General features: G+C 47.0%; 5 protein-coding genes and 2 non-coding genes across 7 annotated transcripts; 5 read left to right on the plus strand and 2 right to left on the minus strand.

Moving 5' to 3' along the window:
• Positions 1-4,890: 4,890 nt before the first annotated feature.
• LOC136639030 (zinc finger and SCAN domain-containing protein 31-like) lies at positions 4,891-11,424 on the plus strand. The gene is made up of 3 exons (XM_066613059.1): positions 4,891-5,604; positions 8,323-8,449; positions 10,571-11,424. The coding sequence occupies exons 1-3, from the start codon at positions 4,891-4,893 to the stop codon at positions 11,422-11,424; spliced, it is 1,695 nt and encodes a 564-aa protein (XP_066469156.1).
• A 7,254-nt stretch (positions 11,425-18,678) lies between these two features.
• LOC136639031 (zinc finger protein 397-like) lies at positions 18,679-39,975 on the plus strand. Its single transcript, XM_066613060.1, has 8 exons — positions 18,679-19,416; positions 20,155-20,296; positions 20,545-20,642; positions 22,541-22,664; positions 23,232-23,296; positions 23,396-23,447; positions 24,393-25,115; positions 39,593-39,975. The coding sequence occupies exons 1-8, from the start codon at positions 18,679-18,681 to the stop codon at positions 39,973-39,975; spliced, it is 2,325 nt and encodes a 774-aa protein (XP_066469157.1).
• LOC136641223 (SCAN domain-containing protein 3-like) lies at positions 30,513-32,528 on the plus strand. The gene is made up of 4 exons (XM_066616917.1): positions 30,513-31,085; positions 31,825-31,966; positions 32,204-32,301; positions 32,499-32,528. The coding sequence occupies exons 1-4, from the start codon at positions 30,513-30,515 to the stop codon at positions 32,526-32,528; spliced, it is 843 nt and encodes a 280-aa protein (XP_066473014.1).
• A 5,967-nt stretch (positions 39,976-45,942) lies between the features above and the next one.
• On the plus strand, positions 45,943-81,532 carry LOC136639033 (zinc finger protein 208-like). Its single transcript, XM_066613061.1, has 12 exons — positions 45,943-46,680; positions 49,564-49,690; positions 51,365-52,048; positions 56,824-57,326; positions 58,448-58,589; positions 59,083-59,180; positions 61,661-61,784; positions 62,696-62,761; positions 63,451-64,299; positions 74,807-75,620; positions 79,107-79,222; positions 80,337-81,532. Exons 1-12 carry the CDS (start codon positions 45,943-45,945, stop codon positions 81,491-81,493), a joined length of 5,418 nt encoding a protein of 1,805 aa, XP_066469158.1. The 3' UTR covers positions 81,494-81,532.
• A 5,478-nt stretch (positions 81,533-87,010) lies between these two features.
• Positions 87,011-87,098, minus strand: TRNAY-GUA (transfer RNA tyrosine (anticodon GUA)). The gene is given in 2 exon segments: positions 87,011-87,046; positions 87,062-87,098. It is a non-coding gene; the product is annotated as a tRNA-Tyr (tRNA).
• An 18,561-nt stretch (positions 87,099-105,659) lies between these two features.
• On the plus strand, positions 105,660-135,220 carry LOC136641906 (zinc finger protein 721-like). The gene is made up of 6 exons (XM_066618007.1): positions 105,660-106,399; positions 107,645-107,786; positions 108,144-108,241; positions 109,262-109,385; positions 110,503-111,764; positions 131,853-135,220. Exons 1-6 carry the CDS (start codon positions 105,752-105,754, stop codon positions 133,914-133,916), a joined length of 4,338 nt encoding a protein of 1,445 aa, XP_066474104.1. The 5' UTR covers positions 105,660-105,751; the 3' UTR covers positions 133,917-135,220.
• TRNAY-GUA (transfer RNA tyrosine (anticodon GUA)) lies at positions 118,276-118,363 on the minus strand. The gene is given in 2 exon segments: positions 118,276-118,311; positions 118,327-118,363. It is a non-coding gene; the product is annotated as a tRNA-Tyr (tRNA).
• Positions 135,221-142,476: the final 7,256 nt, after the last annotated feature.

Here is a 142,476-nt window from a genome sequence, read left to right on the forward strand (position 1 = left end):
GGAAGTGATGTCATCGACCTGGAAGTGATGTCATGACCGGAAGTGACATCATCAAAGAGGAAGTGCCATCGTCATTATGCCAGAGTCTGAAGTGATGCCATCAAGCAGGAAGTGACATCACTGTTCTCACATAGGAACTCAAATGGCAAATGATAAAATAAAGTATTGCAGCTCAGAAGCTTCATCCAATTCTTCCCCCCTCCCCCACCACGAATGGCTTCTCAGAGCACAGTAAGCCACAAATTGAAAGTCAGGCTCAGAAAACTGTGTCTTGCTCAGTATAACTAGAAAAGCCAACGAAACAGGCTGCCAAGAGAGCCCAAGGAAGGACTGTTGCCTGCCTTGCATTTCAGAGACCTTTCTTTGCAACAGATGCATCTTTCCACATACATCTCTAAACAATGTCATGAACCAGTCTCTTAGAGTTGTCTTGCATACTATGCACATGTTGTATTAACTGGCCAATCCAATGCATGTCTACTCAAAAGTAAGCCCCATTGTGTTAAGTTGGGCTTACTCCTTACTCCCAGGAAAGTGTGCATAGGATTGCAGTGTAAGGGTATGGGGACAGAGGGATGAAAAGGGCTGGAGGGCAGGGTTCAGTCATTGCAGAGGCGGGGGGGGGGGTTGTAAGAACCAGAAAGAGAGAGAGAGAGGAGGCAAAGGGGTGGGCAGATAAAGGGGACAGTGTCACAACATGGACCATGCAGCCTCACACTGCAGCATGTTTTCCTCCCCCCATCAATTTGCTTAAGAAAAAGAAAAAAGATCATCCTTCAGTCTGACTGCCCCATTTGAAGTGAATCAGTCTATTGCTCTTATTCCAGAAGCCAAACTTAAAAGCAGTCAAGCAATATTTGAATCCACAGTAGGCTATTTACACTTCTAAGTGGAGGAAAGATGATATTATTTATAGTTTATATATTTATATATATAATAATAATCCCTAGCATGTATGCATTGCTGAAACAGAGACGCCTGCGTTGGCTTGGTCATGTCGTGAGAATGGATGATGGCCGGATCCCAAAGGATCTCCTCTGTGGAGAACTCCTGCAAGGAAAGCGCCCTACAGGTAGACCACAGCTGTGATACAAGGACATCTGCAAGAGGGATCTGAAGGCCTTAGGGACGGACCTCAACAAGTGGGAAACCCTGGCCTCTGAGCGGCCCGCTTGGAGGCAGGCTGTGCAACATGGCCTTTCCCAGTTTGAAGAGACACTTGGCCAACAGACTGAGGCTAAGAGGCAAAGAAGGAAGGCCCATAGCCAGGGAGACAGACCAGGGACAGACTGCACTTGCTCCCGGTGTGGAAGGGATTGTCACTCCCGGATTGGCCTTTTCAGCCACACTAGACGCTGTGCCAGAACCACCATCCAGAGCGCGATACCAGAGTCTTCTGAGACTGAAGGTTGCCAACTGAATATATATATTATAATTATATAATTATATAAAATAAATTTTATAATATATTTTTATAATCAAATTATATTACATAAATAGCTGCATTTTGTATCTGTGTGATCCACCTTACTTGGGAGTAAGTCCCACTGAACTCAGAGTAGGACTTGCTTCTGAGTAGACTTCCAAGTAGATCTGCCTAGAATTTCTAGTGGCTCAATTGGAAGTTAATCAGGAAGCTCTTTGTGGCTGGAGGGGGGTGGCAGGGCCACCCTTTGTTATTACAATGAGCAGAGAAATGGTTCTGGTCCCCAAAGAGACCCCACCCCCACCCCAATGACCAAGGAGAACACTTGGAAGCAGGTGTCCCCTCTCTGCAAGTAATAACAAAGGCGGTCAGGGTGACTTCCCTGCTGCCTCAAAGTGGGATTCAGCTTCTCTGCACTGCCTTGGAGGCTGAAAGGGCAGGTCCCTCAGACATCTTGAATAATTAAGGGGGAGAGATTAACCATTCAACAAAAGAGAAGAGCTCTGCCACCCCCTCCCAAGGATTGCTGCAAGTAATGAAAGAAGCCCTAGAAGGGAAGTGGGAGGTTGCCCTCAAGGGAGGGCACCAGGATGAGGTCTCTTGTTATCTGGTGTGCTCCCTGGGGCATTTGGTGGGCAGCTGTGAGATACAGGAAGCTGGACTAGATGGGCCTGTGGCCTGATCCAGTGGGGCTGTTCTTATGTTCTTAATAATTAAGTGGAGCCTCTGTGCCCTTGGTCAGCAGTTGGGTAGCCTTTCCTGGCCAGGGTTGGGCCATGGGGGGCGGGGGGAGCTGGTGCTTGGTAAAACTGGGTAGGGAAGGGTGGTGCAGAAGGGGTTGGGGATGGAAATAGAGGCTGCTATCCTATCCCCCCTGCAGTGCCTGAAAGCCCTACATGATATGAATCTGTGCCAGTTGTATAGCTAGTGTTGCCCCCCCAAACCTGAGGGCAACATGGAGTCATGCCTGGTTTAATAACAGACCAAGTGAAAGGTGCAGAAACACCCATTTACTGCAGGTTAACCAAGCACTGCACATGTTCTCAGATCATGTGCAATGTTCAGCTGGACGCTGCCATCCTTTTATACTTGGTTCAAAGCAATACAATTCTATAGGCAAAGGTTCAGTAAATTTCCACTCCTGCCTCACCCAAGCTCACCTCTGCGGCTCCGTCTGGTGGTGGTGGTATCCTTCCTCCGGACACGTTTTGCTGCACTTTCTCATGCAACAGGGTAATATTTGTAGACTGGCTCTGTCTGGTCTTCTCAGCTTCCTCCAGAGAACTCAGGGTAGCAAACCTGGGGTAGCAAATTCCTCTCTACATACCATTTTTACCCTCACAACAACCTTGTGAGGTAGGTTCGACTGAGAGATAAGGTAACTGGCCCAGCATCACCCAGCGAGCTTCCTAGCTGAATGTGAATTTAATCCCATGTCTCCCAGTCCCATGTAGTACTGATTGATGTTGTTATGGTTGTTTCAAAATGCACTGTGCTTTACAGAACAGAAGGTGACAGGTAGGTACCTGCCTCAAAGAGCTTACAGTCTAAAATTCTCCACAGAGAAGAGAAGGGAAAACAGGAAGAAAATGCATTCCAGTCACATGTGTTTAGGTTGCGTTTCAGTAGTGCAGCCAATGGTTCATCGTTCTTAATTCCCATTAAGAATTGACGCCAATTCTTAATGGGACGCCTAATAATTCTTATTCTAGACGCTAGCACCACATCCTGTGGCAAGGAGTTCCACAGACCGACCACACGCTGAGTAAAGAAATATTTTCTTTTGTCTGTCCTAACCCGCCCAATACTCAATTTTAGTGGATGTCCCCTGGTTCTGGTATTATGTGAGAGTGTAAAGAGCATCTCCCTATCCATCCCCTGCATAATTTTGTCTCAATCATGTCCCCCCCCAGACGTCTTTTTTCTAGGCTGAAGAGGCCCAAACGCCGTAGCCTTTCCTCATAAGGAAGGTGCCCCAGCCCCGTAATCATCTTAGTCGCTCTCTTTTGCACCTTTTCCATTTCCACTATGTCTTTTTTGAGATGCGGCGACCAGAACTGGACACAATACTCCAGGTGCGGCCTCACCATAGATTTGTACAACGGCATTATAATACTAGCCGTTTTGTTCTCAATACCCTTCCTAATGATCCCAAGCATAGAATTGGCCTTCTTCACTGCCGCCACACATTGGGTCGACACTTTCATCGACCTGTCCACCACCACCCCAAGATCTCTCTCCTGATCTGTCACAGACAGCTCAGAACCCATCAGCCTATATCTAAAGTTTTGATTTTTTGCCCCAATGTGCATGACTTTACACTATCAATCATAATGAGATTTAGGGCCCAATCCTATCTTCCCGCTGAGCTCCAGCACCTGCACTAGATGTCATGAACATCTAAAAGCATGTTTATGGCACTGTGGGAGGAAGGAATGGTGCTGGGCCAGCGTCAGTCGGTGCTTGGCCCAGTGCCAAGGGAAGGATGCTGCATGGAACTGAAAGGAAGGTAAGACGGCTGGGCAGTGGTGCAGGCTTTAGGGGCGGGGGGGGAGGTATTCTGGGGCAAAGGGAGCACAGGGGACCGGCCTGCGAAGGGGATGGAACCAGCAGAGGCCTCCTCTGCCAGATCCAATACTCTGAGTCATGTTGAAAAGCCTGACATGGAGGTTCTCAAGTTTGCACTGGCAAAACAGCCGGCACAGACATGAGAAGTCCCATTGCAGGGCTTGGGGCATTCCTCAGGGGAAGGGGACACTTGCCTCTACTTCTGTCCCTGGGTCACCTGTCCTGTTTTCCCCTTGTGGGAGGACTTCTGAGGTGCAGAAAACCTCCCAGAGCTGACCAGAATGCTCTTTGAAGGAAAATTGGTAGTGCCTGTTGGAAGCCTCCAGAGGCATTCAGAGGAGCAGGGAGGCAGCACGTGGCCTTCCCACACCTCCGAACACCTCCCTGACCTCCAGGACCAGAACATACTTCTGGTCATGTCTAAGAAATCACTTGAAAGGTGAACCACATTGCCATCATCTTTTTTGGCATGACTCTTGTGCCCTCATGTGGCAGGTGGATATTCAACAGGTTTACAATGTCTCACAGTGGTCAAACTCTGAGGTGGAAACTTCACCTATTCCCTGTCCCTTGAAGCTTCCACTGAGGTGCCTGTTCCAATCACATTCTCCTCCTTCCCCCTTTGTCTTTTAAATGACCCACTGAATGTGTCCTGAGCTGAGGAATCCCTCCAGGCAATGGACTTGGGTTGCTGGGGGGCCCTACAGTTGCAGCTCCTTTGTCACCAGGGGAACCTCATAAGACCAGCCCAGAAGGAAGCAGTGTGGTCATTTCCTCCCCTCTCCTTCTAGGCAGATCAGGGATTGGAGAGCAGTGTCTGCCTAAATCAGCTTCCCCAGAAGGTCAACCCAGGTCTCTGCTTCCCAAGTTGCAGGAGTGGAGCCAGGAGGGAAGCCATGAGTGAGCGATCCTGTGCAGGTCCAGAAGCTGAAGAGGGATCAGGAGGGGCAGGAAGAGACACAGGCAGAGATCAGCCTGAGTATAGGAGGGAGCGACCAGGATGGAGAGAGCCACAAGGGGGCCAAAAGGAGCCAGGCAGGGGGATGCAACAGCGCTGGGAAGCCCAGTGGCAGCAGTTCCTCCACTCTGCATGGGGGAGCCCCCCAGTGCCTGACCCCACACCCTGGGACGATGCCAAGGCCTTTCTGGCCTCCTTTGAGCAAGTGGCTGAAGCCTGTCGGTGGCCCAGAGGAGAGTGGGTGGCTCGGCTCATGCCTGCCCTCAGCGGAGAAGCCCAGCAGGCCTTTAGCCTCCTGGAAGCCAGAGACAAGGAGGACTATGGGAAAGTGAAGGCTGCCATCTTGAGAGACGGAGCCCTGAGAAGGGAGGCGCAGCGCCAGCACTTCAGGCAGTTCTGCTGCCAGGAGCTGGAAGACCCACGAAAGATGTACGTCCAGATCCAGGCGCTTTGCTGCCAGTGGCTGAAGCCGGAGAGGCACACGAAGGAGGAGATCCTGGAGCTGCTGGTCCTGGAGCAGTTCCTGGCCAGCCTGCCTGTGGAAGCCCAGAGCTGGATCCGGGCAGGGGGGCCGGACAGCTGTGCGCAGGCCGTGGCCCTGCTGGAGGATTTCCTGATGAGCCGGAGAGAGGCTGAGACCGGGACGTGGCAGGTGAGGTCCTGGTATTTCACTCCTAGGTTGCTGGCCAGGCACAGAAAGTGGAACCACCAGCCAGCCTGATTTAGCTCATAGAAGTCACTGCAGGCAGCAGGATCCCCAGGATCCTGAAGTCACTGAAAAGCATTCAGGGAAAAGCTGAGAAATGAGGCTCAGGCACCTGGGAGGAAGCTCTGCATGTGATGCAGCCATTCAGATTAGCCCCCTTGGAACCAGTACAACTAAGTTCCTGTTGACTGAACCCTTTGAAATGTACTGAATGTTTGTATTGGATACAAAACGTGCACAAAGGGTAGAAAATCCACAGGCCCAGCTTTTCTGCAGATGTCCTTACAGAGCATCGAACCTTCCGTGTCCGACTTCATAGTTCAGGAGTTGTGATGGGGGAAAATCACTTGGCCGCCTTATGTGGCCCTCTCAGTGATGTAGTTTGTTCAGTCACAGTCTAGAAAGCCACAGGTTAGAAAGCTGCACAGAGTCTGTCAGAAAACTACTCCTGGAATTATGCATCAAAGGGAGAAGGATTTAAGGGAGCAGAATGCATCTGTTTTCATAGAATCATAGAGTTGGAAAAGACCTGCAAGTTTTCTATTCCAACCCCCACCTGTAGCAGGAAATCCTCCTACAGCAGATTCTTTTACAGCCTCCTCCCTACCCTCTCTGTTCATTACTCTGTTCCCTGCTCTCTGTGCTCTGTCTCTGATTCTTTTCACTGCTTCAGGAGCCATTGCAGGAATGGGCTGTGGTTCTCCTCGACGAAGAGGAGGAATGCTTGGACATGGTGCAGGGGGAGATCTCCAAAGAGTATGCAGAGATGTTCGAAGACACGAAGCAGAGTGTTGATGGGGAGGTCTCTGTGCCAGGTAAGGAGTCAGTGTGAGATACTAAGTGCCATCAAGACTAGAGTAAGAAAATGCAAAAGTAAACATTCCTGTACCTACAGCAGCCATGCAGAACAGGGAGTGTGGAAGGTTTCTGCCCAAGTAAAGACCTCTGTTCAACCTCTGCCCAAGGTTTAAGCCCAAGTAACGACCAAGTTCAACCTCTGCCTGGCAGATCTAACAGTGATTATGGTGAGGGCAGCTTCAGCAGGAGCTAAATCCTCGTTCTCCATTAAAAGTCCCTTGTGTGCATCAACAGGGATTGGAATCGCACATCCAACTTTGCTGCTTCTCCCAGAAGGTCAAGACAGAAGTGAAGCTGAGCTGACCAAGGCTCTTGGCGTCCATTCAGACCAGGTTGGTTTGGGCAGGACCAGGACAGACCTATGAACCAGGTAGCAGCTCATGTTATTGTGTTGGAGATAACCAGTCCAACCTGAGGCTGCCTTGAGATGTTTGCCTCAGGGAAGGAGTAGGTGGGTGGCACCCACCCCATCTGTCCACTTGCCTCCACCACCTCCTTGGCCTGCTGTGCCCCTTCTTCCTTTCCCAGTCCAGGGAGCGGGAGGATCAGAGTCCAGCAGACATCCAGAGATGAAGGGACAGCATGTTTCACACTTCCTGAAGCCCCATGAGGTCTTTGGCGGGACAGCTCTGATTTCTTCAGAATCTACCACTGGGAAATCTTGACTTTTGGGGGAGGTGCATTTTGAGATGTTGAAGCATGACCAGTCTTGCCATTTTGTGCTGGATGTTATGCCCATAGGGGCCAACTGGATCTCATTTCTGGGGAACACACGCAAAGGTGTGAAGGCACATGTGTAGACAACGTTTCAGGCACCATGTGATGCACAGACTGCCATTCTGCACCCTCTGAAAGACTGAATTTTGTGTTTTTCTAAGATAGCTTTACGCAAAAGAACAAACACCCTCTTTGCTTTTACATCAGTGTGCATGATGATGACCACAGTAGGCAGTGGCAAGACCTCAGCAATGCGTAGAAAACAGGACGAGGGGAAGATCTGGGGAAGTGAACTGTGGGGTGAGAAGTGGCGCCTGTACGTATGGCACCACCTGGGACCCAGTATTCTAGGGGGCTGCCTCTAAAAGGCATAGCCCTGTGGTCAGAGTCACGATCCAAGGTGGTAAGAGGATTGAATGGGTGGTGCGTGGAGCAAGAAAAGATTTATCCCCTTCCTCCCTTTAGCAGAAATGGTTGTGTCCTGTCTCCCATTCTTTTATGAATCTTGAGAAGTTATCTAAATTCCAATACACAGGTCCACCTTTAGCCTTTTGGGTCTGGCCACAAGACTTCCAGCATGCAGACAGTTCAACATACAAGTGCAACTGCTAGCTCGCCTGTTCTTTATATCTTGGTTAATTGATTACAGCATGATGATACCAGCAACAGGACCATTGCATCCTGGACAACTCTATCCCTTTAAATCGTGTCCCAGTATTGGACATTTCCATCCCTTTTTTCATCCTGGACATTTGTATCCCAATGTATGGATATTTGATATACTTTTTTATCTTTAAAATGCAATGTTAGGGTTGATATAATCAGCATATATAACATGGGTTTGTTGCCCAGGCATATCTTATATGTTGCCCTGTTATCGTTTGTTGCCCAGTTATAGTGGGATGAGAATGTGCAGGGACACCAATGACTGATATGCATTTGACCGGGACACAGTCATCCAGGATGCAGGGTCTGTCATAATTCTTCCGGATTATGGAGGTAACGGGGCATGTTCTCATACCTGTGCGTTAACACCATTCCTTGTGCAACAGATTTTGAAGGGGAACATGCGTGATTTCCTGTTTCCAGCAGGTGGTGAACCCGAGGAAGGTGGGTCTGCCTTTGCACATGGTTGAGTGGATACCAGTGCAGTCAAGCCAACAGACCAAATTCTGGAAAGTTCTGCAGGAGGATGGTGAAAGTGTGGATTCCCTGGGTAAGGAACTGCTGGGTTCCAGCAGTGAATCAAAAAAGATGCTTTGCATCTAGTTCTCATATATAGACATGAGATTTGTATGTAGATCCTTTTCTGAATAGTATGTTTATACACTTATAAGTTATAAGATACAAAGAAAGGCAGAAATTTGTTTTGACACATTCCCTGAATACAACACTTGTAAAGACTAAAATATCCAGCTAGTGATGGAGAAGGGTGTGGAAATGTGGATGCATTTGGCTGCAGCCAAGGAGATTCATAAGCATAGGCATAGGCATTGGCGAGAAGCTTGATTCCCAAGGGAAAGGTTTTTATAAGAGAAAAGGATTCTCACTATCAGTTCACTGTCATGTGCAGCATTAGCGTATATATGAAGTCAGTCTGCCCAGTGTAGGATTTTTTTTTTTTCATTTAAACAGAAAACAGACTGTAAAACAAAGGTAAGAATTCATCAATGCCTTTTGTATTGAAATGTATGAGAAATACATTATTTCCTTTTTCTCTCTACTCAAGAGGGATCCTTGGGTCCCCAATTTGACTTTGCCCCCCATCCAGTGAAAAAGGAAAAGAGCTTCCTCCCTGATCCTGCGGAAGTCAGAGACTCTCAGGCCGGGATTTGGGTAAGGAGTTGGAGAGGAATCTTGGTTGATTCTTGCAACACCTGTTGATACCCAGGCTCCTTCGGGAAGACACTCCCAACTGCGTTTCTACTCTCCCAGAAGTACATTGCACATATTTCATTCTCGCTGGCAGGAACAGATTCAGTTATCTCAAGAAAGCCAAGAACAGCATCTGTCTTCTCATATCTCTGAATTTTTAAATGTATTTTTCACATTTTCATACTGCCCTTCCTCCAAGGAGCTCTGGGTGATATAAATTGCTCCCCCCTCCTTTTGTCCTCACAACATCCCTGCAGGGAAGTGCAAGGGCGGCAGGTGAGATGGAAACACCCCATCATAGTCCATGAAAAAGCACCACAGTCTTCCTGCCTGCTTATACCCAAGGAGGCTGTCCTTTCACCTGAGATCGCATATGTAAGAAAAGTCTCCTCTGATGTAAATGGGCAGGGAGGCTATAGTTCTTTTCCGCGGACAATGACGGGCCAGTTCTGCCTAACCTACTGCACCCACACTGCACGTCCCTGCAACCCTGTGAGGTAGGTGAGGTTGAGAGAGATTGATTAGCTCAAGGCTGCACAGGAACCTTCGTGGCTAAGCAGAGATTTGAACCTGGATCTTCCAGGATTGACGGCCCAATCCTATTCAATTTTCCAGTACCGGTGCAGCTGTGCCAATGGGGCATGCACTCCATCCTGTGGTGGGGAAGCAATCACAGAGGCCTCCTCAAGGCAAGGGAACGTCTGTTCCCTTACCTCGAGGCTGCATTGCAGCTGCACCAATGCTGAAAAGTTGGATAGGATTGGGCCCTAAGTCTTCTCCTAAACCACCACACCATCCTGGCTCTCAAATGTGCATGTTTATACATGCAGAAACCTTCAGAACTTGGTACTGGGGTTGCTTTATCTTTTCATTAATAGTGCAAAACAACAATTAAAAGACAAAGTTAAACATGTCCTTAGAAAAATCTACTTATGAAGTGCCTAAAGTTTTCTGTTAGCTGCACTACAAGAAAAAAAGCGTTAAAAAAAATTCAGATCCTTGTCAGTCATTGTCAGCTGAACAAAGGTGATGCAGTATAGAAGGGGGAGGAGGGTTGAAATAACACAAATAAAAAGATTTAAATGCGACCTTAGAGAAACGCAAGTCTGCCTTGGAAGTGGACTGATGACCTCTCTGTAGACCGATTGGGTGGGGTCAGGCACAGGTGAACAAGAATTCCAGTGGTCAAGGGAAAAATCTCATTGTCTTGCATCAGTTTTCTTCCTGCTGAGTTCCAGAAGTAAACTCCATGGTGCAAAATAGCCAGATTCTGTGTTTCCTTGGGAGAGCACTTTGGTTTTCATATTTCAGAAAAGAGTTCAAATTCCTGAACAGGAATGAGGTTTGTTGGGAGCCACAAAGGGAGAAGGACAGAACAGGAAAGACAGGAAGGAAGAAATTACAGGAAGCTCAACAAGAGTTCCGCAGAACATGGACAAAATTCCTCTCTCTGTTTCTTCAGATGATGGAAAGGGAAATCAGCTCAAAGTGAAGAATACTCAGGTTGGAGGAAATGAGCCAGTGGAAACACCCAGGAGTGGACAAGGGAAAACCCATGAGAATGTGCTGGTGAGAGCTGAGACGATGGATGAAAGATGCGAGTCCATCAGCAGAAAGGGAATAGAACCACATATGGGATGCAAGGAATCTGGTGAGATCACAGACAGTCTTGGAGCTGCTTGCAGCAATCCCTGCCCAGTGGATGCAGAGGGGGGAAAGGCATTGTTTTCCAAGTATGGAAGAAGGTACTGTCCAAAGTTTGACAAATATCACAGCACCCAGATGGAAGTGAAAAATTATGATTGCCAAGAGTCTGAGGTCAGGTTCCCTTCTAATACATTAGCCAAACATCAGCTAATTCACGCTGGAGAAAAGATTCACAAATGCACTGACTGTGGAAAAATGTCCACTCAGAGATCAACTTTATTAAGACATCACAACATTCACACTGGAGAGAAACCTCATGAGTGCCCCATTTGTGAAAAAAGGTTCTCTTGCAGATCACATTTGTTAACCCATATGATGATCCACACAAGAGAGAAACCTCACAAATGTCCTGAGTGTGGGAAAAACTTCTTTCACAGATCACGTTTGTTAAGACATGAGATTATCCACACAGGAGAGAAACCACACCAATGTCTTGAGTGTGGAAAAAGCTTCTCTCAGAGATCTCATTTATTAAGACATGAGATGATCCACACAGGAAAGAAACCATACAAATGTCTTGAGTGTGGAAAATACTTCTCTTCGAGATCTCATTTATTAAGACATGAGATGATCCACACAAGGAAGAAACCAGACCAGCATCCAGAGTGAGGAAGAGTCTTCTTTCAGTGGTCACATTTATCAAACCATCAGCAAGTTCACACTGAGAATAATCTTACAGGTGTCCTATGTGTGGGAAAAGCTTCAGTGAGGAACAAACACTGATCAGCACCAGATAGATAATCCACACAGAGCTTTAATGGTTTATAGACTGAAGTTTGTTTTCTCAAACTGCAATAATTCCTGCATGCTTTTAAACCTTGTTTGGAGCAACTTGGTTGGCTTATGTTGCAGTATCCTGAAGCGGAGTTATGGGGAAGAAGCCTGGCCTCAGAACTGCGTAACTGTGTAATAACTGCCTGATAAATTGTGGTCACTGTTCAATAACTTGAGTTAGGTTAACTTGAGTTAGGTAAAGTCCTCAGGGCCACAAAGACTCTGCCCCAACCTTTGAATAGCAGCTATAGAATAAATGATTTGGATAACAAGATGTGCAGATTGTCTTATCCTTTAGAATTTGTGCAAGTTTACATATCAGCCAGAATCAGCTGGATTGGGGGGCAAGCAGGTGGTGGAAAAAGAGAGGTGAACAGAACTTGGTCAGAGTTCTTCCCTCTGCCTTCTTCAATATGGAGAATTCTCAGCAGGAGGATCAGGGCCAGAATAATGACACGGAATATGGAAGAACTCTTATCTCAAAAAGCATCATGTTTATGTCCTAAAGGTGGGGAACAGGTTTGTACTAAAGGGACATTAAGAAGCATTAATATGAATGTCTGCATTATTTCCCAAGCTTGGTACAAACACCAGTGGGAGAAACTGCATGAATGTTCTCTGTTCATGGGAAAGGTTTCACCTACCGAGCAGCATGAACAGGAAATCTGATAATTCACCCAGAGAGGAATGAGATTAATGTTCCCAATGTGGGAAATGCTTTGGAGAGACAGTTTATATAGAGTGTCTCGAGATCCTATATGGAAAAAAACTTTTCAGGTGCCCTGAAAATGGGAGACATATTTTTGGGGGAGAAAAGGTTTTTGCACAACGAGCAAAGCTGGTGGAAGTGAGACCCCTCTTGTCTTTTCTTATAAAGCAATATATAAATTGCTTTATATGAATTTCATCAATAAAAAGCACAAAAAATATCAGTAAACAATGCAGAATTAACTAAATGAAGACCTGTTTCTACATATATAGAATACCTGTAAATTTAATGCAAGTCTAGAGCAGCAAATCATAATTACTTACAGCTTCCATACCATCTAAACAAAATATCAAAGTTCAGTTCAAATATCAAAGTTTATCAAAATACCAAAGTTATCAAAATATCAAAGTTTACATAAAATATCTAAACAAAATATCAAACAAAATATCAAACTATCAAATACCATCTAAACAAAATATCAAAGTATATATCTCGGTCAGCCCTTCTTATGGATTTTGTTTCTTATTCACTTATCTGTTAATTCTTCAGTCCCTTCTTGATGATTTATTTTGTTTGTCTCTAGTCCTCAAATGCAGAAACCATTATAGCATTTTTCCTCTCATAGGCAGAAAGTCAATCAGTGGTTCCCAGTTATTCATAAATACTGCATATTTACTGACTCTTATCCGTTGCTACCAAGTTCAAGACCTTTATCCTCCAATCTACAACCAAAGGTATTTTGTTGTTTTCCTGCGCTGTGCAAAGAGTGTCCTCGCTGCAGTTTATATAAAAACACAGTCAGAATTTTTTTCTACATGATTATCTAAGGAAAAGGCTTCAGGATTCATTTGTATATTCACTTTTAAAATTAACTGCATCAGTGTGTGAATCTCAGTCCAATATGCTTTGGCCTTACCACAAGTCCACCACATGGGGTAGAAAGAGACTTTTTGTTTCTTACACTTCCAGCATCTATTTAGCACTTTGTCATACAGTTTTGCTACTCCTCTTGGAGTCTCATACCAGGAAGTGAGACCCCTCTAATCCTATGGTATGCCCAGTCATAGCATGCAACCAGCCCAAAGAAGCTGCACTGCATGCTATGGTGGGAGGGCAGACGGAGAGGCTTGGGAGGGGAAAGAGAAAATACCCCTCTGTAAGCCCCTCAACTGTCAGTGGGTCTCCTTAGATCTCAACCAGCTCTTCAGCTGACACAAGTCTAAGGAGACAAAGGGAGCATGTTGTCTGGCACTGGAGGGGACAGCATCCCAAGTACATTGCCTGCACTGGATCACATCCCTTCCCACCTCCAACATGCCTCCCACCTTCACCCCCTTCCACCCTCCCACAGCCCCGTTCCGCCCACTCTACTGACTCACCTCTGTTGGTGTGCCTTCTTAAGTTGCAATTAAGAATCCAGTTCCACTACACCCCATTTTAACAATACCCATTTTAACAATACCCAACACAGCACCTTATGCCTGTCCCTTCGATAGCTCATCTGGTAGAGTGGAGGACTGTAGAGTGGCAGCAAAGTCATCCTTAGGTCGCTGGTTCGATTTCTTGCCAGATGGCTCTCCAGACCACATAGGAAGACACTTGTAGATGAGATGCTGAAATTGAAAAACAAATGTTGTCTTGCTTCATATCTTACAAGCATGTATATATACTAGTCAGAATATCTACCTACAAATCTCATATTCTAAATAGGAGAAGTCCATGGGCAGTGGTGTATCTAGCAGGGGACGGGGGTGATCTGCCCCTGGTACCAGCCTTGGGGGGGTGACACCACAAATGCCCCAACATTGCTAACATCGTGGAGGTTCAGCATAAACCCATCAAGCTATATACCAGTGGATGCGGAATTTCTAGCAGGATGCAATGCAAAAAACCAGATTGAAATATCTCCTTTCCTTCAAAGTTTTGACAAAAAAAAACAGAAACAAAAAAATGCATGGAACGCTATGGAAAATGAAACTGAGCCATATTGTGTGTTTACTCAAGAGCAGGCGAACCTGCCATAGTTCATTGGAAAGGGCAGGCTGAGAGGAATCCAATGACACCAGAATGGTTCCTATGCAATAAAATCAGCCTCCAAAAAACACCCAAGAAAGAAGTCCCTCCCTCCAAGCAGACAAATGTATTGAGCCCTAAGGAAAGCGAAAGTAAGCCACAGAGTTGTGTTTATTCACGAGTAAGCAAATGTGCCTTGGCTCCTGGTCAAGTCAGGCAAAGGGGAATGCAAGGCTGGCTGCATGTTCCCAATCTGATGAAAGTGGAGCTCAACAAATGCTCCAGAAGGCAGCACCCCCCCAAAGAATAAAACTGGTAAGCTGGTAAGGTGGGCATTGGGGAGGGCTGAAAATCTCACTGTTTTATTTGTGGGGGGGTGTTATTGCAGGCAGCGCCTCCCCCCCAAAAGAATAAAACAGAGGCTTGAGCTGTAAAGTAAATTTTTATTTGTTTTTAGACTTGCAAAGCCAGGTGGTTCCTGATGGTACTATGCTTGAAAGATAGGAACTTACACTGAACTGGGCACTGGGGAGGGCTGAAAATCTCACTGGTATTTTTGTGTGTGAGGGGGGTGTTATTGCAGGCAGGCTACAGAGAAAATTCACTTGGTGAAACAGGGCTGGCTTCCCCTTCTTTAATTATTTGTTTTTCTTTAATTTAATTATTTATAATTATTTATTTTATTTTGCTTGATGATGTCACTTCCAGCCATGACATCACTTCCGGTGGGTCCCGGACAGATTGTCATTCTAAAAAGTGGGTCCCATTGTTAAAAGTTTGAGAACCACCTAACTCAAAGTGAGAACTGCCTTAACCCAAAACAGGCCAATGATACATCCTCGGGGGGGCGGGGGGTGACACCCAAAATTCTGAAATTCATGGCTTTTAGGAATAATATACCATCATGTTATATACCATTTGATGCAGAATTTCATCCATTGCTTGTGGGGAAAGATTCACTGCATTTATTTTCTGACCATTATCATTATTCATATCAAATCCTGAGCTGCTTAGAGGAAGGGTGGTATAAAAAATGTGAATGAATGAATAATGAATGAATCAATTAATTAATTATGTCATATGGGGTGACAAAAATTTATGGGCTTCGGGTGTCAAATGACTTAGCTACACCACTGTCCATGGGCAATATCTTTCAGAATTCACTGGAGCCAAGGCAAGCAGTTCCTTACCTAGGGAATCCATATTTTCACCATCCTCCTGCAGAACTTTCCAGAACATGGTCCATTGGCTTGACTGCACTGGTGTCCTCTCAACCATGTACAAAGGCAGATGCATCTTAATTGGGTTCATCACCTGCAGGACGCAGGAAAACATACATGCTCCAAAATCTGTGGCACAAGGAATGGTGTTATTTCACAAGTATGAGAACATGCGCTTTTAACTCCATGAACCAGAAAAATCAAGACATACTGTGCTTTTATAAATGGGTATCCGTGGTGCTAGTATATTTGCATCTTGGACAATTCTTTCCTGGTCAAATGCATCCCTGGTCACTGGCATCCTGGGATATTTGCATCACACTGTAACTGGGCAGCAAACCTCATGGTATATATTCTAAGGGCGCAATCCTATCTTGCACTACAACAGGCAAGCCAAGAAGCCACTCCGTACTGCTCAGGGAACGGGGTTGGTACAACCTCCCCCCCCCCCCAGCCAGTGGCATAGCTAAGGCATCCATCTGCTACCTGGGGGTTAAAGAAGATTTTGTAACCCCTCCATGACAAAATCAAATTTAATTAATAAAGGGCGCAATCCTAACCCCTTATGTCAGTGCTTTCCAGCACTGACATAAGGGCAATGCAGCTCTGAGCTAAGGGAACAAACATTCCCTTACTTTGAGGAGGCCTCCATGAGTGTCACCCAATTGCAGGATGCAGCACAAGTTCCATTGGCTGGAAAGCACTGACATAAAGGGTTAGGATTATGCTCTAAGTAATTAAAAATATTGCTTTGAGATACTGTGCTGGGTGAAGAGGGATGTTTATTCTCCCCCCTTGCTAAATATAAGAGGAGCAGCACTTCAAAAAGTGCCTCTTTACCCAGTTAGCAGGGGTAACTGCATTATGATACATGGAAATGAGAGCTGACTCATATTAACCCATTTCTGCCCAGCCCACAGGTGTACACATTTCATCCCTGTTGCATATATGCAATGTTGGGCAGAAATGGCAGAGGCAGGGCGGGGGTGGGGAGGGCTGGGATCTGGCAGTTATGCAGGATCCCAACCCCCATTCCCGGGGAGAATGTAGCAACTTCAAGCTGCTCTGCTCTCCTCAGAAGGTGGCGCAAGTCCAAGGAGTCTCATAGGGAAAGGGCGCCTTTCCCAGGGGTAAGGGGGAATGTTTCCCCTTGCCTCTGGCTGAGCCACTCTGGGCCCCTATCCTGCGCTGGATACAGCGCAAGCTCCTGGCTTGCTTGTTCCAGAGCAGGTTAGGATTGCGCCCTCAGTGTTCCGCTCTTGTAACGTGACTCTGCCTGCTATCCTGCGCACACTTTCCTGGGAGTAAGCCCCTTTGAACATAATGAGATTTAGGGCCCAATCCTATCCTCCCGTAGCACCTGCCGTAAAGCATGTTTATGGCACTGTGGGAGGAGCGAATGGTGCCTGGCCAGTGTCAGCCAGTGCTGGGCCCAGTGCATGGTGGAGGCCACTGTGCAGCCACCTGGAGAACAGTAAGATGGCCAGGCAATGGGGCAGGCTTTAGGGGTGGGGGGAGGTATTCCGGAGCAAGAGGAGTGCGGGCAGGGCCTAGGAGAGGGGGATAAAGAGGGTAATTTTTCACCCGGGCCCAGGGTCTAAAAGGGGGCCCAGGAGCCAAAGGAGGAGGCCCAGAACTTTCCTGGGATCTTACATTTTTCTGTTGCCCATGTGGGATGCTGGTGACACTACCACTAGCTTGTGGCTGCCGTTAGGGCTGGCCATATATGCGGGGCAGAAGAATGCATAAATGACTCTCCTTAACATGGTATCAGATGAGGGAGGAAACTGAGCTGCTATAGTAGCTTTTTAGCTTGTGGATCTGCTTACCATGAAGGAGTGTGTAGGAGCTCAGGGACACAGCTGTGGGGCTACAGGTGCTGCAGCAGTATGCTTTGCTACAATCTGGACACTTTCCATTCTAGTGTGAGCCTACATGTCATGAAGTTAGTTTTCTGCATGATTATCTATATTTAAAAATTTTTTAGAGAGACTTCGGAGTGTGTTTGTTTTTCCACATTACTGTATCTAGCTGCTGATGTCACACGGGTGGGTAGACCTGGGCTCCAAAGACTTTTCCATCTGTCTGCTTCCTTCACCCACCCCCTGTTTTGTCCCTCTCTGCCCCATTCTGCTTGCCCATCACAACCTCCCCCACTCTGTTTCACCCCTCCCCCTTTGAAAAGGGGCCCCAAAGAAACTTTGTACCTGCTGATAAAATTCCTCTCAGAGACCCTGAGTGCAGGGGACCAACCTGGGAAGTGGATGGGACCAGCAGAGGCCTCCTCTGCCAGATCCTATACTCTGAGTCACGTTGAAAAGCCTGACATGGAGGTTCTCAAGTCTGCGCTGGCAAAATAGCCAGCTCAGACATGAGAAGTCCCATTGCAGGGTCTGGGGCTTTCCTTAGGGGAAGAGGACGAACTCTTTCATTTGCCTCTGCTTTTGTCCCTGGAGCATGTGCCTGTTGCATGCTCCCTTTTTCCCCTTCTGGGAGGACTTCTGAGGTGCAGAAAACCTCCCAGAGCTGACCAGAACACTCTTTGAAGGAAAATTGGTAGAGCCTGTTGGAAACCTCCAGAGGCATTCTGAAGAGCAGGGAGGCAGCACGTGGCCTTCCCACAACTCCGAACACCTCCCTGACCTCCCAGGACCAGAACATACTTCTGGTCCTGTCTAGGAAATCTCTTGAAAGGTGAACCACATTGCCATCATCCATTTTTTTTTTTTTGGCATGACTCTTGTGCCCTCATGTGGCAGGTGAATATTCAATAGGTTTACAATGTCTGAGGTGGAAACTACACCTATTCCCTGATCCTTAAAGCTTCCATTGAGGTGCCTGTTCCAATCACAGGCTCCTCCTTCCTCCTTTGTCTTTTAAATGACCCACTGAGTGTGTGTCCTGAGCTGAGGAATCCCTCCAGGCAATGGACTTGGGTTGCTGGGGGGCCCTACAGTTGCAGCTCCTTTGTCACCAGGGGAACCTCATAAGACCAGCCCAGAAGGAAGCAGTGTGGTCATTTCCTCCCCTCTCCTTCTAGGCAGATCAGGGGTTTGAGAGCAAAGTGTCTGCCTAAATCAGCTTCCCCAGAAGGTCAACCCAGGTCTCTGCTTCCCAAGTTGCAGGAGTGGAGCCAGGAGGGAAGCCATGAGTGAGCGATCCTGTGCAGGTCCAGAAGCTGAAGAGGGATCAGGAGGGGCAGGAAGAGACACAGGCAGAGATCAGCCTGAGTATATGAGGGAGCAACCAGGATGGAGAGAGCCACAAGGGGGCCAAAAGGAGCCAGGCAGGGGGATGCAACAGCGCTGGGAAGCCCAATGGCAGCAATTCCTCCAGACCCTGCAGCCTCCCCACTCTGTATGGGGGAGACCCCCAATGTCTGACCCCACACCCTGGGATGATGCCAAGGCCTTTCTGGCCTCCTTTGAGCAAGTGGCTGAAGCCTGTCGGTGGCCCAGAGGAGAGTGGGTGGCTCGGCTCATGCCTGCCCTGAGCAAAGAAGCTCAGCAGGCCTTTAGCCTCCTGGAAGCCGGAGACAAGGAGGACTATGGGAAAGTGAAGGCTGCCATCTTGAGAGACGGAGCCCTGAGAAGGGAGGCGCAGCGCCAGCACTTCAGGCAGTTCTGCTGCCAGGAGCTGGAAGACCCACGAAAGATGTACGTCCAGATCCAGGCGCTTTGCTGCCAGTGGCTGAAGCCGGAGAGGCACACGAAGGAGGAGATCCTGGAGCTGCTGGTCCTGGAGCAGTTCCTGGCCAGCCTGCCTGTGGAAGCCCAGAGCTGGATCCGGGCAGGGGGGCCGGACAGCTGTGCGCAGGCCGTGGCCCTGCTGGAGGATTTCCTGATGAGCCGGAGAGAGGCTGAGACGGAGACGGGGACGTGGCAGGTGAGGTCCTGGTATTTCACTCCTAGGTTGCTGGCCAGTCACAGAAAGTGGAACCACCAGCCAGCCTGATTCAGGTCACAGAAGTCATTGCAGGCAGCAAAGCCCACAGTCCTCCCAGGGATCCTGAAGTCATTGAAAAGCATTCAGGGAAAAGCTGAGAAATGAGGCTCAGGTACCTGGGAGGAAGCTCTGCATGTGATGCAGCCATTCAGATTAGCCCCCCTGGTACCATCACAACTAATTTCCTGTTGACTGAACCCTTTTAAATGTATTGAATGTTTGTATTGGATACAAAATGTGCACAAAGGATAGAAAATCCACAGGCCCAGCTTTTCCGCAGATGTCCTTAGAGAGCATCGAACCTTCCGTGTCTGACTTCATAGTTAAGGAGTTGTGATGGGGAAAAACACTTGGCTGCCTTATGTGGCCCTCTCAGTGATGTAGTTTGTTCAGTCACAAGTCTAGAAAGCCACAGGTTAGAAAGCTGCACAGAGCTGGATTTCTCAGAAAACCTCTTCTGGAATTATGCATCAAAGGATTAGGATTTCAGGGAGCAGAATGTAACTCTTTTCATAGAATCATAGAGTTGGAAAAGAATTGCAAGGTCATCTAGTCCAACCCCCTATAGCGTTTCCAGCAGGTGCTTATCCAGCCTACTCCCTGCTCTCTCTCTTCTTTTCTCTCTCTTCCCTACTTTCTGTGTTCTGACTCAGAGTCAGATTCTTCTCACTGTTTCAGGAGCCCTTGCAGGATTTGGCTGTGGTTCTCCTGGACGAAGAGGAGGAGTGCTTCGACATGGAGCATGGGGAGCTCTCCGAAGAGCATGCAGAGATGTTCGGCGACACCAAGCAGAGTGTTGATGGGGAGGTCTCTGTGCCAGGTAAGGAGCCAGTGTGAGATACTAAGTGCCATCAAGACTAGAGTATCAAAACGTAAAAGTAAACATTCCTGTACCTGCAGCAGCCATGCAGAAGAGGGAGTGTGGGAGGTTTCCGCCCAAGTATAGACCTTTTGCTCAGCCTCTGCCTGCCAGATCTAGCAATCTCTCTTACAGTGATTGTGGTGGGGGCAGCTTTAGCAGGAGCTAAATCCTCCTTCTCCATTAACTGTCCCCTCTGTCCACCACAGGGATTGGAATCGCACATCCAACTTTGCTGCTTCTCCCAGAAGATCAGGACAGAAGTGAAGCTGAGTTGACCACGGCTTTTGGAGTCCATGTGGACCAGGTGGGTTTGGGCAGCACCACGACAGACCCATGAACCAGGTAGCAGCTCATGCTATTGTGTTGGAGATAACCAGTCCAACCTGAGGCTACCTTTGCCTCAGGGAAGGAGTAGGTGGGTGGCACCCACCCCATCTGTCCACTTGCCTCCACTGCCTCCTTGGCCTGCTGTGCCCCTTCTTCCTTTCCCAGTCCAGGGAGTGGGAGGATCAGAGTCTGGCCAAAGTCCAGAGATGAAGGGACAGCATGTTTCACACTTCCTGAAGCCCCACGAGGTCTTTGGCGGGACAGCTCTGATTTCTTTAGAATCTACCACTGGGAAATCTTGACTTTTGGGGGAGGTGCATTTTGAGATGTTGAAGCACGACCAGTCTTGCCATTTTGTGCTGGATGTTATGCCCATAGGGGCCAACTGGATCTCATTTCTGGGGAACACATGCAGAGGTGTGAAGGCACATATATAGACAACATTTCAGGCACCACGTGATGCACAGACTGCCATTCTGCACCTTCTGAGAGATACTGAAGATTGTGTTTTTCTAAGATAGCTTTACGCAAAAGAACAAAAACCCTCTTTGCTTTTACATCAGTGTGCATGATGATGACCGCAGTAGGCAGTGGCAAGACCTCAGCAATGCGTAGAAAACAGGACGAGTGGAAGATCTGGGGAAGTGAACTGTGGGGTGAGAAGTGGCGTCTGTACGTATCGCACCACCTGGGACCCACTATTCTAGGGGGCTGCCTCTAAAAGGCATAGCCCTGTGTTCAGAGTCACGATCCAAGGTGGTAAGAGGATTGAATGGGTGGTGCGTGGAGCAAGAAAAGATTTATCCCCTTCCTCCCTTTAGCAGAAATGGTTGTGTCCTGTCTCCCATTCTTTTATGAATCTTGAGAATTTATCTAAATCAGGAGTGTCCAAACATTTTGGCAGGAGGGCCACATCATCTCTCTGACACTGTGTCAGGGGCCAGGGAAAAGAAGAATTAATTTACATTTAAAATTTGAATAAATTTACACAAATGAATTTATGAGAGATGGAATGAATGAATGAAGGTCTTGCAGTAGTTCAAGGCATATAAAAGGCCTTGCACAAAGCAAGGCCAGCCTTTCCTTTACTGACACTGCTGCATCACATACGTGAAACAGCAAGTAGTGGAGGGAGCCCTCGTCCTACAGCTCAGGCAAGAGGTCGAACAGGCGTCCTCATGCTGAGAGCAGTTGCGTCAGGCCAGCACAGGCTCCAGCAAGTCTCTGGAGGGCCAGAGGGTCATTGGAGACTGGGGGCTTCCCGAGGGCCACAAGTGGCCCCTGGGCTGGGGTTTGGGCACCCCTGATCTAAATTCTAATACACAGGTCCATCTTTAGCCATTTCGGTCTGACCACAAGACTTCCAGCATACAGACACATACAAGCACAACAGCTAGCTTGTGTGTTCTTTATATCTTGGTTAATTGGTTGCAGCCAGTGACAAGACCATTGCAACCTGGACAACTGTATCCCTTTAAATCGTGTCCCAGGATTGGACATTTCCATCCCTTCTTTTTTCATCCTGGACATTTGTATCCCAATGTATGCATATTTGATATACTTCTTTATTTTTAAAATGCAATGTTAGGGTTGATATAAGCAACTTAGCATAAATAACATGGGTTTGTTGCCCAGGTATATCTTATATGTTGCCCTGTTATAGTTTGTTGCCCAGTTATAGTGGGATGTGAATGTGCAGGGACACCAATGACTGATATGCATTTGATCAGGACACAGTCATCCAGGATGCAGGGTCTGTCATAATTCTTGCAGATTATGGAGGTAACGGGGCATGTTCTCATACCTGTGCATTAATACCATTCCTTGTGCAACAGATTTTGAAGGGGAACATGCATGATTTCCTGTTTCCAGCAGGTGGTGAACCCGAGGAAGGTGGGTCTGCCTTTGCACATGGTTGAGCGGATACCAGTACGGTCAAGCCAACGGACCACATTCTGGAAAGTTCTGCAGGAGGATGGTGAAAGCGTGGATTTCCTGGGTAAGGAGCTGCTGGGTTCAAGCAGTGAATCCAAAAAGATGCTTTGCATCTAGTTCTCATATATAGACATGAGATTTGTATGCAGATCCTTTTTGAATAGTATGTGTATATACTTATAACTTACATAAGTATACAAAGTATACATAAGATACAAAGCAAGACAGAAATTTGTTTTTGACACATTCCCTGAATACATCACTTGTAAAGACTAAAATATCCAGCAAGTGATTGAGAAGTGCGTGGAAATGTGGGTGGATGGACTGCAGCCAAGGAGATTTGTTGGCACCAGCATTGGCGAGAAGCTGGGTTCACAAGGGAAAGCTTTCCTTAAAGAGAAAAAGACTCGTAATAATCCATTCAGTCATGTACAGCATTAGCGTATATATGATGTCAGTCTGCCCAGAGTAGGATTTGTTTTTCATTTAAACAGAAAACAGAATGTAAAACAGAAGGTAAGAATCCATCAGTGCCTTTTGTATTGAAATGTATGAGAAATACATTATTTCCTGTTTCTCTCTATTCAAGAGGGATCCTTGGGTCCCCAATTTGACCTTGCCCCCCATCCAGTGAAAAAGGAAAAGAGCTTCCTCCCTGATCCTGCGGAAGTCAGAGACTCTCAGGCCGGGATTTGGGTAAGGAGTTGGAGAGGAATCTTGGTTGATTCTTGCAACACCTGTTGATACTCAGGCTCCTTTGGGAAGACACTCCCAACTGTGTTTCTGCTCTCCCAGAAGTACATTGCACAGTCTCCCACAACCCTACAGGGAGATGTGGGGAAGGCAGGTGAGGCAGAAACGCCCCATCATAGTCCATGGAAAAGCACCACAGTCTCTCTGCCAGCTTACACCCAAGGAAGCTGTCCATTCAACTGAGAACGCATGTGTAAGGAGAGTCTCCTCTGATGTAAGTGGGCAGGGAGGCTGTAGTTGTTTTCCACGAAAAATGACAGGACAGTTCTGCATAACCTACCACACCCACACTGCACGTCCCTGCAACCCTGTGAGATAGGTGAGGTGAAAGAGATTAGCCCAAGGCTGCACCATCCTGGCAAAGCAGAGATTTGAATCTGGATCTTCCAGGACAAAGTCCATCTCCTGAACCATCATGGCTGTCATATGTGCACATTTATACATGCATTAACCGTCAGAAGTTGGTATTGGGGTTGCTTAAATTTTCATTAATAGTGCAAAACAACAATTAAAAAAGAGACTTTAACACGTCCTTAGAAAACTCTACTTATGAAGTGCCTAAAGTTGTCTGTTAGCTGCACTACAAGAAAATAAGCGTTAAAAAAATCTCAGACCCTTGTCAGTCATTGTCAGCTGAACAAAGGTGATGCAGTATAGAAGGGGAAGGAGGGTTGAAATAACACAAATAAAAAGATTTAAATGTGTCCTTAGAGAATGGCAAGTCTACCTTGGAAGTGGACTGATGACCTCTCTGTAGACCGATTTTGTGGAGTCAGGCACAGGTGAACAAGAATTCCAGTGGTCAAGGGAAAAATCTCATTGTCTTGCATAAGTTTTCTTCCTGCTGAGTTCCAGAAATGAACTCCATGGTGCAAAATAGCCACATAAGAAGAGAGTTCAAATTCCTGATTAGGAACGAGGTTGGTTGGGCGCTAGAACGGGAGATGGGCAGAAGAAGAAAAACGAGAGGAAGAGGTTACAGGATGCTCAGTAAGAGGTACCCAGAACATAGACAAAATTCTTCTCTCTGTTTCTTCAGATGATTGGAAGGGAAACCAGCTCGAGGTGAAGAATACTCAGGTTGGAGGAAATGAGCCAGTGGAAACACCCAGGAGTGGGCAAGGGAAAACCCACGAGAATGCGCTGGTGAGAGCTGAGATGACGGATGAAAGATGGGAGTCCAACAGCAGACAGGGAATAGAACCACTTATGGGACACAAGGAATCTGGTGAGCTCATAGAAGGTCTTGGAGCTGCTTGCAGCAATCCCTGCCTAGTGGATGCAGGGGGGGAAAAGGCATTGTTTTCCAAGTACAGAAGTAGGTACCATCCAAAGTTTGACAAATATCACAGCACCCAGATGGAAGTGAAAAATTATGACTGCCAAGAGTTTGAGGTCAGGTTCCCTTCTAATACATTAGCCAAACATCAGCTAATTCATACTGGAGAAAAGATTCACAAATGCACCGACTGTGGAAAAATGTCCTCTCAGAGATCAATTTTATTAACACATCATAACATTCACACTGGAGAGAAATCTCAGGTGTGCCCCATTTGTGGAAAAAGGTTCTTTTGGAGATCACAAATGTTAACCCATATGATGATCCACACAGGAGAGAAACCACACCAGTGTCCTGAGTGTGGGAAAAACTTCTGCCACAGATCAACTTTATTAAGACATAAGAGAATCCACACAGGAGAAAAACCACACCGGTGTCTTGAGTGTGGAAAAAGCTTCTCTCAGAGATCTCATTTATTAAGACATGAGATGAGCCACACAAGGAAGAAACCAGACCAGCGTCCAGAGTGAGGAAGAGTCTTCTTTCAGTGGTCACATTTATCAAACCATCAGCAAATTCACACTGAGAATTATCTTAGAGGTGTCCTCTGTGTGAGAAAAGCTTCAATGAGAAACAAACACTGATCAGCACCAGATAGATAATCCATACAGAGCTTTAACGGTTTATAGTCTGAAGGTCCACTGTTTTCTCAAACTGTGATAATTCCTGCATGCTTTTCACCTTGCTTGGGGCAACTTGGTTGGCTTATGTTGCAGTATCCTGAAGTAGAGTTATGGGGAAGAAACCTGGCCTCGGTACTGCGCAATTGTGTAATAACTGCCTGATAAATTGTGGTCACTGTTCAATAAGATGACTTGGGTTAGGCAAAGAGGGCCAGAAGGAACTCCCTGTCCCACCCTTTGAATAGCAGCTGTACAATAAACAATTTGGAAAACCAAGATGGGCAGAATGTCATCATTTAGAATTTATGCATGTTTCCACGTCAGCCGGGATCTGCTAGAGTGGGTGGGCAAGCAGGTGGTGGAAAAACAGGTGAACAGAACATGGTCAAAATTCTTCCCTCTTCCCTCTTGTCTTCTGCAACAACAAGAGAATTTGACCAATATGGAGAATTCTCAGTAGGAGGATCAGGGCCAAAATAATGGCAAGAAATATGAAAGAACTCTATCTCAAAAAGCATCATGCCCTTGTTTATGTCTTAAGAGTGGGGAATAGGGTGGTACTAAAAAGACATGATTTATTTTGTTTGTCTCTAGTGCTCAAATGCAGAAACCATTATAGCATTCTTCCTCTCATAGGTAGAAAGTCAATGATTGGTTTCCAGTTATTCATAAATACTGCATATTTACTGACTCTTATCTGTTGCTACCAAGACCTTTGTCCTCCAATCTTAACCAAGGGTATTTTTTTCAGTGCTGTGCAAAGAGTATCCTCGCTGCAGTTTATATAAAAATACAGTCAGAATTTTTTTCAACATGATTATCTAAAGAAAAGGCTTCAGGTTTCATTTGTGTATTCACTTTTAAAATTAATTGCATCAGTGTGTGAATCTCAGTCTAATATTCTTTGGCCTTACCACAAGTCCACCACATGGGGTAGAAAGAGACTTTTTGTTTCTTACACTTCCAGCATCTATTTAGCATATTATCATACAGTTTTGCTACTCCTCTTGGAGTCACATACCAGGAAGTGAGACCCCTCTAATCCTATGGTATGCCCAGTCATAGCATACAACCAGCCCAAAGAAGCTGCACTGCATGCTATGGTGGGAGGGCAGATGGAGAGGCTTGGGAGGGGAAAGAGAAAATACCCCTCTGTAAGCCCCTTCACAGAGAGTGGGTCTCCTTAGATCTCTAACAGCTCTTCAGCTGACACAAATCTGAGGAGAAAAAGGGAGCACATTGTCTCGCACTGGAGGGGACAGCTTCCCAAGCACGTTGCCTCCACTGGATAAAATCCCTTCCCACCTCCGACATGTCTCCCACCTTTACCCCCTTCCACCCTCCCACAGCCCCGTTCCACCCACCCGGCCAACTCACCTCTGTTGGTGCACTTTCTTTGCCTCAGCACCACGCTTGGGGCATGAATATCACCCCTGCATCATTTCTGACTGCTGTAAAGTGCCTTCTGCCCAACAATAGAATTGGGCTGCAAGTGTCTGTTTGCTAATGTTTGCATTTCTGAAGCAGTAAAAAATACAATTCTATAAATGTCCAAGGGATCTCCTTGGGAGAAATGGAACAACCTGTTCTTATCATGCCACCATCTGACTACAGAACAAGCAGGAAACATGAAAAGAGATCTGCCAGCGTGCCACAAGTGGTGCTTTCTCATTCAGAGAACAGATGCACCAGTTATTCTTCTGCACCGTGATGCACATAACAAGCAGGAAACACTTGCAGAAGAGGAGACCCTACAGGGGTGAATGGAATTGGGTGGCAATCACCACAAAGTGAAAACTCAAAGTGCTTCCAAGATGGGTGCCATTGCCCAGGTTGTCACTGCATCCTAAGCATTCCTTAAATTTTCTCCAGTGGTTCTCCCACGTTTAGCACCAGGACCCATATTTTAGAATGAGAGTTTGTCAGGAGTGATGTCATGACCAGAAGTGACATAATCAAGCAGGAACATTTTTAACCATCCTAGGCTGCAATCCTAGCCACACTTACCCAGGAATAAGTCCCATTTACTATCACTGTTAAAAGAATGCGCATAGTAGCTTGTTAAAAGTACAGGCCTGTAACGTTTCCCCAAATGCAGTCACATCCCATGGGAGCATCAAGTCTAATATATCAAAAATAAAATATTAATGGGAACCACCTGAAATTGGTTTGCGACCCATCTCGTGGGTCCTGATCCACAGTTTGAGAAACACTGCTATACACATTTACCTGGAAGTAAATCCCATTGAAATTAATGGGGAAAAATTACATATGTATACTGTCCTTCCTTCAAGAAGTTCATGATGGTATAAATCAGTAGCATAGTTAGAGGGTGCAAACATCCCCTCCCCCTCAGGGCCAGCTAATAGGGATTTTCAAAGTGCTTTCCTAAGAAGTCAATGGGTGCAATTTAGTTGATGAGGTCATTATAAGGTTGGCCAGCTGATAGGTGGGAAGATCTTCAAGGGAAAAGTTGCAATTAAGAATCCAGTTCCACACCCTGTAGGTGCTACACCCCATTTTAAAATTACCCAATACAGAACCTCATGCCTGTCCTTTTGATAGCTCAGCTGGTAGAGTGGAGGACTGTAGAGTGGCAGCAAAGTCATCCTTAGGTCGCTGGCTCAATTTCAGCTCGAAGGACATGTTTTTCTTACCAGATGGCTCTCCAGACCACATAGGAAGACACTTGTACATGGGATGCTGAAACTAATGTATGTCTTGCTTCATATCTTATAAGCATGTATATATACTAGTCAGAATATCTACCTACAAATCTCATATTCTAAATATGAGAATGGGCAATATCTTTCAGCATTCACTGGAGCCAAGGCAAGCAGTTCCTTACCCAGGGAATCCACATTTTCACCATCCTCCTGCAGAACTTTCCAGAACATGGTCCGTTGGCTTGACTGCATTGGTGTCTGCTCAACCATGTACAAAGGCAGATGCATCTTCCTTGGGTTCATCACCTGCACAGCACACAGGAAAACATGCATGCTCCAAATTCTGGTGCACAAGGAACGGTGTTATTTCACAAGTATGAGAATGTGCGCTTTTAACTCCATGAACCAGAAAGATCAAGACATACTCTGCTTTCATAAATGGGTATCCGTGGTACTAGTATATTTGCATCCTGGACAAATGTGTTCCTGGTCATTTGCATTCTGGGATATTTGCAGCCCACTGTAACTGGGCAGGAAACCTCATATGTTATAAGGGCACAATCCAATCTTGCACCTCATTAGGCAAGCCAAGAAGCTTGCGCTGTATCCAGCACAGTACAAGGGAAAACACATCTCCCCCAGCAGCTTGCCACCCACTTGCTCTGCTGTCTCTTCAGCCAGTGGCATAGCTAAGGCATCTATCTGCTACCTTGGGTCAAAGAAGATTTTGTCGTCCCCCCTCCATGACAAAATCTAATTAATGAAGTAAATAAATGTTTGCCCCTTATTGGTTCAAGATACTGTGCTGGGGTTATTCTCCCCCTTGCTAAATATAAGAGGAGCACCACTTGAAAAAATGCCTCTTTACCCAGTTAAGCAGGGGTAATGCTATTATGATAGATGGAAATGAGAGCTGACTCATATTAATCCATTTCTGCCCAGTCCACAGGTGTACACATTTGATCCCTGTTGAATATATGCAATGTCGGGCAGAAATGGCTGAACACCTTATTGGCTCCATGCTGTATCATAATAACATCTCACGGGCTCTCATAGGTCAGTGTTGAGTTAAAGAAATCTACTTTTTGTTCCAGAAGGAAGTTGTGTCCTCATTTTCTCATTAATTGACCATAACCTTAGATAGAATACAGATATTCCAATGCAGGTTGTTTTATTGCATTCTGTGTTAAATTGCCTTTCCAATGATATCTAGCATGATGATATTATTCAAAAATACTAAGGTTTTCACAATTTTGGCCACTAGTGTCAAGCTCAGATTGTTGCCCCCCCCCCAAGTTTGATGCCAAGTGCAATTGCTACCCCCTGCACTCCCTTAGCTACACCACGGCCAAGCATTCGTCCTTTGCATCAAGGAGACGCACAGCCACTCCTGCAACAGCACCTGAAGCAGTGGAGAGAATCTTACTCCAAAACAGAACACCGAGAGTAGGAAAAAGAGGCACGTCCTGCTCCCTTAAATGCCAGTCCCTTAAGAGGATGAACTTTTTCACTTGCCTCTCCTTACAGACCAGGGACAGACTGCACTTGCTCCCAGTGTGGAAGGGATTGTTACTCCCAAATCGGCCTTTTCAGCCACACTAGACGCTGTTCCAGAACCACCTTTCAGAGTGCGAGACCATAGTCTTTCGAGACTGAAGGTTGCCAACATGTCCCTGGAGCATGTGTCTGTTGCACGCTCCTTTTTTCCCTTTGTGGGAGGACTCCTGAGGTGCAGAAACCCTGCCAGAGCTGACCAGACCGCTCTTTGAAGGAAAAGTGGTAGTGCCTGTTGGAAGCCTCCAGAGGCATTCTGAAGAGCAGGGAGGCAGCACGTGGCCTTCCCACACCTCCGAACACCTCCCTGACCTCCCAGGACCAGAACACACTTCTGGTCATGTCTAGGAAATCACTTGAAAGGTGAACCACATTGCCATCATCTTTTTTCTTTTTTGGCATGACTCTTGTGCCCTCTCCTGGCAGGTGGATATTCAACAGGTTTACAATGTCTCACAGTGGTCAAACACTGAGGTGGAAACTACACCTATTCCCTGCCCTTGAAGCTTCCACTGAGGTGCCTCTTCCAATCACAGGCTCCTCCTTCCCCCTTTGTCTTTTAAATGACCCACTGAGTGTGTGTCCTGAGCTGAGGAATCCCTCCAGGCAATGGACTTGGGTTGCTGGGGGGCCCTACAGTTGCAGCTCCTTTGTCACCAGGGGAACCTCATAAGACCAGCCCAGAAGGAAGCAGTGTGGTCATTTCCTCCCCTCTCCTTCTAGGCAGATTAGGGATTGGAGAGCAAAGTGTCTGCCTAAATCAGCTACCCCAGAAGGTCAACCCAGGTCTCTGCTTCCCAAGTTGCAGGAGTGGAGCCAGGAGGAAAGCCATGAGTGAGCGATCCTGTGCAGGTCCAGAAGCTGAAGAGGGATCAGGAGGGGCAGGAAGAGACACAGGCAGAGATCAGCCTGAGTATATGAGGGAGCAACCAGGATGGAGACAGCCACAAGGGGGCCAAGAGGAGTCAGGCAGGGGGATGCAACAGCGCTGGGAAGCCCAGTGGCAGCAGTTCCTCCACTCTGCATGGGGGAGCCCCCCAGTGCCTGACCCCACACCCTGGGACGATGCCAAGGCCTTTCTGGCCTCCTTTGAGCAAGTGGCTGAAGCCTGTCGGTGGCCCAGAGGAGAGTGGGTGGCTTGGCTCATGCCTGCACTGAGCGGAGAAGCCCAGCAGGCCATTAGCCTCCTGGAAGCCAGAGACAAGGAGGACTATGGGAAAGTGAAGGCTGCCATCTTGAGAGACGGAGCCCTGAGAAGGGAGGCGCAGCGCCAGCACTTCAGGCAGTTCTGCTGCCAGGAGCTGGAAGACCCACGAAAGATGTACGTCCAGATCCAGGCGCTGTGCTGCCAGTGGCTGAAGCCGGAGAGGCACACGAAGGAGGAGATCCTGGAGCTGCTGGTCCTGGAGCAGTTCCTGGCCAGCCTGCCGGTGGAAGCCCAGAGCTGGATCCGGGCAGGGGGGCCGGACAGCTGTGCGCAGGCCGTGGCCCTGCTGGAGGATTTCCTGATGAGCCGGAGAGAGGCTGAGATGGAGACGGGGACGTGGCAGGTGAGGTCCTGGTATTTCACTCCTAGGTTGCTGGCCAGGCACAGAAAGTGGAACCACCAGCCAGCCTGATTCAGGTCACAGAAGTCATTGCAGGCAGCAAAGCCCACAGTCCTCCCAGGGATCCTGAAGTCATTGAAAAGCATTCAGGGAAAAGCTGAGAAATGAGGCTCAGGCACCTGGGAGGAAGCTCTGCATGTGATGCAGCCATTCAGATTAGCCCCCTTGGAACCATCACAACTAATTTCCTGTTGACTGAACCCTTTGAAATGTATTGAATGTTTGTATTGGGTACAAAATGTGCAGTAAGGGTAGAAAATCCACAGGCACAGCTTTTCTGCTGATGTCCTTAGAGAGCATCGAACCTTCCATGTCCAAGTTAGTAAATCAGGAGTTCTGATGGGGGAAAAGCACTTGGCCGCCTTATGTGGCCCTCTCAGTGATGTAGTTTGTTCAGTCACAGCCTAGAAAGCCACAGGTTAGAAAGCTGCACAGAGCTTGATTTCTCAGAAAACCACTCCTGGAATTATGCATCAAAGGGAGAAGGATTTAAGGGAGCAGAATGCATCTGTTTTCGTAGAATCATAGAGCTGGAAAAGCCCTACAAGGTCATCTAGTCCAACCCCCTACAGCATCTTCAGTAGGTGCTTATGCAGCCTCCTCCCTGCTCTCTTTGTTCCTTACTCTCTCTTCCCTACTTTCTGTGTTCTGATTCAGAGTCAGATTCTTCTCACTGTTTCAGGAGCCCTTGCAGGATTTGGCTGTGGTTTTCCTCGACGCACAGGAGGAATGCTTGGACATGGTGCAGGGGGAGATCTCCAAAGAGTATGCAGAGATGTTCAAAGATACCAAGCAGAGTGTTGATGGGCAGGACTCTGTGCCAGGTAAGGAGTCAGTGTAAGATAGAAAGTGCCCTCAAGACTAGAGTAACAAAACGTAAAGGTAAACATTCCTGTACCTATTGCAGCCATGCGGAAGAGGGAGTTTGGGAGGTTTCTGCCCTTCCCCCCATCCTCTGCCTGCCAGATCTAGCAATCTCTCTTACAGTGATTATGGTGGGGGCAGCTTTAGCACCAGTTAAATCCTCCTTCTCCATTAACTGTCCCTTCTGTCCATCATAGGGATTGGAATTGCACATCCAACCTTGCTGCTTCTCCCAGAAGATCAGGACAGAAGTGAAGCTGAGCTGACCACGGCTCTTGGCGTCCATGTGGGCCAGGTTGGTTTGGGCAGGACCAGGGCAGACCCATGAACCAGGTAGCAGCTCATGTTATTGTGTCAGGGATAACCGGGGCCAGTCCATCCTGAGGTCACCTGAAGTGTTTGCCTTAGGAAAGAGGTAGGTGAGTGGCACCCACCCCCATCCGTCGACTTGCCTCCATGGCTTCTCTGCCCCTTGTTCCTTTCCCACTCCAGGGCGTGGGAGGATCAGAGTCTGGCAAATGACCAGAGATGAAGGGACAGCAGGTTGCACACTGCCTGAGGCCCCAGGAGGTCTTTGGCAGGCCCTGGGGACAGCTCTGCTTTCTTTAGAATCTACCACTGGGAAATCTTTGACTTTTGCGGAAGGTGCATTTTGAGATGTTGGAGCAATACCAGAGCTGCCATTCTTTACTTTGCTGGATGTTATGTCCATAATGCCCTGTTGAATCTAGTTTCTGGTGAACACGTGCACAGGTGTGAAAACGTGTAGACATTTCAGGTACCATATGATGCTCAGACTGCCATTCTGCACTCTCAGGCAAATACTCAGGACTGTGTTTTTCTAAGATAGCCTTACGCAAAACAAACATCCTCTTTGCTTTTAAAACAGTGAGCACGATGGGCCTTTGGGGACCCAATGACCACTGCAGGGAGTGGCATGACTTCAGCAATCTGTAGAAAACGGGACGAGGGGGAGGTTTGGGGAAGTGGGGCGAGAAGTGGTGTCTGTAGGTATCCCACCACCTGGAACCCACTATTCTAGGGGGCTGCCTCTAAGAGGCATATCCAGGTGGTCAGGGTCATGATCCAAGGTGGTAAGAGGACTGAATGTGTGGTGGGGGGAGCAAGAAAAGATTTATCTCCATCTTCCAGTTATCCCTTTAGTAGAAACGGTTGTGTTCTGTCTCTCATCCATTTAGGAATCTTGAGAAGTGATCTCGATTCTAATACGCAGGTCCACCTTTGGCCTTTTGTCCTGACCTCATGACTTCCAGCAGACAGACAGTTCAACAGAAAAGTACAAGAAAAGTTAGCTCACCTGTCCTTCACATCTTGGTTAATTGTTTGCAGCATGCTGATACAAGCAATAGGACCATTGCATCCTGGACAACTGCATCCCCGTCAAAGGTGCCCCAGTACTGGACATTTCTATTCCTTCTTTTTCTCAACCTGGGTATTTCTGTTCCAATACATGAGATACTTTTTATTTTTAAAATTCAATGATAGAGTTGGGGTTGGAATAAGCGACTTACAGCTCAATCCTAACTTGCTCTGGAACAGGCAGGCTGATGGGCCTTGTGCTGTATCCAGAGCAAGTTTGGGGCTGTCTGAGGCTTGGCCTGAGGCAAGAGGAAACTTTTCCCCTTACCCCACGAAGAGCCACAGCAGCCCCAATGGGGCTACTCAGATCTGCGCCACCTAAATCAATGGCGCAAATCCTGCAGAAGGATTTCTTCTGCAGAAGTCTTTCACTATTCTGGAAATTAGCAGGGCAATATTTCAATCACCCTCTAATTGACCCACCAGCTTCTGCTCCCTGGTTCTTTGCTCTCTCAACCTGAGGAGCCATCTGACCATACAACAAGTCACTTTGTTCTTCCAAGCCTTGGCTTCCCAGCCAGAGTCCCCACTCGGCTTTTCAACAGGGTGCCAGGCACAGTTACTGGGCATCAGGGTAACGTAAGACTACTGGAAGCCAGTCCCATTAGCACTGGTTTTCCCCCTTCCATGGTTCCAATAATCCACACAGCTGTAAATAGATAGGATTTATTAAAGGACAGAAATAACAACAGACAGGCACTTTTCTTAGATATAAGTTTAGGAATGTAGACAGAGAGCATACAATAAAATAATAAAAACTAACTCCTAACACTAAAACTATCACTCACCAAAGTCTTACATCAAGAACTCTCAGTCCATCAGTTGGCCAGTCGATTGCAGTTGCTGCAGTTCAGGTTCTGTTCAGTTTAGAGCAGAGCGATCAAAGCTCAGGCCTCACAGGCCAGAGCAGAACTCAAACAAGAGATGTTCCTAACAGGTGATTCTCATAATTGACTTGAGCTCAACAGCCAATTAAAATTCAGAACCAATCGAACTTTCTAGAGGCAGACGTGCAGTCAGGCAACTCACTCGTGGAGGATCACCCCTCCCAACCTGAAAACCTGCAGCTGGAACAGATTCCCAGTCAAGGTGTCCTTGGCCAATCACGCCACTCTGGGAACCACTCTCTCTTAGAAATGGGGGTCAGCCGCTCCCACATCCCCCCAAGAAGTTAGCTTCTAATTAATAACTTTCTCATAGCTGCATGTTTCCAAGTATTTAACATGACTTCAAGCGAGGCCTATATTATATTGTTACCCAGTTTTTATATTTCCCACAACAAATCCGAGCACCCTGCACACCCCGGGAACGCTCTCCCCCCCACACCAAAACGCCTTCTACCTCCTCCCCACCCTCCCCATGCCTGTCCCAGACTGCTGTGCTGGCCAAGATTGGCTGACGCGGACTTACCATGCCCCAGGCTCGCATCGGCGGGATCTCCCCCAAGAGTGGCGCAAATGTGCTTTACTGCACTTTCGCGAAACCCTTCGGCCAGCGCAACGGACTTGCCGAAGGGGCTCTAAGAACTGTCCCCAGCCGGCATTGGAATCCTACGTCCAATTTTGCTGCTTGCCCTAGAAGGTCAGGACAGGAGTGAAGCTGAACCGACCAAGACTCTTGACATCCACGTGAACCAGGCTGGTTTGGCCAGGGCCAGGACAGACTCACGAAGAATGGCCCATGTTCTTGTGTCAGAGAGAACCGGGGCCGGTTCATCCTGGGGCCACCTGAGATGTTTGCATCAGGTAAGAGATAGATGGGTGGCACCCACCTCCATCCATCCCTTGCCTCCACTGCCTCCTGGGCTCCCTTCCAAGGGGTCGCGCTGGATTGTGCCTTTACCACATATAACATGGGGTTTGTTGCCCAGGTATATCTTGTATGTTGCCCTGTTATAGTTTGTTGTCCAATTATAGTGGAATGCGAATGTCCGGGGACACCAATGACTGGTATGCCTTTGATCAGGACACAATCATCCAGGACACAGAGTCTGTCTTAATTCTTCTGGATAATGGAGGTAAAGGGGCATGTTCTAATACTGTGAAAAAAACCATTCCTTGTGCATCAGATTTTAAAGTGGGAGCATGCACCTTTTCCTGTTTCCTGCAGCTGAGGAACCCAAGGAAGATGGGTCTGCCTTTGCATATGGTTGAGCAGATACCAGTGCAGTCAAGTCAACGGACCACATTCTGGAAAGTTCTGCAGGAGGATGGTGAAAATGCAGATTCCTTGGGTAAGGGACTGCTGGGCTCCAGCAGTGAATCCAGAAAAATACTGCTCATCTAGTTCTCATATTTAGATGCGAGACTTGTGTGTAGATCCTCGTCTGAATAATAAATGTTTAGAAGATACGAAGCAAGACAAACATTTGTTTTTGACACATTCCCCAAATTTAACACTTGCAATAAAATATCCAGCAAGTGATGGAGAAGTGCGTGGAAATGTGGATAGATGGGCTGCAGCCAAGGAGATTCATAGGCACCAGCATTGGTGAGAAGCTTGGTTCCCAAGGGAAAGGTTTTTTAACGAGAAAAGGACTCGCAGTATCCTTTTCACAGTCAGGTGCAGCATAAGCGTATATATGATGTCAGTCTGCCCAATGTAGGGTATTTTTTTTCATTTAAACAGAAAACAGAATATAAAACAAAGGTAAGAATCCATCAATGCATTTTGTATTGAAATGCACAAGAAATGCTTTCTTTCCTGTTTCTCCTTCTACTCAAGAGGGATCCCTGAGTCAGTGTCATAGCTAGCGAAGGGCGGGAGGGTGATCTGCCCCAGGTGCCAGCCTTGGTAGAGGGGTGACACCACAAATGACCCAACATCGTTAATATCGCAGAGGTTACGAATAACCCCATCATGCTATATACAGTTGAATGCGGAATTTCAAGCAGAATGCAGTAAAAAAACTGGAGTGAAATATCTGCTTTCCTTGAAATGTTAAGGCCAAAAAACCAGAAACCAAAAGATGCATGGAACCCTAGAGAAAGTGAAACCTAGCCATATCACGTTTACTCGCGAGTAGGTGAACGTGCCTTAGTCCATCGGAAAGGGCAGGCTGAGAGGAATCCAACGACACCAGAATGGTTCCTATCCAATGAAAACAGCCCCCCAAAAACACCCAAGAAGGAAGTCCCTTCCTCCAAGCAGGCGAATTTATTGAGTCCTATGGAAAGCGAATGTAAGCCACACGGTCGTGTTTACTCATGAGTAAGCAAACGTGCCTTGGCTCCTGGTCAGGTCAGGCAAAGGGGAATGCAAGGCTGGCTGCATGGTCCCAATCTGATGAAAGTGGAGCTCAACAAAAGCTCCAGAAGGCAGCCCCTCTCCCAAAGAATAAAACAGAGGCTTGAGCTGTAAGGTAAATTTATATTTGTTTTCAGACTTGCAAAGCCAGGTGGGTCCTGATAGTGCTATGCTTGAAATATAGGAACTTACACTGAATTGGGCACTGGGGAGGGCTGAAAATCTCACTGGTATTTTTGTGTGTGAGGGGGGTGTTATTGCAGGCAGGCTACAGAGAAAATTCACTTGGTGAAACAGGGCTGGCTTCCCCTTCTTTAATTATTTGTTTTTCTTTAATTTAATTATTTATAATTATTTATTTTATTTTACTTGATGACGTCACTTCCAGCCATGACATCACTTCTGGTGGGTCCCGGACAGATTGTCATTCTAAAAAGTAGGTCCCAGTGTTAAAAGTTTGAGAACCACTTAACTGAAAGTGAGAACTGCCTTAACTCAAAATAGGCCAATGATACATCCTGGGGGGGGGGGGATGACACCCTAGTGACCAAAATTCTGGAATTCATGGCTTTTAGGAATAATACCATCATGTTATATACCATTTGATGCAGAATTTCATCCATTGCTTGTGGGGAAATATCCACTGTATTTATTTTCTGGCCCTTATTATTATTCATTTCATGTCATGACTATTATTCTATCTCAGTCTCACCTACCTCACAGGGTTGTTGTGAGGACAAAATAAGGGGAGAAATCATGTATGAGCTGCTTAGCGAAAGGGTGGTATAAAAATGTGAATTAATTAAGTCGTATGGGTGACAAAAATCGATGGGTCCCGGGTGTCAAATGACCTAGCTAAGCCACTGGTTGGATCCCCAATTTGACTTTGCCCCCCATCCAGTGAAAAAGGAACAGAGGCTCCTCCCAGATCCTGTGGAAAGTCAAAAACTCTCAGAGTCAAAAATTCAGGTAAGGAGTTGGAGAGGAATCTTTGTTGATTCTTGCAACACCTGTTGATACCTGAGTTCCTTTGGGAAGACACTCCCACCTGTGTTTCTACTCTTCCAGAAGTACATTGCACACATTTCCTTATCGATGGCAGGAACAAATTCAGTTATCTCAAAAAACCCAACAGCCGCATCTGTCTTCTTATAGCTCTTCATTTTTTAATTAATTTTTCACATTTTTATACTGTCCTTCCTCCAAGGAGCTCAGGGTGATATAAGTTGTTCCTCCCCTCCTTTTGGCATCACAACAACCCTGCAGGGAAGTGCAGGGGCGGCAGGTGAGGCAGAAACGCCCCATCAGAGTCATTGGAAAAGCACCACAGTCTCTCTGCCTGCTTATACCCAAAGAAGCTGTCCTTTCACCTGAGAACGCATGTGTAAGGAGCACCTCCTCTAGTGTAAGTGGGCAGGGAGGCTGCGGTTCTTTTCCATGGACAATGATGGGGCAGTTCTGCCTAACCTACCACACCCGCACTGCACGTCCCTGCAACCCTGTGAGGTAGGTGAGGTGAGAGAGAGTGAAGGCTGCATAGGAACCTTCCTGGCTAAGCAGAGATTTGAACCTGGATCTTCTAGGACTGAATCCAACTCCTGAACCACTACACTAGCCATTTTCAACTACTGTGCCGTGGCACACTGGTGTGCCACGAGTGGTCCACAGGTGTGCCACAGGAATTTGGGAGAAGGTCATTTATTAATAGGGCCAATGGGAGATGTGAACCCCCACTGGCAGCATGGTGTGTCTTGTCAATTGTCAAAAACCTGGTGGTGTGCCTTGACCATTTTAGTGCCTTGTCAGTGTGTCATGAGATGAATAAGGTTGAAAATCGCTGCACTACACCATCCTCGCACTCAATGAAATTGGTACTGGGGTTGCTTTTCATTAACAGTGCAAAACAACAATTAAAAGAGTTAAATGTGTTCTTAGGAAAATCTACTTATGAAGTGCCTAAAGTTGTCTGCAGCACTACAAGAAAATAAGCATTAAAAAAGCTCAGATCCTTGTCAGTCATTGTCAACTGAACAAAGGTGATGCAAAATAGATGGGGGAGGAGGGATGAAATAACACAAATAAAAAGATTTAAATGTGTCCTTAGAGAATGGCAAGTCTACCTTGGAAGTGGACTGATGACCTTTCCGTAGACCTATTGTGTGGGGTCAGGCACAGGTGAACAAGAATTACAGTGGTCAAGGGAAAAATCTCATTGTCCTGAATCAGTTTTCTTCCCGCTGAATACCAGAAGTAAACTCCATGGTGCAAAACAGCCACATTTCCTGAGTGGTATAAGCACCAGGATTCCCCAACTCCAGAACCAGAACCTGTGTTTCCTTGGCAGAGGACTTTGGTTTTCATATTTTAGAAGAGAGTTCAAATTCCTGAATAGGAACAAGGTTTGTTGGGAGCTAGAAAGGGAGATGGGCAGAAGAGGAAAGATAGGAAGGAAGAGGTTACAGGATGCTCAGTAAGAGGTCCCCAGATCATAGACAAAATTCCTCTCTCTGTTTCTTCAGATGATGGAAAGGGAAATCAGCTCAAAGTGAAGAATACTCAGGTTGGAGGAAATGAGCCAGTGGAAACACCCATGAAAACCCAGGAGAATGTGCTGGTGAGAGCTGAGATGACGGATGAAAGATGGGAATCCAACAACAGACAGGGAATAGAACCACTTATGGGATGCAAGGAATCTGGTGAGCTCACAGAAGGTCTTGGAGCTGCTTGCAGCAATCCCTGCCCAGTGGATGCAGAGGGGGGAAAGGCATTGTTTTCCAAGTACGGAAGAAGGTACCATCCAAAGTTTGAGGAATATCACAGCAGCCAGATGGAAGTGAAAAATTATAATTGCCAAGAGTTTGAGGTCAGGTTCCCTTCTAATACATTAGCCAAACATCAGATAATTTGTCCTGGAGAAAAGATTCACAAAGGCACCAGCTGTGGAAAAACTTTATTAAGACATCATAACATTCACACTGGAGAGAAACCTCATGAGTGCCCTGTTTGTGGAAGAAGGTTCTCTTGTAGATCACATTTGTTAAGCCATAAGACGGTCCACACTGGAGAGAAACCTCACAAATGTCCTGAGTGTGGGAAAAACTTCTCTCACAGATCAACTTTATTAAGACATGAGAGAAACCACACAGGAGAGAAACCACACCAATGTCCTGAGTGTGGAAAAAACTTTTCTCGGAAATCAAATTTATTAAGACATGAAATGATCCACATAGGAAAGAAACCACACCAATGCCCTGAGTGTGGGAAAAACTTCTCTAAGAGATTTGATTTTTTCAGACATGAGATGATCCACACAAGGAAGAAACCAGACCAGCATCCAGAGTGAGGAAGAGGCTTCTTTCAGTGGTCACGTTTATCAAGCTATCAGCAAATTCACACTGAGAATAATTTTACAGGTGTCCTGTTTGTGGGAAAAGCTTCAATGAGGAACAAACACTGATCAGCACCAGATAGATAATCCACACAGAGCTTTAACGGTTTATAGACTGAAGTTTGTTTTCTCAAACTGCAATGATTCCTGCATGCTTTTCACCTTGTTTGGAGCAACATGGTTGACTTATGTTGCAGTATCCTGAAGTAGAGCCATGGGGAAGAAACCTGGCTTCAGTACTGCGCAATTGTGTAATAACTGCCTGATAAATTGTGGTCACTGTTCAATAACGTGACTTGGGTTAGGCAAAGACCTCAGGGCCAGAAGGAACTCCCTGTCCCACCCTTTGAATAGCAGCTGTAGAATAAATGATTTGGATAACCAAGACGTGCAGAATGTCTTATCATTTAGAATTCATGCAAGTTTACATGTCAGCTGGAATCAGCTGGAGCAGGTAGCCAAGAAGGTGATGGAAAAAGAGGTGAACCGAACTTGGTCAATATTCTTCCCTCTTCCCTTCGACAAGAGAATTTGACCAATATGGAGAATTCTCAGCATGAGGATCAGGGCCAAAATAATGCCAAGAAATATGGAAGAACTCTATCTCAAAAAGCATCATGCCCTTGTTTATGTCTTAAGGGTGGGAAATAGGGTGGTACTAAAGGGACATGATTTATTTTGTTTGTCTCTAGTCCTCAAATGCAGAAACCATTATAGCATTTTTTCCTCTCGTAGGCAGAAAGTCAATGAGTGATTTCCAATTATTCATAAATACTGCATATTTACTGACTTATCTGTTGCTACCAAGTCCAAGACCTTTGTCCTCCAATCTTAACCAAGGGTATTTTTTTCAGTGCTGTGCAAAGAGTATCCTCACTGCAGTTTATATAAAAATACAGTCAGAATTTTTTTCAACATGATTATCTAAAGAAAAGGCTTCAGGTTTCATTTGTGTATTCACTTTTAAAATTAATTGCATCAGTGTGTGAATCTCAGTCTAATATTCTTTGGCCTTACCACAAGTCCACCACATGGGGTAGAAAGAGACTTTTTGTTTCTTACACTTCCAGCATCTATTTAGCATACTGTCATACAGTTTTGCTACTCCTCTTGGAGTCTCATACCAGGAAGTGAGACTCCTCTAATCCTATGGTATGCCCAGTCATAGCATACAACCAGCCCAAAGAAGCTGCACTGCATGCTATGGTGGGAGGGCTTGGGAGGGGAAAGAGAAAATACCCCTCTGTAAGCCCCTCAACCGTCAGTGGGTCTCCTTAGATCTCTAACAGCTCTTCAGCTAGCACAAGTCTGAGGAGACAAAGGGAGCATGTTGTCTGGCACTGGAGGGGGCAGCATCCCAAGTACGTTGCCTGTACCGGATAACATCCCGTCCCACCTCCGACATAAGAACATAAGAACAGCCCCACTGGATCAGGCCATAGGCCCATCTAGTCCAGCTTCCTGTATCTCACAGCGGCCCACCAAATGCCCCAGGGAGCACACCAGATAACAAGAGACCTCATCCTGGTGCTCTCCCCTACATCTGGCATTCTGACTTAACCCATTCCTAAAATCAGGAGGTTGCGCATACACATCATGGCTTGTACCCCATAATGGATTTTTCCTCCAGAAACTCGTCCAATCCCCTTTTAAAGGCGTCTAGGCTAGACGCCAGCACCACATCCTGTGGCAAGGAGTTCCACAGACCGACCACGCGCTGAGTAAAGAAATATTTTCTTTTGTCTGTCCTAACCCGCCCAACACTCAATTTTAGTGGATGTCCCCTGGTTCTGGTATTATGTGAGAGTGTAAAGAGCATCTCCCTATCCACTCTGTCCATCCCCTGCATAATTTTGTATGTCTCAATCATGTCCCCCTTCAGGCGTCTCTTTTCTAGGCTGAAGAGGCCCAAACGCCGTAGCCTTTCCTCATAAGGAAGGTGCCCCAGCCCCGTAATCATCTTAGTCGCTCTCTTTTGCACCTTTTCCATTTCCACTATGTCTTTTTTGAGATGCGGCGACCAGAACTGGACACAATACTCCAGGTGTGGCCTTACCATCGATTTGTACAACGGCATTATAATACTAGCCGTTTTGTTCTCAATACCCTTCCTAATGATCCCAAGCATAGAATTGGCCTTCTTCACTGCTGCCGCACATTGGGTCGACACTTTCATCGACCTGTCCACCACCACCCCAAGATCTCTCTCCTGATCTGTCACAGACAGCTCAGAACCCATCAGCCTATATCTAAAGTTTTGATTTTTTGCCCCAATGTGCATGACTTTACACTTACTGACATTGAAGCGCATCTGCCATTTTGCTGCCCATTCTGCCAGTCTGGAGAGATCCTTCTGGAGCTCCTCACAATCACTTCTGGTCTTTACCACTCGGAAAAGTTTGGTGTCGTCTGCAAACTTAGCCACTTCACTGCTCAACCCTGTCTCCAGGTCATTTATGAAGAGGTTGAAAAGCACTGGTCCCAGGACAGATCCTTGGGGCACACCGCTTTTCACCTCTCTCCATTGTGAAAATTGCCCATTGACACCCACTCTCTGCTTCCTGGCCTCCAACCAGTTCTCAATCCACGAGAGGACCTGTCCTCTAATTCCCTGACTGTGGAGTTTTTTCAGTAGCCTTTGGTGAGGGACCGTGTCAAACGCCTTCTGAAAGTCCAGATATATAATGTCCACGGGTTCTCCCGCATCCACATGCCTGTTGACCTTTTCAAAGAATTCTATAAGGTTTGTGAGGCAAGACTTACCCTTACAGAAGCCATGCTGACTCTCCCTCAGCAAGGCCTGTTCATCTTGACATGAGCTGCAGGACCTCCACTTCCAGCCATGACATCACTTCCGGTGGGTCCTGGACAGGTTGTCATTCTAAAAAGTGGGTCCCAGTGTTAAAAGTTTGAGAACCACTGCCTTAACTAAAAACAGGCCAATGAGACATACCGGGGGGGGGGGGTTTTGGTTGGTGTCACCCTAGTGACCAAAATTCTGGAATTCATGTTATATACCATTTGATGTAGAATTTCATCTATTGCTTATGGGGAAATATTCACTGCATTTATTTTTCTGGCCGTTATTATTATTCATTCCATGTCATGACTATTATTCTATCTCAGTCTCGCCTACCTCACACGGCTGTTGTGAAGACAAAATAAGAGGAGGAACCATGTACACCACCCTGAGCTGCTTAGAGTATAAAAATGGTATAAAAATGTGAATTAATTAATCAATATAATTAATTAATTAATTATGTCATATGGGGTGACAAAAATTTATGGGCCCCGGGTGTCAAATGACCTAGCTATGACTCTGATCACCAGCATCCGGTGAGGGCAACAAGTCTGAGTAGTTAGGAAAATGTAAGATCCTACGAAATTTCTGGTCCCCCTCCTTCGGCTCCTAGGCCCGCTTTTTAACCCTGGGCCCAGGTAAAATTTAACCCCTTTACCGCCCCTCTCCTAGGCCCAGCATAGGAAGACACTTGTAGAGGAGATGCTGAAATTGACAAACAAATGTATGTGTTGCTTCATATCTTATGAGCATGTATACTAGTATACATGTATATATACTAGTCAGGATATCTACCTACAAATCTCATATTCTAAATATGAGCACTCCATGGGCAATATATTTCAGCATTCACTGGAGTCAAGGCAAGCAGTTCCTTACCCAGGGAATCCACATTTTCACCATCCTCCTGCAGAACTTTCCAGAACATGGTCCGTTGGCTTGACTGCATTGGTGTCTGCTCAACCATGTACAAAGGCAGATGCATCTTCCTCGGGTTCATCACCTGCAGGATGCAGTAAAACATGCATGCTCCAAAATCTGTTGCACAAGGAACAGAAGTCGCTCCATGCAGCTCAGGGAATGGGGTTAGTACAACCTCCCCACCCCCAGCCAGTGGCATAGCTAAGACATCTATCTGCTACCTGGGGTCAAAGAAGTTTTTGTAGCCCCTTCATGACAAAATCAAATTTAATTAAGTAAACAAAAAGTGTGCCCCTTATTGGTTTGAGATACTGTGCTGGGATGAAGAGGGACAATTATTCTCCCCCCTTGCTAAATATAAGAGGAGCAGCACTTCAAAAAGTGCCTCTTTACCCAGTTAGCAGGGGTAACTGCATTATGATGCATGGAAATGAGAGCTGACTCATATTAACCCATTTCTGCCCAGCCCACAGGTGTACACATTTCATCCCTGTTGCATCCCTGTTGGGGGAGGGCGGGGTTGGGATCTGGAAGTTATGTTATCTCCCGAGGAGTTATCCCGAGGAGTTATCTCCCGAGGAGAAGGGAGCAACTTCAAGCTACTGTGCTCTCCTCAGGAGATGGCACAAGTACAAGGAGACCCATAGGGGAAAGGGCGCCTTTCCCAGGGGTAAGGGGAAGTGTTTCCCCTTGCCTCTGGCTGAGCCGCTCTTGGCCCCTATCCTGTGCTAGTTACAGCGCAAGCCTCCTGGCTTGCTTGTTCCAGCACAGGGTAGGATTATGCTTTAAGTGTTCCCCACTTGCAATGTGACTCTGCCTGCTATCCTTTACACTGCTGCTATCCTAGGAGTAAGCCCCATTGAACATAATGAGACGTAGGGCCCAATCCTATCCTCCCTTTGCACCTTAAAGCATGTTTATGGCACTGTGGGAGGAGCGAATGGTGCTGGGCCAGTGTCAGCCAGTGCTGGACCCAGCACTGGGTGGAGGACACTGTGCAGCCACCCGGAGGATGGTAAGATGGCCGGGCAATGGTGCAGGCTTTAGGGGCAGGGGGGAGGTATTCCGGAGCAAGGGGAGTGCGGGGAACTAGCCTAGGAAGGGGATGGGACCAGAAGAGGCCTCCTCTGTCAGATCCTATAATCTGAGGGTGCAATCCTAACCAATTATGTCAGTGCTTTCCAGCACTGACATAAGGGCAATGCAGCTCTGAGGTAAGGGAACAAACATTCCCTTACTTTGAGGAGGCCTCCATGAGTGTCACCCAATTGCAGGATGCAGCAAGTTCCATTGGCACCGCTATGCCAGTGCTGGAAAGCACTGACATAAGGGGTTAGGATTGCGCCCTGAGTCACGCTGAAAAGCCTGACATGGAGGTTCTCAAGTCTGCGCTGGCAAAATAGCCAGCTCAGAACTGAGAAGTCCCATTGCAGGGTCTGGGGCTTTCCTTATGGGAAGAGGACGAACTCTTTCATTTGCCTCTGCTTTTGTCCCTGGAGCATGTGCCTGTTGCATGCTCCCTTTTTCCCCTTCTGGGAGGACTTCTGAGGTGCAGAAAACCTCCCAGAGCTGACCAGAACACTCTTTGAAGGAAAATTGGTAGAGCCTGTTGGAAACCTCCAGAGGCATTCTGAAGAGCAGGGAGGCAGCACGTGGCCTTCCCACAACTCCGAACACCTCCCTGACCTCCCAGGACCAGAACATACTTCTGGTCCTGTCTAGGAAATCACTTGAAAGGTGAACCACATTGTCATCATCCTTTTTTTTTTTTTTGCATGACTCTTGTGCCCTCTCCTGGCAGGCAGAAATCCAACAGGTTTACAATGTCTGAGGTGGTCAAACACTGAGGTGGAAACTTCACCTATTTCCTGCCCTTGAAGCTTCCATTGAGGTGCCTCTTCCAAGCACAGGCTCCTCCTTCCCCCTTTGTCTTTTAAATGACCCACTGTGTGTGTCCTGAGCTCAGGCATCCCTCCAGGCAATGGACTTGGGTTGCTGGGGGCCCTACAGTTGCAGCTCTTTTGTCACCAGGGGAACCTCATAAGACCTGCCCAGAAGGAAGCAGTGTGATCATTTCCTCCCCTCTCCTTCTAGGCAGATCAGGGGTTGGAGAGCAAAGTGTCTGCCTAAATCAGCTTCCCCAGAAGGTCAACCCAGGTCTCTGCTTCCCAAGTTGCAGGAGTGGAGCCAGGAGGGAAGCCATGAGTGAGCGATCCTGTGCAGGTCCAGAAGCTGAAGAGGGATCAGGAGGGGCAGGAAGAGACACAGGCAGAGATCAGCCTGAGTATATGAGGGAGCAACCAGGATGGAGAGAGCCACAAGGGGGCCAAGAGGTGTCAGGCAGGGGGGTGCAACAGCGCTGGGAAGCCCAATGGCAGCAGTTCCTCCAGACCCTGCAGGCTCCCCACTCTGCATGGGGAAGCCCCCCAGTGCCTGACCCCACACCCTGGGACGATGCCAAGGCCTTTCTGGCCTCCTTTGAGCAAGTGGCTGAAGCCTGTCGGTGGCCCAGAGGAGAGTGGGTGGCTCGGCTCATGCCTGCCCTGAGCGAAGAAGCCCAGCAGGCCTTTAGCCTCCTGGAAGCCAGAGACAAGGAGGACTATGGGAAAGTGAAGGCTGCCATCTTGAGAGACGGAGCCCTGAGAAGGGAGGTGCAGCGCCAGCACTTCAGGCAGTTCTGCTGCCAGGAGCTGGAAGACCCACGAAAGATGTACGTCCAGATCCAGGCGCTTTGCTGCCAGTGGCTGAAGCCGGAGAGGCACACGAAGGAGGAGATCCTGGAGCTGCTGGTCCTGGAGCAGTTCCTGGCCAGCCTGCCTGTGGAAGCCCAGAGCTGGATCCGGGCAGGGGGGCCGGACAGCTGTGCGCAGGCCGTGGCCCTGCTGGAGGATTTCCTGATGAGCCGGAGAGAGGCTGAGACGGAGACGGGGACGTGGCAGGTGAGGTCCTGGTATTTCACTCCTAGGTTGCTGGCCAGGCACAGAAAGTGGAACCACCAGCCAACCTGATTCAGATCTTAAAGGTCATTGCAGGCAGCAAAGCCCACAGTCCTCCCGAGTATCCTGAAGTCACTGAAAACTGAGAAATGAGACTCAGGCACCTGGGAGGAAGCTCTGCATGTGATGCAGCCATTCAGATTAGCCCCCTGGTACCATCACAACTAATTTCCTGTTCACTGAACCCATTGAAATGTATTGAATGTTTGTATTGGATACAAAAACGTGCACAAAGGATAGAAAATCCACAGGCACAGCTTTTCAGCAGATGTCCTTAGTTAGCCTCAAACTTTCCGTGTCTGACTTCATAGTTCAGGAGTTGTGATGCGGAAAAACACTTGGCTGCCTTATGTGGCCCTCTCAGTGATGTAGTTTGTTCAGTCACAAGTCTAGAAAGCCACAGTTTAGAAAGCTGCCCAGAGCTTGATTTCTCAGTAAACCTCTTCTGGAATTACGCATCAAAGGGAATAGGGTTTAAGGGAGCAAAATGCATCTCTTTTCATCAAATTATAGAGTTGGAAAAGACCTACAAGGTCAACTAGTCCAACCCCCTACAGAATCTCCAGCAGGTGCTTCTGCAGCCTCCTCCTTACACTCTCTCTCTCTCTCTCTCTCTCTTCCCTACTTTCTGTGTTCTGACTCAGATTCTTCTCACTGTTTCAGGAGCCCTTGCAGGATTTGGCTGTGGTTCTCCTGGACGAAGAGGAGGAATGCTTCGACATGGAGCATGGGGAGCTCTCCGAAGAGCATGCAGAGATGTTCGGAAACACCAAGCAGAGTGTTGATGGGGAGGTCACTGTGCCAGGTAAGGAGCCAGTGTGAGATACTAAGTGCCATCAAGACTAGAGTATCAAAACGTAAAAGTAAACATTCCTGTACCTGCAGCAGCCTTGCAGAAGAGGGAATGTGGGAGGTTTCTGCCCAAGTATAAACCTTTTGTTCAACCTCCGCCTGCCAAATCTAGCAATCTCTCTAACAGTGATTGTGGTGGGGGCAGCTTCAGCAGGAGCTAAATTCTCATTCTCCATTAAAAGTCCCTTCTGTCCATCACAGGGATTGGAATCGCACATCCAACTTTGCTTCTTCCCCCAGAAGATCAGGACAGAAGTGAAGCTGAGTTGACCACAGCTTTTGGAGTCCATGTGGACCAGGTGGGTTTGGGCAGGATCAGGGCAAACCCTTGAACCAGGTAGCAGCTCATGTTATTGTGTCAGGGATAACCCGGGTCAGTCCAACCGGAGGATGCCTGAGGCATTTGCCTCAGGGAAGGTGTAGGTGGGTGGCACCCACCCCCATTTGTCCAGGTGCCTCCACTGCCTCCTTGGCCTGCTGGGCCCCTTGTTCCTTTCCCACCAGGGAGTGGGAGGATCAGAGTCTGGCAGATGACCACAGATTAAGGGATAGCGTGTTCACACTGCGTGTAGCCCCAGGTGGTCTTAAGAACATAAGAACCACCCCACTGGATCAGGACATAGGCCTGAGGTGTTTGCCCCATCTGTCCACTTGCCTCTACGGCCTCCTTGGCCTGGTGTTCCTTTCTCAGTCCAGGGAGCGGGAGGATCAGAGTCCGGCCGAAGTCCAGAGATGAAGGGACAGCATGTTTCACACTTCCTGAAGCCCCACGAGGTCTTAGATTTGACAGCTCTGATTTCTTTAGAATCTACCACTGGGAAATCTTGACTTTTGGGGGAGGTGCATTTTGAGATGTTGAAGCACGACCAGTCTTGCCATTTTGTGCTGGATGTTATGCCCATAGCGGCCAACTGGATCTCATTTCTGGGGAACACATGCAGAGGTGTGAAGGCACATGTGTAGACAATGTTCCAGGCACCATGTGATGCACAGACTGCCATTCTGCACCCTCTGAGAGATACTGAAGACTGTGTTTTTCTAAGATAGCCTTACACAAAAGAACAAACACCCTCTTTGCTTTTACATCAGTGTGCATGATGATGACCAAAGCAGGCAGTGGCAAGACCTCAGCAATGCGTAGAAAACAGGATGAGGGGAAGATCTGGGGAAGTGAACTGTGGGGTGAGAAGTGGCGTCTGTACGTATCGCACCACCTGGGACCCACTATTCTAGGGGGCTGCCTCTAAAAGGCATAGCCCTGTGGTCAGAGTCACGATCCAAGGTGGTAAGTGGATTGAATGGGTGATGCGTGGAGCAAGAAAGGATTTATCCCCTTCCTCCCTTTAGCAGAAATGGTTGTGTCCTGTCTCCCATTCTTTTATGAATCTTGAGAAGTTATCTAAATTCCAATACACAGGTCCACCTTTAGCCTTTTGGGTCTGGCCACAAGACTTCCAGCATGCAGACAGTTCAACATACAAGTACAACAGCTAGCTCGCCTGTTCTTTATATCTTGGTTAATTGAATGCAGCATGATGATACCAGCGACAGGACCATTGCATCCTGGACAACTCTATCCCTTTAAATCGTGTCCCAGTATTGGACATTTCCATCCCTTCTTTTTTCAGCCTGGACATTTGTATCCCAATGTATGGATATTTGATATACTTTTTTATCTTTAAAATGCAATGTTAGGGTTGATATAATCGGCATATATAACATGGGTTTGTTGCCCAGGCATATCTTATATGTTGCCCTGTTATCGTTTGTTGCCCAGTTATAGTGGGATGAGAATGTGCAGGGACACCAATGACTGATATGCATTTGACCGGGACACAGTCATCCAGGATGCAGGGTCTGTCATAATTCTTCCGGATTATGGAGGTAACGGGGCATGTTCTCATACCTGTGCATTAACACCATTCCTTGTGCAACAGATTTTGAAGGGGAACATGCGTGATTTCCTGTTTCCAGCAGGTGGTGAACCCGAGGAAGGTGGGTCTGCCTTTGCACATGGTTGAGCGGATGCCAGTACGGTCAAGCCAACGGACCACATTCTGGAAAGTTCTGCAGGAGGATGGTGAAAGTGTGGATTCCCTGGGTAAGGAACTGCTTGGTTCAAGCAGTGAATCCAAAAAGATATTTTTGCATCTAGTTCTCATATTTAGACTTGAGATTTGTATATACTTATAACTTATAAGAAATAAAGCAAGACAGAAATTTGTTTTTGACACATTCCCTGATTACATCACTTGTAAAGACTAAAATAGCCAGCAAGTGATTGAGCAGTGCGTGGAAATGTGGGTGGATGGACTGCAGCCAAGGAGATTTGTAGGCACCAGCATTGGCGAGAAGCTGGGTTCACAAGGGAAAGCTTTCCTTAAAGAGAAAAGGACTCGTAATAATCCATTCAGTCACGTACAGCATTAGCGTATATATGATGTCAGTCTGCCCAGAGTAGGATTTGTTTTTCATTTAAACAGAAAACAGACTGTAAAACAAAGGTAAGAATCCATCAGTGCCTTTTGTATTGAAATGTATGAGAAATACATTCGTTCGTGTTTCTCTCTCTACTTAAGAGGGATCCTTGGGTCCCCAATTTTACTTTGCCCCCCATCCAGTGAACAAGGAACAGAGGTTCCTCCCAGATCCCAGAAAGTCAGAGACTCTCAGGCTGGGATTCGGGTAAGGAGTTGGAGAGGAAACTTTTTTGATTCTTGCAACACCTGTTGATACCCAGGCTCCTTCGGGAAGACACTCCCAACTGTGTTTCTGCTCTCCCAGAAGTACATTGCACAGTCTCACCACCCGCTTACACCCTAGGAAGCTATCCATTCACCTGAGAACGCATGTGTAAGGAGAGTCTCCTCTGATGTAAGTGCACAGGGAGTCTGGGGTTCTTTTCCACTGAAAATGACAGGACAGTTCTGCCTAACCTACTGCACCCGCACTGCTTATCCCTGCAACCCTGTGAGGTTGGTGAGGTGAGAGAGAGTGATTAACCCAAGGCTACACAGGAAGCCTTGTGGCTAAGCAGAGATTTGAACCTGGATCTTCCAGGACGAAGTCCATCTCCTGAAACACTAAACCATCATGGCTCTCATATGTGCACATTTATACATGCACAAGCCTTCAGAAGTTGGTATTGGAGTTGCTTAAACTTTTCATTAATAGTGCAAAACAACCATTAAAAGACAGAGTTTAATGTGTCCTTAGAAAAATCTACTTATGAAGTGCCTAAAGTTGTCTGCAGCACTACAAGAAAAAAAGCATTAAATAAAACTCAGGTCATTGTCAGCTGAACAAAGGTAATGCAAAATAGATGGGGGAGGAGGGTTGAAATAACACAAATAAAAAGATTAAATGCATCCTTAGAGAAACGCAAGTCTACCTTGGAAGTGGACTGATGACCTTTCCGTAGACCTATTGTGTGGGGTCAGGCACAGATGAACAAGAATTCCAGTAGTCAAGGGAAAAATCTCATTGTCTTGCATCAGTTTTCTTTCTGCTGAGTTCCAGAAGTAAACTCCATGATGCAAAATAGCCACATTTCCTGAGTGGTGTAAGCATCAGGATTCCCCAACTCCAGAGTCAGAATCTGTGTTTCCTTGGCAGAGAGAACTTTGGTTTTCATCTTTCAGAAGAGAGTTCAAATTCCTGAATAGGAGTGGGGTTTGTTGGGAGCAGAAGAGGAAAGATGGGAAGGAAGAAGTTACAGGAAGCTCAATAAGAGGTCCCCAGATCATAGACAAAATTCCTCTCTCTGTTTCTTCAGATGATGGGAAGGAAAACCAGCTTGAGGTGAAGAATGCTGAGGTTGGAGGAAATGAGCCAGTGGAAATATCCAGGAGTGGACAAGGGAAAACCCAGGAGAATGTGCTGGTGAGAGCTGAGACGATGGATGAAAGATTTGGGTCCAACAGCAGAGAGGGAATAGAACCACTTATGGGACACAAGGAATCTGGTGAGCTCACAGAAGGTCTTGGAACTACCTGCAGGAACCCCAGCCCAGTGGATGCAGAGGGGGGAAAGGCATTGTTTTCCAAGTACGGAAGAAGGTACCGTCCAAAGTTTGACAAATATCACAGCAGCCAGATGGAAGCGAAAAATTTTGATTGCCAAGAGTTTGAGGTCAGGTTCCCTTCTAATACATTAGCCAAACATCAGATAATTCATACTGGAGAAAAGATTCACAAATGCGCCGACTGTGGAAAAATGTTTGCTCGGAGATCAAATTTATTAAAACATCACAACATTCACACTGGAGAGAAACCTCACAAATGTCCTGAGTGTGGGAAAAACTTCTCTCAGAGAGCAACTTTATTAAGACATAAGAGAATCCACACAGGAGAAAAACCACACCGGTGTCTTGAGTGTGGAAAAAGCTTCTCTCAGAGATCTCATTTATTAAGACATGAGATGAGCCACACAAGGAAGAAACCACACCAGTGTCTTGAGTGTGGGTAAAGGAAGAAATGAGACCAGCATCCAGAGTGAGAAAGAGACTTCTTTCAGTGTTCACATTTATCAAGCCAGCAGCAAATTCACACTGAGAGTAATCTTACAGGTGTCCTATGTGTGGGAAAGGCTTCAATGAGAAACAGACACTGATCAGCACTAGATAGATAATCCACACAGAGCTTTAATGGTTTATAGACTGATGGTGCACTGTTTTCTCAAACTGTGATAATTTCTGCATGTATTTCACCTTGTTTGGGGCAACTTGGTTGGCTTATGCTACAATATTCTGAAGCAGCGTTATGCGGAAGAAGCTTGGCCTCAGTACTGCACAATCATGTAATGATTGACTGATAACTTGTGGTCACTGTTCAATAATGTGACTTGGGTTAGGCAAAATCCTCAGGGCCACAAAGAACTCCCTGCTCCATCCTTTGAATAGAAGCTGTAGAATAAATGATTTGGATAACACGGTGTGTATTTTGTCTTATGGGTCATTCCATGTCAAGTAGTCTAGTTTTTGACAAGTGCCATTCAGATTTTAATGAAATTTTGTGTGTAGAGTCCCACATGTCTCAAACAAACTTTGGTAAAGTTTTAGGTTCGCCGGTGGAATACTTGTGGAAATATAGCCATTTGTTTGACCCCATACTGCAACCATGTTTAGTACAATTGTGAGATTTTTGACAGCTTTGAGACATTATGTCTCTCCTGCTGTTTTTTTCCAAAACAAATGACTTAGCTGATAAGGTTTAAGGGGGGCTTGTATAAAATTATAAGAGGATTGGTGTAGGTTCCTAGTCTTGTCCCAATATGAGCAGGTTGCAAGAACACTTCAACTACAGCAGAGTACTTTCAGCAGTTGTATTGGTCAAGGGATATCACATATAGAGTAGTTATTTAACAGTCCAAGAGTCAGCACAGAGAGCAGTCAGTTCCAGTATAACAAATCCAAATCAGTTCCAATAATACACAGTCAAAGGTTCAGTCCATAAGTCAGTAATATCACATACATACAGTATCCAGCCTCTTCAGTCACTGGCAGCAGTCTCACCGTTCCTCTATCAACTCCCCTACTGCTGCACTTGTAGCTCCAGCAGACTAAGCTTATGTAGTCGGCTCAGCCAATCAGTATTGGCTTGGTCACACCCAGGGTGTGCCTGTCCCAGGTGCTTGCTGATTCTGCTGAATCATCTCTCAGCACCTGCTCCCTGAACCAACATGTAAGCTTTGGTTCTGCATCACTCAGAACTCAAGCTGACATTAGCTACCTTATACAACTTTTTGCACTCTGTTTAATGAAACTAATAACAATTTTTGTTGAGCGTGTCCAAAGTGGTTAAAATTGCAGAAAAGTTGGCCAAAAAGATCAGTGCTCCAAAAAATCCAAAGTTTAATGTTGAATAGCTCCAGCAATAATTAAGTAATAATTGTGAAATTTAGGGTGCAGTCCTAACCCCTTATGTCAGTGTTTTCTAGCACTGGCATAGCTGTGCCAATGGGACATGTGCTGCATCCTGCAGTTGGGTGTCACTCACGGAGGCCTCTTCAAAGTAAGGGAATGTTTGTTCCCTTACCTCAGAGCTGTATTGACCTTATGTCAATGCTGGAAAGCACTGACATAAGAGGTTAGGATTGTGCCCTTAGTACATAATATCCCAATATAACCTTGTTTTCAAATATGTAATTTCAGCCTCCAGGCTCTTTCCAGTAGTTTACAAATTAAGTGTAAAGTTGATGATTTTTGTAAAAAGGCCAAAAATAGGGTATTTTCAACTTACTTTTACAAAAAAGTACCTTCTAGAAATGCTTTAAACTAATCTCATTAGAAAGGGCATGTCTCAAAACCCTAGAAAAATGGGTTTGATTTCCTAACGCAGGCAAACAATGCATGAAAAATAGGGACAAAGTTGGGAGACATTGCCATAACAACAGCCTATATTTCAACATGCAATTCTGTCATTTTTCAGGTCATGCTGATTTTTTAAACAATTTTTTATCCACCATTATAACTATTCCATGGTGACATTGTCACTACCAGTTCAAGAACTTGAACTGGCAACCCCATCGCCGTAGGGGGTCACACCCAAAGGTGGTGTAGTACCAGCCACGGGTGGGTTTCTTTGTCCAGGTTCCCAAGCCTGTAATTTGGTTTCTTTGTTGAGGTTCCAAAGCCTTGTGTGGGTATCTATCTGGTTCCCAAGCCAATGATTGGGCTGCTTATTCTAGGTTACCAAGCCTAAACTGGGTATCTTATATGGTTCCCAAGCCGATTGATATATACAGGCAACATAACAGGGAAACAGTTCAGATAATCTCAAACACAGAATGGAGGTACAAATTGGTACAAACTTTCAAAAAGTTTCAAGAAGAAGGATGGCAAGAAAGCAGCAGCCAGTACTTCAGCCAGTAAACCTGAAGCCAGCGAATAGGGATTTTCAGAGTGTTCTCTTAAGATTTAGATAGGTGCAATTTAGTTGATGAGGTCATTATGAGGTTGGCCAGCTGAGAGGTAGGAAGATCTTCAAAAATCCAGTTCCACAATTAAGAACCCAGTTCCACACCCTGCAGGTGCTACACCCCACAAAAATACCCAACACAGCACCTTCTGCCTGTCCATTCGATAGCTCAGCTGGTAGAGTGGAGGACTGTAGAGTGACAGCAAAGTCATCCTTAGGTCACTGATTCGATTCTGGCTCGAAGGACACATGTTTTTGTTGCCAGATGGCTCTCCAGACCACATAAGAAGACACTTGTACATGGGATGCTGAAACTAATGTATGTCTTGCTTCATATCTTATAAGCATGTATATATACTAGCCAGAATATCAGCCTAAAAATCTCAAATTCTAAATATGAGAATGGGCAATATCTTTCAGCATTCACTGGAGCCAAGGCAAGCAGTTCCTTACTCAGGGAATCCACATTTTCACCATCCTCCTGCAGAACTTTCCAGAACATGGTCCGTTGGCTTGACTGCATTGGTGTCTGCTCAACCACGTACAAAGGCAGATGCATCTTCCGCGGGTTCATCACCTGCGCAGCACACAGGAAAACATGCATGCTCCAAGATCTGTTGCACAAGGAACGGTGTTATTTGAGAAGTATGAGAACGTGGGCTTTTAACTCCATGAACCAGAAGGATCAAGACATACTCTGCTTTCATAAATTGGTATCCCATCCTGGAAAATTCTTTCCTGGTCAAATGCGTCCCTGGTTATTGGCATCCCATTGTAACTGGGCAACAAACCTCATGTTATATATTCTAAGGGCGCAATCCTATCTTGCGCTGTATCCAGCACAGGATAAGTGCCCAAAGCGGCTTAGCCATAGGTAAGAAGAAACTCTTCCGCTTACCTCCAGGTAAGCCACTCCAGCCCAAGTGGGTCACCACAGACTAGTGCCACCTCCTGAGGAGAGCAGAGTGGTTTGAAGCCGCTCTGTGCTGCTCAGGGAAGGGGGTTGGTACAACCTCCTCCCCCCCATCAATGGCATAGCTAAGACATCTATCTGCCACCTGGGGTCAAAGAAGATTTTGTAGCCCCTCCATGACAAAATCAAATTTAATTAAGTAAACAAAAAGTGTGCCCCTTATTGGTTTGAGATACTGTGCTGGGGTGAAGAGGGACGATTATTCTCCCCCCCCCCTTGCTAAATATAAGAGGAGCAGCACTTCAAAAAGTGCCTCTTTACCCGGTTAGCAGGGGTAACTGCATTATGATACATGAAAATGAGAGCTGACATATTAACCCATTTCTACCCAGCCCACAGGTGCACACATTTCATCCCTGTTGCGTATATGCAACATTGGGCAGAAATGGGGGGGGGGAGGGCTTTAGTTCCTGGAGCATGTGCCTGTTGCATGCACCTTTTTTCCCCCTTGTGGGAGGACTTCTGAGGTGCAGAAAACCTCCCAGGCAGAATCTGAAAAAGTGGTAGTGCCTGTTGGAAGCCTCCAGAGGCATTCAGAGGAGCAGGGAGGCAGCACGTGGCCTTCCCACACCTCCGAACACCTCCCTGACCTCCAGGACCAGAACATACTTCTGGTCATGTCTAGGAAATCACTTGAAAGGTGAACCACATTGCCATCATCTTTTTTCTTTTTTGGCATGACTCTTGTGCCCTCATGTGGCAGGTGGATATTCAACAGGTTTACAATGTCTGAGGTGGTCAAACACTGAGGTGGAAACTACACCTATTCCCTGCCCTTGAAGCTTCCATTGAGGTGCCTGTTCCAATCACAGGCTCCTCCTTCCTCCTTTGTCTTTTAAATGACCCACTGTGTGTGTCCTGAGCTCAGGTGTCCCTCCAGGCAATGGACTTGGGTTGCTGGGGGGCCCTGCAGTTGCAGCTCCTTTGTCACCAGGGGAACCTCATCCCACTGAGCCATCCCTTTTGGGAGAACAATGAGACCAGCCCAGAAGGAAGCAGTGTGGTCATTTCCTCCCCTCTCCTTCTAGGCAGATCAGGGATTGGAGAGCAGTGTCTGCCTAAATCAGCTACACCAGAAGGTCAACCCAGGTCTCTGCTTCCCAAGTTGCAGGAGTGGAGCCAGGAGGGAAGTCATGAGTGAGCGATCCTGTGCAGGTCCAGAAGCTGAAGAGGGATCAGGAGGGGCAGGAAGAGACACAGGCAGAGATCAGCCTGAGTATATGAAGGAGCGACCAGGATGGAGAGAGCCACAAGGGGGCCAAGAGGTGTCAGGCAGGGGGGTGCAACAGTGCTGGGAAGCCCAATGGCAGCAGTTCCTCCACTCTGCATGGGAAAGCCCCCCAGTGCCTGACCCCACACCCTGGGACGATGCCAAGGCCTTTCTGGCCTCCTTTGAGCAAGTGGCTGAAGCCTGTCGGTGGCCCAGAGGAGAGTGGGTGGCTCGGCTCATGCCTGCCCTGAGCGGAGAAGCTCAGCAGGCCTTTAGCCTCCTGGAAGCCGGAGACAAGGAGGACTATGGGAAAGTGAAGGCTGCCATCTTGAGAGACGGAGCCCTGAGAAGGGAGGCGCAGCGCCAGCACTTCAGGCAGTTCTGCTGCCAGGAGCTGGAAGACCCACGAAAGATGTACGTCCAGATCCAGACGCTGTGCTGCCAGTGGCTGAAGCCGGAGAGGCACACGAAGGAGGAGATCCTGGAGCTGCTGGTCCTGGAGCAGTTCCTGGCCAGCCTGCCTGTGGAAGCCCAGAGCTGGATCCGGGCAGGGGGGCCGGACAGCTGTGCACAGGCCGTGGCCCTGCTGGAGGATTTCCTGATGAGCCGGAGAGAGACTGAGACGGGGACGTGGCAGGTGAGGTCCTGGTATTTCACTCCTAGGTTGCTGGCCAGGCACAGAAAGTGGAACCACCAGCCAGCCTGATTCAGATCATAGAAGTCACTGCAGGCAGCAAAGCCCACAGTCCTCCCAAGGATCCTGAAGTCATTGAAAAGCATTCAGGGAAAAGCTGAGAAATGAGGCTCAGGCACCTGGGAGGAAGCTCTGCATGTGATGCAGCCATTCAGATTAGCCCCCTTGGAACCATCACAACTAATTTCCTATTGACTGAACCCATTGAATTGTACTGAATGTTTGTATTGGATACAAAATGTGCACAAAGGGTAGAAAATCCACAGGCCCAGCTTTTCAGCAGATGTCCTTAGAGGGCATCAAAACTTCCATGCCCAACTTCATAGTTCAGGAGTTGTGATGGGGGAAAATCACTTGGCCGCCTTATGTGGCCCTCTCAGTGATGTAGTTTGTTCAGTCACAGTCTAGAAAGCCACTGGTTAGAAAGCTGCCCAGAGCTTGATTTCTCAGAAAACCTCTTCTGGAATTATGCATCAAAGGGAATAAGGTTTAAGGGAGCAAAATGCATCTCTTTTTATAGAATCATAGAGTTGGAAAAGACCTACAAGGTCATCTAGTCCAACCCCCTACAGCAGGGGTGCTCACACTTTTTTGGCTCGAGAGCTACTTTGAAACCCAGCAAGGCCCGGAGATCTACCAGAGTTTTTTTTTACAATGTCCGCGTCATCATAACATATAACATTTATGTGTACAATGTATGTTGGTGTACCTTGAGCCCCACTGAGTATAACAGGACTTACTCCTGAGTAGACATGCCTAGGATTAGGCTGTGAGGCTGCAATCCTAGCCACACTTACCTGGGAGTAAGCCCCATTGAGTACAATAGGCCTTACTCCCGGCGTTTCCTCCCAGAGGCACCTGAAGGGGGGGGGTCGGCACTCTGCGATCTACTCATTTTGCTTCGCGATCTACCGGTAGATCGCGATCCACCTGTTGAGCAACCCTGCCCTACAGCATCTCCAGCAGGTGCTTATGCAGCCTCCTCCCTACTCTCTTTGTTCCTTACTTTCTCTTCCCTACTTTCTATGTTCTGACTCAGAGTCAGATTCTTCTCACTGTTTCAGGAGCCCTTGAAGGATTGGGCTGTTGGTCTCCTCGACACAGAGGAGGAATGCTTAGACATGGTGCAGGGGGAGATCTTCAAAGAGCATGCAGAGATGTTCAAAGATACCAAGCAGAGTGTTGATGGGCAGGACTCTGTTCCAGGTAAGGAGTCAGTGCAAGATACAAAGTGCCGTCAAGACTAGAGTAACAAAACGTAAAGGTAAACATTCCTGTACCTATTGCAGCCATGCGGAAGAGGGAGTTTGGGAGGTTTCTACTCTTCTGCTCACCCTCTGCCTGCTATATCTAGTAATCTCTCTTACAGTGATTGTGGTGGGGGCAGCTTTAGCAGGAGCTAAATTATTAATTAATTATTAACAGTATTTATATACCGCTTTTCAACTAAAAGTTCACAAAGCGGTTTACAGAGAAAAATCAAATAACTAAATGGCTCCCTGTCCCAAAAGGGCTCACAATCTAAAAAGATGCAAAGGAATACCAGCAGACAGCCACTAGAACAGACACTGCTGGGGGGAGGTGGGCCAGTTACTCTCCCCCTGCTAAAAATAAAGCACCCACTTGAAAAACTGCCTCTTACCCAATTAGCAGGGGTAAATTCTCCTTCTCCATTAACTGTCTCTTCTGTCCATCACAGGGATTGGAATCGCACATCCAACCTTGCTGGTTCTCCCAGAAGATCAGGACAGAAGTGAAGCTGAGCTGACCACGGCTCTTGGCGTCCATGTGGGCCAGGTTGGTTTGGGCAGGACCAGGGCAGACCCATGAACCAGGTAGCAGCTCATGTTATTGTGTCAGGGATAACCGGGGCCAGTCCATCCTGAGGCCACCTGAAGTGTTTGCCTTAGGAAAGAGGTAGGTGAGTGGCACCCTCTCCAATCCATCGACTTGCCTCCATGGCTTCTCTGCCCCTTGTTCCTTTCCCACTCCAGGGCGTGGGAGGATCAGAGTCTGGCAAATGACCAGAGATGAAGGGACAGCAGGTTGCACACTGCCTGAGGCCCCAGGAGGTCTTTGGCAGGCCCTGGGGACAGCTCTGCTTTCTTTAGAATCTACCACTGGGAAATCTTTGACTTTTGGGGGAGGTGCATTTTGAGATGTTGGAGCAGTACCAGAGCTGCCATTCTTTACTTTGCTGAATGTTATGTCCATAATGCCCTGTTGAATCTTGTTTCTGGTGAACACGTGCACAGGTGTGAAAACGTGTAGACATTTCAGGTACCATATGATGCTCAGACTGCCATTCTGCACTCTCAGGCAAATACTCAGGACTGTGTTTTTCTAAGATAGCCTTACGCAAAACAAACATCCTCTTTACTTTTAAAACAGTGAGCACGACGGGCCTTTGGGGACCCAATGACCACTGCAGGGAGTGGCATGACTTCAGCAATCTGTAGAAAACGGGACGAGGGGGAGGTTTGGGGAAGTGGGGCGAGAAGTGGTGTCTGTAGATATCCCACCACCTGGAACCCACTATTCTAGGGGGCTGCCTCTAAGAGGCATATCCGGGTGGTCAGGGTCATGATCCAAGTTAGTAAGAGGACTGAATGTGTGGTGGGGGGAGCAAGAAAAGATTTATCTCCATCTTCCAGCTTATCCCTTTAGTAGAAATGTTTATGTTCTGTCTCTCATCCATTTAGGAATCTTGAGAAGTGATCTCGATTCTAATACGCAGGTCCACCTTTGGCCTTTTGTCCTGACCTCATGACTTCCAGCAGACAGACAGTTCAACAGAAACTGTTGAAACTGTCGCTCCCCTGATACCAGCAACAGGACCATTGCATCCTGGACAATGGCATCCCCCTCAAAGGCGTCCCAGTACTGGGCATTTCCATTCCTTCTTTTTTCAACCTGGACATTTCTGTCCCAATACATGATATACTTTTTTATTTTTTAAATGAAAAGATAGGGTTAGGATTGGGGTTGGGATAAGCAACTTTGAGCCCAATCCTGGGCTCGGCAGTATGGCTTCATGCCACTGAGCATAGTCGCAAACGTGCCATAAGGCGCGTTGGTGGGGCTCACCGCCGGGCTCCCATCCATGCTAGCCCAGCACCAGCCAGTGCTGGTTAGCGCCGGGCGGTCGCTCAGTTCCCGTAGCTCAACAGTCTCCGGGACCGCTGAGTTGTGGAACAGTAGGCGGGGGTGGGGGGAGGGGTTCCAGGGAGGGGGGAGGCCGGCAGGGGGCAGAGGGAGGGCAGAGGGAGGCGTGCCAGGGGGTGGGTGGGAGGCGTGCCTGGGGAAGGTAAGGAGGAGGATCCGCAGAACTCCACTCCTCAGGATCCTAGGCACTCATGTAGGGCTGTGCGCCCTACACGAGCGCCTTTGTGGTAAAGTGAGTAGCCCCATTGTGGGGCTGCTTACCTTACTCGGGGGAAAGGGACGAACATCCCCTTCTCCCGAGGCGCCTCCCACAGTAGTGCGGGAAGCGCTGGATTCGGCAGCAGCCTTCCTCGGTACTGCCAAGCCTGGCCGCCCCGGGCAGCTCAGGATTGGGCTGTTACAGCGCAATCCTAACTTGAGCCAGAACAGTGCAGACTGATGGGCCTGTGCAGACTGTATCCAGTCTGAGGCTTGCCCAAGGCAAGGCAAAACTTTTCCTCTTACCCCAGGGAGAGCCACAGCTGCCCCAATGGGGCTACTCAGATCTCCGCCACCTAAATCAGTGGCGCAAATCCGAGCAGCCTGGAGCTTCTGCCAGCTGCCCAAAAATGCAGCTAGGATCCAGCATAAGTGCCTGATCCTGGCCCCACCTCCTGCACCCTGCACACCCCAGGAACGCCCATTGCCCACCTTCACACCAAAACTCCTTCCACCTCCTCTCCACCCTCCCCATGCATGTCCCAGACTGCTGTGTTGGCTGAGATTGGCTGGTGCAAACTTACCAGGCCCCAGGGCTTGCATTGGCGCGGGGAGGCCACTGCATGGACTATCTCCCCCAGTGCTTTACGGCACTTCCGCAACACTCTTGGGCCGGCGCAAGAGTATGTTGCCCTGTTATAGTTTGTTGTCCAATTATAGTGGAATGCAAATGTCCAGGGACACCAATGACTGATATGCATTTGAACAGGACACAATCATCCAGGAAGCAGAGTCTGTCTTAATTCTTCTGGATAATGGAGGTAAAGGGGCATGTTCTAATACTGTGAATTAACACCATTCCTTGTGCACCAGACTCTGAAGTGGGAGAATGCATGTTTTCCTGTTTCCTGCAGCTGAGGAACCCAAGGAAGATGGGTCTGCCTTTGCACATGGTTGAGCGGATACCAGTGCAGTCAAGCCAACGGACCACGTTCTGGAAAGTTCTGCAGGAGGATGGTGAAAATGCAGATTCCCTGGGTAAGGGACTGCTGGGCTCCAGCAGTGAATCCAGAAAGATACTGCCCATCTGGTACTCATATGTAGACATGAGATTTGTGTGGTGTGCAGATCCTCTTCTGAATAATACAATTAAATGTTTATATTATAGTGTTTCTCAAACTGTGGGTCGGGACCCTCTAGGAGGGTCGCAAGTCAATTTCAGGTGGTTCCCCATTCATTTCAATATTTTATTTTTAGTTATATATCCAACTCGATGCTACCATGGTATGTGACTGCATTTGGGGAAAATGTGACAGTCCTGTACTTTTAACAAGCTACCATGCATATTCTTTTAACAATGATAGGAAATGGGACTTACTCTTGAGTAAGTGTGGGTAGGATTGCAGCCTGAGATTGTTAGAAAATTTTCCTGTTTGATGTCACTTCCAGTCATGACAACACTTCCAGGAGGTCCTGATAGCTTCTCATTCTAAAAAGTGGGTCCCTGTGCTAAATGTGTGAGAACCACTGGTTTATAAGATACAAAGCAAGACAGACATTTGTTTTTGACACATTCCCCAAATTTAACACTTGTAATAAAATATCCAGCAGGTGATGAAAAAGTGCGTGGAAATGTGGATGGATGGGCTGCAGCCAAGGAGATTCGTAGGAAATGGCATTGGCAGGAAGCTTGGTTCCCAAGGGAAAGTTTTTTTTAAAGAGAAAAGGACTTGCATTATTAGTTCACAGTCAGGTGCAGCATAAGCACATATATGATGTCAATCTGCCCAATGTAGGATTTTTTTTTCATTTACTGTTAAAGAGAAAACAGAATATAAATCAGAGATAAGAATCCATCAATGCCTTTGGTATTGAAATGCACAAGAAATACCTTCTTTCCTGTTTAGAGGGATCGCTGAGTCCCTAATTTGACTTTGCACCCCATCCAGGGAAAAAGGAACAGAGGTTCCTCCCAGATCCTGCGGAAAGTCAGAGACCCTCAGGCCAGGATTCGGGTAAGGAGTTGGAGAGGAATCTTTCTTGCAACACCTGTCGATACCCAGGCTCCTTTGGGAAGACACTCCCAACTGCGTTTCTACTCTCCCAGAAGTACATTGCACAGAAAAATCTGCTTATGTAGTGCCTAAAGTTGTCTAATAGCGGCACTAAAAGAAAATAGGCATTTAAAAAAACTCAGATCCTTGTCAGTCATTGTCAGCTGATCAAAAGTGATGCAAAATAGATGGGGAAGGAGGGATGAAATAACACAAATAAAAAGATTTAAATGTGTCCTTAGAGAAAGGCAAGACCACCTTGGAAGTGGACTGATGACCTCTCCGTAGACCTATTGTGTGGGTTCAGGCACAGGTGAACAAGAATTACAGTGGTCAAGGGAAAAAACTCATTGTCTTGGATCAGTTTTCTTCCTGCTGAGTTCCAGAAGTAAACTCCATGGTGCAAAAGAGCCACATTTCCCAAGTTGTGTAACCACCAGGATTCCCCAACTCCAGAACCAGAACCTGTGTTTCTTTGGCAGAGGACTTTGATTTTCATATTTCAGTTCAAATTCCTGGGCAGGAACTAGGTTTGCTGGGAGCCAGAAAGGGAGATGGGTGGAAGAGGAACGACAGGTAAGAAGAAGCTACAGGAAGCTCAATAAGAGGTCCCCAGATCATAGACAAAATTCCTCTCTCTGTTTCTTCAGATGATGGGAAGAGAAACCAGCTCAAGGTGAAGAATGCTCAGGTTGGAGGAAATGAGCCAGTGGAAACACCCAGGAGTGGACAAGGGGAAACACAGGAAAATATGCTGATGAGAGCTGAGATGACGGATGAAAGGTGCAAGCCCAACAGCAGACAGGGAATAGAATCACTTATGGAATGCAAGGAATCTGGTGAGCTCACAGGTCTTGGAGCTGCCTGCAGCAATCCCAGCCCACTAGATACAGAAGGGGGAAAGGCATTGTTTTCCAAGTATGGAAGAAGGTACCATCCAAAGTTTGACAAATATCACAGCAGCCAGATGGAAGTGAAAAATTACAATTGCCAAGAGTTTGAGGTCAGGTTCCTTTCTAATTCATTAGCCAAACATCAGATAATTCCTCCTGGAGAAAATATTTACAAAGGTGCCGATGGTGGCAAAGTGTTGTCTCGGAGATCAACTTCATTAAGACATCATAACATTCACACTGAAGAAAAACCTCACAAATGCCGCGATTGTGGGAAAAGGTTCTCTCGGAGTTCATATTTGTTAATCCATAAGAGGATCCACACAGGAGAGAAACCTCACAAATGTCCTGAGTGTGGGAAAAACTTCTCTCAGAGATCACATGTGTTAACCCATAAGATGATCCACACAGGGGAGAAACCTCACAAATGTCCTGAGTGTGGGAAAAACTTCTCTCGGAAATCAACTTTATTAAGACATGAGATGATCCACACAGGAGAGAAACCTCACAAATGCCCTGAGTGTGGGAAAAACTTCTCTCAGAGATCTTATTTATTAAGACATGAAATAATCCACACAGGAAAGAAACTACACCAATGTCTTGAATGTGGGGAAAAATTCCCTCAGAGATCTCATTTATTATCACATGAGACGATCCACACAAGGACAAAACCAGACCAGCATCCAGAGTGAGGAAGAGGCTTCTTTCGGTGGTCACATTTATCAAGCCATCAGATTATTCACACTGATAATAATTTTACAGGTGTCCTATTTGTGGGGAAAGCTTCAATGAGAAACAAACACTGTTCAGCGCCACAGTCCATACAGAGCTTTAACGGTTTATAGACTGAAGGTCCACTGTTTTCTCAAACTGCAATGATTCCTGCATGCATTTCACCTTGTTTGGGGCAACTTGGTTTGTTTGGTTGGCTTATGCTTCAATATCCTGAAGCAGAGATATGGGGAAGAAACCTGGCCTCAGAACTGCAACTGTGTAATAACTGCCTGATAAATTGTGGTCACTGTTCAATAACATGACTTGGGTTAGGCAAAGATCTCAGGGCCAGAAGGAACTCCTTGCCCCACCCTTTGAATAGAAGCTTTAGAATAAATGATTTGGATAACCAAGACGAGCAGAATGTCTTATCCTTTAGAATTTATGCAAGTTTACATGTCAGCTGGAATCAGCTGGATTGGGGGGCAAGCAGGTGGTGGAAAAACTGAGGTGAACAGAACATAGTCAAAGTTCTTCCCTCTGCCTTCTTCAATATGGAGAATTCTCCGCAGGAATATGGAAGAACTCTATCTCAAAAAGCATCAGGTTTATGTCCTAAAAGTGGGGAACAGGGTGGTGTTAAAGATACATTAAGAAGCTCTAATATGAATGTCTACATAATTTCCCAAGCTTGGCACAAGCATCAGAACCTTCATGCAATGGAGAAACTGCATGAATGTTCTCTGTTCATGGGAAAAGTCTCACCTCCCAAGCAGCATGAACAGGAAATCTGATAATTCACCCAGAGAGGAATGAGATTAATATTGCCAATGTGGGAAATGCTTTGGACAGACAGTATATATAGAGTGTCTGAAGATCCTACATGGAAAAAAACTCTTCAAGTGTCCTGAAAATGGGAGACATATTTCTTGGGGAGACAAGGTTCTTGCACATCGAGCAAAGCCTGTGGAAGTGAGACCCCTCTTTTTTCCTCAGTCTATTTTTTTATAAATCAATAAAAAAGGATCAACAAAATCAGCAAACAATACAAACAACTAGACAAACATCAATTTCTACATACATAAAATACCTGGAAAAGTAATGCAATGTAATGCAAGTGTAGAGTAGCATATCCTAATTATTTACAGATTCCATACCAACTGAACAAAATATCAAAGTACAAGGCATCCCCCATGTCCTTGGATCCTATATCGCAGTTTCAAGTATCTGTGGATGTGGGGAACCCCCACGCAGTGCACCGATTTAGAGCCCAATCCTGTGCTCAGCGACATGGCTCCGTGCCGCTGAGCACTGTCACAAACGTGCCATAAGGCACGTTTGCGAGCCTCACCACTGGGCTCCCGCCCGTGCTAGCTTAGCGCCGGATGGGGACGGGCAGGAGGTGTTTCGGGGGGAGGGAGTCCAGCAGGGGCAGAGAGAGGGCGGGGAGGAGGCGTGATGTGCAGGTGTGACACGGGGAGGGGGGTGGGCTGGAGGTGTGCCTCGGGGAGGGGGGCGGGCTGGAGGCATGCCTCAGGGAGGGATTAATTAACAGTATTTATATACCGCTTTTCAACTGAACGTTCACAAAGCGATTTACAGAGAAAAATCAAATAACTAAAAATCAAATAACTAAGGGATGGGAGGCAGGTCCACGGAGCTCTGCTCCGCAGGATCCAAGGCACTTGTGTAGGGCTACGCACCCTACACGAGTGCCTTTACCTCATGTAAAGTGAGTAGCCCCATTGCAGGGCTGCTTACCTTACTTGGGAGAAGGGGAAGAAAGTAGCTGTAGCCCAGGAGGCGCAGGATCCAGCGGTAGCCCTTCTTGGTGCTCCCGAGCCTGGGCTCTCCAGGCAGCCCAGGATTTGGCTGCCCATCATTTTAAAACGTTACCGTGGCAAATTTTTGCTCCGGTAACGTTTTAAAATGATTTAATGGGCGTACTGGGGGGGCATGCAGCGGGTGGGTGCAATCCCCCACTCCCCTCCTCCCTGCCGTGCACTTATTAAACTATTTTTAAAAACTTACTCCTTACTACCTTATCAAAGGTAACTAATCTTACCTTTGCAGCCAGAATGAACACAGTGAGGTCTTCCTATTGTCCTCACTGGTGTTCTCTTTAACAATTTCAGCTGCTTAAGGAGGACATAGCAGCCAGAGTGGTTAAAGAGAACACTGCTGAGGTCAACAGGAAGATTTAACTGCTGCTCCTTTTCCAGCTGTGAAATGCAACCTGCATAAACAAGAGGGAACCCCAGTATATTTTTAAAATAGTTTAATGGGTGCACTCTCCCACCGTGCACCCATTACATTGTTTTAAACTTAAACACTCAACTGGGCAAAAATCAGCTAGATTTTCGCCCCAGTAAGTGTTTAAAATGGGGTAATGGGTGTGTGACAGGGCCATGGGGGAGATGTCCTCACTATCTGTGGATGCCACTATCTGTCCAGAACCCCCACAGATACCAGGTCATGCTTTTATATAATACAGGTGTGCGCCACTTAACAACGGGGATACGTTCTCTGATCCCCGTTGTTATGCAATTAGGTCATTAAGTAAATATTCAGTCCAATCTATTGCCTTTGTCGTGTAAACAGACACTCCATGCCAGACACTAGCTGGCTGCACAGGCTACTGGAGATAGATGGCCTCTTCTTTGCGTTAATAGCCTCTCTATTTGTAAACAGACACTGCTGCAGGCTATAAGAGACGTGCTTGCCTCATTAATAGCATCTTTATTCTGCTTTGACCACTGTCATATATGCGGTCCATCATTAAGTGAATCATTGTTAAGCGGCGGACACCTACATAGGTCTTGGTCAACTCTTCTTAAGGATTTTGTTTCTTATTCACTTATCCGTTGATTCTTTAGTCTCTTCTTGATTATTTATTTCATTTGTTTTTAGTACTCAAATCCAGAAATCATTATGTCAATTTTTTTCAACCCCGTTCAATTTTTTTCAATCATTATTTTCAATTTTTTTTCAATTATGTCAACCCCTGCTAACTGGGTAAGAGGCACTTTTTCAAGTGGGTGCTCCTCTTTTATTTAGCAGGGGGAGAGTAACTGGCCCACCTCACCCCAGCACTGTCTATTCTAGTGGCTGTCTGCTGGTATTCCTTTGCATCTTTTTAGATTGTGAGCCCTTTTGGGACAGGGAGCCATTTAGTTATTTGATTTCTCTGTAAACCGCTTTGTGAACTTTTTGTTGAAAAGCGGTATATAAATACTGTTGTTGTTGTTGTTGTTGTTGTTGTTGTTGTTTCTCTCATATGTAGAAAGTCAATCAGTGGTTTCCAATTATTCATGAATATATTTACTGACTTTTATCCATTTCTGCCAAGTCCAAGACCTTTATTACCAATCTTCAACCGAAGGCATGTCTGTCATTTTCCAATGTTGTGCGCCTTCGAATATTCTCGCTGCAGTTATCATATATAAAAATAACATTTCAATTTTTTTTTCAACATAATCATTTATCAAACCTAACAAAAGGCTTCTGGTTTCATTTGTATACAGGTGGTCCCTCGATATCCACTGGTTTAGTATCCACTGATTTTACTCACCACTGATACTGGGTTTCACATCCACTGATACCAGGAAAAAAGGAAACAAGAAAAAAAAAAACACCAAAATGCAATTTCCTACCTTTATATTATTAAATGGCACCAGCTACAAGCTTCTCGAGGTTAAGGATAGCTTTAAAGATTCGCTTCCAGATTTCTTGCTTTTCCATTGTCGCCCCAGAATGCATCTGTATAGATGGTATACTGCATTCAGCCACTAATGGGGTGAATAATGGAATCTAATGGAATGAAATTATTCCATCAGGAGCAATGGAGAAGCAAGAAACCTGGAAATGGGTCTTTAAAGCTGTTTTTACACTGATTTGATATATGCTGATTTTTTTAATCCACTGGGGATTCCGGAACAGAACCCCAGTAGATAATGAGGCACAGCCTGTATTCACTTTTAAAAATAACGGCATGTGAATCTGAGTCCAATATTTTTTTGCCTTACCACAAGTCCACCACATATGGTAGAAAGAGCCCCCCCCCCTTTTTTTTTACACTTCCAGCATCTATCTGGCATATAATCATACATTTTTGCTAGTCTAGAAATATACATCAGGAAGTGAGACCCCTCTACTATGGTATGCCCAAACATAGTATGCCCAAACTTTTCCGAGTGGTGAAGTCCAGAAGTGATTGTGAGGAGCTCCAGAAGGATCTTTCCAGACTGGCAGAATGGGCAACAAAATGGCAGATGTGCTTCAATGTCAGTAAGTGTAAAGTCATGCACATTGTGGAAAAAATCAAAACTTTAGATATAGGCTGATGGGTTCTGAGCTGTCTGTGACAGATCAGGAGAGAGATCTTGGGGTGGTGGTGGACAGGTCAATGAAAGTATCGACCCAATGTGCGGCGGCAGTGAAGAAGGCCAATTCTATGCTTGGGATCATTAGGAAAGGTATTGAGAACAAAATGGCTAATATTATAATGCCGTTGTACAAATCTATGGTAAGGCCACACCTGGAGTATTGTGTCCAGTTCTGGTCGCCGCATCTCAAAAAAGACATAGTGGAAATGGAAAAGGTGCAAAAGAGAGCGACTAAGATGATTATGGGGCTGGGGCACCTTCCTTATGAGGAAAGGCTACGGCATTTGGGCCTCTTCAGCCTAGAAAAGAGACGCCTGAGGGGGGACATGATTGAGACATACAAAATTATGCAGGGGATGGACAGAGTGGATAGGGAGATGCTCTTTACACTCTCACATAACACCAGAACCAGGGGACATCCACTAAAATTGAGTGTTGGGAGAGTTAGAATGGACAAGAGAAAATATTTCTTTACTCAGCACGTGGTTGGTCTGTGGAACTCCTTGCCATAGGATGTGATGACGGCATTTGGCCTGGACACCTTTAAAAAGGGATTGGACAAGTTTCTGGAGGAAAAATCCATTACGGGGTACAAGCCATGATGAGTATGCGCAACCTCCTGATTTTAGAAATGGGTTATGTCAGAATGCCAGATGCAAGGGAGGGCACCAGGATGAGGTCTCTTGTTATCTGGTGTGCTCCTTGGGGCATTTGGTGGGCCGCTGTGAGATACAGGAAGCTGGACTAGACGGGCCTGTGGCCTGATCCAGTGGGGCTGTTCTTATGTTCTTATAGCACACAACCAGCTCAAAACAGGCTGTGCTGCATGCTATGGTGGGAGGGCAGAACCAAATGATTGGGAGGGGAAAAATATCGCCCTTACCCCTCTGTAAGCCCTTTGACCGACAGTGGGTCTCCTTAGATCTGTACCAGCTCTTCAGCTGGCACAAGTCCGAGGAGACAAAGGGAGCATGTTTTCTGGCACTGGAAGGGACAGCATCCCATGTAAGTTGCCCGCACTGTGTAACATCCCTTCCCACCTCCGACATGCCTCCCACCTTCACCCCCTTCCAACCTCCCACAGCCCCATTCCACTAACTCTGCTGACTCACCTCGGTGTGCCTTCTTGGCCCCACTGCCATGCTTGGGGCTTGCCTGTTATCCCGGCATCAGTTACGATAGCCAGAAAGCACATTTTGCTGTGGAACGCAACAATCGGATTGGGCCGCAAGTGTCTGTTTGCTAGCATTTGTGTTTCTGAAGCAATAATAAATGCAATTCCATAATGGTCCAAGGAATCTCCACCAGGGAACAACCTGTTCTTGTCATGCCACCATCTGAATAAAGAAGGAGCAGGAAACATGAAAACAGATCTGCGGAAGTGTATAAGCCAGCAATTTTCAACGTTTTTCATCTCATGGCACATTGACGAGGCACATGAGGTTTTCGACAATTGACAGGGCACACCATGCAGCCAGTGGGGGGCTCACAATCCCATTGGCCCTACTAATCAATGATCTTCCCCCAAATTCCAGTGGCATGGCATGGTGGTTGAAAATGGCTGGTGTAAGGGATGCTTCCTCTTTCAGAGAACAGAGGCACCAGTTATTTGGATGCTCCGTGATATACATCATGCACACCCAGTCCTTCCCAGTCCTTCCAGTCCAAGGAAAAGCAGGGCTCAAAGGCAGTGGCAAAAGCAGTGGCAAAAGAGGAGACGCTACAGGCGTGAAACCTCTGTGAATGTCATTGAGTGACAAGTCACCACAAGGTGCTTCCAGGTTGGGGGCCTCAGATCAGGGCATCACTGCAGCCTTTGTATTGTATACATTCTTGGCGTTTTGCAGGCTCTGGGATGTGTCCTTCTCCACCACCCGGGGCTGCCTGGGGGGGGGGGTGCTGCTGGTCTCAGGCTCGCTGTGCTGGTTGGTCGTGAGGCCACCGGCTAGGATGCTGCAGGCGTCTCTGCACTGGCCCAATCGGTGTTGAGCAGGCTCAGGATCTCCATCCGCAGGCAGGCAGGCGGGAGGAAGCTCCGTCCCTGCAGCCACCAGAGGGCTCCGAGGGCTGCAGGGGAAGAGCTCCGGCTCCCTCCTCCTCCTGCTGCCGCTCGGCGCTTTCTCCGCTCGGGCGTGGCTTGGCTCCTGCAGGGGCCGGGAGAAGCGCTCGCCGCCCACACCGGTGCCTGCAGCCTGGGAGACCCCCCGCCTCTCCCTCCCTCCCTCCCTCCGCCCGGCCAGGTGGGCACCGCCGGCCCTTTGCAAGCAGCCTTTCTGGGGAGGGGGATGCCGGGGATCGGGAGGGTCCTGGCGGGGAGGCGGAGAAAGACGCAGCCGGAGGATCCCTGCACCCCCAGGCGGAGGGCACAGGGGCTTCCCTCGCCTGCCCAGCGCAGCGCAGCCTCCCCGGTGCAAGCAGGACTCTGGTCTGCATCAGCCTTCCCCAAGTGCGGCCAGAGTTCCCCCCCCCCAAGAGAATCCCTTGCCCGCCGGGGAGAAGCTTCCGGCCCCTCCCATACCCTGTGCTACTGGTTTTCTAGGTGCAGGGAGTTTGTCTCGGAAGCATTGGGAAAAAATAGCAGCAGCTTCCTGCAATCTTGGGTCCATTACACTGCTGCAAACAGGGCCTAGGAGAGGGGGGTCAAGGGGGTGATTTGTATCTGGGCCCAGGAGTCAAAGGAGGGGGTCCAGAAAGTTCCTGGGATTTGACATTTTTCTATCTCACCAAAACTCTCTGCCTGCCATGATGCTGGGGCACAAACATGGGCATGCAGTGGCAACTACTGCTGCAAGCCATGCAACAGGGCCCAGAAGTGCATCCATGATGCTCAGCACATGTCAGAGCTGGGAGGAAACTGGCCTGCTGCAGTAGCTCTTTGGCTTGTGGATCCCATAACCATGAGGGAGTGTATGGACGCTCAGGGACACAGCTCTGGGCTACAGCTGCTGCAGAAATTCATTTGGTCCATTTTAGTGTGAGCCTAAATATGATGATGCTGATTTTCTGCAACTGATTTTTTATACTTCAGTGATTTTAGAGAGACTTAGGAGTGTGTTTGGTTTTCTGTATTACTGTATCTAGCTGATGATGCTGCGTGATCGGGTAGTCCTGGACTCTGCATCAAGAAACCCAGTAGACCTGGGCTCCAAAGACTATTGTGGCTGTCAGCCCTATTTTGCCCCCGTTCTGCCTGCCCCATTGTCCTCTCCCCCTTTGGGAAGGGGCCCAAAAGAAACTTTGTACCCTCTGATAAAATTCCCCTCAGAGGCCCTGGTTGCAAATATCAGCCAGCTCATTTTCCTGCATGCCTTATGATTATGGCTGCAACCTGATAATTCTTTCCAGGAAGTCCACCTCATTGAACAAAGTGACACTTACTTCTGAGTAGGCATCCACAAGGCAGCTAACAAAAATATTGAGGACTATCATATATAATAAAATCTAAATCCATATAAACCAACAAACGCAGAAACAAGACCTAGGAGAATTAAAACACCAGCCACGATGATCTAATAGACAATGAGCCCTCAGAGCTCTATGGATGAGAAGCTCCTCCTAGCACCAAATGGCCCATCAAGATGACACAAGGTGGAGCCTTAGAAGACAGTTTCACAGTTTTACTGCCCTTCTTGAAAAAAGCCCTATCTGGTTTGTACACCTAGTAGTGGGAACCAGGGGTGTCAAGTGGGTTTATGTCACTCAGTGCGGGAGGTCAGCACATCACCACTACGATGAACCTCCCATGCAGCTGTGGGCAGTTCCCCGGGCTGGGACATGGTGATATAGCATTACCCCACTCCTGCTGGTTTTTCAACACAATTCGTTTCATTGCATGCTGTATGAAATTACACATTGATTCATAAATAACATGATGGTACTATTCGAAAATAGCAAGATTTGAAACATTTTGGCCAGTAGTGGTGTCACCCCCTGTGTGCATCACCTGTTGTGGCCCACATCCCTCTAGCGATGCCACACACCCAAAGCAGAATCTCCAAGGAAGATTTGAACAGGGCTAGCCCAAGAATGTCTGAGATAAACTTCCAAATGCTTCCAAATCTTCCATTACCTGGTGAGGCGCCAGCCTCTGTTTCTCCCACTCCCTGGGCTGGAAGAGGGAGAATGAAACAGAAGAGGTGCTGAGAAGAGGAGAATGTCCCCCATGCTCTAGCCCACCGCTCTCCTGGACGCTTCCTGTTCTGCTCCATCCCCTCTTCCTTTTCCAGTCGAGGGAGTGGGAGGAGCAGCAGCTGAAGTGGAGGCAAATGGGCAGAGAGAGGGGCACCCCCTACCGTTCTGCTTCCTGAGACCATCTTTATCTCCTTCTGCTTGGGCTGGTTCCTGCTTTGAAGGGTTGTGCCTTAATGCCTTTTAATTACCCTACTCAGATGTCTGAATGCTTTTGGATGCCAGGGAGATTCTAATCCACTTTATCAAACACAAATATGGAATCGGGTCGGTAGTTATTCCAAATTAAATACGGTGTGGTCCATATCTGCAGGAGAATGATGTGGGAGAATGAACTGCACCACTTTTGCCTACAGGTAAAGGATTCCAGAGCTGAATACTGATCAACCTATCAAAAACAGTCCTTACAAATAGATACTAGTATAGCAGGGAGAAGAAAGGAGCTTTTCAAGCCTTCTACCTTTTGTGCCAAACTCTCATAAGAAGAGCCCCACTGGATCAGGCCAAAGGCCCATCTAGTCCAGCTTCCTGTATCTCACAGCGGCCCACCAAATGCTTCAGGGAGCACATAAGACAACAGACACAACCTGTGTCCTGGTGCCCTCTCCTGAATCTAGCAATTAGAGGCAGTCTGCATCTAAAACCAAGAGCTTGCAAATGACTTGTAACCTGTAATGAACTTTTCGTCCAGAAATTTGTCCAATCCCCTCTAAAAGGCATCTAGGCAAGATGCCATCACTACTTCCTGTGGCTCCCTCCATTTGTGCAGGGAATCTGCTGCATTTGTGGTCCAGGCCCAGTACAGACACAGGGGTCATTATTATGGGTGAGGTATTGTGAAATGTGAGGCTTTGCATATGTTAGATCAGATCCAGGTTTCCCCAAATGTACTTTTATCAAGTGGATGTGTTGTGGAATAAACTGTGATGTGCTGTAATGTGACATCAGTGGGAAGCCTTTGATAGTGTACAAAGAGCTGGCAGCACAAGTGCATTCCATGAATATGTGCGGAGGGCTGGCCTTCTTCGCAGGGAGGAAAAGTAGTACTCCGAACAGGGCGGTTTGTTGACATTGAGAACAGAGCCTCCGCTCATATTCAGCTTGTCTTTCTTTTATTGATTTCCCATGTTCCTCCAGGGAACTCAGGGTAGCATATACTCCTCCCTACGCATCATTTTTGCCCCCACAATAATCCTGTGAGGTAGGTTAGGCCGAGAGATAAGGTAATTGGCCAGCAAGCTTCTTGGCTGAATGGAATTTGAACCCTTGTCTCTCCAGTCCCATGTAGTACTGGTTGATGTAGTTATGGTTGTTTCAGTGTGTACAGTGCTTTACAGAATAGAATGTGACAGGTAGGTACCTGCCCCAAAGAGCTTACAGTCTAAAATTCTCCCCAGAGGAGGCAACTGAGAGAAGAGAGGCAAACAGGAAGAATATGCATTCTAGTTACATGTACTTAGGCTTAGTTTCAGTATGTAATCAATGGCACACTGTTCCTAATTCCCATTTCCTCTATCCCAACAGGCTAAAGATTAAACTCTCCTTTTCTGTTTCTCTTCTGGGTATCGCAAAGAACCACTCCCTGCTCTCAGATAGGCAGCACAAGTTGGTGGTTCAGGCTGGTGCCAGCAGGCTGGTGTCTGTCTAAGGGCACAATCCTAAGCAACTTTCCAGCACTGACCTAGCTGTGCCAAAGTGGCATGCACTGCATCCTGCTATGGGGAAGCAGTCAAGGAGGCCTCCTCAAGGTAAGGGCATGTTTGTTGCACAGTGGCTGCACAGTGGCTAGGTCAGTGCTGGAAAGTTGGTTAGGATTGCGCCCTAAGTCAGCGTGCTCTGGAAGGTCATCCCAAGTCTCTGTTTCCAGTGTTGCAGGAGTGGAGCCATGATGGAATCCATGAATGAGCGAGCCTGTGAAGGTCCAGAAGATGAAGAGGGATCAAGAGGGGCAGGAAGAGCCACAAGTGGAGATCACCCTGAATGTCTGATGGAGCAAACAGGACCGAAAAAGCCGCAAGGGGGCCAAGAGGTGTCAGGCAGGGGGGTGCAACAGCACTGGGAAGCCCAATGGCAGCAGTTCCTCCAGACCCTGCAGGCTCCCCACTCTGCATGGGGGAGCCCCCCATTGTCTGACCCCACACCCTGGGACGATGCCAAGGCCTTTCTGGCCTCCTTTGAGCAAGTGGCTGAAGCCTGTCAGTGGCCCAGAGGAGAGTGGGTGGCTCGGCTCATGCCTGCCCTGAGCGGAGAAGCTCAGCAGGCCTTTAGCCTCCTGGAAGCCGGAGACAAGGAGGACTATGGGAAAGTGAAGGCTGCCATCTTGAGAGACGGAGCCCTGAGAAGGGAGGCGCAGCGCCAGCACTTCAGGCAGTTCTGCTACCAGGAGCTGGAAGACCCACGAAAGATGTACGTCCAGATCCAGGCGCTTTGCTGCCAGTGGCTGAAGCCGGAGAGGCACACGAAGGAGGAGATCCTGGAGCTGCTGGTCCTGGAGCAGTTCCTGGCCAGCCTGCCAGTGGAAGTCCAGAGTTGGATCCGGGCAGGGGGGCCGGACAGCTGTGCGCAGGCCGTGGCCCTGCTGGAGGATTTCCTGATGAGCCGGAGAGAGGCTGAGACTGAGACGGGGACGTGGCAGGTGAGGTCCTGGTATTTCACTCCTAGGTTGCTGGCCAGGCACAGAAAGTGGAACCACCAGCCAGCCTGATTCAGATCATAAAAGTCATTGCAGGTAGCAAAGCCCCAAATCCTACCAACAGTCCACCGTGCAGCCACTGTGTGGCGATGCAGCCTCTTGGGAGTAGGGGGAAAGTGGAACGAGGGTGGGATATTGCAGGGTTGGTGGAGGAGCTGGAACAAGAGGGTGTGGGATCGACAGAGCTCTGCTCTGCTGTGGCCTGAGATTGATGTCGGGCCAGAATGCCTGACACTGAGTCCCTCAAGTCTGCGCTGGAAAAATAGCTGGTGCAGATTTGAGATGGCCCATTGTGGGGCTTGGGGCTTTCTCCAGGAAAGAGGAAAAAAATCCCCTTCCGTCAAGGAAATTTCCATCTGCTTTCTGGCACCTACTGGATACAGTGGTAGTCACTTTGGTGCCACTGCTCCAGTGCACTCTGGGAAGCTCAGGACTGGGGTGTTAGAGCTACGTAGTTTGCTCAACCGCAGGAGGTCTAGAAAGCTGCATAGAGTGTTATTTCTCTAAAATTATGAAATTCTGGATTTCTGCATCAAGGGAAAAGAATGTAAGGGAGCAAGATGTGTCCCTTTTCCCTCCTCCCTGTCTTCTGAGTAAACGATTCTTTTCACTCCTTCAGGAGCCATTGCAGGACTGGGCTGTGGGTCTCCTGGATGTAAAAGAGGAGCAGTTGGACATGGTGCAGGGGGAGATCTCCAAAGAATATGCAGAGATGCTCAGAGACCCCAAGCAGAACATTGATGGGGAAGTCACTGTGCCAGGTAAGGAATCAGCATGTGATCCACTATTGGGGTAACAAAATATAAAGGAAGGTACCCAGGCAGTCCTGGAACATTGGCAGCCATGTGGATGAGGGAATTTGGGAGGTTTCTGCCCAGGTATAGCCCTTCTGCTCACCCTCTGATCACCAGGTCTAGTAATCTTTTACAGTGATAGTTGGGGGGCAGTCGGTGTGACTTTCCTTGCCCCTGGGATGGCAGAGATCCCAGACCTGACTCCTGCTTGCATGCAGCTGATCAAGGGACGGAAATCTGCTCTGCTTTATCTCTGACCATCTGGAAGAATTGACAGGTATATCAGTCTTGCTTCTCCATAAAACCTCTTTTTTGTCCCTGACAGGCACTGGAATTGCACCTCCAACTTCACTGCTTCCCCCAGAAGGTCAGGATGTGAGTGAAGCTGAGCTCACCAAGGCTCTTGGTGTCGACATGGACCAGGTTGGTTTTGGCAGGGCCAGGGCACACACACAAACCAGGTGGCAGCTCATGTCCTTGTGCTAGAGAGAACTGGGGCTGGTTCACCTCAGGCCACCTGAGGTGTTTGCAAAGGTCCATCTTTAGTCTTTCGGGTATGTGACGACCGAGACCAGTCTCAGTGCCCTTGTAGTGGTAACTTGAACACAACTCAAGAGCTTCAGTGCTGCTGCTATTGGATGCTAAAACCAGGCCCATCCTCCCCACCCTTCACCCTGTCCAGGCTACCAATTATGCTGCACCTGCAGTGCAACTTCTTATCCCTAATGGTGAAGACATCTCTCTCTCCTACACCAGACTAGTTATTGTCAGCTGCGTATGGCTCAAGAACCCCAACACAGCCTGGGAGCATCTGTCATTGGCTGACAACCAATATGTTTTGACCAGTTAGCACTGGGCACTCCTAATGGTACTTCACATTGATTCAGACACTGTCAGTCCTTGACAGACACAAGCAGACTCTATCATCCACTCTATCATCCATAGAGTCTCCTGGTAAGCTCTCAGACCTCATTGGACTCTGGCAGGCCATGTCATCTGTAGAGTGACCTGAAATCTTGTAAGGTCTCTCAGTGCCTAGAAGTGCTCCTGTAAGTGAATGCTCTTATGTTTTAGTTCTGGCAGCCCTGGACTTGGACTTGCTTCTTCCTGTGATCAAAAAGAACCTCTACCCTGGCCCAGCAACCTGGGCTAGAACATGTATGACCACATGACTTCCAGCAAACAGACAGTTAAACATATAAACATGGCTAGCTAACCTGTCTTTCATCCCTTGATTAATTGATTGTGGCATGTTGATACTAGTGACAGGACCATTGCATCCTGGGCAACTGTCCCGGTCAAATGCATCCAGGCTTTGGACATTTATATCCCTTCCTCTCGCATCCAGGACATTTGTTTCCTAAGAGTGCAATCCTAACCCCTTATGTCAGTGCTTTCCAGGACTTTGTGTCAGGACTTTCCAGCACTGACACAAGGGCAATGCAACTCTGAGGTAAGGGAACAAACGTTCCCTTACTTTGAGGAGGCCTTAGTGAGTGACACCCAATTTTAGATACCCAACTTTAGATATAGGCTTTAGATACCCAACTTTAGGCACCCAACTTTAGATATGGGCTGATGGGTTCTGAGCTGTCTGTGACAGATCAGGAGAGAGATCTTGGGGTGGTGGTGGACAGGTCGATGAAAGTGTCGACCCAATGTGCGGCGGCAGTGAAGAAGGCCAATTCTATGCTTGGGATCATTAGGAAGGGTATTGAGAACAAAACGGCTAGTATTATAATGCCGTTGTACAAATTTATGGTAAGGCCACACCTGGAGTATTGTGTCCAGTTCTGGTCGCCACATCTCAAAAAAGACATAGTGGAAATGGAAAAGGTGCAAAAGAGAGCGACTAAGATGATTACGGGGCTGGGGCACCTTCCTTATGAGGAAAGGCTACGGCGTTTGGGCCTCTTCAGCCTAGAAAAGAGACTCCTGAGAGGGGACATGATTGAGACAGAGTGGATAGAGAGATGCTCTTTACACTCTCACATAATACCAGAACCAGGGGACATCCACTAAAATTGAGTGTTGGGCGGGTTAGGACAGACAAAAGAAAATATTTCTTTACTCAGCGTGTGGTCGGTCTGTGGAACTCCTTGCCACAGGATGTGGTGATGGCATCTAGCCTAGACGCCTTTAAAAGGGGATTGGACAAGTTTCTGGAGGAAAAATCCATTATGGGGTACAAGCCATGAAGCTGGACTAGATGGGCCTATGGCCTGATCCAGTGGGGCTGTTCTTATGTTCTTAATTACAGGATGCAGCACATGTTCCATTGGCACCACTATGCCAGTGCTGGAAATCAGTGACATAAGGGGTTAGGATTGCACCCTAATACATGTACATCTGATGTCCTTTTTTTGTTTTTGAAATGCAAATGTAGGGCTAGGATAAGAGGTTTAGGGTATATAACATGCCGTTTGTTGAACAGTAATACATTTTCTGTTGCCCAGTTATTTGACCAGGACACAGCTGTCCAGGATGCAGATAACTTAGTACAGCTGACACCCATGTATGAAAGCAGAATTTGCCTTAATTCTTCTGGATTATGAAGTTAAAAGGGCATGTTCTCATACCTCTGCATTAACATGGGTGCAGTAGACTTTGAAGTTAGACATATTTCTTGCAGGTGATGAGCCCAAGGAAAATGGGTCTGCCTTTGCACGTGGTTGAACAGATAACAGTGCAATCAAGCCAACGCACCAGGTTCTGGAAAGTTCTGCAGGAGGATGGTGAAAATGCAGATTCCCTGGGTAAGGAACTGCTGGGCTTGGCTCCAACGAATCCAGAACGGTATTCCCCATCTGGTTTACATATTTTGAGACTTGTGTGTAAAATCTCTTCTGAATAGCATATTTGTATGCTTATAATTTACTAACTTATAATAAATTCTGTTAATAATAAGATACAAAGCAAGAAATTCATTTTTGACACATTCCCTGAATAGAACACTTGTAAAGACTAATATATCCAGCAAGTGATAGAAAAGTGAGTGGAAATGTGAATGGATGGGCTGCAGCCAAGGAGATTCGTAGGTACAAGCACTGGTGAGAAGACTAGTTCCCAAGTAAGATGGTTTTCTTTTATGGAGAAATGGAATCGTTCAGTCACATGCAGCATTAGTGTACATGTGATATCAGTCGGCCCAATCGTTTCATTTGAAACTTTTTGTTCATAGTGGATTATCAACAATTAAAAGATACCTTTTAATGTGTCCTTAGAAAAATCCATTTATGAAGTGCCTCAGGTTGTGTGTTTGGTGCACTACCAGAAAATAAGCATTAAAAAAACACACCAGATCCTTGTCGGTTATTGTCAGTTGACTAAAGACGATGCAAATTAGTTGGGGGAGGAGGGATGAAATAACACAAATAAAAACAGTTAAATGTGTCCATAGAGAAATACAAGATCACCTTGGAAACAGCCTGTTGACATTTCCGTAGACCTATTGTGGGGTCGGACATGGATGAACAAGAATTCCAGTGGTCAAGGGACAAATCTTCATTGTCTTTATTTGGTTTTCTTCCTACTGAGTACCAGAAGTAAAATCTGTGATACATTTCCTGAGTTGCATAAGGACCAGGACCAGTGGCATAGCTAGGTCATTTGACACCCAGGTCAGACCGCCCTCCGACCCCTACTAGATATGCCACTGACCAGGACTCCCATAGTCCAGAACCAGAATCTGTAATTCCTTGGCAGAGAAATTAGGTTTCCATATTTTAGCAGAGAGTGTTCAGATTCCGGGATAGGGATAAAGTGTGGGGGTTTTGTGGCACAAGGGGAAAGATGAGAAGGAGGAGGTTGCAGGAAGCTTGATAAGAGGTCATCAGAACATTGACAAAATTCCTTTCTCTGTTTCTTCAGATGTTGAGAGAAACCCATTCAAGGGGAAGAATGCTCAGGTTGGAGGAAATGAGTCAGTGGAAACACCCAGGAGTGGACAAGGGAATACCCAAGAGAATGTGCCGGTGAGAACTGAGATGAAGGATGAAAGATACAAATGCAAGAGCAGACAGGGAATAGAGCCACTTCCGGGATGCAAGGAATCTGGTGAGCTCAGAGGAGCTGCCTGCAGCAGTCCTATCACAATGGATACAGAGGGGGGAACAGCATTATTTTCCAAGTCTGGAAGAAGGTACCATCAAAAGCTTCATGAGCACGACTGTAGACAGATGGAAGTAAAAAACCATGATGACCTAGAGTTTGAGGTAAGGCTCCATTCTAACTCGTCAACAAAACACCACAGAACTCATACTGGAGAAAACACTTACAAATGCGACAGCTGTGAAAAAAGCTTCTCTCAGAGATCACATTTATTAAGACATGAGATGATTCACACAGGAGAGAAACCTCACAAATGTCCTGAATGTGGAAAAAACTTCTCTTGGAGATCACAATTGTTGATCCATCAGGTGATCCACACAGGAGAGAAGCCACACCGATGTCTTGAGTGTGGGAAAAGTTTCTCTCAGAAATCAAGTTTGTTAACCCATCAGAAGATGCACACAGGAGAGAAACCTCACAAATGTCGTGAGTGTGGAAAAAACTTCTCAAAGAGATCACATTTGTTAACTCATCAGATGATCCACACAGGAGAGAAACCACACCAATGTCTTGAGTGTGGAAAAAGCTTCTCTCAGAGAACACGTTTGTTAACCCATCAGAGGATTCACACAGGAGATAAACTTCACAAATGTCCTGATTGTGGAAAAATCTTCTCGTGGGTTTCGCAATTGTTAATCCATCAGGTGATCCACACAGGAGAGAAACCACACCGATGTCTTGAGTGTGGAAAGAGCTTCTCTCAGAGATCAAGTTTGTTAACCCATCAGAGGATGCACACAGGAGAGAAACCACACCAGTGTCCTGAGTGTGGAAAAAGTTTCTCTCAGAGATCACATTTGTTAAAACATGAAATGATCCACGCAAGAAAGAATCCACGCAGGTCACGTTTATCAAGGCATCAGAAGAGTCAAACCAAGAGAAACCTTACAGGTGTCCTAAGTGTGGTGAAAGCTTAACAGTGATCATCACCAGGTCCAATGTTTTCCGAACTTCAATAATCTCTGTATTTTTGAATATAATTATATAATAAAATATTATTATATAATATTATTATATAATTTTGCCTTGTTTGGAACTTTCTTGGCTGATGCTGCAGTATCCTAAGTGATGGGGAACAAGCTTGAATATTGATGGGCTCACTATTGAGTGTGTATTAATTGGCTGTTCCATAAACGGAGCTCCATGCCTCACCCTTTGAATATCAGCTGTAGACGAAATGATTTGGATAACCAGGATGTGCAGATTATCTTCTTCAAGAAGAAGATAAACTTGTAGAATTTATACACATTTACATGTCAGCAGAATCAGTGGGTGCGAATCCCAACAAGAAGTAGGTGGAAGTGTTGCATTTAACTCTGGGAGCAACAGGACTCAGAAGGTCCAGCTGCTGGATATCGTGCAGGTGCAGAAGCGGAATGATGAGACTACAGGTTTCTAAGGGAACAAAGCAGGAGGAAGGCTGGAGCTGAAGAAGTCTTCTGCCCCGCCTCTAGCAAGTGTTTTTTTTAATTAAGTCCTAAACAGAACAGAATAAGCTGAGTTGTATTTAGTTAAAAGATAAACATTAGCCAGCTCTAGTCTGACTAAGGCACATTTCTTGATAAGCCTGACTAAGGCACATATGTCTTCCAAGTACAGTCTCCCATCCTGTTTATATAAGTACAAGGTAGTAAGCCAAGGCTGTCTCAAAATGTGTTCTAAAAACAAACTGCAAGTTTGCTCGCAATGTAGCAAATGCTCACCAGCCTTTTTGTTACTCTACAATTTTCCCCACATGGAAGGACAGAGGAGAACAGAACATGGACAAAGTTCTTCCCTCTGCCTTCTGCAGTGACAAAAGAATTTGATCAATATGGAGAATTTCTCAGCAGGGAGGATTGGGGCCAGAATAATGGCAAGCAGTGTGGACAATCCATATCTCCACGAGCATCATGCACTTGTATATGTCCCAAGGATGGGAAATAGGGTAGTACTAAAGGGAAATTAAGAAGCACTTGTTGCAGTATGAATGTCTGCCCCATTTCCCCAACTCAGCACAAACATGAGAACCTTCATACAAGGGAGAAACTGCATGAATGTTCTCTATTCATGGAAAAAGCCTTCCCTTTCAGAGTAGCATGAACAGGAAATCTGATAGAAGATTGTTCTGTGAATGTGAATGTTCTGAATGTGGGGAATGCTTCAATTTAAATGTGTATGTGATGTATCTCAGGAGATCCGGCATGGGAGAGTTTTCAAATGCCCTGAAAATGGGAGAAATGTCTCTTGGGAAGAGACGGTGATCACATATCAGGCAAATCCTGAGGAAGCGAGACCCTTCTAACGGATCCATTCTGTGGTATGCCCAGTCATAGCCTGCAACCGTGCCAAAACAGGCTGGGCTACATGCTATGGAGGGTGTAGCAGTGACTTTTGGGGAGCAACCAAACAGGTTGCTAGATGTAGCTGCGAGAGCAGAAGCAATGGAAAGTCAGACAGGCAATCAAGAGACAGCAAGCAGATTGAGGGTTGAGAGTGCAGAGCGAGAGACTGTTTTTACAAGCCTCTGACTGCTCTTTTATTGTACTTTTGGAACATTAATTCAAGTTACATTCCGTTCCTAGATAGTGCCACATTGGAATCACATACAGGGGCTAAGAACAATGGGTGCCTTTTTCCAAGTGCCGTATCAGCTATTTTCACACTGCGGCCTCGGGAACTTAGCACCCCCTTCGGCGTGCCGTTGGGGGGGAAGGTTTGCCTTGCCATATCACCAAAGCCTCAGTGCTCCTCTGCATAAGCACTAAAACACCACAGAGGGGGTGTAGGGGCTTTCGAGAGGATTGGAAGTAGAAAGGGGAAATGTTTTTCCTTACCCTTCCATAAACTTCTTGGGTTTACTTGGGTATGCAGCAGCTCTTCAGCTGGCACTAGTCTGAGGAAACAAAGGGGGGGTGTTGGCTGGCACTGGAGGGGTTAGTGTCTCTTTGCCCCACCACCATGCATGGGGCCTTCAGGGCATCCCTGCAGCTGGAAAGCGTGTACTGCTGTGGAATAGAAATGCAATTATAATGGTTCAAGGGATCTCCATGGGAGAAATGGAACAACCTGTTCTTCTCATGCCACCATCTGAATAAAGAGCAAGCAGGAAACATGAAAAGCGATCTGCCAGAGTGTCGCAAGGGGTGCTTCCTCGTTCAGAGAACTGAGGCAGCAGTTATTTACTCAGCAGTTATTTACTCAGCGTGTGGTCAGTCTGTGGAACTCCTTGCCACAGGATGTGGTGATGGCGTCTAGCCTAGACGCCTTTAAAAGGGGATTGGACAAGTTTCTGGAGGAAAAATCCATTACGGGGTACAAGCCATGATGAGTATGCGCAACCTCCTGATTTTAGAAATGGGTTATGTCAGAATGCCAGGTGCAAGGGAGGGCACCAGGATGAGGTCTCTTGTTATCTGGTGTGCTTCCTGGGGCATTTGGTGGGCTGCTGTGAGATACAGGAAGCTGGACTAGATGGGCCTATGGCCTGATCCAGTGGGGCTGTTCTTATGTTCTTATGTTCTTATTCATATGCGCCATGATATACATAATAAGCAGAAAGCACTTGCAAAATAGGAAACCCTACAAGTGTACAATGATGGGTGCCTGTGCCCAGGATCTCACTGCATCCTATGCATTCTTTAAATTTTGTGTACGCTTAGGGCCCAATCCTATCCAGCTTTCCAGTGCTGATGTAACTGTGCCAATGGGACATGTGATGCATCCTGCAGGGTGGAGGCAGTCACTGAGTTTTCCTTAAGGTAAAAGAACATTTGTTCCCCTACCTTATAGCTGAACTGCAACTGCATGGGCACTAGAAAGTTAGATAGGATTGGGCGTTTAGGTGCATCACTCGTGTTTCTTTCAGTTAGGGCACAATGCTGTCCTGTGCTGGAACAGGCAAGCCAAGGGGCTTGTGCTGTATCCAGCACAGGATAGGAGCCAGAAGCAGCTTAGCCAGAGGCAAGGGGAAACTTTTCCCCTTACCCCTGGGTAAGGGCCGCTGGCCCCTATGGATCTCCTCGGACTTGCGCCACCTCTTGGGGTGGTGCAAGTCCGAGGAGAGTGGAGCAGCTTGAAGCCACTCTGTTCTTCCCAGGAACGGGAGTTGGGATCCAGCATAACTGCCAACCCTGCCTCCCACTCCCTGCATGCCCACCCCTGGGGCTGCCCTCCAGCCACCCAGGAACACTTCCCTCCTGCCTCCCCCCCCCACCTTTTACTCTTGTGTCAGCCCAACCAGGCCGACACAAGTCCAAGAGAGGAAGCCGGCGTGGAAGCTTGCATCAGCCTCCGCAGGCCGGTGTTTATCAGAGTGCTGGCCCGGCTTCCTCTCAAGGAGGCGCAAACGTGCCTTATAACACATTTGCAACTCTCCTGGGCCAGCGCAAGGGTCTTGCATCGGCCCAAGGGCACATTTGGATTGTGCCCTTAGCCTTTTTTGGGCAGACTTTTGGTTGTTAACCATGTCCTCCTGTCAAAGAGCAGTTCATTACTCTCAATAAGCACAACAGAGGTTTAGCTGCAGTGGCAGAACCAGACTGTAGTTGCCAAGAATAATGAATGTGTTTATCTTTAAGGTGCCACAAGACTCACTGTTTTTTCTTTCAGTATGATTATGGAACAAGCAGAACATGCTGAACGTGCTAAACATGGCAAGAAGTCTGAGGACATTCTTAAACTTGAATTTTTTTTTTCCTATTGCATGATTCCATTCCAGCTAGTGCACTGTGGGAGTGTAAATGCTAACTCGGTGGTTCTCAAACTTTTTAGAACTGGGACCCACTTTTTAGAATGACAATCTGTTGGGACCAACCGGAAGTGATGTCATTAACCTGGAAGTGATGTCATGACTAGATGTGATATCATCACTTTAGGCTTCAAATCTACGTCGCAGTCCGGCAAAGGTCCCATTAGACAGTGCACTTGTGCTGTTATTTTGCATAGGTCGAAATTCAGACATTCCAGCTTGGAAGTCAAAGCAGAATGCAGACTTGGATCTTTCTCCAGCTACACAGCCTTCATCCCTTTCCGGCTTCCAATCTTCCCACCTATTCACCAGGCGTCTATCCCACCAGGAAGCCAACCCGCCCAGCAGCTCTGTACTTTCTGTATTTTCAGCTCTATATTTTCAGTGGCAGTTGACCTTCTAGGTGCTTTGTGACACACCTGAAATTGGCTTGCAACCCACCTGGTGGGTTCTGACTCACAGTTTGAGAAATGCTGCAATAGTCTAAAAGTGTATAACAGGTTCTTAAGTTTTCCACAATGACCTCAACATCTCGTTCCTGTTTAGACCTCATCACTGTATATGCAAAGTTAGGAATTTCTTTTGCCCAGTGTGTATCACTTTACAATAAACTTGCATGACTTTCATCAGCCATTTTGTTGCCTGGTTTGCGTTGGAGAGATCCTTTTGGAATCCTTTGCCCTCTGTTTTGGTTTTTACCATCTCTACTACTCTCATGTCATTTGCAGTTTTGGCTGCCCTGCTGCTCGTCCTTGATTCCTGATGGTTTATGAATTTAAACCCTGGTCACAACAGACACTAAAGAAACCTGCTTAAAAAACCCTTTGTGGCTCATCTATTAAAAGGCCTCTGCTCTTATCCCAGGGTTGTGGGCAGCCCAATCCTAACTAAACTCCCACAAGACGATCCAGCAGCACGCGTGTGGCTTATGGGGGAATTTCAGCTGATGGAGGTCTTCTCAGGATAAGGTGACATTTGTCCCCTTGCCCAGAGTAAGCGCCAGCAGCTGCTATGGGTCAACTCTGACCTGCAACAGCAATATCACTGGCTCAATTCCGAGTTAATCTGTGTTGGCAGCTCAGGCCTGGAAAGGGGGATAGGATACAATGTGCTGAGGCTGCCGAACCCACCCCCTCCTGTGCCTGATCTGTCCGCTCCCATGTTTGTTGCAGGTGCTCTTCCCATTACACACACACACCCTCCAACCCTGTGCTGGATTTACATGCTCCAGTGAGCATCTCTGCATGCACCATGCCAGCGAAAATTCTCCAGCCTAACTGCGGGCCAGTTCTGTGCCTAGAACTGTCATAGTGCTTTATGGCTCTTTTGCAACATTGTGCACAGGGAGAGAGCGAGCTCCACTGGTGCAGCTGAGGGATAGGATTGGGCCATTAGCACTCTTGGGGTATGTTGTCATGGAAAATATTCTTTGCATGAAAGCCTTTACTAAAACCTCTTTGAACGTTTACCCATACAAGGTCTGCTGGCAGGGGCATCCAAAGACCTTTGGGTGCCCGAGGAGGGGTATCAAATGTGGCCACCAGATTTCTGGATACACCTGACAACCAAAGTATCTGTGACCTATGAATCAGAATCAAAGGAGCAACTTGAGGATAATTTTGACAAGACTCTTCATCAATTTCAGCATCTCATCTACAACTGTCTTCCTATGTGATCCGGAGAGACATCCGGCAAGAAAAACATGTCCTTCGAGCCGGAATCGAACCAGCGACCTAAGGATGACTTTGCTGCCACGCTACAGTCCTCCGCTCTACCAGCTGAGCTATCGAAGGGACAGGCATAACATGCTGTGTTGGGTATTTTTAAAGTGGGGTGTAGCACCTACTGGGTGTGGAACTGGCTTCTTAATTACAATTTTTCCCTTGAAGATCTTCCCACCTCTCAGCTGGCCAACCTCATGATGACCTCATCAACTAAATTACACCTATTTACATCCTCTTAAGAAAGCACTTTGAAAATTCCTGCTAGCTAGTTTCAGCTTTGCTGGCTGAGAGACAAGAGGGTGCAAAGATCTTAGAGTAAATTGCAGTCCAATGACAGCCTGCCATCACCAGAGAACGATAACCTTGACCAAAACTGATTCACACCTGGTCATTAGTCCAGTTTTGCTCATCTGATTAGGGAGGTTTTAAGTGTGAATGGCAAACACAGGAAATGTAAACAGCAATGTAAGTATCACATGTGAAGATGGTCTTAGAGTGCATCCTATGCATGTTTATTCAAAACCAAGGCCCACTATACTTAATGGAACTTACTCCCAGGTACAGTGCATCCCCTATGTGGAACAGTGCATAGGGTTGGAGCCTAATAGTGTAATCCAGGGGTGCCCAAACCCCGGCCTGGGGGCCACTTGCGGCCCTCGGGGGCTCTCAATCAGGCCCTCTGGGAGCCCCCATCTCGAATGAGCCTCTGGCCCTCCAGAGACTAGTTGGAGCCCATGCTGGCCCAACGCAACTGCTGTCAGCAAGAGGACAACTGTTTGACTTCTCACCTGAGCTGTGGGACAAGGGTTCCCTTCACTACTTGCTGTTTCATGTCTGTGATGCAGCAGTGGCAGTGAAGGAAAGGCTGGCCTTGCTTTGTGCAAGGCCTTTTATAACCTTGAGCTACTGCAAGACCTTCATTCATTCATATAAATTCCATCTCTAATATATTCATTTATGTATATTCAAATTTTAAATAGTAAATTAATTCTTTTTTTCACAGCCCCCGACACAGTGTCAGAGAGATGACATGGCCCTCCTGCCAAAATGTTTGGACACCCCTGGTGTAATCCTATGCATGTGTACTCAGAAGCTAGTTCAATTCTGTTTAATGGGGCCTACTGCCAGGTATGTGTGTATAAGAACATAAGAACAGCCCCACTGGATCAGGCCATAGACCCATCTAGTCCAGCTTCCTGTATCTCACAGCGGCCCACCAAATGCCCCAGGGAGCGTATATAGGATAGCAGTCTTAATGTCATCCCAATTCTACAAGTAGCCTACCATAAAACAGTGGTTCCCAACCTGTAGGAGGCCGTGAACCACTGAGACAAAATTGGAATCAGTGTGGAACAAATGCAACCAGGGCCTCCAAAAAGAGGTGTATCAAGGACATAGCTATGGAACTACAGCTGCTGCAGAGGTACATTTTGGCACACACAGGACACTTTCCATTCTAGTGTGAACTAGATGTGATGATCTAGTTTTCTGCAAGGATTTTCTATACTTCAAAAATTTTAGACACAGGAGTGTGTTTGGTTTTTTGTATTACTGTATCTAGCTGCTATCACTGTGTGGGCAGGTAGGCCTGGGCTCCACAATGCAAAGTCTAGTAGACAAGGGCTCCAAAGACTCTTCCTGCTGCTGCAACCCTCTTGCTGTTCTATTTTGCCCCCTCCCCTCCCCTGTTCTGCCCAACCCTGGCACCCCTCCCCCACTCTGTTTCACCCCTCCCCTCCCCCTTTGGGAAGGGGCCCAAAAGAAACATAGTACCCCCCCTGATAAAATTCTTATTGGAGGCCCTGGTTACATGTGGGCCACGCCATTCCAATTTTTGTATACCAGCTTAATCAGTGGTCGAAATCTCTCTGCTGTGCTATGGAGTGTCCTGGGGATTAACTAGACAACTGCTTTATGCTGCAGTAAATGCACAGGTGTTAATAATTTCTTAGGAAGAGAAATCCTATGCATGCCTACTATGTCATAACATGTGAAGAAGGTCTTAGAGTGCCTCCTATGCAGAAGAATCCTCTGGTCTTCTTCCAGGTGGTTGTAGTGAGGGGAAGCTCCGAGCTGCTCTCTTTATGCACCTCAGTGCAGGTGTTGGACCAGGTGCCCTGCTGGTGTGCATGTTGCAAGCCGATTGTCTCACTTGAGGGACACTTCAATTGGTTGGACAGAAATCCATCCACCCACTTGTTCCTTCAGTCAAAATTTTAACATGTGTGACTGTTGGCTCACGTTATTGGTGCCAGCACCAAGACGTGGCTTGCTGCAGGGTGCACACCAAAACCCTAATCCTACTCTGGCCTGCACACATAAGAACATCCCTGTTGGATCAGGTCATAGGCCCATCTAATAATAATAATAATAATAATAATATACAGTATTTATATACCGCCTTTCTTGGTCTTTATTCAAGACTTTATTCAAGGCGGTTTACATAGGCAGGCTTATTAAATCCACGCAGGGATTTTTACAAATTGAAAGAAGGTTCTTTCTTTCAAGAACCACTACATTCAAGGTGTTACACTCCGATCTGGTTTAACATTCTGGCCTCCATCCTCCCACGCTCCGAGCAGATGGAACAGCTCAGCTGCAGCTTGCCAGCTGCTTCAAGGTCGCACGGTGCCGGTGGCCTCGAACTGGCGACCTTGTGGATGTTAATCTTCAGGCAAATGGAGGTGCTACCCTCCAGACCAGACCTCCTGCCCTAGTCCAGTTTCCTATCTAGTCCAGATTTCCTATATCTAGACTAGATTTCCTAAATCTAGTCCAGTTTCCTATATCTCACAGTGGCCCACCAAATGCCCCAGGGAGTACACCAGATAACAAGAGAGCTGCATCCTGGTGCCCTTCCTTACATCTGACATAGCCCACTTCTAAAATTAGGAGGTTGCACATACACATCATGTCCCATAACCCGTAATGGATTTTTCCTCCAGAAATTTGTCCAATCCCCTTTTAAAGGCATCTAGGCCAGATGCCATCACCACATGCTGTGGCCAGGAGTTCCACAGACCAACCACACACTGAGTCTGTCTGTCTGTCCTAACTCTCCCAACACTCAATTTTAGTGGACGTCCCCTGGTTCTGGTGTTATGTGAGATTGTAAAGAGCATCTCTCTATCCACTCTATCCTTCCTGTGCATAATTTTGTGCGTCTCAATCATGTCCCATCCCCCCTCAGGCACCTCTTTTCCAGGCTGAGGAGGCCCAAACACCATAGCTTTTCCTCATAAGGAAGGTGCCCAAGCCCAGTAATCAGCTTAGTTGCTCTCTTTTGCACCATACCTTCCGCTGCCCTGTAGAATCAGAGCAAACTCAACCCCCCCAGCTGACAAAAAATCAGCTGACTTGGGCAAGCAGCATAACTGTCAACTGAGGCCAATCGGTTGGTAGCTCCAAAAGACAACTGGATAAAAGATAATAGTGTCATTCTTGTTAGTGTCATTGCTGTGAGAGTGATACGAATATATGACAATTGTATAGTACTTCCTTAATGCAGCAGCTCCTATATTTTGTTTATAGTCAGCTTATACCCTTTGGGGAGAAACGTGGGTTAAAAAATCAAACCAATCAAGCAAGCAATCATTTTATATATTATTATAATAATAATAATAATAATAATAATAATAATAATAATAATAATAATAATAACAAGTATTTATATACCGCCTTTCTTGGTCTTTATTCAAGACTTTATTCAAGGCGCTTTACATAGGCAGGCTTTATTAAATCCCTATTAAATAGGGATTTTTACAATTTCAAAGAAGGTCTTTCAAGAACCACTACATTCAGGTGTTTCATTCCGATCTGGCTTCACATTCTAGCCTCCATCCTCCCATGCTCAGAGCAGATGGAATAGCTCGGCTTCAGCTTGTCAGCTGCTTCAAGGTTGCACGGTGTCAGTGGCCTCGAACTGGCGACCTTGTGGATGTTATCTTCAGGCAGACAGAGGCTCTACCCTCTAGACCAGACCTCCTATACTTCTTTGAGCTTCACTTCCCTCCATTTATAGAATGTTTCATGGGCTATATAGATAAACGTGTTGCAACGTGGTCACTTTCAAACAATGGTCTCTTCTGAACCCACACACTTACCATGGATCCAGGCCACCAAATTGCCCGGAAAAAGAAGGGGTGGGGGAAAGGTTAGGAAAAAGAAAAGAAAGGTGGAGAAAAGTAAAGGCGATGGACCTGTTCCTCCTTCATTTGCTGAAGCTCACATTCATCTGGTGCACATGAAGATGTGTGGGAGAACCCAAGTGTATCCCTTGCCAGACATTGGAGGTTTTGCACAAAATAATTATGCATGTCTTAAATGATTGAAAGGCAGAAAGGGGTACTCTAATTGGTGAGGAAGGAAGGAAGGGGATCTGAATGTGTAAATGTGGGGCTAGAAGAGGCGACTAAACAGCCACCGGGTAGATGGGACTCATCAGCCTGGGAAGGCAGCTCATCTGAGAGAAGGAAAACTCTGATCCCAAACCTCCACTGCCTTGTAGCTACATCCAGTTATGGAAAGGGCTTCAGGAGTCAACCTTGAGGTAAAATCCAGAGCCGGAGTCCCTGAGGCAGTTCATGGCTGAACACAGTCATGTTCTGGCAATAACAATAACAATAATAAACTTTATTTATATCCTGCCCTTCTCCCTAAAGGGACCCAGCAACTCCTGCGACGCCGCTGGAACCAACCGTATTGGCCTCTGCCTTTCCACTGGATCATTTCAGCGACGTGGAGAGGGGGGATTTGCTGCATGGGTAACAGCCTATCCTCCATACCTACTTTACCCAGGCTTCGCGCACTGGAGAGGACACTCTGTTCCAGAACCACCATTCAGAGCGTGACACCATAGTCTTTCGAGACTGAAGGATGCCAACAAAGAAAGAGGCAGAGTTCTTGAAAAGACTGGAAGGGGCAGGAGTCTCCCTGAACCAGGAAGGGGTGGCCCTGCCATTGGCCTCCACCACTATGAAATTGCCCAGGGGAGGACAGAGTGAGCCAAGCACAGACTGACCAAGCACAGGTGATAATGCCCAGGTGCCAGTGAATCACTCTTCAGTGAGGATCCTTCCCTCATCACCTTAATCAAAAGTTAATTTAGGAGAGATACATGATGAACTTTGTGTGAAATGGCAGTGCCAACACTTGACTGAATTGGAGGCTATCCACATACCTTCAGCTTGCACCAGCAGAGAATGAGGTGGGTTGAGGGGCCGCCCCATTTCTGAACTTAGGTTAACGAGTCTCTTCTTTGAATGCTTCTGGGCATGAAAAAGTACCCTTATCAACTTGATCAATTCCTCAGTGTGTTTTCCTAACCTACCAACTTTCCTGATTTCTATGTGAAAAATTAAACTGATGAATGCTGTTCCCATCCTCTACCTGGCGGATGGAAAATTTCCTGCCACTCCAGTGTTATGAGAGCAAAGAAGATGATGTCTGCACCTGATTGGGTGCTTGTAGTGGGGGAAGGTTCAGTGGCTCTTTCCACAGCCCACCCTCTGTCTGTCTTCAGTGTACCTTATGTCATCACCACTCCAAACCCTCTCAAGGGCAGTCTGAGATTCACTGGTTGCCCTCTGGAGTAAAGTTGGCATTTTTGGCTGCTTGGACTTAGTGGTTTTTTTTTTTTCCACCTACTCCAGACTCCTGCCTTTGGATTGGATGTTTTGCCTTAGCCAGGGAGCCCCCCATGTAGCAGGGATTGTGTGGGCCATGCAGTAGGGGTTGGTATTTGAGGTAAGCAGTGTCAGAGGGGGACAAGTACCAATCCCTACTTACTGCCTGGCTCAGGGATGCTGGCTGTTAACCCCTCCGACTTGGCTTGCGAACCCAGCCTCAAATGCTTTCCATGTTCTGGCCTCAATGTACAGTTCAGCTTCTCCACCTCTTGAGTAGGTGTCAATAACACGGGCCAACTTCAGGCGTGTCACATTTTGACTCAACAGACAAGTTACTGAGTGGATTTCCATCCAGTGAATTCAAGTCTCCCTAAAACTGAGCAATCAGCTTGCAACACGCAGATCGGAAGGGCAGATCGGAAGGGTCCATCCCACCAGCAGTGAGGTGCGTAAAGAGGGCAGTTCAGAGCTTCCCCTCACCACAACCACCAGGAAGAAGACAAGAGGATTCTGCTGATCCACTTGGTGAGTCTCTATAAACCCTCCAATTGTCTGTCGAGCATACATTGACATTGCTGATGGCGTTTCTTTGCCAGGGAGTTCAACACCTTCAGTATTCAGTCTCTCTCCCCAGGGGATGCTGGCTCCCATCTGTCTATGGTGGCGAGGAACAATTCAGCTCAGGTTGGGGTTTCTCTCTTCCAAAATGGGCACAATGGCCATGGCAGAGCTTCATCCTCTAGGAATCAAGGTGCCAACCTGAGTGTCCATAAGGAAAACCCCTGGTGGCCACAGATGCCAGGCCAGGATTTCCATGCAGAATGTTCACTAGCCCCACAACTACAGGCTTAAACCATGTCTAGCCTGTGATGAATCCTGGTTTTTCTTCTGAGTTCCTCACTTCTTTCCTGTGTGTTTTCTCTCTATTGCCCCTTGTTTGGGGCACTGTCGATCACCTGTAGCATTTTGGCTTCTGGGACCATCTGCAAGCAGTAATTGCCTGTTTTGAAAAGTACCATCACCTTTTGGGGGCTGGGGGTTCAGAAAGCCCTTCTTCTCCATCTGAGTCAGGATTTCAGCCAGCCAGAGTCCTCCTTACTGGCTCAGGTTCCTGCCAGTTCTACTTGAATTGCACCCTAAGAAACAGAAAGTCAAAGGAGTTGATAGGCATTCTTGGATGAGATTTTTGTATCTTTGTGGCTGCATCAGTCACACCCAGTTGTGGTCTAACAGCTTGGGGCTCAGGACTCAACTTGGGTCTTGCTGTGTTGGGTTTGCACATTCCTATACCCACCTGGCTTTATGAAACTTTTAAAAAGATGTTTAACTATAAATAAATAATATTTTTATTTATTTGCAAGTAATATTCATTCATTCGCTTGCAAAAAAACCCCTTGATCCATTTCTTATAATGGGGCAACCCTAACCAATAGCCTCAAGGCTTAGTGATGTGACCCAGCCGTCACCTGCCCCCACTTCCTGTCATTGATGGAAAAAAACCACACCAGAAAAAACATGCTCAAACAACTATCTCCCTATATTTACACCAGCTGGGGAACTTCAGGAGCTCAGCAGCTTGCAGGGCAGTTAGCAGCTGTCTGATTTTTGAATGGTCTCATGGCTTGAGGCAGTTAGTTATCTGATCTTTCCATCACCCCTGTGTTCACTGGAGGCTCAATGGGATCCCCAAGAAATCAGGTCCCAACCCACCAAGACTGAGAAACACTGAGCTAGATTTTCTAGTTCTTAAAATAAGTTGAGCCCCCAAGTACAATCTGGGCAAAATGCTAGGTGACAATAAATCTGTCAAACTACAGCCTACCAGCCTAGATGACTCTAACTTTGCAAGAGGCTTGGGCTGTTGATTTGTTAAAACAAGACCTTACAGGCACTGGCACTGCTTGGGGAGGAGGGAAGGGCAAAATGCTAAGTTGTGCAGGCTCCCAAATGGCCATGTAAAGGTTTGGCAGCCACCACTGGCTCTGAGAGCAAGGGTAAGGGTTTGCTTTACACCAGCATTGGGGAGCCTGCACAACTTAGCGTTTTGCCCCTCCCCAGAATGTGCTTACGGGGCAAAAACAGTAACCTTCTGGTTGGCAACCTTCAGTCTTGAAAGACTATGGTGTAAGCCTACAGCACCCAGTATTCCCAGGCAGTCTCCCATCCAAGTACTAACCAGGCCTGACTCTGCTTAGCTTCCAAGATCAGACAAGATTGGGCATGTGCAGGGTAACAAGGTACAAAAGAAGCCGATTCCTTCCCCCCCCCCCCCGCTTTTAAGAAATTCAGAGTCTATTTGCACAGTATAGGACAGGAATGTTGCAGTGACTTTTACAATTTTTACAACTTTTTACAATTTCCAAACATGAAGACAATCCCAGAGGTATCGAGGGTGATAACCTTACCGTTTATGTGCAACGTCTCAGGCAGGTACACCAGGATGTGCAAGAAAGATTTAATGACCCGTTAAACCTTGGTATCCCAGACTGGATTTTACATCCATTTGAAATATGACTCCCCTCCCCCAGTTGAGGCAGAAACTCAAGACAGCTTGAATGATCTACAGGATGATTTCACTGCAAGTTGTCAGTTCAGGTCAGTTGCCAAAAGATTTTTGGATCAAGAGTGACTTGCCCAATAAGTTTCCAACAATGTAGGGATAAAAACCTCAGAATGTTTTCATTGCCTTCCCCTCAGCATATGTGGCTGAGTGTGTGTTCTGCCAGATCCCAATCCAAGCTCTGCCTGGAGAATTATGCCCACATTTAGCTAATTGGCACCCCTTTTTCACCCAAGAATGACCCTGGTTCTGCCTTGCAGTCCTGTTGGACCCCACCTCCAGAGTAGCTCAACTGTTCAAACTGCAGAGGTCCTCTCTCCTGCCAGCAGCCTCCCGCCACTACAGCAGCCCCTTGATCCTCAGCAGGTCTTGGGTACAGCAGCCACACACCAAACTCCAGTGTCTCCAGCAGTCTCCAAAGTCAATTCACCATCAATTCCTTAGTCTATGTCTCCAGTCTGCCCTCAAGCTTTCCTCCTTCTGTTGCCACCCCCTTCCTGCCTCAGGTGCTCCTTATATCCCTGAGGGCCCTATTGCCTTCAAGTGGCTGCAGCTGTGCAGCACACCCTTTGCTGAAAGCCCAGGCCTTAACTCTTAAAGGGGCCACTGCAGACACCACATTCTATCTCCTTGCCAGATCTTCTGCTATTCCACTACAGTGTGGGTTTGGCAAGGCAGTTTCCTTGACCAAATCCAGGAACAGAATTGTCATTGTCTTGTCTAGTTTGGAGCCTGATATCATGAAACTTGTAGAAAAGAGCTAAGCTCATTAATAACTTCTTTTTAAAAGTTTTGTCCAGTATGCTGAAATGTTCCAGCTTTCTCAGTGTTTGATAATAACCAATTTTTATGCTTATCTGTTCATGTTGCATCCTTGTTGGAGGGGGGGGCCTGGAACCCAAGAAGAACTCCTAAGTTTGAGAATGGCTGGTGTAGGATTTGGCTTTGGCCTCGGCAGAACTGGCCAAGGCAGCCTCAGAGGCTGGGGTGGCATCGGAATATATGGCTTCGGGGGATTTTCCAAAGGTGCACTTGGCTATGGTGGTGGCTACACTGGTGGCTTCAGACGTGCTGGAACATCTGGAAGCCTTGAAACCCTTTCTGGTGTCATCCCCTCCTATGTGAGTCTGTAATCCATATGGTGTAATCCATCCACCCGCCTGCATGGTGACCATTCCTGGACCAATCCTCTTTGCTAGTTGTGAGCCAGTTACTGTGGGAGGCAACACCCTATGTGCTATTGGTGGTTATGGCTACAGTCTGGGAAGATATGGTTTGGGAGGATACAGTTTGGGTGGATACAATCTGGGCAGATACAATCTGTGCGGTTATGGTGGATAAATGCTTGGGCTGGCGCAGAGGGTTCCTAGGACGCCATTCTCTCCTGGCAGGAAGTAGAATTTACAGGTGCCCCTGCTGAAGCTGGTCTGGCCAGGCACATGGAAGGAAGAACAACCAAGAAATGACAATCCACAGATGAACATATAAGTCTAGCCAAGTGTTCCTCAACTCCTGCCACCCAGCAGTGAGACCAGAAAGTGACACAACAAACAGCAGTAGGTGGCTTGGTTTGGTGGGCAGAGCGCCAAAGCATGTGTTTCTGTGCTCTAAAAAGCCCTCCCGTCCACCCTGAGCCTCTTATTGGTGCTTTTTGTGTCGCACCTGGCCTCCCAACCCAGAAGTAATTGGTGATGATGCCATCACCAGTTACTTTTGGTGGTACTTTGTATAGGTGGACCAAGTGAAGTGGTATGGTAGAGGACAAACCTTAAGAACCCCTGAGCTTGTTGTATGTAGCATCATCTGAAAAATCAGGCCAAAGATAAGTCCTTACCCTTGGACCCAAACTTGTCTTACTTATTCTACCACACTCTGCCTCTGCCCCTCCACTTGTTTCTGAGGGCTTCCTCTTAATGTTCAATTCAGTATAGCAGAGGAACGTTTGAAATGGGTCACAAATAATAAAGCACTTTCAGGAGCTAAGTGTTGTGTCTTAAGGCTGAGATGGAAGGGTAATCTCAGGGTCAATTCACATGAGAGAGAATATCTGGTGTAGAAACAATGTGAGTAGGGGGAGAGTCTTCCCTACACTGCTGGGCTCTTCCCAGGGTGACCTTTGCTTGCCAAGCACCCTGGAGCTTACAGTGTCCTTAGCTATGGATGTCTCCAAGAGGAGTCCTACATGATTCATGACTGTACCATTTCAGCCTGCAGAGATGGGCTTAATTCCCCAAAACAAAAGAAATATCAACTCCCCATTGAAGGATATCAGGGAGAGCCACCCATTTGCCCAAACCGTCTCTGCACCTGTTTATGGCCTGAATGGAGAGACAAAAACCCCTTCAGTCCTTCACTTCATCTTCCAGCCTGGTCCCATCACAGAACCTCCTGCCCATGTTAAAAGCTTGGTGGTCTTTTTGTGATGTTTTTGGGCCCAGCCTCCAATATCTCAGCTTTGGGGGTGTTTCCGGTCTGGCAACCAAGAGTCCCCTTGACCTGCTAGGGTTAGTCATGGACAAGAAGTTGGGCTCTCATGTTCCGTGTTGAAACCGTTCTTCCCTGATGGTCTGTTTCAGGCTCAGGACAACATACAGGCAATGGCTGTTTGCCCCACTGAACACCATTCCATCGGATGCCTCCAGGCCTGTGGCTGGATCTGGGTCATCTCCCAGCAATGACTCTGATGGGGGTCTTGCAAACACAACTGGAAGCCTTGCTGCATCTGGCCCTCTGAGTTCCCAGGAGGTCCCACCATTACAACACCCGGGACCAATATTTGGTAATGGCCCTCAAGGGGCCATGCTGGATATGATGATAGAGTTAAAACTTCAGATGCAGTCTGAATAGACACACAGAATTAGGAAAAACCTGGAAAAGGCAACCATGATGGAGATCCAAAGATGAGCATCTAGGCTCAGGTGTATGTAGCCCCTTTTGGGGAAAAAGGGGGGGAGCTCAATTTTGTCTTTTATCCCTGTGCCCAAATGTAGCCTATGTTCCCTCCCAAGTGCTAATTTTCTTAGCTACTCCAGTTTCTGCGGGATCCTGCTTTAATTACTCCTTGGAGATGGAAAAATGGATTTAACTGAGTAGATAAGGTGTTCCTATCCACACCTGTCTTGCTTTGCTTATTCCTTTTGGGGCATAAGGTTAAATTTCCTGCCCCCTGGCCTTTCTTTTCCATTAAAGCTTAATTTGCATTGAATCTTTGGTGTCCATTATTATTATTATTATTATTATTATTATTATTATTATTATTATTATTATTATTATTAACAACAACAACAACAACAACAACAACAACAATAACAACAACAACAACAACAACAACAACAAAAATCCATTATATCATATATGCTTATAACACTTACAAATGGTGTAATAATATTTCCTGCTCATCCATGAAGTTTCCTAGGTGACTGAGTCATGCTCTCTCAGACCCACATACCTCACAGGGATGTTGTGAGGACCAAAGGAGGGGAGGAAGCTTGTAAACCACCCTGAACTCCTGAGAGGAAGGGTAATATAAACATTGAAGAAATAAATACATAAATAAATTTATACCCCCCCCCCCCCAAGAACACAAAGTGGCTGCAAAAGTTAAGGAAATCAGGAAATTTCTTAGATGGATTTTGGACTCAAAGGGGTCAACAATCTTAAAGGATGCAGAGCAAAGACCACTGATGGGCTTCTGGAAAATGATACACTGTTGGGGTGAAGAGGGACAGTAGCATGATGTAAGAATCCCACTCTGCAAAGTGTCCCGGTTCAGGGTCTTGGCACCTCACAGAGCACAGCTGGTGCCACAGATGACTGAGGCTGCAATCCTATCTACACTTACCTGGGAGTAAGCCCCATTGACTATAATGGAATTTACTTCTGAGTAGACATGCAGAGGATTGGGCTCTAAATATCAGCCAAGGCAGGAATGAGAGCATAAAATATCTTTTAAACTGCATCTGTGCTGAATACATAGCAATGAATGAAGAGCAGGAGCAGGCATGCATCTAGATGCTCAAGATGATCCGATTTGATGGGAGGGAGGGAGCTTTTTGATAAATAGCATGTTTCTCTATTATTATTATTATTATTATTATTAAAATCCTCAAAGCAGGGCCAAGATACAGGGATTCCTTTCCTACCTAGAGATTATACAGCAATATAGGTGTGCTGCCCTCTTGAGGAAACAAGAGGTAACTGCATGCTATGTTGCCCAAAATGCTTTTGTGGTGCCTCTGTGCAAGGGCGGGCTGGCAGCCCCCTAAGTGCCAGTCTGCACACACTGAGGGAGTGCCACCAGGGAGGATCAAGGATCTGGGAGAAGTCATCCTGATCTCCATTGCTAGGAGCTGCGTGGGGCATGTGCCCTCGAGACCAGGAAAATCCAACACAGAGAGCCTCAGCCGGGGTCTAGGAGAGGGGGGTAAAGGGGGTAATTTGTACCTGGGCCCAGGGTCAAAAAGGGGGCCCAGGAGTCAAAGGAGGCGGCCCAGAAATTTCCTGGGATCTGACATTTTCCTATCTTGTTGCCGGCACGGGATGTTGGGGAATGTCTGCCGCCGCTACTGGCAACCATATATGCTGGGCCAAGGAATGCATCCATGCTGGCCTCTGAGAGGAATTTTATCAGGGGGTACAAAGTTTTTTGGGGCCCCTTTGCAAAGCGGGAGGGTGAAACAGAGCAGGGGAGGGTGGTGATGGGTGAGCAGAATAGGGGCAAGGAGAGGTAAAGCAGGGTGAGAGGAGGGTAGAGACAGTTGGAAGAGTCTTTGGAGCTCAGGTCTACCAACCCATGTGGAATCAGTAGTGTTCCCAGCATCCCCAGTTGTGGTAGAGTTCCCAGCATCCTGTGTGGGCAACAAGTCTGAGTAGATAGGAAAATGTCAGACCCCAGGAACTTTCTGGTCCCCCTCCTTTGGCTCCTGGGCCCCCTTTTTGACCCTGGGCCTGGGTACAAATTACCCCCTTTACCCCCCTCTCCTAGGCCCTGCATCCATGACCCTCCTTAACACAGTATCAAATCTGGGAGGAAGCCGGCCTGCTACAGTAGCTCCTGGGCTTGTGGATCTGCTTGCTATGGAGTGTATGGGAGCTCAGGGACACAGCTGCAAGGACCGCTTGCTGCAGATGCAAGTGTAGCTGTGCACAGGACACTCTCCATTCTAGGGGATTGGACAAGTTTCTGGAGGAAAAATCCATTACGGGGTACAAGCCATGATGTGTATGCGCAACCTCCTGATTTTAGAAATGGGCTATGTCAGAAGGCCAGATGCAAGGGAGGGCACCAGGATGAGGTCTCTTGTTATCTGGTGTGCTCCCTGGGGCATTTGGTGGGCCACTGTGAGATACAGGAAGCTGGACTAGATGGGCCTATGGCCTGATCCAGTGGGGCTGTTCTTATGTTCTTATGTTAGTGTGAGCCTAAAGATGATGATGCTCATTTCGTGCGTGTCTGTCTATATTGGAGGAATTATAGTTGCATTTCGCCTTGCAGGGCTGCAGCATTCCCTGCCAGGCTTCCAGCCCAATCCTAGCCACACTTTCCTGGGAGTAAGCCCCATTGACTCCAATGGGACTTACTTCTGAATAGACATGCATAGGATTGGGCTGCCAGGCTCTTCATCCACACGCAGGCGGGAGGAGGCTCCGTCCTTGCAGCCACCAGAGGGCTCCGAGGGCTGCAGGGGAAGAGCTCCGGCTCCCTCCTCCTCCTGCTGCCGCTCGGCGCTTCCTCCGCTCGGGCGTGGCTTGGCGCCTGCAGGGGCCGGGAGAAGCGCTCGCCGCCCGCACCGGTGCCTGCAGCCTGGGAGACCCCCCGCCTCTCCCTCCCTCCCTCCGCCCGGCCAGGTGGGCACCGCCGGCCCTTTGCAAGCAGCCTTTCTGGGGAGGGGGATGCCGGGGATCGGGAGGGTCCTGGCGGGGAGGCGGAGAAAGACGCAGCCGGAGGATCCCTGCACCCCCAGGCGGAGGGCACAGGGGCTTCCCTCGTCTGCCCAGCGCAGCGCAGCCTCCCCGGTGCAAGCAGGACTCTGGTCTGTGTCAGCCTTCCCCAAGTGCGGCCAGAGTTCCCCCCCCCCCAAGAGAATCCCTTGCCCGCCGGGGAGAAGCTTCCGGCCCCTCCCATACCCTGTACTGCTGGTTTTCTAGGTGCAGGGAGTTTGTCTCGGGAGCATTGGGAAAACGTAGCAGCAGCTTCCTGCAATCTGAAGTGGTGGGTTCATTACACTGCTGCAAATCTCAGCCACCTCATTCTCCTGCAGGCTTTATGGTTGCAGTCCATTGTTTCTCAAACTATGGGTTCCCTTTCCTTTCAATATTTTACTTTTAATATCTTAGACTTGATGCTACCCTGGTATGTGACTGCATTGGGGGAAGTGTTCGAGATCTGTGCTTTTAACAGGCTACTATGCATATGCTTTTAACAATGCTAGTCAGTGGGACTTACTCCTGGGTAAGTATGGGTAGGATTGCAGTCTAGGATTGCTCAAAATTTTCTTGCTTGTTGATGTCACTTCTGGTTATGACATCACTTCTAGTGGGTCCTGACAGATTCTCCTTCTAAAAAGTGGGACCTGGTGCAAAAAGTTTGAGAACCCTTGCCTGAGTAATACTTTCCAGGGAGTCAGCCTCATTGAACAAGATGAGACTTACTAGTGAGTGGACATGCATACATCAAAATGGCACAAGGCAGAGCCTTGGAAGACAGTTTTGCTGACCCTCTTGGAAAATGCCCACTCTGGTTTGTACATCTGGTGCTGGGGACACACAAAGTAGACCTGTCCAGGAAGATCTTCATGAATGGGTAGCAGGTCCAGCCCAAGAATGTCTGAGATAGTCTGCTGCCCCTCCCATTACCTGGTTGGGTATTCTGCTGCTTCTCCCTGAAGTCGGAAAAGAAAGCGGGGGAAAAGAAGTGTGGGAACAGCAGAAGGTTTGTTTCCCATTATCTCCTCTGCACTTCCTCATCTGATCCATCCTCTCTTCCGTTTCCAACACAGGATATGGGGGGAGCAGCAACTGAAGTAGAGGCAAATGAGCAGAAAGAGAGGCACCCCCTCAGTTCTGCTTTCTGAGGCTTCTGCCCTCAGTCAGCCTTGTGGATGGGCTGGTTCCCTTTTTAAAGGGTTGTGCTTTAATATCATTTAACTACCCTGCTCCGATGTTTGAATACTTTGGATGTAATGGAGGTTCTAGCCCACTTTATCAACCACAAATATGGAATCAGGGCTTGGTACCTAATCCTGAGTTTTCAAAAAGATGACCATTCATCTGCTGTCAGAAGTGGTGCAATCTAGGCTGTCATCTCTTGAATCTGGTACCAGAATCTGCTGCATTTGTGGACCAGGCCCAATTACAGAGCACAGGGGTCATTATTATGGGTGAGGTATTGTGAAATGTGTGGTATTGTGTATGTCAGGTCAAATCCAGGTTTCCCCAAATCTTTTATGGAGTGGGTGCACATGTGTGGAGGGCTGGCTTTCTTGGCAGGGAGTGAAAAGTAACCCTCTGAACAGGGTTGCTCCTTGACATTGAGAACATGTCTGAGGACTGAGAGCCCAATCCTATCCCATTTTCCAGTGCCGGTGCAGCCATGCCAATGGGGTGTGCACTGCATCCTTTGGGGAGGAGGCAGTTACAGAGGCCTCCTCAAGGTGTGGGAACATGTGTTCCCTTACCTTGAGGCCCCATGGCAGCTGCACTGGTGCTGGATAGTTGAATAGGATTGGACCCTGAGCCTCTGCTCATATTAAGCTTATCTTTCTTTTGTTAGTTCCCCATCTTCCTCCAGGGAACTCAGGGTAGCATGCATTCCTCTCTACTCACCATTTTTACCCTCACAACAAAACTGGCCTAGCATCACCCAATGAGCTTCCTGACTGAATGGGAATTTGAACCCATGTCTCTCCAATCCCATATAGTACTGGTTGATGCTATTACTGTTTCAGTGCGCACGGTGCTTTACAGAATAGTGGATGACAGGTACCTGCCTGTCATGAATATGTACATGTTAGGCCTAGGTTGGCAGTAGAAGCCTGAACCACACTAAGACAGTGTAACGGAGAAGTTGCTAGCAGTTCCTAGTTGCAAGAATGTGAGTAAATAAACACAAAGATTGTTGTCTCTCCTTTGCTGGCCAGGAAGGACAGATAGCAAGAATTACAACCCATTGGAATGTTTAGCACCTTAGTAGACAGAGAGGCGCCTGATCAAGCGTGATGGAGTGCAGCTGTGGATCTGCAGTTGGGAGGGGTAAGAACTAGGAGGAGTTAGCAACCAGGCCAAATTCGAGAAGGTTCTGTTCCACAAGGGTCTGATTGGACAGTCTAAATTTAAAGTTTATGAAGTCACCTCAGTACTATTAGCATAAGAAGTATAATAATGAGTGCCCAAGGGGTGTGTCCTGTTTCTTCTTGTACAGAGTTTTTGGGTGCAGCATCCTGCATGCTTTGGAGCTCCATTGTCCACCATGGGCACCTGGCCTCATAGGTAGCCTGGAGCTAAAGGATCTACAAGAGAAGCTGACCCAGGTGACAGATAGGTATTAATAGAGATAGCCAGCTAGCTTTATTATTTTATTGCTGATATGTTTCCTAGATGTTTATGCCTCTAGCATTTGCTGCCTTACTGTAACCTTATGTAACTTTATGTACTTAATAAACTAAAATATCTTTTACTAAGCTGTTTTATTGTCTGTTAGGGATAAGGGTTCAGAATCCTGCCTAGCTGTTCAGCAAGCTACCAAGTGCTCATTGAGGTCTAGTAACTTGAGGACTGAAGCTCTAATTTGAGAAAGAGCTCAGTGCCTGCAAGGGATAGAATTAAGCCTAGAGGGTCTCAGTGTCCCTGGACTGAGGCACTGGCACATACAGGGTGGTGGCAGTACTACTGAGCAGAGGGGCCTTGAGGGCTTTAGGGTTCGAGAACCAAGAACTCTGAGCACCCCAAACCCCCCTGTGTTTGCGACACTGCCCCAGGGAGCTTGCAGTCTAAAATTCTCCACAGAAGAGGCAACAGAGAGAAGAGAGGGAAAACAGGAAGAATATGCATTCCAGTTACATGTACTTAGGCTTAGTTTCAGTAGTGTAGTCAGTAGCTCAGTGTTCCTAATTCCCGTTTTCTCTATCCCAACAGGTTGAAGACTAAACACTCCTTTTCTGTTCCTCCTCTGGGTAACTTTTTTGTTTCTCTTCTGGGTACCACAAAGAGCCATTACCTGCTCTCAGGTAGGCAGCAGGAGTTGGTGGTTCAGGCAGGTGCCAGCAGGGAGATGCCAGTGTAGGCACCATTCATTGCCTGTCAAATTTCATTATGTGTTCCCCTCTTGTAACATGGCTCCGGCTGCCATCCTATACATACTTTCCTGGGAGTAAGTCCCATCAAACAGAATGACAAGGCCCAATCCTGTCTTAGCACAATGAGCTAAGCACCTTTATGGTTGGCAGCCTTCAGTCTGGAAAGACTATGGTATAAGCCTACAGCACCCAGTATTCCCAGGCGGTCTCCCATCCAAGTACTAACTAGGCCTGACCCTGCTTAGCTTCCAAGATCAGACAAGATCAGGCATGTGCAGGGTAACACCTTTATGGCACCCTGGGAAGAGGGAGTGCTGGCGCTGAGCCAGTGCCAGTTAGCGCTGGGCCCAATGCTGGGTGGAGGATGCCGCACGGCTGTTTGGAGCATGGTAAGAGTGCTGGGTGATGGTGCACTCTTTTGGGGCTGGCGGGAGGAGTTCTAGGACAAGGTGAGGACAGGGGGGACGGACCAGCCTGTTAGGGAGGTGGGACTGATGGTGGCCTCCTCCACCAGATCCTATCCTCAGTGTTGGGCTGAAAAACCAGACATGAAAGTTCTCAAGTCGATGTGAGAAGCCCCACAATGGGGCCTGGGGCTTTCCTCAGGGGAAGCGGACAAACTCTTTCGCTTGCCTCTGTTTCTCTTCCTGAGTTCAGGTATCTATTACACGCTCCTCTTTTCCCCTTATGGGAGAATATGTGGGAGGGCTTCTGAGGTACCTCAGAGCACCTCAGAGTCCTGGACGTGAATGGAACACACTTTGACCAAAACTGGTAGTACCTGTTAGATGCCTCTCAGAGGCATTCTGCGGAGCTGGGAGGCAGCGCGTGGCCTTCCACACCTCAGAATACCTCCCTGACAGAACCAGAAGGCACTTCCGGTCACGTCAAGGAGAATGCTGGAAAGGTGAACCACATTGCCACTATCTCTTTGGGGTGGGGGCATGACTTGTGTACCCTCAAGTGGCAGGCAGAAATCCAACAGGTTTACAATATCTCAGCATGATGTGGAACCTTCCCCTATTCCCCGCCCCTTAAGGCTTCCATTGAGGTGTCTGCTCGAATCACAGACTCCTCTTCCATTATGTCTTTTAAATGATCCACTGTGTGTGTGTTGAGCTCAGAAGGAAACTCCTCTTTCAGCTCAGGAATCCCCCCAGGAAATGGTCTTGGATTTCGGAAGCCAAAGACGGATCAGGAGCGGCAGGAAGAGCCACAAACAGAGATCAGCCTGAATGTGTGATGGAGCAAACAGGACAGAGAAAGCCACAAGGGAGCCAAGATGAACCAGACAGGGAGATGCAGCAGCGCTGGGAAGCCCAATGGCAGCAGTTTCTCAAGACCCTGCAGTCTAATAGCTCTGCATGGGGGAGCTTCCCAGTATCAGAACCCACACCCTGGGACGATGCCAAGGCCTTTCTGTCCTCATTTGAGCAAGTGGCTGAAGCCTGTCGGTGGCCCAGAGGAGAGTGGGTGTCTCGGCTCATGCCAGCACTGAGCGGGGAAGCCCAGCAGGCCTTTAGCCTCTTGGAAGCCAGAGACAAGGAGGACTATGGGAAAGTGAAGGCTGCCATCTTAAGACGCGAAGCCCTGAGAAGGGAGGCGCAGCGCCAGCACTTCAGGCAGTTCTGCTGCCAGGAGCTGGAAGACCCCCGAAAGATGTACGTCCAGATCCAGGCGCTTTGCTGCCAGTGGCTGAAGCCGGAGAGGCACACGAAGGAGGAGATCCTGGAGCTGCTGGTCCTGGAGCAGTTCCTGGCCAGCCTGCCTGTGGAAGCCCAGAGCTGGATCCGGGCAGGGGGGCCGGACAGCTGTGTGCAGGCCATGGCCCTGCTGGAGGATTTCCTGATGAGCCGGAGAGAGGCTGAGACTGAGACGGGGACGTGGCAGGTGAGGTCCTGGTATTTCACTCCTAGGTTGCTGGCCAGGCACAGAAAGTGGAACCACCAGCCAGCCTGATTCAGCTCATAAAAGTCATTGCAGTAGCAAAGCCCCAAATCCTTCTGACAATCCTCAAGCCACTGAAAACCTTTCTGAGTAAGAGCTGATAAATGAGGCTCAGTGATCTTGAAGGAAACTACATGTGATGCAGTCATTCAGAATGCCCCTCTTGGCATAGTGGATTTTTCCTCCAGAAACTTGTCCGATCCCCTTTTAAGGGCGTCTAGGCCAGACGCCATCACCACATCCTGTGGCAATGAGTTCCATAGACCAACCACGCGCTGAGTAAAGAAATATTTTCTTTTGTCCTAACTCTCCCAACACTCAATTTCTAACTCTCCCATCTAAGTCTCTCTCTCTCTCTCCCTTCTAACTCTCTCTTCTTGGTACCATTATAATTACTTTCCTGTTGATTGAACCCTTTTAAATGAATTGAGATATTTGTATTGGATACAAAACAAAACCTGCATTTTTGCCTGTTTCTAAGCACGAAGGGTAAAAATCAGCAGGCAAAGCTTTTCCTCAGATGTAGCTAGAAAGCATTGAACCTGCCATGTCAGACTTTACAGGGCAGGAGCTGTGATGAATAGAGGTGTGATTTTTCAGTCCTTAACTGAACTAGTGCTGGCACTGAGCAGTAGTGCCAATGCTGGGTGTTGTAAACATGCTGTAAAGCACACATACCACACCCTCTGAGCAGGGAGTGCTGGCACTGGGCCTACACCAGTCAGGCACTGGGCCCATACCAGCCTCTTGGGGGAGGGTGGAACAAGGGCAGGGAGAGGGCAGGGTGGTAGAGGAACAGGGTCGGGAGGGGGTGGCATGAAATTCATGTCAGGCCAGAATGCCCAACACATACTCTCAAGTCTGCGTTGGAAAAAGATGTCCCATTGTGGGGCTTGGGGCTTTCCCGGGGGGGAGACGGGAAAACATCCCCTTCCACCAAGGAAGTCTCTGGCTGCTTCTCAGCACCAACTGAATACAGTGGTAGCCACTTTGGTGCCACTGCTTCAGCGGGCGCTGGGAAGCTCAGGATTGAGCTATTGGTCCTCAGAGCTACGTACTTTGTTCATCCACAGGATGAACTAAGGAATTAGGCACTTCTAGATTTATGCACCAAGGGAATAGGATGTAAGGGAACTGGATGCATACACTCTCTCTGTCCCGAGTAAAAGATTATTCTCACTGCTTCAGGAGCCGTTGCAGGAGTGGGCTGTGGGTCTCTTCGACGTAAAGGAGGAGCAGTTGGACAGGGTGCAGGGGGAGATCTCCCAAGAACATGCAGAGATGCTCAGAGACACCAAGCAGAACATCGATAGGGAGGTCACTGTGCCAGGTAAGGAATCCGCATGTGATCTACTATTGGGGTAACAAAATGTAAAGGAAGGTATACAGTCCTGGAACATTAGCAGCCATGTGGATGAGGAAATCTGGGAGGTTTCTGCCCAGGTATACTCCTCCTACTCCTCTGCTCACTCAGTCTAGTAATCTCTTATAGTGATAGTTGGGGAATGGTTTTAGCTGGGGTGGCTTTCCTTGTCCCTGGGATGACAGAGTCCTCAGACCCAACTCCTGCTTGCATGCAGCTGATCAAGGGACAGAAATGTGCTCTGATTTACCTCTGGCCATTTGTAATAATGAACAGGTATAGCAATCCTGCTTCTCTATAAAACATCCCTTTTGTCCCTCACAGGCACTGGAATTGCACCTCCAACTTCGCTGCTTCCCGCAGAAGGTCAGGACATGTGTGAAGCTGAGCTCACCAAGGCTCTTGGTGTCAACATGGACCAGGTTGGTTTTGGCAGGGCCAGGGCAGACATACAAACCATGCAGCAGCTTGTATCCTTGTGTTGGGCAGAACTGGGGCCAGTTCATGATGGGGCCACCTGAGGTGTTTGCAAAGGTCCACCTTTAGCCTTTCATGTATGTGACGGCTGAGACCAGGCCCAGCACCTGCCTTCAGCCTTGTAGGAGTAACAAGAACTTGGACACAACTGAAAAGCCTCAGTGCTGCTGCTATTGGAAGCTAAAACCAGGCCCAACCTCCCCACCCTTCACCCTGTCCAGGCTACCAATTATGCTGCATCTGCGGTGCAACTTCTTATCCCTAATGGTGACGGCATCTCTCTCTCCTACGCCAAACTAATTATTGTCAGCTGCTTATGGTCCAGGAACCTCACAATAGCCCAGGACCATCTATCATTGGCCGACAACCAGTGTGTTTTAACCAATTAGCACTGAGCACCCCGGATAGAAGCTCACACTAATTTAGCTCAGATACTTCCAGTCCTTGTTGGACACAAGCAGGCTGTGTTGTCCATAGAGTCACCTGGTAAGCTCTTGGACCTCGTTGGACACTGGCAGGCTGTGTCGTCTGTAGAGTTGACTGAAATCTTGTAAGGTTCTGTCTGGAGGTACATCTCAATGCCTAGAAGTATGCCTGTAAGTTAATGCTCTTATGTTTTAGAATAAAGCACTTTTCTGACAGCCCTGAACTTGGACTTGCTCCTTCCTCTGATCCAAAAGAACCTCTAGCCCTGGCCCAACAGCCCAGGCTAGAACAGTATATGCAAATGTAGGGCTAGGGCTGGGATAAGAGGTTTAGGATATATTTGTTGAACAGTAATACTTTTTGTGTTACCCAGTTATTTGACCAGGACACAACTGTCCATGATGCAAATAGCATAGCTGATACCCATTTATAAAAGCAGAGTCTGTAAAAAGGGCATGTTCTCATTCCAGTGCATTAACACCACTCCTTGTGCACCAGATTTTGAAGTGGGAGCATGCATGTTTTCCTATTTCTTGTAGATGATGAATCTGAGAAAAACGGGTCTGCCTTTGCACATGGTTCAGCAGATACCAGTTCAGTCAAGCCAACACACCACGTTCTGGAACGTTCTGCAGGAGGATGGTGAAAATGCAGATTCCCTGGGTGAGGAACTGCTGGGTTCGGCTCCAGTGAATCCAGAACAATATTGCCCATCTTGTTCTCATATTTAGAATATGAGATTTGTAGGTAGATCCTCTTCTGAATGGTATATTTATATGCTTATAACTTATAATAACTTATAAGATACGAAGCAAGCCAGAAATTCATTTTTGACACATTCCCCGAATACAACACTTGTAAAGACTAAAATATCCAGCGATGGAGAAGTGAGTGGAAATGTGGATGGGCGGGTTGCAGCCAAAGAGATTCGTAAGCCCCAGCATTGGCGAAAAACTTGGTTCCCAAGAAAGAGGATTTTCTTTTAAGGAGAAATTCAATCAGTTCAAGTCTCATGCAGCTTTAGTGTACTTATGATGTCAATCCGCCCAATTTCTTCATTTGGGGCGCCTTTCTCTCTTTATTCATAGTGCAATAACAACAATTGAACAGTTTAATGTGTCCTTATAAAAATCTTTATGAAGTGCCTCAAGTTGTGTATTTGGTGCACTACTATACCATACACATTAAAAATAAAACCAGATCCTTGTCAGTCATTGTCAGTTGACCAAAGGTGATGCAAAATAGTTGGGGGAGGAGGGATGAAATAACAAATAAAAACTGTTAAATGTGTCCTTAGAGAAACACATGATCACCTTGGAAACGGCCTGTTGACATCTCTGTAGACCTATTGTGTGGGGTTGAACATGGATGAAAAAGAATTCCAGTGGTCAAGGGACAAATCTTCATTGTCTTTAATTGGTTTTCTTCCTACTGAGTACCAGAAGTAAAATCTGTGATTGAAAATAGCCACATTTCCTGAGTTGCATAAAGACCAGGACCAATGGCATAGCTAGGTCATTTGACATCTGGGTCAGACTGCCCCCAACCCCCCGCTAGCTACGCCACTGACCAGAACTCTCAAAGTCAAGAACCATAATCTGTGTTTACTTGGCAGAGAAATTAGGTTTCCATATTTTAGCAGAGAGTGTTCAGATTCCGGGATAGGGATGAAGTGTGGGGGTTTTGTGGCACAAGGGGAAAGATGAGGAGGAGGAGGTTGCAGGAAGCTTGATAAGAGGTCATCAGAACATTGACAAAATTCCTTTCTCTGTTTCTTCAGATATTGGAAAGAGAAACCCACTCAAGGTGAAGAATGCTCAGGTTGGAGGAAATGAGTCAGTGGAAACACCCAGGAGTGGACAAGGGAAAATCCAAGAGAATGTGCCGGTAAGAATGGGCGTGAAGGACGAAAGTTATGAATCCAAGAGCAGACAGGGAATAGAGCCACTTACGGGATGCCAGGAATCTGGTGAGCACAGTGGAGATCTTGGAATTGCCTGCAGCAATCTTATCGCAGTGGATACAGAGGGGGGAACAGCATTGTTTTCCAAGTCTAGAAGAAGGTACCGTCGAAAGCTTGATGAGCATGACAGCAGCCAGATGGAAGTGAAAAACAATGATGGCCTAGAGTTTGAGGTAAGGCTCCGTTCTAACTCATTAGCAAAACACCACAAAATTCATACTGGAGAAAATATCTACAAATGCGACAACTGTGAAAAAAGCTTCTCTCAGAGATCACATTTATTAAGACATGAGATGATTCACATGGGAGAGAAACCTCACAAATGTTGTGAGTGTGGCAAAAACTTCTCTCGGAGATCACATTTGTTACGACATGAGATGATTCACACAGGAGAGAAACCTCATGAATGTCCTGAGTGTGGAAAAAACTTTACTCGGAGAGCAAATTTGTTAACCCATCAGAGGATGCACACAGGAGAGAAACCTTACAAATGTACTAAGTGTGGGAAAAACTTCACTCAGAGATCAAATTTGTTAACCCATCAGAGGATGCACACAGGAGAGAAACCACACCGATGTCTTGAGTGTGGAAAAAGCTTCTTTCACAGATCAAGTTTGTTAACCCATCAAAGGATGCACACAGGAGATAAACCTCACAAATGCCCTGAATGTGGAAAAATCTTCTCTTGGGTATCACAATTGTTGATCCATCAGGTGATCCACACAGGAGAGAAGCCACACCGATGTCCTGAGTGTGGGAAAAGTTTCTCTCAGAAATCAAGTTTGTTAACCCATCAGAAGATGCACACAGGAGAGAAACCTCACAAATGTCCTACATGTGGAAAGAACTTCTCTAAGAGATCAAATTTGTCAACCCATCAGATGATCCACACAGGAGAGAAACCACATCGATGTTTAGAGTGTGGAAAAAGCTTCTCTCACAGATCCAGTTTGTTAACCCATCGTAGGATGCACACAGGAGAGAAACCTCACAAATGTCCTACATGTGGAAAAAACTTCTCTAAGAGATCGAATTTGTTAACCCATCAAAGGACGCACATAGGACAAAAACCTCAAAATGTCCTACATGTGGGAAAAACTTCTCTCAGAGATCAAATTTGTTAATGCATCAGAAAATCCACACTGGAAAACTTCCACACCGATATCCTGGGTGTGGAAAAAACTTCTCTCAGATACCAAGTTTGTTAAGACATGGAGGGTGCAATCCTATCCTGCACTGGAACAGGCATGCCAAGAGGCTTGCGCTGTATCCAGCACAGGATAGGTGCCCAAAGCAGCTCAGCCAAAGGTAAGGGGAAACTTTTCCCCTTACCTCCGGGTAAGCCACCTTTGCATCTATGGATCTCTTTGGATTTGCACCACCTCCTGAGGTGGCGCAAGTCAGAGGAGAGTGGAGACCCTCCACTCAGTGCAGCTCAGGATTGCACTGGAAATGATTCACTCAGGAAAGAATCCATGCAGGTCACATTTATCAAGCCATTGAAAAGTTCATACTGAGAGAAATCTGATAGGTGTCCTTTGTGTGGTGAAAGTTTAACACTGATTAGCACCAGATAACGCATATAGGGCCTTAACGGTTTAGAGGGTAAAGGTACAATGTTTTCTCAAACGGCAATAATTCCTGTATTGTATTTCTCCTTGTATGGAACCTTCCTGACTTATGCTGTGATATCCTGAGTTATAGGGAACAAGCTTGAATGTTGATGGGCTCACTACTCAGTAAGTGTATATTAACTGGCTGATAAACGGCGGTCATTGTTCAACAACACGACTTGGCTTAGGCAAAGTCTTCAGGACCGCATGGAGCTCCATGCCCCACCTTTTGAACAGAAGCTGTAGACTAAAAGGTTTGGATACCCAAGATGTGTAGATCATCTTCTCTTGTAGAATTTATACAAGTTCACATGTCAGTCAAATCAGCTGGAGTGGGTGCAAACCCCACCAAGAAGGAGGTGGAAAAACAAGGTAACAGAACATGGTTGAAGTGGTTCCCTCTGCCTTCTGCAGTGACAAGAGAATTTGATCAATGTGCAGAATTTCTCAACAGGGAGGATCGGAGCCAGAATAATGGCACAAAGTACAGACAGTTCATATCTCCACGAGCATCATGCATTTATGTTCCAAGGGTGGGAAATAGGATAGTACTAAAGGGAAATTAAGGAGCACTTCTTGCAGATAAATAATATGAATATCTACATCATTTCCCATGCTGGGCACAAACCTCAGAACCTTCATGTAAGGGAGAAACTGCATGAGTGTTCTCTGTTCATGGGAAAAGCCTTCCCTTTCAGAGTAACATGAATAGGAAATCTGATAATTCACCCAGAGAAGAACCATGTGAATGTTCTCAGTGTGGGATGTGCATTGGATAGAGAGTATGTATATACCATGAATCTCAAGAGATCCAGTGTGGGAAAGAAAGTTTTCAAATGCCCTGAAAATGGGAGAAATGTCTCTTGGGGAGAGAGGGTTATTGCACATCAGGCAATTCCTGGGGAAGTGAGACCCCTCTAACAGTTCAATCCTATTGTATGCCCAGTCATAGCATGCAACTGGGCCAAAACAGGTTGTGCTGCATGCTGTGGTGGGGGGGGAGGGGCTACTTGGGAGGAGAAAGGGAAAATAATTTCTCTTAGCCTTCCGTAAACTTCTTAATCAACATTGGGTTTCCTTGGATATTGCACCAGCTCTTCAGCTGGCACAAGTCTGAGGAGACAAAGGGGGTGTAGTTGCTGGCACTGGAGGGGATAGCATCCCATGTAAGTTGCCTGCACTGGGTAACATCCCCTCCCACCTTCAACACTCCTCCTACCTTTCACCCTCCCGCAGCCCCAGTCCACCATCCCCACTGACTCACCTCCTTTGCCCCACCACCATGCATGGGACCTGCAGGTCATCCCCGCAGCATTGATGCCGGCCAGAAAGCATGTTCTGCTGTGAAACAAACCAGTAGGATTGGGCTGCATGTGTCTGTTTGCTAGCATTTATGTTTCTGAAACATTCAACGAAATGCAATTTTATGATGGTCCAAGGGAACTCCATGGAGAAATGCAGTAGCCTGTTCTTATCATGCTACCATTGGAATAAAGAACAAGCAGGAACCATGACAACAGGTCTGGCAGAGAGTCTTAAGGGGTGTTTCGCCATTCAGAGAACTGAGGCACCAGTTATTCAGATGCACCATGATATACATAATAAGCAGAAAACATGAGAAAGAAGCAGAAAACACTCATAAAATTGGAGTCTCTACAGGTGTAAACATCTCAGTGAATGCAATTGTGTGACAATCACTGCAACACTTCCATGATGGGTGCCTCTGCCCAGGATGTCACTGCATCCTATGCATTCTTTAAATTTAGTATACACTTAGGGCCCAATCCTAACCAACTTTCCAGCGCTGATGTAGCCATGCCAATGGGGCATGCAATGCGTCTTGTACTAGGGAGGCAGTCACGGGGGCATTCTCAAGTGAAGGGAACCTTTGATCCCTTATGTTAGGGCATCAGCGCTGGAAAGTTGGATAGAATTGAACCTATAGATGCATCACTTGAGTCTTCTTTCAGTTTTCTGGGCAGCCTTTTGGTTATTAACCACATCCCTCCTTTCAAAGAGGGATGCCTTGCTCTCATTAAGCACACCAGAGGTTTAGCTGCACTGGCAGAACCAGACTATAGCTGCAAACAACAATAAATGGGTTTGTGGTAGCAAGTGGACACAGAGGGAACTCGGGACCTCCATCACAGTGTTCATCTTTATGGTGCTGCAAGACTTTTTTTTTTTTCTTTCAATATGATTATGGAACAAGCAGAACATGCTAAACATGGCAGGAAGTGTGAGGACATTCTTGAACTGGAACTTTTTTTTTTTGCGTGATTCCATTCCAACTAGTGCACTCTCTTTATGGATGGCTGAGAGTAAAAAAATCTATGCTTGGAACAAGCCACATTTAGACCAGGCAAATTGGTTATGGATCACGGTTTAGTTTTATCTCACTTGATTTCCAAACAGATTCACCATCCTAAATCTCACCTTTATGCAGCTTTTCTGGACTTGAAAGCATCCTTTGACTCGGTGGATAGAAATTTATTGTGGGGGAAACTTGATTAATTGGGACTCGATAAGAGATTTCTCTGCTCAATTCAAAATCTGTATTCACAAGCCTCCCTTTCTATAAAAGCTTCACCTCAAATATATCTCTCCAAGATGGCTTTTACAAATGCTGGTGTGAAGCAAGGATGTGTGTTTGCCCCTACGTTATTTAATCTGTTTATTAATGATCTGGCCTCCATTTTGACATCATTGAATGTGCATTACCCTAAGTTAGGCACCTTGGATGTCCCAGTTTTACTTTATGCCGATGACATGGTACTGTTATCACGAACCAGAATAGGCTTGCGTAGATTGGTTTGAGATGTATTGATTATTTGGAAGATGATAACTTACAGCTAAATTTTGAAAAATCAAAAACAGTAGTATTTGGTAATTCCTGGAAGCCTTATTCATGCTTATTTAAGGGCAGAAGATACAGCAGGTCAAAGAATTTAAGTATCTAGGCTGATGTTTTCAGTTTAGGGACTTTTCACCGCTCTGCTGCAATACAATCGGTTTATCCATCTGTTCAGGCCATAATTCATTCTTTTTAACTTGGGGGAACTCTTATGTCTCTGCAGCTTTACAGGTCTTCAATGTTAAAGTGATATCACAACTTCTCTATGGTATCCCTATTTGGATAACAGCTTTTAATATACAGCTTTAAAAAAAAATAACAACTTAAAATAACAGCTTTTAATAGGGTGGGTTCAGGCTTCCTTTTTATATAAAATTTGTTGTGTACCTCACTGTATCTCATATCAGACCTAAAGTTTGGAAATTGATCAGCAATCTATTGAACTGCAGGCTTGGCCTGGATTCCTTAAATTCTGGCTTTGGATTGGTTTTATGGCAAACCAGGCAGACTCCTTTTCCACTGTTCCCAAAAAAGGCAGGCATTTATGTTAGCTCGTTGCAATGCCCTACCCTCCAATATACTGAAGGGTAGATATAAAAGGTCTACCAAAGGAAGATGGTATGTAATTGTTTTTCGGGGGAAATAGACTGTATTCCACACATTTTACTGCACTGAACTAAAAAGCAGGTCCTCCACACCAGATTTCTTAAATCACTTATCCCTGATAATTAGGGCCAAACAGCAACTTTGATAACGCAGCACCTATTAGCAGGAAATGATGAGTTCTGTACAAGACAGGTTGCTGTGCATCGTACACTATGTATTTGGGAAAACCATTATATATTGGAATGAGCTTATATATTTATATATATATAGATCATTTAGTTGGGAAGTGGGTACTGTAACTGGTGGTTTAAAATGTATGCTATTATATGCCATTAAAGGTAAACAAACGAATGAATAAAAGTAGTGCACTATGGGAATAGAAATGCTATTGAATAGAAAATCAGTGGTTCTCAACCTTTTTGAACTGGGACCTACTTTTTAGAATGAGAATCTGTTGGGACCCACCAGAAGTGATGTCATTAACCTGGAAGTGATGTCATGGTTGGTTGTGACATAATCAATTTAGGTTTCAAACCTATGCCAGAATCAGCCAAAGGTCCCATTACACAGGACACTTGTGCTGTTATTTTGCATAGCTGGGAATTCAAACATTCCAGCTTGGAAGTCAAAGCAGAATGCAGACTTGGAACCTTTTCCAACCACAAGCCCACTCCTCTTTCCAGCATCCCATCTTCCCACCAATTCAGGGCAAAGCAGCAGGCGTCTATCCCACAGGGAACCCACCCTGCCCAGCAGCTCTGCACTCTCTATTTTCAGCTCTATATTTTCAGTGGCAGCTGAGCTAGGTGCTATGTGACCCACCTGAAATTGACTAGCGACCTACCTAGTGGGTCTTGATCCACAGTTTGAGAAATGTTGCCATGGTCTAAAAGTGTGCATGCTATACATCAGGGGTGCCCAAACCCTGGCCCAGGGGCCACTTGTGGCCCTTGGGGACTCCCAATTTGGCCCTCAGGGAGCCCCCAGTCTCCAATGAGCCTCTGGCCATCTGGAGACTTGCTGGAGCCCATGCTGGCCCAATGTGACTACTCTCAGCATGAGGGTGACTGTTTGACCTCTCATGTGAGCTGTTAGACAAGCGCTCCCACCACTGTTTGCTGTTTCACGTCTGTGATGCAGCAGTGGCAGTGAAGGAAAGGCCGGCCTTGCTTTATGCAAGGCCTTTTATAGGCTTTAAGCTATTGCAAAACTGTCATTTATTCATATAAGTTCCATCTCTAATATATTCATTTATGTAAATTTATTCAAATTTTATATGTAAATTAATTCTTTTTTCCCTGACACCCCCCCTCCCCGACACAGTGTCAAAGAGATGATGTGGCCCTCCTGCCAAAAAGTTTGGACACCCCTGCTGTACATTAATAGCAGATATTTTCAGTGAGTTTTCCACAACCACTTTCACAATAACAGCAACCACTTTCTTGTTCTGATCCATCACTGTATATGTAAAGTTATAATTTTTTTTTTTTTGCCCAGTGTGTATCACTTGTCAATAAACTTGCATGAGTTTCATTTTCCATTTTGTTGCCTGGTTTGGGCTGGGGAGATCCTTTTGGAGTTCTTTGCACTCTGTTTTGGGTGTTCACCATTTCCAATGATGTCATTTACAGTCTTGGCTGCCCCACTGCTCATTCTTGATTCCTATTTGTTTATGGATTTAAACCCTCCTTCTAACAGATCCTAAAGAAACCTGCTTAAAAATTCCTTTGTGGCTCATCTGATTAAACCTGCTTAAAAATTCCTTTGTGGCTCATCTGATTCTGCCAATCCAGCCCCCTCCTGTGCCCCCATATTCACCCATCTTCATTGCAGCCCTTCCCTGACCATTACACACACACTCCCGCCCTCACCCTAACCCTGTGCTGAACTTACATGCTTCACTGAGCATCTCTGCACACACCACACCAGCGAGAATGCTCCAACCTTACTGTGGGTGTGCCTAGAACTAACACTGTCACAGAGTGCTTTATGGTGCTTTAAGGCCCATAGCCAGGGAGACAGACCAGGGACAGACTGCACTTGCTCCCAGTGTGGAAGGGATTGTCACTCCCGAATTGGCCTTTTCAGCCACACTAGACTTTCGAGGCTGAAGGTTGCCAACAAGTAAGTAAGCGTGCAGGGAGAGAGCAAGCTCCGCTGGTGCAGTTGGGGAATAGGATTGAGCCATTAATACTCTCAGGGTATTCTCTCATGAAAAGTATTCTATGCCTGAAAGCCTTTACTAAAACCTCTTTGAATGTTTACCCACACAAGGTCTGCTGGCAGGGGCATTCAAAGACCTTTGGGTAAGGACCTTTGCCTTAGAAGGGGAATCAAATATGGCCACCAGATTTGCTGATACATCTGAGAACAAAAGTACCTGGGTCCTTTGAGCCAAAATCAAAGCAGTAACTTATCCTTTCTATTAAGATTTTGGCAAGACTGCATCAATTTCAGCATCTCATCTACAAGTGTCTTCCTATGTGGTCTGGAGATCCATCTGGCAAGAAAAACATGTCCTTCGAGCCGGAATCGAACCAGCGACCTAAGGATGACTTTGTTGCCAATCTACAGTCCTCCGCTCTACCAGCTGAGCTATCGAAGGGATAGGTAATATGTTGGGTTTTTTTTTAAGTTGGCTGTAGCACCTACTGGGTGTGGAACTGGATTCCTAATTGCAACTTTCCCCTTGATCTTCCCACCTCTCAGCTGGAGAGGTGATGAACTCATCAACTAAATTACACCTATTTACGTCTTAAAAAAGGACTTTGAAAATCCCTACTAGCTGGCTTCATGTTTGCTGGCAGAGAGACAGGAGGGTGGGAAGATCTTCAAGGGAAAAGTTTCCATTAAGAATTAAGTTCCACACAACTAGGTACTACACACAACTTAAGAAAAAACAAGAGAGCACCTTCTGCCTGTTTATTCAATAGCTCAACTGGTAGAGCCAAGGCAGCAAAGTCATCCTTAGGTTGCTGGTTTAATTCTGGCTCAAACGACAGATATTTTTCTTGCCAGATTGATCACTAGACCACATAGGAGGATGCTTGTAGGTGAGATGCTGAAATTAATTTGTGCATAAATTGGTCTATAATGTCATGTCTAGGCTTGCTGGCTTGTACACTTAGGCCCAAATCCTAATCCACTTTCCAGCACTGGCATAGCTGTGCCAATGGGACATGTGCTGCATCCTACAGTTGGGGGGCTCTCACAGAGGCTTCCTCAATAATAATAATAATAATAATAATAATAATAATAAAATAAATAAACTTTATTTGTATCTCGCCCTTCTCCCATTCTTCCTCAATGTGAGGGAATGTTTGTTTCCTTATCTAGGAGCTGCATTGCCCTTATGTCGGTGCTGGAAAGTGGGTTAGGATTGTGCCCTTAAGGTCTCTCCCACGTTCTCACCCCAATTAACAACACACACATTTGGCACAAATTGTGCCAAGGAGACTCAGAGGTAGATTTCAGTCTCGTGTGAAAATGGACATATTACAGCCTCTCTCATTACTCCGTTTCAGTTTATCAGTCTCTGTCATCTGCCAGTCAATGGTGGATTGAGAACTCTCTCTAGGACCACATGCAGCTCAAGCCAAATGCGTGTTTACTTAGAAGTCAATCCCTGAGCACAATGGTTGTTTTAGAAACGATTGGGTGGCCTCAGCAGGTGGCCCAACTCTGAGGAGACCCATAGGGGCTGCAGTGGTTTACCTAGGAGTAAGGGGAGGGTTTCCCCTTACCTCTGGCTGATCCACTTTGGCGCCCTGTTTTGCGCTGGATACAGTGCAAGACACCTGGTTTGCCTGTTCCAGCGCAAGATAGGATTGCGCTGCACTAGTGTAATCCTATGCATGTCTACTCACAAGATAGTCCCATTCAGTTCAATGAGGCCTAGTGCCAGGTATGTGTTTATATAGGATTGCACTCTTAGGCCCAAATCCTAACCCACTTTCCAGCACTGGCATAGCTGTGCTAATGGGACGTGGACTGCATCCTGCAATTAGGAGGCACTCGAGGAGACCTCCTCAAAGTAAGGGAATGTTTGTTTACTGACCTAGGAGTGCATTGCCCTTATGTCAGTGCTGGAAAGTGGGTTAGGATTGCACCCTTAATTACATTCTTATTCTATGTGCAGGCTTCCATAAAAGGACCAGAAACTCACACTTCCTCTTTCAGCATTTATAGGAAACAATTTACTTCTTTACCATTCTGTGTGAAAACTGCTTGTGAGCATGTGTGAAGGGGCAACACTGCTAATCAGTAATACAGGACTTCATGTAGTACGTGCTTTAGATGTGGAAGAGAAGGCGGAATCCATGTTAGGGATCAGGAACTCAGCTCTCATCTTTTTCTCTCAGCAACATAAAAAACATTTTCCTTTGACAGAGTAACACACCAAACTGCTACAGACTACAACTCCCAGCATGCCAGGAAGCCACTGTACTATACATCACACCCTGATGAGTTCCACCCATTTTCTTAGTTCTACAAATCTGAGCAACCAACATTTCAGCCTCTTTCTATTTGAGAAAAGTAATTGATAGGGGTTGGCACAGACCTTGCCAATTGCTCCTCTCCTCCACCCATAAATCAGGTTGTTTGTATGAAAAGCTCAGATTCATCAGTGCAAAGTGGCACTTTAGAAAACAACACAAGCAAAAGACAGTCCCTGTCCCCTCAGCCTTATAATTTAAATGGACAGAGAAAATGAAAACAGGGTGGGGATGGGGAACAGGGTAGAAAAGGATGGTGCAGGGGTTTGCAAGTTAGACCTCGGAGAGGCAGGTTCAAATCCTTTCTGAAGCATGAAGCTTCCTTGGTGCTCATGGGCCAGTCACTAACTCAGCCTCACCTACCTCGCAGGGTTGTTGTGAGGACAAAAGAAGGGGACAAACTACATACACTGGTAGTGTAGCCAGAGGGGATGCAAAGCACTAATTTTTTTCCTGGCACCTCACCACAGCATATAAGTGGTCCCTCACCCTCACCTTCAGAGCTGTTCTGGGCTAGAGCAAAACAGAGAAGACACTGTGGAATGTGGCACCGTGGCAAGATGGAATGGCTCTGCGGGGGAGGGGCCGCTTGCACGTCTGGTGAGGTACCATGCAAAACTTAGTGCTTTGAACCCCCTCTAGCCACGCTACTGGTGTACACCATCCTGAACTTCTAAGAGGAAAGATGGTAAACAAATGTGAATTTTTTTAAAATGTGAAATAAAGAATACAGGTTACAAGTCATAGTAGGTATGTGCAAGCTCTTGGTTTTAGAGGCAGGCTGCCTCTGATTGCCAGATGCAGGGGAGGGCACCGGGACGTAGGTTTTGTCTGTTGTCTTGTGTGCTCCCTGGGGCATTTGGTGGGCCCGAGGGAGATACAGAAAGATACTGTAAGATACAGGAAGCTGGACTAGATGGGCCTTTGGCCTGATCCAGCAGGGCTCTTCTTATGTTCTTAATGGGTTTGTGCAAATATAATTATATGTAGTATCTGACTGAGCAGGTTCACATCTTAGAAACTTTATGCCATAATAGTTTTTAATGGCACAATCCTATGCATATGATATCAATATGCCCAGCTCACAATATGGAAATATCCCAAGATGCCCAGTTCACCCATAAGGCTCTTCTCTGACCAAAAAAGCTATCCCTCTCAGAGAACCAGTTAACTGTGATATGGGCCTCCAAGGGTGAACAGAAAGGTCTTAGATAAGGGCAATCAACAAATGAGGATAAAAAGGTTAGGGTAAAAGGGATGAGTCAGAGTACCAAACCCCCTCTAACGGATATCTCTGTAAACAAACTGCCAATGTGTATTGAATTGCCATCCTCAGATCAACATCCTGTACTGATAACATGCCAAATGTTGTTTTGGGTGTCTGCCTGTATGTTATTTTCCCCTGGATATTTTTTCTCTCTTTGTGTCCTCTTGTCCCCCTCCCCTATCTAAAAGACTATAAAACCCACATCATTGTAATCCTTCTGGGTCCTCTACATGTGTGGAGGTCCTGTTTGCAAACGAGTAAACGTTAAGAAGTCCTTTGAATTCTCCTGTCGCCTGTTTGATTGCCTCTCCAAAATCCAAAGAATCGTGTGTGTGTTCATTCGGGGTCACATATCTACTCAGAAGCTCCATTAACTTCAATGGGATTTACTTGCAAGTAAATGTGTATAGGATTGCAGCCTAAGATGCTTCATGGCTCTTGCTTGTTTCTCTTACATGTACATAGGGTGCAATCCTGTACATACGTTCCTGGGCATGAGCCCCAGTGAACACAATGGGACTTACATCTGAGTAGACATGCATAGCATTGTGCTAGTGAGCTCCACACAGCCATTTCTGGTGCTCAGCAACCATTTATGTCCAATCCGTTTTGATAAAAAGGTTGCCGACCCTGCCCTAGAGTGTCCAGACTAATCCTGGAGAGTTGACAACCCTACTTATGAAATGATTACGTATATGTTTTTTTTCTGAAATAAGCATGCCTTCTCTTCATAGAATGAATTTAGTGACTCCTTCTAAGAAATTATTAACACTTTGCATTCACTGCAGTATAAACCAGTTGTCTAGTGAAGTCCCAGGATGCTCCCAGGACGTCCCAGCAGAGATATTTCGACCACTGACAAATCTGGCATATTCTTCAGGGCACTTCAGTGACCTGCAAGCTCTCACAGCCATCTGGTGCCTGAAAGTCTGGACAGCAAAAACATATGCTGCTTCTTCTGTGGGCTGTCAGCTTTCCTATAGGACAGGGTCCAGGGTTAGGCTTCCAAGAGCCACCAAACCTAGTTTTTCTGCCTGTCTGAACCACAGAAGGCGTTCTGAAGCACCTGGCAGCAGGACCGGCCCATCCATGAGACCAACTGAAGCAATTGCCTCAGGCAGCAGATAAGTGGGGGAGGCACCCATCTCTGTCCACCCTCTTGCCTACCCTGCTCCTCCTCCCATTCCCTAGATGTGAAAAGGAAGAGGGCGAAAGAGAGGAAGAAGACAGGGGGAGGAGAGTGCTGAGATAGAATCTTTATTCATTTTCCACATTTTAATGCTGCCCATCCTCCAACAAACTCAGGATAGTATCGTTCCTTCACCAGGAAGTATCGTCACCAGGAAGGAGGTCTCTTGTTGTATTGTGTGCTCCTTGAGCCATTTGGTGAGCCATTGTGAGATACAGGAATCTGGACTAGATGGGCCTTTGGCATGATCCAGCTGGTCTCTTCTTATGTTCTTATGTTCAGTCCTCACAACAATCCTGTGAAGTAGATAGTGGGAGATACCTGGAGGTAGATAGTGGGCTGGGAGATAGTGACTGGTCCAAGGTTACACAGGAAGCTTTGTTGCTGAGTGGGGATTTGAATCTCCACTCAGGTATCAGTAATAGTAGTAGTAGTTGGTAACCTTCAGTCTCGAAAGACTCTGGTATCGCGCTCTGAACGGTGGTTCTGGCACAGTGTCTAGTGTGGCTGAAAAGGCCGATTCGGGAGTGACAATCCCTTCCACACTGGGAGCAAGTGCAGTCTGTCCCTGGTCTGTCTCCCTGGCTATGGGCTCTGTTGCATGGTGCAGAGTTGTCGATCCAAACAGTATCTCTGTCAATTGCCATTGCTGCCTGGAATGGCTGCGACAGCGAGTGTGAGGGGCTGCTTATAGCCCTTGTGTTGCAGCACTTGTGGCACTTACCGTTTCCCTCCTCAGCTACACTACTGCCCATCCATGAGGCTGACCGAGCCAGTCATCCCAAGCAGCAGGTTGGTTGAGTCACCTATAATCTTTATAAATAATAAATATTTGCGGGTTTTTGCTTTTGTTGCCGGCTGTGGCTGTGGGCCACATGTGGGTCCATTCACCACCCTCTCTGGGGGTCCATGGGGAAGTGACTCCTGAGCAAGCACTTCCCCATAGGCTACCAGAGAGGGCGGAAAATAGGCCGCCCACAGCCGCAGCTTTGTGCAGTTCATTCTCCACCCTCTCTGGTGGTCTGTGGGGGAGTGCTTGCTTGGAAGATGCTGGAAGTGATCAAAAATAATCTTTTTTCCTGATACCTCATGGACCACTTCTGAGCGTCTCCTCCCTTCTTGTCTTCCATTCCCTTTTTGACCTTACAGGCTAGCTACAGCCATGGCATAAAACTGCTATTCAAACTGTGAGATGCGGTTCCCTGGGGAGGCGCCACAAATGCACAGGGGAGGCGCGGGTTGTCCTCTCACAGCTACACAGTCACACCACCGTTCCTGGGCAGAGCCCCTCTGTCTTCTGCGCTTAATGAAAAGCAGAAGAAACCAGGTTTTGTCAGCTCCTCAGTGGCTGCTGCCTGCCCTCTTCTCCCTCCTCTCCGAGGCCTTCTGTGCCCTCTTTGACTCCAGCATTCCAGCTGGCAAATACCAAGTATGCTCAGTTTGCAGTCCTTGCCCTTGCTGACCATCAGAAAGAAACCCTCCTTGATCCTTGTCTGGTTGTTTCCTAGTTCCCAGCCTGGGATCGATTCTCATCAAAGTGAAATCTCTCTTTTCAACACCCTCCCTCTTCCACTCCCCCCTTTCGATCTCCAAATCTTCCTGCTTTCCTCCCTCTCCCCAAATAAAACGCTTCCTATATTACCAGTCACCAGGGCTCTTGTTTCCAGTTGGCAGTTGGCAAAGGGGGGGGGGGGAGAGAGACAAGCACACACTTTACTTGGCCAAGAGCAGAAAAAGGGAAGTGTTTTTAAAGTAATTTATTAATCTTGTTGTTTGACTGAAGAGGAAAGGCTGTACTTTCAAAGTGATGAATCTTGCTATTTGAAGGGAATACTTATCAGCCATTGATGAAGGGACTGCCAGCCCAATCCTATCCACACTTTCCTGGGAGTAAGCCCCATTGACTCTAATGGGACTTACTTCTGAGTAGACATGCATAGGATTGAGCTGTGCATCTCCTAATATAGAAGACAAATCAGCCTCCTAACCAAAGCCTTATCAGCTCTGATATATTTTCATGGTCAATTTTTGTTTTCCCCACCAGCTGCTGGAAAAATTTAATTTCATTAAATTAATAAAGAGTTCAATCCTATCCAAGAAGAATGGGAGAAATGACTAGTTGGATTGGGGTCCACAGGGTGTGTGTGTATGTGTGTGTGTGTGTGTGTAATGTTGGTCAGACTGGTTGTTCACAAATTTCATTTGATAAAACAATTTTATTGGTATGCTTACAAAGTTAAAAAAAAAAAAGAGTCCTACTGGACCAGACAAAATCTACCTATTCCAGCATCCTGTCTCCAACAGTGATCAGCAGCTGATCATTTGTATGATCAAGCATGTATATTGCTGTGTATTAATAATTAATAATATATTTTTAATATCTGCATTTAATTAATTATATGATTAATATTAATACAGTTAATATTTCTGGCCACTTCCTGTTTACTGATGTCACTTCCAGCCCTCAGGAATATGATGGGGAGTCATGGCCAACAGCCATGGGGGGGGGGTCAAAGGAACCACAGGCTGGAAAAGTTTGAATACCACTGCTGTAGGGGAATGGTTCCCAAACGTTTCCGACTGGCGGCTCCACTGACCTACTGAGTCATTGGCGTGACTCCCCGTTAGGGCTACAATCCTGTACATTGTATAGGGCGCCGGGTTTTTCCACAAGGATTCCGTGGCTCCACTGGCTGGTTTCGTGGCTCCCCAAGGAGCCATGGCTCAGTTTGGGAACCGCTGCCGTAGTGGATAAAAACAGAACGACTGATGGAGAAGGGCAGGGGCCCCAAAGAAACCTTGTACCCCCTGATAAAATTCAGATATACTGCGCCTCTACATGGAGGTTCGACATGCAGGACAGGTGTCTTTCTGTGTCTCTACGTGGAGGTTCTACATGGAGGAAAGATATACTGCACCTCTACATGGAGGTTCTGCATGGAGGAAAGATATACTGTGCCTCTACATGGAGGTTCGATGTGCAGGAAAGATGTCTTTCTGTGTCTCTATGTGGAGGTTCTACATGGAGGAGGTTCTATATGGAGGAGGTTCTACATTTATGGGGTACAAGCCATGATGTGTATGTGCAACCTCCTGATTTTAGAAATGGGCTATGTCAGAATGCCAGATGCAAGGGAGGGCACCAGGATGCAGGTCTCTTGTTATCTGGTGTGCTCCTTGGGGCATTTGGTGGGCCGCTGTGAGATACAGGAAGCTGGACTAGATGGGCCTATGGCTTGATCCAGTGGGGCTGTTCTTACGTTCTTATGAGGAAAGATATACTGCGCCTCTACATGGAGGTTCTGCATGGAGGAAAGATATACTGCGCCTCTACATGGAGGTTCGACGTGCAGGAAAGATGTCTTTCTGTGTCTCTACGTGGAGGTTCTACATGGAGGAAAGATATACTGCGCCTCTACATGGAGGTTCCATCGTGCTCTCTCTACAAGCCGCCATACAAACGTATCCTCCAGGAACCTGCCTCATTTTCCAGGCCCTCAAGTGGAGGGAGGTCTGTTCAAGCCCCGGTCCTGCAGCGGTGCAGCATCCCTGCCTGCCTGCAGCAGCATCCTATCCTCGGGCTCTCCATCCGCAGGCAGGCAGGCAGGCAGGCGGGAGGAGGCTCCGTCCCTGCAGCCACCAGAGGGCTCCGAGGGCTGCTGGGGAAGAGCTCCGGCTCCCTCCTCCTCCTGCTGCCGCTCGGCGCTTCCTCCGCTCGGGGCATCGCTTTGCGCTTCCTGGGTGACTCGGATGCAGCGGCCGGGAGAAGCCAGCGGGCGCCTCTGCGCTCCCCACCTCCCTGGACCAGCGCCTGGCAGCCTGGGGTGACCTCCCTCCAGACCTCCGGACTGAAGGTTACCTTTTCCTCCCTCTCTGCAAGCGTGCGGGCTGTGGAAGGAGCAGATGGCCTGAAGATGCAGCGCCATGGATAGCTTGGGCATCCCTTCCCCAGTTCTCCTCTGCCCCTTTCCCCTGGACCTTTCCTGCCCAAGCCAGGGGGACCAGATGTCATAGCCACAAAAAACCACCAGGCACCCCAAAATGTAGGACATCCGAGAAAAATGTAGGGCATGAGAAACGCAAAAGCTAAAAACACTGGTATATGGATTTCATGTGGTTAATTTAAACATTATATTACTTATTACTAAATTTAAAACTCTATTACATGTGATTTATTAATTACAAGAAGGCTATGCGTGGCCTGCTCACAGAGAACATTTAAGTTCTTTTCCAGGACACGAGGCTAAAAAAAGAGGACATGTCCTGGAAAAAGAGGGCATCTGGTCACCCTGCCAGGGCCCCTGTGAAAAAGGGAACCAAGGCTGAACCCAGGGTGACCAGATGTCGTAACCACAAAAGAGGACCGGCCACCCCAGAATGGAGGGAATCCAAGAAAAATGTAGGATGTGACAACATAAAAGCTAAAAAAAAACTGGTTTCTGGTATCCTGGTATACTGGTTTCATGTGTTTAATTTAAAACTATATTACTTAGGGCACAAGCCTAACCATATCGCATATAATGTATTAATTACAAGAAGGCGCTGCGCTGCTCTTTCACAGGGAAAAGGAGGATATTTAAGTTCTTTTCCAGGACACGAGGCTAAAAAAGAGGGCATGTCCTGGAAAAAGAGGACATCTGATCACACTGTGCCCAAACATCTTCTTTCCAGGAATGCTGCTTGATGCCTATTGGCCCAAGTGTATCCAACTTTCCAGCACAGATGCAGCCATGCCAAAGTCGTGTGTTGCTTCCTGCAATGCGGGGGGCGGGGGGGCAGTCACAGAGACCCCTTCAAGGTAAAGGAACATGTGTTCCATTACCTCAGGCCTGCATTGTGGCTGCATTTACACTGGAAAGTTGTATAGGATTGGGCACTATGAGAGTTCTGCCAAGTTTGTTCATAGGTAAGGGTCATACCTAAGACATTGTGTTGATAGGGTTGACAGGGATGTTGTGTTGATAGTGGGGAAACAGTCACAGAGGCCTCCTCAGTATAATGGAACATTTGTTCCCTTACCTCAGGGCTGCATTGTGGCTGCATCAGTGCTGGAAAGTTGGATAGGATTGGGCCCTCATGCACTTCTTGACTTGGTGAATCGGGTGGGATGGGGCATGCAGGATCTCTTAAAGATCAAATGTGGCCCAGGGACTCCAGTTGCTGACCCAAAGCTAAGATGATCACTGAGCCTCAGTGCAGCCCATAGGTTGAAGACAGCCAGAAGTCTAGTGCTGTTGCTACCCCAGAGTCTTGCAATCTGTCACTATGGCACCACATGCTTATAGGGAATGGTGGGAGATGCCTGGGAAATTGTCCGCAACATTTTTGAGTCCCTGTGTTTGAGCTGAGATAGAATTTCACACACAGTGGACAGCCAAGTACATTTCTGAAATCGTTAATTGTTCTCCTTTTGATTGTGAGATTGTAGGATGTTCTCATTTTGCTTGTAAAAAAATGAAATATTCAGTCTCATGGGTGATATAATCGTAAGGCATTAGTGTGCAAACTTCCCCTGAGGGCTGGGGATAAGAATAGGCCCTCAGTTTGGCTGTACTTGTTGTAAGAGGCGACTAAACAGCCACCCGGTAGATGGGACTCGTTAGCCTGGGAAGGCAGCTCATCTGAGAGAAGGAAAACTCTGATCCCAAACCTCCACTGCCTTGTGGCTACATCCAGTTATGCAAAAGGCTTCAGGAGTCAACCTCGAGGCAAAATCCGGAGCCGGAGTCCCTGAGGCAGTCCCTGAACACAGTCATGTTCTGGCAACTCCTGCAAGTTGCTGGAACCAACCATATTGGCCTCTGCCTTTCCTTTGAACCATTTCAGCAATGTGGAGAGGGGGGATTTGCTGCATGGGTAACAGCCTATCCTCCATATCTACTTTACCCAGGCTTCGCGCACTGGAGAGGACACTGTTCCAGAACCACCATTCAGAGCGCGATACCATAGTCTTCTGAGACTGAAGGATGCCAACAAGGGGAGTGTGTAATATTTGTAAGATTCAGTAGTTTGTATCATGATTTTCAATATGTTTTAATCCTGGGACATCCATGCTTGGGCTTGTAAAAGGGGGGGGAAGCATGATTGGATTTAGGAAACTATCAATGTCAAGGTTTGCAAGCAAATTCTTTTCAACTTTAGAAGAAAAAAACTGAGAGGTCCTTTGATTTGGGAGATGCTTGTCCTTTCAGATGCCAGAGACCTCCAAGGTAGAAGGTGCATCTCACCTGAGAGCAAAGCATCCTCCCTGAGATACCTCCAACTGGAGTACCATGCAGGAGAATTACGAGACACTAATCTCCCTGGGTAAGGATTCACCACTCTTGAGAAAAACTGATAAATGTAAGAACAGCCATATTGGATCAGGTGGAAAGGGGCAGTGAGGTTGAGGGAGATCGCTAAATAAGGTAACAAATGTTACTTGGGGTAAGCCTCTGAGGCTGAGCCGGGATCAGGTCCAGTAAGGGGGCTGGTTTGGTGGCATCAAAATAAGTGGTGGTTTTGGTGGTGCATCAAAATAAGACATTTATCTAATCCAGCACCGTTTCCTGAAGTGGCCAACTAGATCCATTTGGAAGGCTTTGAAAGCAATAGCCTGCTCCCCCACTGTTGCCCCTTCTGGCTTCTAGAGCAACACTATCTCTGAACATAGAGGTTCTGTTTAGCTATCACAGTCTATCAGCCACCCTGTAAAGTGTGAAGCGGAGCAGGGTTACAGTGGTGAGTTTGCATGGTTTAATGCTTCACTGTGGTGAAAAAAAGCCAGTAGTGGTGAGGCCCAAATCAGAAAACCCTATCAATGCAACCGGACAGCTTTATGTTCTCTTCTCTCTTTCTCGTTAGCAGAAGAGATGGCCATCAGCCTGCCTCGGATCAATGCACTAGCTGAGTCCCACCGGAGAGGGCTGGCATCTGGTGAGTCCTTTGCACAAACAAGCAGAGCACAGAAATCATCTGCTTCTTTAATCTAGTAGTTAATACAGCCAAGCACCCTACATTCTGAAGTTGAAATAATTTAACAACAATTGACATCTCCACTTAAAAGGATCTTGGATAACAAGCACAAGGAGCAAGAGCAAGCCCTACCTGAGAGGGTTGCTAGTGGTGGTCCGGGCTGTTCGGACTGGGCCTGATATGCCAATTGTCTGCTCAGCATCACAGCTTCATGTGATCAGCTTCATGTGACATTATGCAGATCAGGCCTTTGTGGGTGATCATTTCCGCTTCCAAAATTCCCAGTTTTGGAACATTTTGGTAAAGACAAGAAAGGCTGGAAGAAGGAAGGCTATATGGAGTATGTTACGCAGGCTTGTTTGGTTTTGTTTTGTTTGCAAAAGATGTTTAAGGACGCAATCCTAACACACTTTCCAGTGCCAGTGCAGCTCCGAGGTAAGGGAACAAACATTCCCTTACTTTGAGGAGGACTCCCATGAGTGCCACCCAACTGCAGGATGCAGCACATGTCCCATTGGCACAGCTATACCAGTGCTGGAAAGTTGGTTAGGATTTGGGCCTACGTGGTTTTGGTTTTTCTTCCTTCTGTCATTCAAACGTAGAGCCCAAATGGGTGAGCAAGAACGTGTGATTAGCAAACTGACTTCTTCATGTTGCAGATGAAAAACATTCACACATGATGTTTCCTAAGCCAAAAGGTGTCCTGAGAGACACTTCAGCAAACGTACACAAGGGTGAGCCATTGCTGGGGAAAAGGATTGGACCAGGAGGATCAAACTCGTTTCATACAGAGGGCCAAAGTTAGCATTCATGTTGCCTGCTGAGGGCTGGAAGTGATGTCATTAAGCAGATGATGGCCAGAAGTAATCTAATTTTCTAACGGCCAGAAATAATCTAATTTTCTAATCTAGAAACTCATTAGCTGCAAATGCCAGAAGAGAAAATGTGCAAATCTTGTTCATATTTTCAAGATATGAAAGAGCCCAATCATCAAGAATCCAATTACAGTATAACAGGGCCAGAGAAATTGCTTTTGGGGACCACATTTGGCCCATAGTCCTTATGTTTGACACCCCTGGATTAGACACTGTTCAGGTACTGAACTAGATTAAAGATTAAAGATTAGGTACTGAAGCTCTGTCTTCCTGATCTCATCCCCAGGATTTCCAATTTCCAAACCTGACCTGCTCTCCTGGATGGATCGAGGGGAAGATTCGTGGGTTCCAGACCTTCCAGAATCTGAGACAAGGGAATTAGTAAGACATACTGGCTCAGGTAAGATATACATGATGATACAAGAAGTAGGGGAAGTTCAGAATATAAACACTCTTCATCTGAATAAGCTGAACCCATTTTGAAGTCTTGAGCTGGATCCAGTTAGAAACACCCTGCCTCCTTAATTGCCCCCCCCCCAGCACAAACTTCTCCAAGCAAAGAGAGTTTTACCCTGGGGGCATGGAGGGCTCTCAGGGGGCTCTCCTCCACACAGTCACCTTAGCTAGAACAAAGGTGCAATGCTTGTCATTCAGTCTCCAGGAACCAATAATAGTTGGGGGTGTTCTGAAAAGAATTAACCCATTTTTGCCCGGCCTACAGGTGTACACATTTGATCCCTGTTGTGTATATGCTACATTGGGCAGAAGATACATTTTGGCCAGCATCCTAGAGTTGGGAAAGATTGTTTCAGTTCTGCTCTGATTCCTGAGCCGGAGAGCAACTGAACTTACAGTCCTAAACACACTTATTAGAGAGTAGGCCTGGCTCAGCATACCTCTGCATAAGTATGTGTAGGATTGTGCTGTAAATGATTGGCTGCTGCAGAGTGTTCCTAAGTTACTGCTCACTCCTGTGCTTTTTTGCTGAGTGTGGACTACCCCCAGGTAAGTGTGGATATGATTGCAGCCCTTTGTTGTGGAAGAGGAAGCATCGTGGAAGGTAGCTTACACCTGCATCCTTTGTCCCTTTAGGTGACGAGCTGAGAAGGAATGATGAGGCAGATGTTCCACACCAAGTGTCTCCCAGAGAGACAGACCCACAGGCAAAGAGCTCCTTGGAGGCCAGTTCACTTGAGGGAGACAGCCAGCCAGAAGGGAGACTGAGACACTCAACAGCAGAAGGAAAGGAGCAGCAGGCTAAACCCCTTCCTCACAGGACAGGCATTTCTAAACTCCCGCTATCCCCTGGGCAGCCACAAGGGGGCGACAGAGGCCACCGGTGCGCTCAGTGCGGCAAAAGCTTCAGCCAGAAATCCAACCTCCTCAGGCACCAGAGGCTTCACTTGGACAAAAGACCGCACAAATGCGATGGGTGCGAGAAGAGCTTCTCCGAGGCTGAGGCTCTGGCCAAGCATCGCAAATGTCACGTGGGCAACAAGCCGTACAAGTGTGGGGACTGTGGGAAGAGTTTCAGCTGGACCTCCCACCTGGAGAGGCACCGGCGGATCCACACAGGGGAGAAGCCCTACGAGTGCAAGGAGTGCGGGAAAGCATTCAGCGTTGGGTCGCACCTGGAGAGGCACCGGCGGATCCATACGGGAGAGAAGCCTTATCAGTGCAAAGACTGTGGGAAGAGCTTCACGGTCAGCTCCACCCTGGTCCAGCACCAAAGGACACATGCCAACGATAAGCCCTATCAGTGTGAAGAGTGCGGGAAGGGCTTCAATCTAAGTGCTAACCTTGTGGCTCATCAGAGGAAACATCTGGGCCAAAAGCCATATGAGTGTCCAGACTGTGGGAAGACATTCAGCTTCACTTCCCACCTGGAGAGACATCAGAGAATCCACACAGGGGAAAGGCCTTATCAGTGCACAGACTGTGGAAAGAGTTTCAGCCGTAGCTCCCACCTCTACCGACACCAGAGAATCCACACGGGGGAGAAGCCTCGGCAGTGCACGGATTGTGGGAAAAACTTCTACCTCAGCGTAGCCACTCTACATCATCTCCAGACTTCCCCAACCAAGGGGAGGGATCCCACAAAATGTGCAGAATGTAGCCGGAAACGGTCTGCCCCCCAGCCCCCTCCGCCCCCATCACCCCCAGTTTGTAGCGAGAAGCCCTATAAATGCCCTGACTGTGGGAAAGGCTTTGGCCAGAGTTCATCGCTGGTTAAACACCAGAGAATCCACACAGGAGAAAGGCCTTATCAGTGCCCAGAGTGTGGGAAAAAGTTCAGCTGGTGCTCGGCCCTCATCAAACACAAGAGAATCCACACAGGCGAGAAACCCTACCGCTGTGAGGAGTGCGGGAAAGCCTTCAGTGTCAGCTCACATCTGGAGAGGCACCAGCGTGTGCACTCACCTGACAGGCCCCACAAATGTGTGGAATGCGGGAAAACCTATGGGGAGTTGGTGTCACTGGTCAAGCACCAGAAGTCCCATGCGGCCGAGAGCAAGCGCTATCATTGCCCTGACTGTGGGAAGAGCTTCAGCTGGAGCTCCCACTTGGAAAGGCACCGGAGGATCCACACAGGGGAGAAACCTTACGAGTGCGGCGACTGTGGGAAGAGCTTCAGTGTCAGCTCCCACCTGGATAGACACCGGAGAATCCACACTGGGGAGAAGCCCTACCGCTGCAACGAGTGCGGGAAGAGCTTTAGTGTCAGCTCCACTCTCCTCCAGCACCAGAGGACTCATGTGAGCGGGAAGCCTCACAAGTGCAAGGAGTGTGGGAAACGGTTTGTGGCCGGTGCCCAGCTGCTCACGCACCAGCGGACCCACCGGGGCGAGAAGCCCTACGAATGCACCGTTTGCGGCAAAAGCTTTGGCTTTGTCTCTCACCTAGAGAGGCACCGGAGGGTCCACACGGGCGAGAAACCGTACCAGTGTCCTGACTGTGGGAAGTGCTTCAGCCGCAGCTCACACCGCAACCGCCATCAGCGCACTCATGCGGCTGACCACGCCTCAAAGGGAGGGGCACGGGGAGGAGCTGAGGGGGAAAAAGGTGTTTCCTCGTCCACCAATTCCAAGCACTACAAGGAGCCTGCCCCTGCGGTTCCTGAGCTTCCGCTGCCTCTCATGCCATCCTGGTGGGGTGAGGGGGACAGGAACAGCAACCCCCCAGTTGCCCCCATGTGGCCTGAGGTCCCAACTCCTTTCCAAGGCCCCATCCCCAATGCCCCTCCAGTTGGGGGACTGCGGGGATGGGGCATGAAGGGGTTCTTGCCTACAGATACATGGAGATTGGGAGAAAGCAGCTCCAGCTGGGCATTTACTCTCACCCAAGAGGGCTGGCCACAACCTCCCCCCACTTCCTAGCTGGGTTTCAGACCTCAACTTCCAGAACCATTTGTCAAGGGAAGCAGTCCTTTTCCCACTCACCCTCTCAGCTATCTTAAGGATCCAGAATTAGAGCTGATTCACCCATTCCGAAAAGGATGTGGTACAGTCCTGCCAGGATAGTACCACTTCTGCAATTCAGGGTATAGGTGTGCATGTTTGATTGCGGAAAAAATTCAACACTTGCATGTAGGCAGCACTTTGAGGAGAAGAAAGCTAAGTGCGCGTCCACCTTTTGAGAAATGTTTCCATGTGCAGAAAGCTTTTTATGTGGGATTGAAAGGCGTGATAATTCTTGTGTCCCCTGCATTCTGAGGTGACAGACTCACAGGTCGGCTGTGCAATGTCCTGTTTTATGAATGTTTCAACTGCCCCTAAGCTGGAGTTGTTAGGAACGGGCTTAAGGTTGCAGTGAGCTAAGCAGTGGGCGTAGATACATTTCCTACTCAGGCAATCGCTTTTGGTGCAGGCATAACAATGGTGAAACTATCACTTAGCAGAGCACATAATTTACATGTGGGAAGGTTCCAGGTACATTTCTTGGCACCTCTGAATGTCGTCAGAGGGCGAGCCCGTTCAGAGTAGCAAAGGAGCATTTATTCACTCTAGAAACTCACTGGTATTAATCATCTTTCCCTTCTGGCATCTCCTTGCAAGTTGAAAAAGAAGAGTGTGCTCATTCATGCAGCACTGCACAACTGGTGTGGTCTGAGAACTACTGTGTGGCTGCCTGGAGATACAAAGCCTTGCACCTAGTCAGCTTACTGGTCCACGTAGCCCCATCCTGTCTGCTTTGACTGCTGGCTCAGGCAGAGGACTTCCTTGGCTCTGCTGCCTGAGATCCTGCTAACCGGAGAAGCAAAGCGATGGATTCGTGACTACCTGGAATCAGACAGAAGTATAAACAACCAAGAGGACTAGAAACTTGCCTGATTCTTTCTAAAGGAAGCCTTTACTGGGTGCCCAATACCAAATGCCACATATGCATGGCACAATCATGAACTAGTTATATATCTCTGGATAATGCTATCCCCTCGTCACAATGGGCATTTTACTTTTACATTTTACTCCCCATTTTACTTTACTATACTGCTGCTGTGCTGGAGTGGGTGGTGGGATCCACCCACATGTGGTATTAATTACACAGGCCTGTGAAATTGGAGGGGGTCAGAAAAACGTTTTCCAAAATATATAGTGATTCTGTATTAATTTGGGGTGCTGATTTTTATAAAATGGCATCTGTTTTGCCCTATCACATCTAGTTTCGGAGATGCAGCATACCTTAGTGAATGGTTCGAGCAGCTTCCTCATGAGGAAGCCACGATGTAGACTTCCTCATGAGGAAGCTGCTTGAACCCTTCACTAATGGGGCTCTGCTGTATCTCCACAACTAGATGTGATAGGGCAAAACTGACACAGTTTTTGGAATCAGCACCCCAAATATACCCAGGAATAGGTCTTTTAAGACAGCAAAGTGTGTGTTGGCCTGTGTTATCAGTGGGAGTGACAATGCTGTTAATTGTCCTTGGGACTTTTGTAAACAACTGAACAGACCTGATTGCATTCTCTTTTGCAATCACCTTTTGAAGTCAGTCACCTTTGCCCATTCGATAAGAGGGAAGCTCAGGCTGCTGGAAACTGACCTGTCCAGAGACCACAGAGCTAGACTCCTGGATCCAAATCCAACTCTGAATGTCTGTATCACCATCAGTGTTTAGGCTACAGTCATATAAAGCTTTAGTAGAATGGTAGTCTTGCCTAGTGATGCCTGTCTATTTTTTTAACACACACCCCTATCAGATCCTAGCTTATAAACATACTTTCTCAGGCTTCAGCTAAACTGGCAGACGCTCTGGTTAATTTTTAAGAATCCATTCCATGGAATGGATGGAGCATGGAGATAAACAACATCACTTGCTGATGTCTGCATGTTGAACTTGCTGTAGAAGGGTGCAACCACAGAGGCCAAAGGATAAGCTAGCAGCCTCTTCTTGTTGGTTTGGCTTAGCTGATGTGTCTCAAATTTCCTGCATCATCATCATTGGCATCCTTCAGTCTCGGGAGACTGGTATCACGCTCTGAAAAGTGGTTCTGGAACAGTGTCTAGTATGGCTGAAGAGGCCAATTCAGGAGTGACAATCCCTTCCACACTGGGAGCAAATGTAGTCTGTCCCTGGTGTGTCTCCCTGGCTGTGGGCTTTCCTTCTTTGCCTCAGTCTGTTGGGCAAGTGCCTCTTCAAACTGGGAGAGGCCATGCTGCACAGCCTGCCTCCAAGTGGGACGCTCAGAGGCCAAGGTTTCCCACCTTGGAAAACAGGCGTTTCTGTTTCAGCAGTGTATACACGCTGGGGATTCCAGCTCGTTCCAGGACTGTGTTGTTTGGAACTTTGTCCTGCCAGGGGATATCGAGGATGCGTTGGAGGCAGTGCATATGGAAAGTGTTCCGTTTCCTCTCCTGTTGTGAGTGAAGAGTCCATGACTCGCTGCAGTACAGAAGTGTACTCAAGACGCAAGCCCTGGATCTTGGTATGTTCTGTCAGCTTCCTGTTGAACCAAACTCTCTTTGTGAGTATGGAAAACGTGGTAACTGCTTTACCGATACATTTGTTTAGCTCAGTATCCTGCATGGTGATGTGCAATTCAGGCATAATTTGAGCCAGAACTGACCATGACTCAATTCCAGAACCTGCTCTCAAGGTCAGGGCTTAGTCTTAGAGCATGCAACAGCCCCTGCCCATGCAACAAGTGCTCTCACCGCTAAGGGAATTGGCCTGTTTACAGAACAGGGTTTTAAGAAGTAAAGCTTCCAAGTGGGAGAGGATGGGGCAACCTAGTAGGCTTGGAACACTAGCATTTCTCTTTTGAAATGAACCTATAGATGTGGGCATTTGAATTCCACATCATGTGTAGAACATATAGCGATGTTCTGTGGAGGATATTCGAGGGAACGATGGTCACGCATACGTTTTTTTGTCACCGGTTCAAATCAATACTACACTTAGGGCCAAGCACACCTCTTGGCAATTGTGGGCAGACAGTCATTGACTGAGCTGAAGATACATGAGGAATATGCTCATCAATACCTTTCCAATGTGTGTGCCTTGCAGTGCTCCCCACACAGTTCAACATGCACTGTTTGCAATACCACCCTATTCCAAGCTGCAGGCAGTACAGAACAGGGGCTCATGTGGATCCCATTGCTGCCTGGGGCCCACCTTTACCTGAAGAGATCTGTTGTAGGAAACAGTGAGTGCCCTTGTCAATGGTGTCATGGGGGTGGGTGGGCTCCCTTTCCTTTTTTTCACTTGGGCTTGATAGGTAGATGTCTTGAGCCAAGCATGAAGCAGAACATATGCGTAAATAAGAACAGCCCCGATGGATCAGGCCATAGGCCCATCTAGTCCAGCTTCCTGTATCTCACAGTGGCCCACCAAATGCCCCAGGGAGCACACCAGGTAACAAGAGACCTGCAAGGTTTCCTGGGAATTGTAGTTAAGAACATAAGAACAGCCCCATTGGATCAGGCCATAGGCCCATCTAGTCCAGTATCCTGTATCTCACAGCGGCCCACCAAATGCCCCAGGGAGCACACCAGATAACAAGAGACCTGCATCCTGGTGCCCTCCCTTGCATCTGGCATTCTGACATAGCCCATTTCTAAAATCAGGAGGTTGCCCATATCCATTATGGCTTGTCACCCATGGAGTGAGAATTAGCTCATATGGATTAGAATAGAGGATTAGCTCCTATGTCTTGCATAAAGGTGTTCAGTTTGGACTCTGCATGTTTTGTTTGGAACTTGGTGTGACAGCCTGCATGACCCTTCCCCTTGAGGGCCCTGTAGTCTGTTTATTGCCCCTAGAGGTAATTAAATGGCCATAAACCCATTCAGCCACTTAGCACCTCTCAGGCTTCTCCAGTTTCAGTTGCCAATTGCTCTCTAACCATGAGAGCTTTCAGTCTTGGTAGTCAGGCCAATTTGATAACACCCCCCCCCCCATGCTGCAGCCTGACTCTACTTGAACCTAGGAGCAGGTTTCTGTAACTGGGGTCTCCAGTTTCCAACTCACTCCCTCTGGATTAGCTCCCACAACCAAGTCCCCCTTGTTCCATCAGCCCCAATAATCCAGTCAGTTGTAGTAGATAGGATTTATTGAATATAGATTTGAAGAATAGTTATACAGACAGCACTGCATCAGAACCACCTTTCAGAGCGCGATACCATAGTCTTTCGAGACTGAAGGTTGCCAACTAACTAACTGCATCAGTCAAAGATTTCAGAATTTAGGGTAGAGTATATCAATACAATACAATACTCAGCACTAATAAAACAATAAAGAGCTAACTCCTAACTCCAGCACTCACCAATGTCTTACATTTCCAGAGTCCAGTCTAACCAATCCCTGCTGCAGTCAAAATGGGTCCATCCTGTCAGAATGGTCAACACTCAGCGCCCCCCCCCACCAGCCTCCTTGCTCGTGGTGGACTCCCCCTCCCAACCTGAGAAGTTCACAACTGTACCTTGTTATTAATCAAGTTGGCCTTGAAGTCCATTTAGTAGCTTGTCACAGTATCTGAGGCTCTTGTGAATCGGCCTCCTCCACAGGTCTCTCAGATATGGTATGCACTAATTAGAAGTTGGTTACAGCTGGGCCTTGTACTCAGGCCTAGCAACATGGCTACAAGCAGAAGCTTTCCTTATTCAGATGTTACCTGGTAACCAATGTCATACCCTGCCCCAAGGGCAGCGCCAGTTGGTAGACAGGGGTGGGTCTGTCCAGTGCTGCTGGGTCCAAATAAGCAAGAGACACTGAAGGGTGGAAGGCTTTGAAGACTGTTTATTGTTTCAACAAGGCATGCCTGTGGCCTCTGGGAGACTCAGTTCAAGTCCAGAAGTCCCTTTTCAGAGGCATGGGACACTTTTTATACAATTCTAGGCTCTTTGTTTGAAATCTTCGCTGAAAATCCACATCATAGATGGGGCAAACTCTTAATAGGCTGTAGATAACCTTAGAGACACCTCGTAAGTGAGCTTCAAGTTACAGGTCTCCAAAAAAAGGTGAAATTAAATGATTAAACATATTGAATCACAAAGTTTCTAGTATTGATCCAGTGTTGATCCTTCCAATTATACAGATTGTTTGACAGGTAACATCATTAAAAGAGGGTACAAACACAGGTGTGAAGACCTCATCTTTGGCAGAACTTCAGACCTGTTTCTTGGTGTGCCCATCTAGTTAGTGCACCCTGATATGGTCCTTTTATCTTTTACACTTGTTGCTTAACATAGCCTCTGGTTCCTTTTATTAAAAGGGGTTTTCAAAAGCTTTACTAAACTAAAACTTCTATAGCTTAATTCTATATAACTATTGTGACCAGTTACCTTGAGCACATTGGTGTTAAGGGACATGTCTTTTGCCCTAAAAAGCATGAAAGAATAACAATTTTAAAACTATAAGTGGACACAGGCAGACTGTCCTTGCTAAGACGTGACCTCATTCCTCTTCAGTGGTTGCCTAGCGCCTGCTAAAGTGTATTCTCTCTGAACTAAGGCTTCGGCCAGCTTCTTTGCTCTCTTAAACTTTACAAGTAACTTTTAGTCCCCTATGGCCTGCCTCTATTTCAGCTGCAATTCAAACAGAGTGTCCAAAAGCAGAAGTTTCCTGATACTTTTCACTCTGTCCCTTTCATCTTCTTGCCCTCTCATTACTTTCAAAAGGGGAATAGCCTTGTCTCACTTTGACTTGTTCAAATATGCTTACCTATCTATTTAAAACATGTGCTGTCTTCTAAAGTTCATCTCTTGTAGGTGTCTGTGGTTAGCTAGCTAGATGCTTTGTTAGTTTGCCAAGAAACATTGCCAACCGATAGCAGAGCAGTTAATGAGCACAGCAGTTAATTCTTTTAAGCTTTCCCCCTAAAATCATGCTTTTTCTGTCTTCTTGCCTTCTCCTCCCCCTTTTTGGTTCTTTGTTGCACTGTATTGATGGTTGCTACAGGTTTGGCTTGGGGGGGGTCTGAGACAGGTAAGCAGGTGTCACCAATATTCACTTTTCTGTCACACTTGGAATTTGTCGTTTACCAGAATTCAACATTTGGGGAATAAGCTGATGTGGGACCATAACAGATAAGTGAAAGATCTTTGAAGTTATGTAGCTAGAAGAATATAACCAGAGGCCCCAAGGGTGGGACTGGTAACCATGCAGGACATCGAACATGCACTCCTATGAACAATGAATACTAGAAACCCTTTCCCCCCAAATGAAAGATAATTCAGGAGTCTTCACCATATACTACAGATTTTACACGGGATGACAATAATCTTCAGTCTTATGACTAAGGGCACAATCCAAACCAGGTCTACTCAGAAGCAAGTTCTATTTTGTTCAATGGGGCTTACTCTCAGGAAAGTGTGGTTAGGATTGCAGCCTATGACTTACAAAAAGTTGAACCATTCTTAGAACTAAATACCATCCAACTCAGCGGAATTTAGTAAGTACACTTTGGATTGGATTGACAGTCTTGAATAACAATGTTGGGATTGATCTTTGGACAAACCCATGAGACATGGGTTCAAATCTCCCCTGCAGAATTACTGGGCAGATTTCAATCAGTATATCATCTGCTGGATAGGACAAATCCTCACTTCCTTTGGTCTACTCATCCCTTCCTGCTTGCCCAGCTTAGGGCATGATTCTGATGCAATCTCTGCTGAGAACCTTACGGGATGTGGGGCTAGTAGAGGAACTGTTCCTTTCAAGAGTTTATCGCTTGGCATCAAGAGCTCAAGAATCTGGGCCAGCTCTTTAGTCTCTCAAGAGCATCTCTGTTTGGCTTCCTTTTTTCTTTTCCTTCTCTTTTAATTGCTTGGAAGACCACGTCATAACAGCATTTTGAAATGAACTCCATCTATCTGGAATTCATCTGTCCAGAAGCTTGTAGAGGGGGTTGTGTTGTCGTTTTTTTAAATCATTACTAGTAATATTATACTATATTTGATTATTATTCTATTATATATTGCTGAGGTTGGTGAACCTCAATAAAGGAGAGCATATGGTTGAAACTCAAAAGACTTGATTCTAATTTTCCCTAGGAATAGTCCAGTTGTTGGTTTTAGTGCAGTCTTATTGTTAACAGCTATGCACCAGGGTGCCATTATATGTTCGTTTGTTTTTTCTTTCTTGGCAAACTCCTTAGCATTTAACACTTGCATAAAGGGCAGGAATCCAACAGGTAAAGCCTTACTTATTACTGCTTGCCTATGCTTCAGCCATTAAATTTAACTGTCATGGAACTGTTAAAGGAAAATAACCAGATTGTGGGTACTTTCAGGCTAGTGCTCCTCCCCCCATGTTGTGATTTTCCTTCACACTTCTGCTTCATCCCCCTCTTTCTTTTCCAATCCAGGGAGTGGAAGGAGAAGGCATGTGGGTGGATGGTGTTGGGTGCCCACCCACCCCTAATCTGCTGCCTGAGACAACCATTTCAGTTGGCCTTATGGATAGCCAGCTCTGTCCCACACAATGACAAGCCCAATGTTTCTTTTCTGGCCCCACCTCTGTATATGTAAGCTGGGAATTTTTGCCCTGTGTGCCCACACTTTACACTTATTTACACTAAACCACATTCACCATTTTTTTTTCCAATCACCTAATTTGGAGACAAACTAGTGGAAATTTAAAAACCTGTACTGTACATTGTCCTTAACAGGAAAAATAAAGGGAGGGGGATAGAGAAAACTGTAGGAGGTGGTGAAAATTAAAACAACCTGGATCCTATCATGCTCCCACCCTTCCACAGCTGTTTTTAGAATTAACAGCACAGTCCTATATATAGTCCTTCTGATCTCAGAAGTCCCACAGAGTTCAATAGAGCTTACTCACAGGTAAGTGTGCATAGATTTGCAGCCTAACAGCCCAATCCTATCTGCACTTTCCTGGGAGTAAGCCCCATTGACTACAATGTGATTTACTTCCGTGTAGACGTGCTTGGGCTCTTAAAGATTGGAGATCCGATCATGGTATAAACAACGTCTAATTTGGCTCCCTGAGCTCCATCTAAGACTAGCCCTTCCACAGGAAGTGGCCCAGAACGTCTGAATGTGAAAACACGCGTATTATTCACAAGTGTTCTGCTTGCTTTCAAAAATGAGGAAGTGAGAACTTGAGCAACTTTTGAACAAAATCGAATAAACAAGATTTGATTGAAAAGGATATATTAAAAAATTAAAAAAAATTTAAAATGTTTTTTCTTTTTTTAAATTCTCTTTTACTGTGTATTTCCTATATTATTATTATAAATAAATGAAATTAAGCGATTCAAAAAAAAGGAAAAAGATAAGTAACAAACAGCCCAATCCTATGCATGTCTACTCAGAAGTAAGTCCCATTAGTGTCATTAGACTTACTCCCAGGAAAGTGTGGCTAGGATTGGGCTGAACCAAACCCAAATAAAACCCACCCCGCTCCTGCAGGTTTGATTTCCAGGCTAATGCGACAATTGAATGGAGCTGTGTAAAATGCTGCAAGCTGATTGGTCT

Source organism: Tiliqua scincoides, chromosome 2, assembly GCF_035046505.1.
Source record: "Tiliqua scincoides isolate rTilSci1 chromosome 2, rTilSci1.hap2, whole genome shotgun sequence".
Classification (NCBI taxonomy): Eukaryota; Metazoa; Chordata; class Lepidosauria; order Squamata; family Scincidae; genus Tiliqua; species Tiliqua scincoides.

Coding starts and splice junctions, on each gene's coding strand:
- LOC136639030 (XM_066613059.1), top strand. CDS start 4,891: ATGAGTGAGCGATCCTGTGCAGGTCCAGAAGCTGAAGAGGGATCAGGA. Junction 5,605..8,322: donor CTGAGACCGGGACGTGGCAG/GTGAGGTCCTGG, acceptor TCCTGTTTCCAG/CAGGTGGTGAACCCGAGGAA. Junction 8,450..10,570: donor TGAAAGTGTGGATTCCCTGG/GTAAGGAACTGC, acceptor CTGTTTCTTCAG/ATGATGGAAAGGGAAATCAG.
- LOC136639031 (XM_066613060.1), top strand. CDS start 18,679: ATGAGTGAGCGATCCTGTGCAGGTCCAGAAGCTGAAGAGGGATCAGGA. Junction 19,417..20,154: donor CGGAGACGGGGACGTGGCAG/GTGAGGTCCTGG, acceptor TCACTGTTTCAG/GAGCCCTTGCAGGATTTGGC. Junction 23,297..23,395: donor ACTCTCAGGCCGGGATTTGG/GTAAGGAGTTGG, acceptor CTGCTCTCCCAG/AAGTACATTGCACAGTCTCC.
- LOC136641223 (XM_066616917.1), top strand. CDS start 30,513: ATGCAACAGCGCTGGGAAGCCCAGTGGCAGCAGTTCCTCCACTCTGCA. Junction 31,086..31,824: donor TGGAGACGGGGACGTGGCAG/GTGAGGTCCTGG, acceptor TCACTGTTTCAG/GAGCCCTTGCAGGATTTGGC. Junction 32,302..32,498: donor TTGGCGTCCATGTGGGCCAG/GTTGGTTTGGGC, acceptor TTCCCACTCCAG/GGCGTGGGAGGATCAGAGTC.
- LOC136639033 (XM_066613061.1), top strand. CDS start 45,943: ATGAGTGAGCGATCCTGTGCAGGTCCAGAAGCTGAAGAGGGATCAGGA. Junction 57,327..58,447: donor CTGAGACGGGGACGTGGCAG/GTGAGGTCCTGG, acceptor TCACTGTTTCAG/GAGCCCTTGAAGGATTGGGC. Junction 62,762..63,450: donor ACCCTCAGGCCAGGATTCGG/GTAAGGAGTTGG, acceptor CTGTTTCTTCAG/ATGATGGGAAGAGAAACCAG.
- LOC136641906 (XM_066618007.1), top strand. CDS start 105,752: ATGGAGCAAACAGGACAGAGAAAGCCACAAGGGAGCCAAGATGAACCA. Junction 107,787..108,143: donor TAGGGAGGTCACTGTGCCAG/GTAAGGAATCCG, acceptor TGTCCCTCACAG/GCACTGGAATTGCACCTCCA. Junction 111,765..131,852: donor TAGGACAAAAACCTCAAAAT/GTCCTACATGTG, acceptor TCCCCTGGGCAG/CCACAAGGGGGCGACAGAGG.